The following is a 142433-nucleotide window of genomic DNA, read 5'->3' as shown; positions in this document are numbered from 1 at the left end:
CAAAGATTGAACTAACCATCAAAGCTTCCAAGTTGAAGAAAAATCAATATCACTGTGAATTTTGATTTTAGTACTTTCTAGGATATGTAATCTTTGATGTATTGGCCATGTTTGTCTTTTGGTGGTGAGTTACCTGAATATTGCAATTCTAATCAAAACTGAAGACATATCGATTGTTACTGGATTAGGTCCCATGATTTTTTTTTTTAATTTGGATTTTTCACGTCCTATATCTTTTATTTTTCTATATTTTATTATTATTATTGATATCGTTGTTTGGTGATTTGGTTTATTCCTATTTTAACTAGTATTTGGAAAAAAAAAAAAAAAGTAATTTGTCTTGGATTAATTTGGATATTTCCCAACATAATTTAATATCAATACCTTTTTGACTTCTGAATAAAAATTTAAATATTTGTATAAATAACTCTGTCTTTTGCTTCTACTTGCCAAAGTTCTATATTAAATACAAATGCTCAGACATTTTTATCCAAATAATCATATCCAAGACATTTTGATACTACCGGTGATCTTTCTGTTTGTGTATTGATAATGGCAGCTTATGCATGGCTGAAATGTGAAAGAGAAGAAGATACGAATTGTACTAAAGTCCTCAACGCAGCAAATATCATTGGTCGCAAAGGCAGAGTTTTCAATGCTGGAAACCGCCGTGTTCGCCTTTCCCTTCTCAAGAGACAAGGTGATTTTGAGTTGCTGTTATACAGATTGAACGAACTAGTCAAGAAAGAATATGATGCACACCAGGCTGTGTGATTAGTGAAGGTTTTGATCAATAGTCGGTTGACTATAAACTCAACAAAAATCATAATTTGTGAGTAATAAATCAGATAAAACTCTTGCCTGAAATAAAGATGATCAGGAATTTATTTGCCTGAAACCAACACCACAAGACACTTTTGTCTATTTGGGGTTCAGGATTTGATTCCAATTTGTCTAGTTGAATATTCCCAATCCTCATGTGTACGTACCTATATCAAATTATTTTTCTAAGTTTTTTTCAGTTTAATACAATTCTGGTGGCATTCATTTTTTATAACTAAATAGAAATTGTGGCATGTGGTTGTAATTGCCACTATCAGTGGAAGTTTGGTGTCATGACGCTGAGGTGCTAGTGATACTTTTCCTTTTGAGCTGCCATTGAATTCCTTTGTCAAAAAACTTCACTGAAAATGCTGTCTGTGTTTGTATTTTATAACATGTTAAGCTAGGATGTCTCAAATCTTTTATTTGTTGATTTTCCCCTCCAAAATTGTTTCTCTTTTCCTGCATCCTGGAAATGTTTTCAATAATGATGATCCCTCTGCAACAGCAACAGACTGATCATGTAAATCCGACCTTGCGTTTAATTTACCCAAGTTGTCAAGTGCTAAATCCAAGACATATATCCGACTTTCCGTAAAGCACAGACATTTTTTGTAGCAGAAAAAGGGATCCAATTTTACATGCTTTGCTAAGTAGTTACCATTCTTAAGATCTTCTAACTTGGTTAGACTAGGGGTGCTATTAAGCCAAGCCACTCACGAGTAGTTTGTGAGCGGCTTGATCCAAAGCTTGATTCGAATTCAAACTCGAGCTGCTTTGGTTCGAATTCAAACTCGAGCTCGAGCTCGAGCTGCTCGTTACATGTAACGAGTTGAGTTCGAGCATTTAAAATAAATACTCGAATACTCGACGAGCTTGATCAAGTATTTATATTATTTATATATTATATATTTTAATTATGTAACAATCCTAATTATCAGTGTATGTACTGTCAGTGTAGGAAAGATTAATCCTAACTATTATGGGTTCGTATTTTAATAAATTTACATGAAGTAATGTTTAGTAAAAAAATGATGAATAACAAAATGGTAATCTGATAAATCTAAAACGTCAAAAATTGAAAACAAGAAAAAAAAAATCACAGGTATAAATTCGAGCTCGAGCTCGAGTAGTTCGAGCTTGATATTTACTTGATCTCAAACGAGTCAAGCTTGAGTTTGATTTTCATTATATCGAGTCGAGTTCACGTTCCAATTTCTGTACTTGTTTGAGCTCGAGTTGCACTGATAGTGATCGAATTCAAACAAGTGGAAAAATTGGTTGTTTCCAAATATTTCTCTTTTCGAGTTTTCACGCAAGATTATGAATATAATCAAACACGGAATAAGTTCAGCTCATCAGATTGACAGTGCTCACTGTACAGTATTTCGTGTTAACTGTGAATCTAGTAGTTATAAGACTTGGGGGAATCATCAAAGATTCAAAGCCAAGTTTCGAGTAATTTTGTTGAAGAGACAACACAAAGATCAAGGCTCTGCAAGAAAAGACAGATACAAAGCACTTCAGACATATATTTTTCTACCTTACAATGGGAAACCAAAAATAGGATTGGTTATAATCCATGACAGCGTTCATGAATCAGCTTTGCATCTTGTATCATGCTGCTGCTCTTCCTTTCTGTTGTACAAAAGGTATATCATGTTTAAATGCACATTATGTACTAAATGTGTCCTAAAATACAAAGATTCCTAATTAAGTGCATATGAATAATTCATACAACAAGGGGCCGCTTTTGCCCTGCCATCTGTTTTGGTCTCAAATAATTCAATATTACTCTCCTCTTCATCAAAAAGCAGAGGAATAGTAGAATTAGAATTACAATGATCAAAATTTCTGAATGCTGCCCAGGCAAAAGCTCAATGAGTTTCTGCTCTCTCTTCTCAAAGCTGCTGCAGTCACACCTGCTTGGCAGTAAATCATCTCTGGCAGCAACTACCGGATCAAGAATAAAGTCTACCGTACTTGCTTCTTCTCCCAACATGATACGTGTACTCTTGGACTTGTAACCGGGCATCGATGCGACAACTATAAATTTTTAAGTTAAAATCAGAATGTTCACAAAAAAATTTGTAGGTATGTACTCTTGCTTTAATCATATCCAATTGCGAGCGAGCTATAAGTGAAGACAAAAACTACTGAAATTCAGTGACTACACTGATGAAAAACATTGATATCGTGGATGAAGACCGAAACATTTAGGCTGATTATGATTACCTTCGTATTTCTCTCCAGGAGTCAGCAAACGATGATAATCAGCAAACACTTTGCCAGCTTTGATCTGTTAATTAAAAGGTTGTGAAAAAATAAATTGAAAGAAATCAGCTATTCTGCTACATCATTAAAAATCCGACATATTAGGGTATACAACCAGCAATGACTAACCCCCTTTGGAGTTATATTACAATCTGATGGACCATCTAATAGTGCTTAGACAACAATTGTCATGCACCTTTTTATTCAGTGGTCGTCCCCTTCCTATGACCAAAAATTCAAATCAAACGCTACCTTAATTAAACATCTTTATTCTGTTTGATCACATAAAAATACTGCTCATGCGATGCCATCAATATAGACAAATAGCTGCAGTGACCTAATTATGTGAAGCATGAAGAATACAAAACTGTACGATTTCACTCTTATATTCTTCATGTAGCCATATAAGTCATCATGGTTATGTGTTATCTTGGTAAGTTTCAGAAACCTGTGTCTCAAATGCAAGTCAAGCATAATCAAAGATGTACCGTGGAGTTTATTCCCTTAATAGATATTGAGGCTGCCAAAGGGCTTCCATAATCTGATGAGAAGATCCGTCCTTGTATTCCTGTCTACATAATAAGAAAGTCTTTTGAAGTGAACGTCATTAAAGTCACCATACAAAAAACTACATATCTTCCAATAACAAATATCAAACCTCTCGACCAATTAAACAACCAGATAGATGAACAAACAATAATAATAACACATGAACTACATTGCTTTAGTCCTCCTCCAAAAAGAGAATCTTTTTGGCTTCTGGAGTTACAGGTTTTTGTTAGAAAACACACAGAAGACGTGGTCATGAACAATTTGGACTTGACACTACATGAACAGCACCAGGGATGCTCAATAATTGGTAGCATGCTCCAAATTGTACAACAAAATTTGTAGCCAATGCTTGTCCATGATGTCAATATGGTGTACTCCCAAAGCTAGGTAGCTAAGTACATGCACAGTTTTAAGAGAATATGGACACAGCAGGATCAACAATTAGGAGCAACTTTAAAACAATGAATGTTAGACTTGGGGGCATATTGCCAACAATATAGAAAAAAGATAACGGCAGCATAAAAAACTTACCTTTACAAGACTTGCAACAAGGTTTAGCATGCTCATTCTGTTAAACTCCCAAAGAACAGGAATCTGCAAAGATAGATACATCAAGGTAAAACCAGAGGAGAGCATAAAATAGAGTCTTGAAAGGATAGGAGGAATAAAATGGATTTGGGAGAATAACACTAGGAAAAGAATACGTTCATTTATTCAATTCAGTAGTCATACGTCATCTGAAGGTCCAGAAAATAAATAATGAAGACCTTGTATCTAGAAATCCTTTTATTGTATAGATGTCTTCTGAAATCACAAACAATGGTTAAAAAAAAACCACCCCTAAAATCTAACAAGAATGATCTCTTCACACCTGTCATTTAGCAAGAAAACCAAATTCTACCACCATTACCCAATCAATAATATCAAGGATTCTGGAAAACAAAAAGTTTGAAAGAAGAAACTTTTGTAGAGATCTCTTCAAGTTACAACCTAACCACTATCACTAGCTAACAAGAAGCCCAAAGTAAAGCAATAATAATCTGAAGATATCTCAAATTTAGTACACCTGCAAAGTGAGCTCTTGATAGATAACTTTAAAGCAGTTTTGAGGGATATTTTGTACTTCTTAAATGCAAAAAAGGCTTGGTTGAGATCTAACCTCACTTGCATTAGGCCACTTGTCATCACTAATCTCCAAAGTCAATTCAAAACAGCCAGCATATATATAATTCCAATCTTGCATCCCACCATATATAGGATACCTGCAGGAGAATTAATATTTGAACACAAAAGAAAAAGAAGATAAGTTCCACAAGGTGTCTCTACATGGAGCATTTGCAGCATGTTACTTCATTCAGTTTATGTAAATGATATCATACCACTTAGCTCCATTCGTTATTCCCCCAGGAAACTCCTTGCTTAAGGACATATTATGGTGTGAATTACTGTATAAACTTGCCATGAATCTGAATGTTTTGTCATCAGGGCACGCATAGTAGTACTTCCTGAGATGATCCAGATTGACAAGAAAATCTAAGAGAAAAATTGATAAACATAACTGCTAGCACTGGAAAAAGATCAGTGATTCTATAGTAGTATGCAAAAAATAAATAAATAAAACTTTGCAGAAACAGGCAACTGAACTGTAACGAAAGTCAACAAACAAATATACCATGATTTATTCTAGAAGATAGGTGCCAATTAGAAACATGATTAACTGACTTAATCAAAATTCAAAGGAACTGTTCCAGCTATGGTAAATGCTTTCTCCAAATGAGAAAAAAATTAAAAAAAGGTCCAGCAACCAATCCATATACCAATGGTGGTGAGTTCATGACAATAAAAAAGAATTTACATTGTCAAATCTTATCCCCCGAAAGCAAGGTCACTCTCATCAATTTATCAACGGTTGTCCAAAACACCACAATCAGACATGAAACGTATTTCAGAGAACTAACTTAATTTCCAAAGAAACTAACGCTGCCAGCAGGAAAAAGATTATGTTGTTATATGAGGATTCTTAACGTTCACAAAAAAAAAGATGTGCAACTAGAATGGTTTACAGTATTTCCATGTCTCCATAATAACTCAATCAAATGCTGAATAAATTCAAGGCAGAATCAAATATAGAATACTCACTTTTCATCTGTAGTTCCATCCCATGGATAATTAGCAACAAGTGCTCCCTGTACAGTAAAAAGGCTAATTAGCTTATCAAGTATGGTTGATCATATCTGTATCCAACTAACTTAGGCCTCCTCAAGTCACTGAGCTGCCTCAAAGTATACATGCAGTAGTCGCTTATTAAAAGGAAAAAGCATATCAGCAGTGGTTTGAACCTTCTCTTACAATGAATGCATGACCAGTTAAACCTAGTAGTATCCCGTATGATTTTATTTTATCACACAATTTGGCACACTCAACCATTCAGCAGAATTATTTACAAAAACATCAACACGTTCTCTTTTGTTTTTGAGAGACAAGGTCGATGACGTGAATCCAGAAAAAGCAAAAAGCACGTGAATACTCTGTAAAGAAAAGTCATGTTAAATTAAAATTCATTTTATTGGAAGATGAAGAAAATGTATGTTAAGAATCAAGCTCAAAATACAGTATTTCAATCAGAAAAGAAAAATGAAAAGGAAAAATACTAGAAAAATACCACATAGAAGGAGAAAGCAAGAGGGGTGAGAGGATAAGGAACTTCCTGCTGAACTATGGAAGAATAAACTTAGAGAAGATTTCAAAGAAATATTCTTTTCGATCTCCTTAAGAGCTATTGAGATCTCTGTACATATCAACAAAAGAAAGGGTCCTTTCAAGCAGGAACTTCTATCACTGGCTTTGATTTGCAACTCTTCCTTGTCACAATAGGCACAGTTCACAAACCAAGAAGTTAATATACTAAGGCAGTATGCAACAGAGGGAAACATTACCCCATGCAGAGTGGCAGATGCTGTGAAATGAATCTTTTCCAACCAACTCATAATTGCTTTTGTTTCAGGTTGTCGCATGCCCAGGTCATCATTCATGTGAAAGAACTATGTCATTTCATGTCAGTGAATGCTTGTAAATGAGTCATTCTACAAATAAGAATGAATAAAGCAGACATTGTTGTATAAACAATTTTGTCAACAGAAAGCTAACCTTATATGGAGAGTAACTCATTCCAAAGTTTAAAAGTAACACTCAGACAAACATAGTCTCAATACATTTACGAGCCACTTTATGGAAAGGAAAACGTTTTACCTTAATTATTTTAATCCGAACAGTAGCCAGATACTGAACTCACAGGTTGGAGGGGGAAAAGGTCTCATAATGATAGAGAAATTGTGATGCAAGGTGATATTTTACATCAAGGGAAACAAGTCACTAAGTTTACATTTCAGAATCATGCCTGAATTCTTTTCCTAGAAGCATATTATGGTCATCTTACTAGGTGGTACTTTAAGCAGTGGCACTAAAGGATAGATTTATCCAGTAATGAGCAGCAATTTGTATCAAGGTGATATTGAGCACCTTTCTCTTCATCGATTACCATACTTTCCATTCAAAATTTGACCTAGATAATAAACATCACAGAAGGAAAAGCTTGGCCTACCGAAATGCTCATATAGACAGGGGACAATGTTTGAAAGTTTCCTTTTTCATACTTTCCATTAATTTCCTTTACCCGATAGCTCATTCTTAATCAAAATGCTAGTGTCTAGTGACTCATATTTTACATTGCTAATTTCAGTTATTGCCTCAAAATTTGTGCATAAGATTCTTAGTGTTTTCACAAGTTGACTATTCTTCTGAGTACTTTTTCCCAAAAGTAATACCTTGTTATAGATGAGCATGCAAGAAAAAGGTTGTTCACTTGAGATACATCAAACCAAACCAAATGGAAATTATGCATCTGAAAAGTTTCGGCTTTTATATAGAGTTTACATTGCACAACTTGCTCCCCTTAGGACTTCAATTCCATAACATCCAATTCTAGATACCTAAGTTTTATTCAGTTTATGGTTGAAGAATAAAAATGTCCAAAGATAGCAAGTGCTGCAAGATACCTGGTCTGGAAAATCACGATTTAGGTCTACATTTTTTGCATTCCCACGCAATCTTGATTGAAACCCATCCGGATTAAGGGACGGAAGTATGTGAAGGTGAACATTATTCACAATCAAAGTAGCCTGCATATAAAAGTTAAACATTCAATCGTAACACACTCAATAAGAAGCTTTCAGAAGCAACATCAATCCGTGGAAAACATGGAAACTAATAATTGCAAGAGCCTAAGGGAAAATTTCTTAGTCCAGAAAAGAATCATAAATATTGGTACAAGGAGCAAATGATGGAATTAAGCAAGACAACAAGAAGGGTAATTCCACACAGACAAAACGATGTTTCAATGTGGTATTAGAAAAATTAAAATTTAATTTGTCCTCTTATCGCCTTTATTCAACATACATGGGTTTGAAGAAAAAAAAATTCACAAGGTGTTAGCAATTTCAAAAAGGATATTTAAAGTGATTACCATGCACTTAAAGGAAGGGCCATCCACGGGGTGGATGGGGGCAAAAATTAAACCAAAAAAAACGTTGGGTCAAAAAAGAAATAAGTCAGATAAAGTTAACTATAGTAATAACATGGCTACATGTGAAGCAAAGCAATTACCAAAGGGTGCTGCATATAGTTGTCACAAAGCCAATTTGCTAGAAGTAAGAGAAGCTCACGACCAACAGGTTCATCCCCATGTACATTTCCAATGAACTGCAAAATGAACGCTATGGAGCAAATTAATAGCCAAACAACCATATCATCTATGAATGCAAAGAAGATTACTGAAAATCATCCAAATTGCAGGAACAGAAACAAAAAGAAAACTGCAGGCAAATATAAGGACAAGAAGAAATTGATAGCTCTTATTTCCATTGGAGATTTACGAGAAAAGAGAAAACATAAATTAAAAGTATATAAGTTCTTCTAAGTTATTCTTTGGCACAAACTATCTCCTCGCAGACACGTAAATTTTAGCTTCATTTGCCATTCAGTTTCCTTATTTTCTCACAGGAAAAGTATCATTTCTTTTCTGTAGAGTATACGTTCATGAAAGAAATTCATACCTTGAAAGCAGGTTCGGGTTCTTCCTTGCCAGGCTTATCAGAGATTTCGATTACCCACTGAAGTCAGTGAAGGCCAGTAAAACATCAGTGAAGTCAAAGGAGTGAAATCATCAAGTAAAAAGCAAAATTTGAACATGGGAAGGCATCTAGGAATAGAAATATTACCAGTGGAACTCCTAAGACACTCTCCCCAATACTGATCGTAGATTCAAAAGATCCCTCAAAGAGAAAAGCACAATAAGTCAGGCATATAAATCACCATTTCAAAAAGAAAAAAGATTATTTCTGAATTATATATTCAGCATCGTGTTCTATGCAGTATCATGCAAATTTTTTGTGGCCACTCTTTCAAATTAAATTCCCTGCAAGAGTAACTACCTAGTCTACCCCTACTATGACATGCTTCTATGAAATATACAATCTGCATTATCAAAAACATGACTAAATTAAACACTCTTCTAACTATAAGAAAATGCAAGCCTCATTGAAGGTTCGCACGGCAGTGTAAAGATTTCTTACAGAATCAAGTCGACATGGATGACATATAATCTATGCTCAAAATTAAAATCCTCTTCTCATGCATGTATCATGCATCTATCTAAACCTAGTCGTCTATAAATATTTACAATGTCAGTGTAGGAAAATTAATCCTTAAACAAAATAAGTTTTTGCCTACGACAGAATTAGCTCATGTAACACACTTACCTGTAGACTCTAGATATGCTACTACACCTACGGTTAAATTCCTTGATGGCCTTCTCGAGCTCAGCATTACTCATGTACCCTTCAGCCAATTTGTTACTGCAAATCAAACAGTCTTCTGTCTTAATTGCAAATCGTGCAACAATTAAGACGTTAAGAAAGCAATATTTTGAGTTTTTTTGACAGTACAGTCTTTTGATATGCTCTTGCATTGAGAACTTCTTTTCCTCAAACAAATGCCTTGCTGAACCGACATAGCTAATATCGCCCAAACCTACCAAAACACAAAGATTATTTAAGTTTCAAATTCAAAAAATAAAACTTGTCCACAAGGATTAAACTTTGCTACGCATATTGAATTTTGCCACTGATCACAACTCTACAATCCAAAATTACGAAAACTATCAAAGCCTGATCTCTCCTTCTTTGTCATCTCAACGTGCAAAAACATGATGAATTGGGACTGGAATGGAAATTCGAAATTAACATTGGCATATGATGCAACCTCCAATTTTAAAATTTTCCCCAATACGGGCATATTCTTCCAGTAATAGAATAAAGTAAATTTCTTTATTTCATAAGAGACAAAATCCAATTATCCCAAGCCAATTGACGAAAAATGACCAAAAGCTACAAGAATTACTACTACTGGTCATCAATTCCCACATTTTCAACTCTAAAGAGAAAATTTGTTAACAACTAACACTCCTTGAATCAGTAAAGGCAAGATTCTCATTAAATGAAAGCAAACGCAGTAAAATTCATTGAAGCTTAAAATACGGAGAAATTCAGGCAAAGATTCAAGAACTTTTTCTTTCTAAACCTGAGAAATTAGAGCTGATAAGGCCGCCTTTAGCGATGGCGAAATGAAATACAGAAGACAAATGCAGAGAGAGAAAGAGAAGAGAGAGATTGAGGACGATCAGCTTCATTTTTCATTCATTTGACTCCCCGGAAAAAATATAAATGTTTCTGATCTGATGGAGTTAGAAGAAATAGTTGGAGAAGAAGGCTAGTGACCGGCAACGGGCTGGCCACACAGGAGTATTTTTTTTACCGGTGAAAAAGTGGAGAAAGAAAACGTGGGCAGCACGTGAGGAGACGTTTTTTGGGATTTACGGTTCTTGAGCTCATTTATTTTTCTTATTGGCCCCTCCCCCAAAAAAAAAAAAAAAAGAAAAATGGCCGGTTTTATCTCGAAATATTTTCTAGTGTCGATTTAGTTCTTAATTTTTATTTCTAATCAATTTGACACGTGAACTTAATTTTTTAGCCTGATTAAGGTCTTTTTTGGCACTATCGCAATTTAGAAGCGATTTAGCTCTTAAATTACTAATTAAACAGACACATTTTTTGAACTCAGTATTTTTTGGCACCAACATAGTTTAGTAGCGATTTAACTCTTAAATTACTAATTAAATAGGAATATTTTGGAAAATCTAACGCACTCTTCTTCTTCCACCTGATCTTAGGCCCCGACTCACTATCCGTGAACGAACCTTGTGAAGGAATTCTTAGATTTTCAGGGCTTTAAATTCTCTCCTCCATCAACCACTAAACTCCATTACCCACCAACCACCTCCTACTCCTTCCCCCACCCTTCTCTTCTCACCTCTACCTCCTCATCCTCCTTTTCTCCCCCTCCCCTACCTTTTCATCAACATCCCACTCCTATCTCTCTCCCTTCCCTCTTCATTGTCACCCCTTGCTCCACTCTTTCCCTGAGGAGTTTTGGTCCGAGAGATAGCACATAATTAAAAAAATCCAATTTGTCAATTTCATGCTAAATTGGTAAGAAGAAAACACTTAAAAGGTTCAGTTTTGGCCAACAAATTTGGTTATTTTTAGTAGCATTTTAGGAAAAATATGACTCACTTGCATATAAATGAACATGTATTGCTTGCACATCACGAAGTGATAAATCCATCCTTCCCCACTCCATTTCTTAAGTCTCACTTTTCTATTGTTAGAAAAAAATTTCTTTAAGAAAAAGGTGAAAATTAGAAGTTTATTGCAAAATAATTTGAATATTTAAAGCAAAAACTCTTAGATCCAAACAAGTCAACCGGACTACCTTCTTTTTAGATGGATTTTGAGTGCAAAAATCCGCAAATGGAATATACTCAAACTTCAAGATTAGCTAAGGAAATGCAAATTCTTCTGCTATTTCTACACTTCCACATCATATTTAAGCATAGGATTAGCAAGAGAGCTAATCTATTTTCCAAAGGAAAGAAGAAAAAATTTATAATACATCACAGAAATGAAAAATTAAAAATTAAAATTGAGAGGCATAATTTTTCTAGGGAGGGACAATAGTTTTCATCTCTCTATCTTATATCGATGCTACTTTCACCGTAGACACCAACACCCTTAGCAATTCACATTGCTTAAAGAAATTCTTCTCCATAAATAAATGACAAATGAAAGGCATGTAGCAAAAATTCTCGCCATCTCCGACCTAACCCTTCTAATTTAGACTATGCCTTTATTTATTTTTTGAAAGGACTATGGTATCTAAGACGAGTACTTTCTGATTGAGATTCTTTTGAATTTTAACTTTTACTATCAGATGATTTGCGTCCTAAACTTATGAAAAATTTTCAAATCTCTACAATAACTTTCGCCGTTAGTGTAAAAGCAGATAAAAGCACATGATTGAACTCTTTTTTTTTTCTTTTGAGATTATTAAGGAATAGTATCCTTTTTCAACTTCAAAAAGAAAATGTTTTGTGGTTTGTATGTATCGAGGTTACTTGCGTATAGTATGTTATATATGTAGTGTATAGTTGTATACCGTGTGTAACTCTCCTCAATAGTGTGTTGAATTGCGGTAATTTACAATTAACTAGCAACTTCAGTGTGTAAATTGACCAAAAAAAAAGAAATTATTTCAAAGTGCAATGGGGTAGTGATCGATAACTTTAGGGTACAATTTGGCGCAAAGGAAAGTTGAGAGGGCAATGTAGGAATTGTAAGAAACATTTGCGTCAGCGGACTCAGAAAAGTCATCTTCTTTGCTTCTGTATAAATGAGTGGTTACCAGTGCTGCATGTAGGAGGATTGAACAGTTGGAACTATTCCACTCTTGATTTGGCTTTCTCATATTCGTTGCTCCAAATTTCATCGGGATTGATCAAGGACCAAGTACGACCATGCATTATCTCTCTCACAATTTCCAGACTCATTTCAACCACTGGTAAAATGGCTCACTAGCGTCAGGGAGGGGCTTAAGTCCCTCTTTGAACTGTAGTCTGTAGATGAGGATTTAAATTTTACCTGCAGCAAAAATAATTTAAGAATTTTGTCATAATATTTCTTTGATTTAGTTGGATCTGTATACCCACTAGTCTTCTATCACAGCCTCCTTAAGCTTTCTCTCCTCTTTAGATGAGGATAGAGTAGGTTATACAACTATATCGTTACTGAAAAAAAGAAAAAATTTCCAAACTCATTCACTTTCCGAAAAACTCCCGTCTTAGAAACCTCTCCTCTCTGATTCAAGTTGGTTTTTATGTCCTCCATGTTAGTACTGTATATCATTACTATCATCATTGTTATCACTATTTGGCATAACAGTTGCCCAAGATTGCAACTGCTACTCACCTGTTCGCCACTTTCTTTCTTTTTTTTTGTTCTTTTTTAATGCAAATTTTACTAATGCTACTGAAAGTCTTTTTTCAACCAGCACTAGTCGTACATTTTCAAGTAATTTGTTGACATTTTCGTGTTTTGTTTTGGACTTTGGTTTTTCTATGTTCACCTCTTTTTTCTTAACATGCATGTTAATGTTTTGGTTTGGCGCAACGCTACGGTCTGCACTCTGCACTGTACAGATCCGTCCTTTAAATGTACTGCTGGTCTACTGCTACAGCACTATACATATTATGTTACTAATCCACAAACCACCCAAACGAGGGTAGGAGCAGCAGCAGTCATAGCACATTTGGAGTTTTCACAGCTGGAAATGCAAATCTTTTTGTATGCGAAAGTCTTCCTATTTCCACCTACTACTGTATAGCAGTTTCCTCTCCATCAATGATCAAACGAACCCTTTATGATATGCTACTTACGGGTCCTTCCTAGTTGTATTAAGTTTTCACGTCAAAGTCACAATTCACAAGGGGATAAATTTGATTCCCGCTGCTAGCTACTGCCACGACCAAAGCAACCAACAGAAAGAAAACTCAATTATGTTTGCGAAAGCCTCCGCATCAGTTGTAGGCCCTCATTTTAACGGCGCCCAGTTTGTATTCTATCATTCGGCTAGCCCATAAGAATCTGGTATTCTAGGACGTAGCGTGGGAATCAGTAAGAAGCCCGCATGTATTCAGATGTTTAGTCCAGCCCAGGTTTCCAGTCCATCATTCAGCTAGGCAAAAAAATCCCATCCTATTGACAAGCTAACAACAGGTTTTTTTTTTTTTTTTTTTTTTTTGAAACTGACAAAAGGAGTTCCATCTTGGGCCGAAAGATGGAATAAACTACTCGATACTCAAATCGAGTTCGATTTGATAAGAACTCGTTTGAGCTTGATTCGCTAATTAGTCAAGTCAAGTGTAAATAGCATTAAAATATCACAGTTTGCTTCAATAATAAAAATTTTATGTATAATTAATTCGTCTTTTGCAGTTAATTTAAGTTGCATTTGCATCTATAATCCAAAAAATGAAAAAAAAAATAATTTTTTTTGGCTTTTCTTTTGGAACAATTCCCTGCTCCCCCACCCCTTCCAATCAAAATTCCAATTACTACTATAAAGCTGTTGCAGTTAATCCACATTGTATTATCCAAACAAACAGAGAGTAGATGGTGCTCTAAATTTAAACCAAAGTTATCATCATTGAAAAAAAAAAGTGGGGATTTTATCATTGACTCACAAAGTCTATGTCAAATGTCAAATTGACAATCAACGCCCACTGAGAAATTGCCATTACTATTTGCCATTGACTTGTAACAAGAATTCTTAATTATTGTGTTAAAGTAGAAAGCCGTGATTTAATAATTAATCGGTGGTTGATTAAGCTAAGCAATAATGCTATCATGCGTCAGCACCCTGGAGAAAGGTTCGATTGCCATTGGTGGATTAAACCGACCAGCTTTGAAGTGTTATCGCTAATTACGTGGGTTGTTTCCTTCCTGCCGACCTTTTTTCATTTCTCGTTTGGTTGCATCGTTCTAGATTGTTCTTCTTGACTACCTGTCCTGCGTTTCTTGGCTGATGAAAAAGCTCGCTTTAGATGATTCAATACGCTAATTCTCTGAGGTTGGATTCCTCTAATTGATTAACGTGAGATAAGAAGAGATGCTTAGACCCTTTTGAGAAAACATTACAATAATAACATGGGATTCTGTGCGAGATACCAACATAGACTTAGATTATTAGACCATCATAAATCATCACGATTATGAATTTGGAATAAGTTTATTTACGAAGGCATGTGATAAATCGCGCCAAAAAAAATGTCCGATTTATCGTAAAATTTTTAAATCCCAACACTTTCTTTCGACGAAGAAAATTATCCTTTAACCAAAAAAAAAAAAAGAAGAAGAAATATGACACCGTTTAGGAATTAAATCTTTGATCTTTTTATTTTAGTGAAAACACTTCATACATATATATATAGCCACTTGTGAAGATGGAACAAAGTTGGTTGCAGGGATAAGTATCACACGGCATTAAATTAAAATTCTCTTCCACTTTGTAATCAATCCTCCTAATTCTCATCATTATGACTAATATTATTATGTTTTTGTTAATGCAGTAGACAACTTGTACTTCTTGTAACTGTGAGGAGATAGATGGACTGCACTCTCTGTGACTCGATGAACCGTAGTGGGGGTTGACAAAATGTTTCACACGTCTCGTTGGTTTAAATTGACAGATGAACCTTCAATTTTAGTAGAAGACTAGAAAACGTGTAATGTCTCGAAAATCTTCTCAAGTACTACTTCGCAATTTCGTGCGAATCAATAATGTTAAATTGGCAGGGATAATTTGACAGTGAGAATAAAAAAGTAAAAAATAATCAATCCAGAAAAACAAGTTAATGAAGTGTAACAATTTACAAAGGTGTGCATATTTTGGTGTCCGAGTACGGGAAAAGAAAAAGAGAGAGGAGAAATTGGCAAGAGTTAGAAAATAAGAGTCACGTGATTTTCAAAATGTCAATCGTGTCAATTGCGTGCGTCGCTGCTGCGTCTTTATGAGGATTGGAGGGTAAAATGAGAAAGATTGTAAATAAGAGCTCATGAATTCAAAACCTTCCATTTACTGGGAGGAAAAGAAAGAAAGAAAGAAATGTCAATCATGTCTTTACAAACACCGCTTACTTAGTGAAATATTTTTCTCTTAATAATAGTACTCTTTAATAAGCCAATGCCAATTTTTTTGCTATCTATCAAAACGCAAGAAGGAAGGTGGTACTTAAAACCTTTAATCTCCAATCTTGAAGAATTAGTGGTTTGTTTTGGGTGAGTAAATGCCAAATGCCATAGCCTGCCAAAGAATAAAGAAGAGCATGGCATGTGAATGCATGTTTTGTTTTGTGTTTCACATGCCATGTGATCAATCCACATACTTGATCCATGCCAAAGTAGCCAACCCCATGAAAAGGGATAGAGCCCACAGAGACATGGGCAAGTGGGAAGTGTCCTGTCATCATATATTATAGATACAGAATAGCCAAGAAAAACCACGAGAAGATATAAATCTACCATATGGTTGAGCCACGTATGGGCATTGGACAAAGGCAAATATTAATTGAAAGTTGACACCTTCCTAAACTAAACATATTACTGTTTCTATAATCCGCCAAAAATCAATTGCTTTGCTCCCATTGGACACAGCTCCTGAATGGTCGGTCCAAAGACAAATTTGCTTTTTCTAAATATCTTTCTTTCTTTCTCATGATTTATAGAGAAGAAGAGAAGAGGAAGAAGATAGAATTTTGGAGCCGAGGGGATGCTTTGCTGAGTGGTGGTGTGTCTTCCTCCTCCACCAGATATTTCTATCTTGCCCGAAATGCCTGCCCGTTCGCTCTCAGCCACTGATACTTTAACTTGTTCGACTTATCGTCCTTAGATGCTCTTCGGGCAGTCTGTGCCCGCTATTGTTCGACAGTGCCTATGTTCTCAGCTCATCGTAATCCCCTCCTGCAACCGAACTGTTACACTTGTCTTCGATTCGCAGGGTTAGGTGTCTTGTCTTGAAATTTTTCTTGGTCAGTAATGAGAGAAGACAATTAGATTAAGGGTTAATTCCACTTTGTCCCCCTCAAACTTTGGACGATTACCCACTTCAGTCCTTAAACTTCAACATAGGACACTTAAGTCCCTAAACTTATAAATACCTCACAATTAAAGAAATTTGTTGACAGAATCCTGAATGCCATTGGTGGTTGAAGTGTCCCATTTTATAAATTTAGGGATTTAAGTGTCTCATTTCATAAATTTAGGGACTTAAGTATCCCAATATATAAGTTTTATGGATTTAAGTATCCCATTTTAAAGTTTAGAGATTGAAGTGGGTAATCATGCAAAGTTTGGGGGACAAAGTGGAATTAAAACTGGACTGGGAGAATAATAAGAATTATTAAGCTCCACCACGACAACCACTGGTCGCAGGCCTAGTGGTTGGTTGGGGATTTAATTCTGACTGATAGGTTTGAGATATGAAGGGAATAGGAGAGTCGGTAGAGCTGAAAGAAAGGAAAAAAAAAAGAAAATTGTATTCACTTGGAATTGGTTAGATGCACTGAGATGGTAAATTTTGAGACTTCAAATGTTTGTGAAAGCTGGAAAAGGGTTTGGATTATGCTGAAATAAGTGTTAGGGGAAAGGTGAAATGTCATGTTTGAACGCGTAAAAAGATAAAGGGCACTTTTCTTCCTCATTCATTTGCGTGTTGGACAATTTCATTCCCGAAGTTTCAGTTATAACACATTTCATCCTCATAAGTTCATAAATTTGACTAATCAAGGACAATTGATGGATTGTTAAGCAATTTGAATGGAATATCATCACTTGACCACAGCATGCACGTTAGTAAGATGCAAAAAAATATTGGATCAATAAAAACCTCAAAAATCATTTTTTAATTCACTTTCTTATTTAAAAAAAAAACTAAAAATTTTTCAACCACCATTACTCTCTTCTTAATCACAAATTGAACAAAAAGATCGAGAGGAAACGGAAGCGTTGAAGGAAATAATCCCATTATAGCCAATTGGATAAAATCTTTCAAACAATCCCATTGCAACTAATTGAAAAAAATATCAACGCGAAAGAAATAATTGTTTAGATTGTTAATTATTTGCAAAATTTTGTTTTGTTGCATCATATACATGTTTTTTAAAGTGTCCTTCTATCATCTAATTTATTTTTTTTATCTCACATACATTATATCACAAATAAAAAAAAATAATCTCTTACCCGAACACACTCATTATTATTTATATAATTTAATCAATAACCGAATTAAGTATCAATAATACAATTATTAACGGGACATGCTAGTCATGTGATGATACTCTATCCAAATTGATTAACAATCATTCAATTTTTCTCAATTGGTCAATTTTATGAAACTTTGAGAATGAAATGTGTTTGCTTAAAATTTTAGGGATGAAATTGGTCGAAATTATAGAACTACGATGATGAAATGTGTTTTGACTAAAACTTTAGGAATGAAATTATCCAATACTCCAAAACATTGGGGGTGAAAAGTGCATTTTTCCAAAAATAAATGACAATTATATAAAACCAATTAGTAATGCTGCCAAGATAAAATCGGTTGAAGCCATCTTCTACTATTCTTTCATAATGCAATTCTCAACTGTATTCTGAACTTCTGAGTTGCATCCCACATTTTATACAAATTCATGCAAAAGAAATTTTAGCTGTATCCTTTCTTTGCATGAATTCTTTAAGAAGAACGTAGCAAGTTTTAATCCTGAGTTAGAGTTAAAATTTTGTACTAATAGTTTTACTTTTTTTTTTTTTGTGCCCAGAAAATCTTCTTGTTACATGCAGCAAAAGTTCAAAGAGATCGACAAAACTAGTTTCAATGATTTCAGGTTTATTGACTCGTGTTCCATTGGAAAAGGTATACAATTATAAAGCACAAAAGGATCGAAACATTGAGTAAAACCAATATTTGGACTACTTAAACTTCAATAAAGAACTGCTCTCATCAGGCTAGCTTGGTCAATTTGTCCACTCCCAGAAAAATTTAAAATTTTGCCCCTTATTTTTGTAGCTAGTTTACTTTGGTCGTCTATTTGTTTCTGTCAAGACATTTAACCTCCTCATCTAGTGGAATTTGTGCCAGTTGAGGACATTGAATTCCTTTCGCCTCCCTTCTTGCTCAAGTTGCATGCTAGAAGTCAAAATTGAAATTGATGAATAGACTTTTCGCAACCACTGGGCCAATGGCTTAGTGACTTAAGTTCTTTCTTGGACGATAGATGAGGGTTCAAATTTTACTTGCAGCGAAAAAAATCTAAAGGTTGTACCATAACACTCCTGATCTAGTTGGATATGAATGGAGCAAGTTTTAATACTGAATTGAGTTAAAATTTTGTGATAGTCTCACTATTAGTTTGAAATAAAAAAACCTTGTTATAGGCTAAAAAAACTCAACGAAATCGATCAAGCTAGTCTCAATTATATTGATATATTGTTCCACTGGGAAAGGAAACGGACCTGTTACGATGATAGTGCACAACTAGGGTAAGATATTGAGTAAAACCAACTATACTTGAAGTGCTTAATTTTAGCAACCATTGCTCTCATCAACCTATTGTTTGGTTAATTTGTCCGCTTCAACCTAAAATTACAATTTTGGCCCTTACTTTTGTAAGTAGTTAGTCTTACCTTGGTCTTCAGCCAAAATATTTGCCAATTGAGGACATTGAGCTCTTTTCGCCTTCTTTATTTAACTTGTGATCTAAAAGTTAAAATTGAAAATGATGAGGAAATCTTTTTGCCATTCTTATTCAACGAAAACTAGGGTAGGAAAATTGGTCGAGAAGCTCCTCTTAAGGTTTTTTTCCTGCTAATCTCGAGAATTTGAATTCCAACCTTGATAGATGGGTTAATATTTTCTCTTACTATCTGTTGGGGGGTTTTTTTTTCACTATTTGTGTCTTGTAATACTGTTTAGATAGGTTTTAATTGTAATCTTATACTTGTATTTAGAAAAAGAAAATAAAAAAAAAAGATCAAGGTTAGAAAAAATGATGAATGAATATAAGGAAAGCACGGCTCATCTAAATTTAGTAGGACGGCCTTGTTTGGAAAGTCATTTTCCATCAAAAAATTCATATGTTTTCCATGAACACATTTTTCAATTACCTTTTTATCTCACATATATCAAATCGCTACAATACATTTCCTACAAAAACTCCAAAAAAAATTGCAATTCAAATAGGACTGGCATTAAATGAAACGAGCAAAATGATATGCCACCAATGAATTGCTTGTCAATTCCGCTCACATAAATTAGGGTTGGCTATCATGTTGTCAATGCCATTTTCAGAAAATTTCCTTACAAAAAATGGTTAGTTATGATAGAGACCGAGTAGAAGATGATGTCTGAATGTCATAACACAAGAATACTCATTAGACACTCGAGTAAAATTGAGTGAAATATGGGTCACAAAAATTGTAATTTTCCTCAATTGTAACATATGGTATCCTACAGATGAAATGGTGATCAAATATACATCGTCAGTATTAGATAAATGACAACTATTTAAAATTTGAATTTAAAATCTAACTTTTATACATGTATTATAAATGTAACAGTGATAGTATATACATTATCAGTGTATATAAAATTTACTCATTTATATATATATATATATATATATATATATATATTTTCTTTTCTTGTATAAGATAAGAATAAGAATTTAATAAAATGGTGATTAATGATGGAGCACTACCACGTACTAATGGGGCCACCAAGTTGCACAGGAAGACAATAAACAAAGCTCTTGTGTTTGATTTTGGTCAAAACCGCTCCCAAAAATATCTCCAACAGGCAACCGCCGATCCCACAGACCAATTTCTTTATTTCTTTATTCAAGTATTCCACCACATACCCCAGTAGGCATCTTGCTCTGCTCAATCGTCCATTTTCGGAATTTCACACATTTGGGTTCTTGTCCATATGCAAATTTCCCATATGACACGTATATTTCCATCGTACCAAGATCATGTACAATTCTACATGCATGTTTGTTATGAGCCCATCATCATGTATAGTGTCTTTCCACCATAGCATAAAGAATTCCACCCATAACAATTGCCAGATGGCCCTCTAGTTCCTGAGGAAAATATCATTGCCACGTTTGCAACCAAGGGAGAGCAGCTAAAGATCTCCTCTCTCTCTTCACTCTCTCTCTCTCTAGCCTCTCTCCACCCAAAATCTAAACACAACAAATCTTACCATTTTGCTCTCTCTAGCTTCACAAGATTATTTAGAATTGGTTCTTCTCTCGCCTTCAATTTACAGAATTGTTGTGAAATTCTAGCTGAATATTCTTCACTCCAAGAAGCTGTGAAGAGGTAGGTACTTGATGTGTAGTCTTGCTGTTAGATATTTTTTATTCCTTTGTTTTGTGTGTTTATGTAATGTTAAAGATTGAATTTTTTTTCACTTGAATGATTGGTGGCTGGTGAATTTATGGACTAAATTGAAATGGGATTTTAGTTAAAAGTTAGAAAAGTGAAAGGGATGTTAAAGTTTTGATCTTTGGTTTGCATGGATGAGTCTTATGTACTTTGCAGGGTGTTTTTCCTGTAATGAACCCCTGTTTAAGTTTTTTCCCCCATAAATCTCATAGTTTCTCTAATGAGAAAATCATATTCTTTTCTTTTATATGCTTTTGTTATTCTGTTCTTCGTGGAAAATATGAAATAAAAGTTGTAATTTGGATAATAAGTTGGCTATGTGTTTATGTATTTGATGGACTGGATACCTGGAGTGGTTTTTCTTTGAGATTACCATTTTTTTGGGTGGATTTATTTTATATGCAAGGTAAGGATTATGACACTCGTGGATTGCTGATTGTTTCTGGAATTTCAGGATTGCTCAGTTTCATAATTTAACTTGTAAACTGAATGTTGTTATTATATCCTTGTTTAGCTGGAGCAAGATAACTCAAGTTTTATTGCTGCTTTTTCATGATAAGTTTTACTTTAAAATCTTTCCCAGCTTGGACTTATGCTGCTTCTAGTTTTCTATTTATTTTTATTTTTATCATATTTTTTGCTTCAGAACTTCTCTTGCTTCTTCCATATGCAGAGGACTTCTGCTGTTATCTTGTGATTTTATTCGTTCTTGATTGTTGAAAATTTGATTAATCTTGTAAAAGACTCTGTTTAATGGTGCTTAACTATGGTAATTATTGGTGCAGGGATAAGGGTTGTAGTTGGCAATAATTAATTTCATCTGGAGAAATTTATCGCTAAATAATATCTTGCTTTGGATATCTTGGTGCTTAAGCTGAGTGAGTGCTATAAGTAACTGAACGAAAGATCTGGAGTATCCCCTGTTTCAACTTCAGAGAAATGTTGAATTACTGTCTTTTGATACTTGATTGGTAGTTCTTGTAATGGGGCTTATGGCTGTTCTTCTTGATGACATCTTCTTATCTTAGTATAGAAAGTACTGTCTAGATCCTCAAATGGCTGCTTCATGCGAGAGGTGGATAGATGGGCTTCAGTTCTCCTCATTGTTTTGGCCTCCGCCACAAGATGCAGAGCAAAGGAAGGTGTGATTTGTTGTATTAAAGAGATGTACCTTTCTTTATTACCTTTTAGAAGCATACGCATGACACAAGTTTTTTTATCCTCCGTGTTCTCAATAAAAAATGTGTCTCTGGTTCTCTTTGGCTGAAGTCTAGCTGCTCAATAGAAGTTAAATGACATGTTTCTGATATTTCTGATTTATGTGTTGAACTTGTCAATTTCATTACTCTATTGTGTTTCTTCTCCTGCAATCTATTACTGTTTCCCTTGTAATTGATATCTGTATCCATGATCTCATGAATTAACTCCAAAACCACATGGAATTGGCAATCATAGAATAAGATGTTTCCGAATTACATAAGGTAAAGAGTAATTTTTTTTAATAAATTCGATGAGCATTAGCCTTCTGAAGAGTTTCCTATACAAAAAGCAAATCTTATTCTGCATTTTGTAGCTTCTGAAGGTGCATGTTGTTTTACTCATGGAAGCTTGAAAAAATTCCTCCTTTCTAGAGCCCAAACAAGCAAGCCATCTTTTTATGGCCTATTTAGATTTAATATATTCCTCAGTTGATACTAATAATGAGATTTTGATGAAGGAAAAATCCTTGTTTATCTGTTACCTGCAACTGGGGAAAAGTAATTTTATCAAATTTGAGGATCATGTTAAAGGTTCTAGAGTAAAATAAATAAGATCAAATATAGCAAAATCCTAATCATTTGTAAAAGAAACTTTGTAAGATGTAACTAGTCCTTTAATTCATCTTTGGTTCTTTTTTCCTTGCTGTTAACGTGTATTGGTACAATCCAAAACTTTTCATGTCCATAGATGATTCCATCTTGGTGCCACTTTACTTTTGAATAGAAAAGTAATTGAGTTGTCCATATGAAAATGATTTTACACTTGTGCATGCATATCCTAATACAAGCACATATTAAATTTCTCACCACAATTTATAGTAATTTATGGATCTAATGAGACTTAGACTTTAAATCCAGGAAGAGACAATGATCAAGTAAGCAACCCCTACGATGGAGTATAATGATTGCTAGTATTAATTTCTCCCTTTTTTGGACATGATTTTCCAGTATGGAGATGCTGACCTGGATTTGGAGTTTTAACATTCAAACAATTAGTTTTATCATAAATTCTATTGTTAACAGTGGGTTACACCAGTTTTAAATGCTTTTAATCTGAAATCAGGGGCTGGGTTCTGGGTTTGGTTTCAATTTGTGCAGGTTTTTCCCGAGCATATTTTTCATGAGTTGGCTCGTGCAGTTCCTTTTAGAAAGGTCAAACAGCACGTTAACTAGCTAAAATAGAAGTCAACAAGTGGATTCTTCTACATGTAGTTAGCATCATTGTTAAAACTTTACAACTGAACTGATCTTAAAGAAGATTGTCAGAAGGGAGTTGCTATGACTATGAAGAGTGTTGAAATTACTATCTTACTTTTCATGAGGACAAAAGTTCTTTTGCTTTGATGTAAACTTGATGATCAACGAGTAGAAAGTGAAGCTGTTTTAAGCCATATACCATTCACTTCTCGTAGTCATGTGACGCTGATATGTATTGGCTTGTGTGGCTAGAATTTAGTACAATTATGTGTGGATATTTCGGATGTGATGCTTAAGAACACAAATAATTAAGCCATGCAATTTTGCCTAGGGTAGTTCTCCAACAATGAGAGGGTGGGACATTAGTAGTAGATGTAAACAACTAAATCAATGAATGGGAATTACTTATCATAATCAAGTTTACAGGGATCTTAAGCTGGTTAGGTATAACAGGTTACACCTTAAGATTAAGCTAAAATAAATCAGATGATGTCACAGCATGTACTTTTCTTAATTTGTTAAGATTCATTATGTCAATCGGTGTAAAATCTATTTGCTTCTTGTGTCTTCATGTTGAAAGTAGAGCTGAAACTTCATTTATTGGAATAATTTTTTTAATTGCCTTGATGTTTCCTCTAAATAAACATTTGGCTACTCTACTTTCCTTTTTATTGTTGCTCATTAGTTCAAGCTCTATCCCTCTTTCTAGGCTCAAATTACTGCTTATGTTGAGTACTTTGGTCAGTTTACATCGGAAGCATTTCCTGAGGATATAGCGGAGGTAATTTCTGTTGCCTTTAACTTTGATGAGCTATTGATTGAGAAAAACTGTCAGAAGAAAGTTGATAGTTTTTCTCCACTCTGCATTGTTATCCAGAAAGTGACAATAACTTAGTGAACTTGCTGTAGATGTTTCTAAAATTTAGCTGTTGGTGGTTTGCAGTTGATCCGGAATCGATATCCATCTGAAGAAAATCGACTTTTTGATGATGTACTAGGTACTGGTTTATATAGGATTGTAGGTCATTAATGCATGTTATCATTCCTAGAATCTAAAGATTCTTTTATTGCTTGTGCAACATAAATGCTGGGTCCTTGCTCTTTGCTCTGCAGCAACTTTTGTACTTCACCATCCGGAGCATGGGCATGCTGTCATTCTTCCAATTATATCATGCATTATCGATGGTTTGCTGGAGTATGATAAGAATTGCCCTCCTTTTGCTTCTTTCATTTCCCTGGTCTGCCCAAGCAGTGAGGTATTTCGATTACTGTGTAAATTTAAAAATATAGATTCTCTTGAAGTTTCCTGATTAAATTTTGGAAATAATTTCGTACTTGTTACATGCTAAGGCTTCCTGTGTTCTGATATTTGAGGATGCATAATCCTGATGATTTTAAATCTTAAATTACAGAATGAGTACTCTGAACAATGGGCTCTTGCATGTGGAGAGATTTTGCGAATCCTAACTCATTATAACCGTCCAGTTTACAAGGTTGAGAATAATGACAGTGATGCAGATAGAAACAACAGTGGCAAACATGTTTCCACTAGCAAATATGCAGATGGAGAACCGAGCTTATCTTCTTCACAACATGACAGGAAACCCCTGAGGCCATTGTCTCCCTGGATTACTGATATATTGCTTGCTGCTCCCTTAGGTATCAGAAGTGACTACTTCCGTTGGTAAGTTCTGTAGCTGCATGAAAACATTCTAATTCTCCTTAAGTAAACTAAAGATGCTGTTATTAGTTATTAGTTATGCTGATTAGTGTTCATGTAGAAACTTGGTGTTCCTACTTCTTTGCCATTCATTTGCATGGTTTTACAACCTTTGCAAACTAAAAATCTTCAAATGGGCACACTTCGGTTATTAAGGGAAGCAGAGAAAACCAGACCAAGTAAACTGTTTTTTTATTTTTATTTTTATTTTTTTTATTTCATGTGATTTTTAGATGCCTCTTTGTATTCTTGTCTATGTGGTTGATAGTTGATTCATAATCTTGGTGCATCCCACCACTGACTTATTGATATTCTCTTCTTTAGTGTACAAATGTAATTCCTTTCTTTGGTTTTCTTTTATTTTCTTCTTCATTTTTGTTCTTTTCCTCATTAGGAAAAGTGGGACCCAATGCATGGTGACTCAAAACTGATTTAGAAGATATTTTTTGAGTCTTGTTGGTAAAGTTTGTATTGTATTATTTTTAACACTTATATGTGATGTCATAACAAAGGGCTGGATGTTTGTTTCTTCTCATTGTCATATGTAGGGAGTAATCTTTTAGGCAGGAACAGGGTTTAGCAGTGTCAATTCGCTGGCTTTTGGTCCTCCGGAGATAGTTTACTTACTTTCGTTATCCACACTTTCTCTCATGTCTTCTATCTCTTGCTCATTGGACAGTTTATATTGCGATTAAGCAATGCAGTTCTGGTTTTAGTGGGTTTAGTAGCCAGTATAAACCTAAGATGATTAAAATTTGTACATGCATGAATGACAACCATTTACTGGAAGTCTGTTATTGTTTGCTGGTTGAAAATCTTGGTGTTTCAAGAACCACTTGTATCAAAAGAAACAAAATCAATTTCTCACCATATAGGATATCTGTGTAGTACATAGCAATTCTACGTCTGTTTATAACTTGCTTTCGTGTTCCTGACATTGGAAACACTTGACTGATAATAGGTGTGGTGGTGTTATGGGGAAATATGCAGCTGGAGAACTCAAGCCACCTTCAACAGGTCAGTGGATTTCAATTATGGAATGAGTTCATGTTTTGGAGTCCTACACGTGACTCCCTTCTGTTGACTGTGGGAAGAGTTTTAAAGTACTTTTAATTTGACAATTAATCAAATATTACCAACAGTTTTAGAGTCATACTAGCTTATTTGGTTGTGGCAGAAAAAATAAAGTTGATAACTCATGTGAAACTGTCTATTGATATGTATGCAACAAGGATCGATTGATTTAGATCGTTTTCTGAGCTTATGACAAAAGCTGTAATAAGACTTCAAGTCAATTCAATGTTTGTCAAAAAATCATATGAGATTTGTCAACTCAGAGTATCAACTCAAAGAAAAACTTTTAAGGTCCACTACTATGTTTAACCTTAAATTAGAATATACAAATATAAAGCAACTTCATTAGTGTGTAAACTTAAAAAATTTATTTGTTTGATCAGTTCAATGGATTTTTTGGCTGGTAGATAAATTATAGTATTTCTTTCAGTGTATGGATTTTATTAATTGGACACTAGCAAATTAAAAAGTTTGTTGATTTGATCTGTGCAATGTTGTTAGGATTTTAACATGCATGGTCATCAAAAAGACTGAATAAGTTAGGGCATTAGTAACTTCTGGGTGTATTAGCAAGCGAAACTTTCTGATCCTATTACTTGGCCTTACATTCTGCCCGTGCTTCTGTAAGTGCATAGTTATTTTTTAGCCTTAGAATTTAGTCACTTTTGGCAGTGTATATGGAAGCTGATTTGCAATATTTAGTATGCCTATGAACACAATCCATGTGAGATTTCATATTTGGATGAGAAATTGTGGAACAGTGAGTTGATGCAGTCATCTATGTGTTCTAATGATTCATGTATTTTCACTTGTTAACCTGAAATCCTTTTTTTTTTAAACAACTTTTCTGTCTGTCAGAGCTCCAAAAGCTTCGGTTGACCTCCCAAGCTAATACTATTTCTCTAAAGACATTGTGTCCGGAGCTCTATTTCTTAAACAGATGTCCCTGTCAGTGTTAGAATACACTGAGGAATTTTATAATACAAACTGGGTAATCAAGGAACATGACACAATAGCTACATAAGCCTGAATCAACTAATCCTACCATGTGGTCTGGTTTTTAAGTGCATATGCAACACAAGCAGTGAGGGGTGCAAAAACTTCATTTCTTGCCAGTTTGTACAATTGCTCCTTAAAGCTTCCGCATGGCACTAACACCAAAGTGGTCTAATTTCCATTCATCACGAGATTGAATGATTTGAGCCTAGAAAGTTCTCTCTCAACTAACAAAAAGTGGCTGAAGTTGAATTGAGAATTATCTTAGACTATAGAAAGCGGACCTTGCATCCCTGTATATGTAACCTGAAAAAGATTGATAAAATTGTTTGTCTTTGATTGGCATTTTATCTACACTGGGTTTTAATATATGGATTTTACAATTGAGGTTCAGTAATTATGCATGTCTCTTGTGAAGTGTTAGGCTAAACATAAGCTCATGTGGCAAAGATAATATTTTCAGAAATTTTTTATTTCATAAATTTATCCAAATACTGACCTGTTGAGAGCATTCTACTTTTTAGAAAATAAGATAGATCTACAGTTTGGAACTCTTCATAGAAATAACTGTAACAAAGGGTGCTTGAGAGCTTCGAGCATTGGTGGCTTCAATGTTGGCCTTCAAATATCACATGGAGTGAAAATCTTTCTTTTTATTGTTTTGGATTGTGATAAAAAGTTCATTTCAACATACCAACAGTGAAAGTTTTTCAGATTAAAATTTTGAATAGCTCATCTTGTATCTTATTTATATGCTAGTTACCATTATCTATGCAGACTTTTTTTTTTTTATATATATTTGGCAATAATAACAATCATTTAATTATATCTTCTATTTAGTTTCTTCTCGTGGATCTGGAAAGCATCCCCAACTAATGCCATCAACCCCGAGGTGGGCAGTTGCTAATGGTGCTGGTGTTATATTAAGTGTCTGTGATGAGGAAGTAGCTCGTTATGAGACTGCTACCTTGACTGCTGCTGCTGTTCCTGCACTTCTGCTTCCACCCCCTACAACAGCAATGGATGAACATCTTGTTGCTGGGCTTCCAGCTCTTGAGCCTTATGCACGACTCTTTCATAGGTAATTTCTAAATGATTTTTGTTGTAGAAAAGAATTCCAGTGGAGTTGTTAATTCCTTCTTTGCATTAGGTATTATGCCATTGCTAGTCCAAGTGCAACGCAGAGACTTCTACTTGGACTTTTGGAAGCTCCTCCATCATGGGCCCCAGATGCACTCGATGCTGCTGTTCAGCTAGTGGAACTGTTACGGGCAGCAGAGGAATATGCATCTGGAATGAGGGTATGCTGAATCTCTATGGTCTTTTTTCATTTATCTGTGCTGGTTGTCATCAACTTGTTGAATAAGGTGTATTTCAAAGTGCCTTTAAAATCCCTGAAAATTAGGATAATCTTTGGGCCATGAGCATGAAGAAGCACACTAGTTTTGTTCCACTATGTATAGTTGACCAATTTTTGTTTTTCCTCCATGAAACTCTTTCTTTTCTTTTCCTGCCAAACAATTTCATTTTTTTTCAATTGCCTAAAAGCATCAATATAGTACACCTTTTTTCTCTCTTTTTTCGAGATGCTTAACTCTAGGCCTTTGATCCTAAATGTGCAGTAATGCTGTCAAGCAATGCACTGAAGTCAATTTATCAAATTGCTCTTTCTTTACTTACTATAGAGAAGAGTGCTTCCAGTCATCTATGTTCTACTGCTAAACAACTATACACTGGATGTGATGAATTATAATTTTTCTCTTTTCTCATAACTAACTTGCAAGTTAAATTTTCTGTACTTAAGAGGTATATTCATATATAGAGCTGTTGATATATAGTGTTAAAAGGTCTGAGCTATTCTTTTATTGGTGAAGCTACCAAGGAATTGGATGCATTTGCATTTCCTACGTGCAATTGGGATTGCAATGTCAATGAGAGCAGGAATTGCTGCAGATGCTGCTGCTGCTCTACTCTTCCGAGTACTTTCACAGCCTGCTTTGCTCTTCCCACCACTACGACAAGTTGAAGGGATAGAAGTGCAACATGGGCCTACTGTTGGCTACATTTCACGTGAAAGAAAGCAGGTAAATTTTGGGCAATGATGTTTGACAAATACTCTATGGCTTTCATTCTGGTTTGCTTCACTACCCTGTACCATGTTTTCTATTAAATATAGTTCAATATGCATAATTCTTTAAATTTCTATCAGAAAGAAATACCTGGAGCAGAAGCCACTGTCGAAGCAACTGCCCAGGGTATTGCATCAATGCTTTGTGCCCATGGTCCTGAGGTTGAATGGAGGATATGTACCATATGGGAAGCTGCATATGGCTTAATACCATTAAGTTCTTCTGCTGTTGATCTTCCTGAAATTGTAGTTGCAACACCTCTGCAGCCTCCCATTTTGTCATGGAACTTGTACATACCCTTACTTAAAGTTCTTGAGTATCTTCCACGTGGTAGTCCTTCTGAAACCTGTCTCATGAAAATATTTGTTGCTACTGTCGAAGCAATTCTCCAGAGAACATTTCCACCTGAGTCATCAAGGGAACAAATTAGAAAAACAAGATATGTGTTTGGCTCTGCCTCTAAAAATCTTGCAGTGGCAGAGCTTCGCACAATGGTACATTCACTATTTCTGGAGTCATGTGCATCTGTAGAACTTGCCTCTCGCCTTCTGTTTGTAGTTTTGACAGTATGTGTCAGTCATGAAGCTCAACCGAAGGGTAACAAGAGAGCAAAGGGTGAAGATTATGTTCCTTCTGAAGAAGTTGGTGAAGATTTGCAAGTGGCCAATGGAAAGCATATAGAAGTACGAACAAAGAAGATGAAAAAACAAGGACCCGTTGCCGCATTTGATTCTTATGTCCTTGCTGCTGTATGTGCTCTATCATGCGAACTTCAACTCTTCCCTCTGCTTTCCAGAGGGACTAATCATTCAGACCCTAAGAACATACAGGATGTGGCTAAGCCTGCAAAAATAAGTGAACTATCCAGTGAGTTAAAAGGTAGTGTTGACTCTGCAGTTTGTCATACCCGTAGGATATTGGCAATTCTTGAGGCACTTTTCTCTTTGAAACCATCTTCTGTTGGCACCTCTTGGAGTTATAGCTCAAATGAGATTGTTGCTGCTGCAATGGTTGCAGCTCATATTTCTGATCTGTTTAGGAGGTCAAAGGCTTGCATGCATGGTCTTTCAATCTTGATGAGATGCAAGTGGGACAATGAAATACACTCCAGGGCATCTTCTCTTTTTAACCTCATAGATATCCACAGCAAAGCTGTTGCATCCATTGTAAACAAGGCTGAACCATTGGAAGCACATCTAATACATGTGCCACTGTGGAAGGAAACTTCATCATGTTTCCATGGAAAAGAATACAGTAAGTGCTCAAGCTGTAGCTGTTCAAAACCTGGGGAGGCATCCACTCAACAATGCATGGAGTTGCCTCATTCAAAAGTTTCACTTAAGCTTAAGGATACCCAGTGTAAAGATGTTGCCAAGTGTATGGCAGGCAAAGGAATTGGTAGTTTTCCAACAGATGCCTCTGACTTGGCCAACTTTCTGACAATGGACAGGCACATAGGATTCAGTTGTAGTGCCCAAGTTCTTTTGAGGTCAGTACTAGCTGAAAAACAAGAACTGTGTTTTTCGGTTGTTTCATTGCTCTGGCACAAATTGATTGCATCACCTGAAATACAACCAAGTGCAGAAAGCACTTCTGCCCAACAAGGATGGAGGCAGGTAATTACGTATTATAGGGCATCCAGTTACTTGTGCTACCACATTGATTTGTTTATTAAGTTGGTCAAAGTATTTTCTAGAAGTATCATATAGCAAACCAAATTTATAAAAGCATTATTATTGATGTCATTAAATTAATTATCTTATTTAGAAACTGCCTTCAAGTACATCTCATGTCTAGATAGTCATCTTGATATAAAAAAAAAGGCTTCTTTTAGGGGTTTAGGAGGCATTTTTTGCAACCTATGTTATGCTAGGCACCAGGAATACCATTCTTGCTCCTATAGAGGTTTAGGAGGTGTTTTTTGCAACCTATGTTATGCTAGGCACTCAGGAATACCATTCTTGCTCTGCTTGACATTTTTGGCTATGAATATGGTGCTTCTAATGCTGGAAGTGTTATACTGCTTTCAATTTGAAGAACTAGTATTATGAAAAGAGAATTCCTTTATCTGCATCTGTTGCTGGAATATTAGAAATCATATCTCGTCAGATTACTTTAAGGGCCTCTTATGCAACTTTGTTCGCTGTTTCCTTAATTGATCAAGTTATGACTTCTTTTTGCAAGATTTACTCATGCCTATTGAAAAAAAAGAAGGTTTAATCTGGGATGTTATAGTAAAGTATATGCTTTAGACAGCGTCTAATTTAGTAGCTTTAAGGTGATTAGCATTAACTGAGGTTTTCATGGGTGGCTACAGGTTGTTGATGCATTATGCAATGTGGTAGCAGCTTCACCAGCAAAAGCTGCAACAGCAGTTGTTCTCCAGGTCCAGATTTTGTTTTACTTGAATCTCGTGCAAATAATATTTGAACTCTCCTATAGCTAGTTGGTGTTTACAAAAAATGCATTTCTTTCAATTGATAGTTGAAAAAAGATAATCTGTCTGAAGTTTTTTCCAGAAGATAACCACATGCTATGTTTTATTTCTTCCTTTTTCCTTTTTTTTAAAAAAATTATTTTCATAACAGAATATTATTAAGTTGCAGTTCTCATCGAAGCATACCTCAGTGTTTATCTTATTAGATTGCTTTAAATGTTTAGTCACTTTCTTCACTTTTTTGGCTTGTCAGGCGGAGAGGGAACTGCAACCGTGGATTGCCAAAGATGATGATCTTGGTCAGAAGATGTGGAGGATCAATCAACGCATTGTAAAAGTGATTGTGGAGCTAATGAGAAATCATGATACACCTGAATCATTGGTAATTCTATCCAGCGCTTCAGACCTCCTGTTACGCGCCACAGATGGGATGCTCGTTGATGGAGAAGCATGCACTTTACCGCAACTGGAGGTAGCTGATTCTAATTATTTGAATGAGCAGCTGTCTTTTTCTTTTCTTTAAAATTGTAAAGACTTTTGAATTGCTAAATTTAAATGTTCAATTTTGCTCTTTCCTAATCTTTTCCATATATGCTTGTTTGAAATTATCAATGAAAGTATTGATCTTTTTCTGCAAAAGAAATTGTTTTTTTAATGGGTAAATCTATCATACACTAACATTGTATATGCTAACAGGTCTAAATACATCCCACATTGTATGTATATACACACACTGTTTACTGACTGATTTCCTGTATTTGCTCATTTGCATTCTCTAACAATGAAAAAGCTCCTCGAAGCAACTGCTAGAGCTGTCCAACCTGTACTCAAGTGGGGAGAATCCGGATTGGCTGTGGCCGATGGCCTTTTGAACCTACTGAAGGTAATATACCCATGTAAACAGCATTCTTTAGTGCTGCTACTAGAAACATAGTGTGATTTACATTAAAATTTAATGAGGATTTCTGTATGCCATGCGACATAAATTAAGTCTCATTTTTGCAAGGAGAAGTGAACATCAGAGATTACATTTTGTTTATCAAACAATTTGATAGGTTGATTGCAAACTGACACATCTAGTACAATTGTTTGGTTGCTAATTTGCAGTGCCGATTACCAGCGACAGTGCGCTGTCTCTCTCATCCAAGCGCTCATGTTCGGGCTCTTAGCACATCAGTTCTTCGTGCAATTCTGTATGCTGGTTCACTAAAAGCTAGTGGGAAAAAAGTGGACAAAAATGGCATTCATGGCCCTGCTTATCAGTACTTAAGTGTAGGCAATGTCAACTGGCAAACTGATATTGAGAAGTGTTTAACATGGGAAGCTCATAGCTTACTTGCAACTGGAATGCCTACTCAGTTTCTTAGTACTGCTGCCAAAGAATTAGGCTGTACCATAACCATCTGAAACTAATAGTAACATATTGGTAATTTGACTGTTCTTGTGTTTGACAAGTGGATCTAGAACAACAGACACGCTACAATTGGTTTGATCTCTGCTTGCCAAAGCTGCTGTAGACACTAGTATGTGACTTTTATTTGGTGTCACGTTACATTATCATAATCTTTCATCTAGGGATAAATGCCAATTTGCCATGCAGCTAAACTTTGCGGATGAGATATGCAACAGGAGTTGGTGAATGCAGTAGTGGAAGTTTTCCCCATAAGGGTTTAAAATATCATGCTCCAGTTTTCAGACAAATTAAAGAGTTTGTTAGATAAGATTCAATAGTCAATGACCACAGTTGAACTGCAAATAGTATAGACTGGGCTTATAGCAAAACAGGTTCTGATAAGAGAGATTTTGGAAACAAAAAATGAGCCACCACATGGAGAATGACAAGCCACTGAAAGGATTCTCCTGCAATTGATGTCTTCCAGCAGCTTTCTTGAGGAGAATGGATCTCAATACAAACTACAGACATATTTGTGTAAATTTAGGCCTGCAAATGCCATCAATATGACTAATTATTATAAGAAGAAGAGGACACTGAGACGACCAAGATGTAAATAAACCAAATTATATGTTACAAATACAGGAGACCATGGTTTGTAGTCATCGTCCAGCCTGGGATTGGAGTCCCATCAGACAGGCTGGAGGAGAATTGGAGGTCGAGAATGGAAGCGGAAAGATGCCAAAGGGAGGGGAAGAAGACAGGGAGAAAGGGCAAAAGATTAAGAACAAGTAAAAGAAGAAAAGAAAACAATTTGGATTGAAATTTTTGACTTCTTTGTTGAAAAGAATAGAAGAAAGTTTTTGACAATCTGCCTTCTAAGAAAACTAAGTTTGTTCTAAAGCTGACCACCATAAAGTTGAAATGAACCATGATAGCTAAGATAGAAATTTCTTGCTAGTATTTTGTCTTCCAGCTGTGAGAATCAAATAATCAACCTGCTATCTCTCCAGCTGCCACATGCCTGTTATCGTGTTGATGGATAGACTTATAGTGTAAATAGCTAGAAATGTTGATCTTTAGTGCAATCCAAAAGAAAAATGACAAAGTTTCGGCACCTTTTATACCATGGGGGAATTCCCCAAGTCTGGATGTGCTTATAAATGTCACTCCGAAGCCTCACCCGAGTGCAGCACCAAAAGAACAAGTCAAATGCAGGTATATTGAATGGTTTAATAGAAGATTTCAGAGAAGTGTGATTTTGACTTCATTGAGACTGGGAGCATTAGAAACATAAACATTTCTTCTTCCTCGTCTCACAAGAGAAACTAAGAAATAGCAAAGAAAATGTAGTAATTTTTATCAATAAGGTTAAAACATTACTCAATCAGCTAGTCGGTAATTATGCCCTGCAGTTGACAGAATCCATAAATTTCATCTCCTGCAGCAGTCCTAGATTTCGTACTCATTCTGCAACTTCCAGGCTGAAAGAGACTGAAATGGAGCACCCTTCCACCCCATGATCAGACATTTCCCATCCATGTCCACAGTACAAGAACTCAAGCGCTCAGAACTTCTAAGGAACAAGCTTGCTTCACATAATGATGAGCGGGTCAGGTCTGTTTCTGCCATTCCGAACTCTGCGAAAAGCTTCCTCCAAAAACCGATTTTTTCATGTCGTTGAAACCTCTCCATTCCCTCAGCCACGATAATGTTTTGAACCATACGTGGAAAGATAACTTCTTCAGTCATCTTTCTATACAAAACGTGATGATCCATGCAAGAGTTGATACAATCAAACATTGCACTGAATAGAAGAAGTGCTGCATCAAAGCGTTCTGGGAAATTTGGTGCATTTGTATTTGCCTCAAATTCTTTGACCACCACTATTCTTGGCTTGAGTTTTCTGATAACACCCATTAGAGCTTTCAAGTGATTGGGCCATACTAGTTGAGTCCAAAGACGCATGTCCGAGTAAATAGCCAACTCTTCATCAAATTCCAACTCAAAATAATTTTCCCTGAGGTCCTTCAGGTCTGATACAACCATCTTATATGAAAAAGGCAAATTGAGGGTCTCAGCGAAAGATGACAACCACTTGCCAGTCTCTTCCATTATCTTCTTAGAGGTTCCAACGGCCGATATCTTGAGATGTTCAAAGGGACATTCGTATCTGACAGCTAAAGCTTGCATAATCAGTGTCCAGTGTGCTCCATTGTTAATTTGAAAATCTATCAGATGAACCCTTTTTGCTGATGCTACAGCATTCAAGATGGATTCTGTTGCTGTAAACTCAGTAAAAAGAGTGAAGGGTGTTTCCTGTTGAGATGTCATCATTGCAGGTTGCATATAAACTTGGGCTAGCATCTCATCCAATGGCTTCCTTAGCTTCCCTACCAGTTCCTCTGTTGGAGCTATTCCCCACTCTTGTTCAATCTTCTTTTCAAGAGCTTCAGCGAAACAATACACAACTCTTTGGACAGGACTGCCGCTTTTAGAAGCAAAGCAACCACACAAGATGAGCAACTTCCTTGCTTGCACATATTGTTGATTGGCCACCTTTTCGGCAGCAGCTTGCAGTAGCAGTGCAAGTTCCAAGTCTCCAGGAACTTCTGAGCGGAGACCAGATAGAGTTCCAATGTGACTGGACACATAACAAAAAACATCGATCTTCTGGGAGTTGAACTTAAATAGTTGCGCTTTTGCTGCCTTCATAAGGCTAGCGGTTGACAAAGCTGGATGGTGAGAAGTATCCATTGGTGTATCAGAGCTCAGCTCATTGAGATTTCCCTCCCTCAAACGCTTCAATTTGGTACCATGTTGCTTCAGAAATTCCAGCGATGTCAAAGGCAGAAACGGGCTTTCCTTCTTTCCTTCATCTAGATAATAGATTTGCGGTACTGAATTTTCATCTAGGGTAGTATCCGTGTCTTTTATCTTTTCACTGAGAATAGTAAAGAACAGAGATTGGCTTATGTAAATTTGCTCAGTCAACCACCTATTTAAAGCTCTGAAACTTCCTTCTTGCAAAAGATTCCTCTGCTCAAACTAAAATTGGTATAATATCAAGCCAAAAGCTGTGTATCTTGACAAGTGGAATGCTCTCATGAACCAACAAAATCCCATGAGCAGCATGTAGTTGTCCTGACAGAGAAGCGGTCTTTGGACCGGCAAGGAACCTAGAATAGTTCTAAATCCAAACGCATTCAGTCGAAACTTACCATTTCAAATTATCCACAATGAATTAAACTATAAATTAAATATCTAAAGCTATGTGAGGATGAACAATAACATTCCCCAAAAACTTCTTTGAAGCATCCCGATGAATCTTTAAATAGGATTATTATTGAGATGCAAGAACACGGCATCTTCCGAACACAAGAACACACGAGGAGTAACATACAAGTGCCGAATGACAAAGATTTAAATATTATCAACTGGGAATGAAAACAAGCATAAAAGATTGAAAGAGCGAGGAGTAAAGTATTATTGATCGACAAGCAATTTCCTGGGGACGTTGATTGGCAAGAGCCATCATGGGTGAAAAATGTGCTATGTGCAGTGGGAAGGTAGATTTTGCAGGCAATTGGTTTTCAGTTTCGTTTCTAATGGTTGCAGTAACCATTTTTGTTTCAGTCATCTTCTGATATTGGTTATTGAAAATGACGATTCCAGTCTAATCATAGCATAACCAAAACAGTGATAATTCTGGTGGAAACTGGCTGCATCAATAACTCAGCCAAATTAATTAATCCCAGCAAACATGTTGCAGATGTAACTTTTTTATTTGTGGAACTAACGTGACCTTGACACTTTTTTTTTTCTTTTAATATATGAAATTCATGTAACCTTGATATTTATTTTTAATCGACTCTAATAGCCCTCCTCTGATAGTGATACCTAATTTCAATTATTCTATAACCTTGATTAGGATGCACATGCTTCAACAGTTTCATGCATGATGAAAAAAAGAATAAAAGATGTCCGACAATTCATCTTGTTTCTTGTTCTGTACGGATCCTCTATCCAACAATTAAATTTGGTTTTATGAGGTAAAGGTTAGTCCTATACGAGGCAATTCAGCTCAGATCCTCTAATCCTACTTGGGATAAAAAAGATTGCCTACATCTTTCTATTTAAATCTACCATTTTCTCCAGGAGGGAATAGTGGGGAGAGTTTTATTCAAACTTTTCAAGCTGTAAACTGTTTTACCCGATGGGGTTGAACGGGATTGCAAGTTTAGGAAAGAAAGAAAAAAAAATTAATTGGTTTCTGGTAAACTAAAGAGGGTTTTAGGTATTTTGTTCACTAAACTCTTTTTTGGACAAATCCATAGATGCTTGCAAAACTCTCCAATTTAGTTTTCCTGCAACTAGATATGTTCGAAAGTGATAACTGAAAATTTTATTCCAGTCAAATCACCTGGCTTGTTTTGACTCAAGTACTAGTTTGCTTTCTTTTTCTTTTTTCCTTTTTTTTAAAGAGCAATTAAGCAGGTAATATATAGGGGAAAGGATGAATTGGATGGTTCGGAGGAAGGAAGTGTAAATGAGAGATTCCTAAAAAAAAAAAAGGTAATACATATAATTTTAGATCTTGTACAAAAGGTAAGATAGATTATTCGATATTACCTAGCCTAAAAGTGCAAGCGTTTAGATTGTAAATCACCAATCTGCAGGTGAACAAAGGGTTTGTTTGGATAGAGAATTATTAGCCAAAATTTATTTGCTTATATCATCATTACAATTTTCAACGCACCTTTTTATCTTCTCAATTACCTTTTTATCTCACATTCATCACATCACAAAAAGTGCTACAGTAAAAATATCTCAAATAATTTACAATCCAAACAGAAAATTTTCAAAATGATTGATGGAGAACTTAGGAACTTAGAAGAAGTACAACCAATTTAGTTGCAAGGACCAATTTTGAATTCTCATAGGCTAAGCGATTTCAGAAAATTTGATGAACTTCAATTCCCAGAACAATAATACAAAACTGGTTGTAAGAATTTTGAATATGCTGTTAAATTTTTGTGTAAATCTCGCACTGTCAATAGACAAGTCATGAATTCGTGATTTTATGACTAAAGAGCTCATGAAGCATTTCAAAACTGGTTGTAAATTACATTTTATCCTTTTTCCATTTAGAAATATTTCACATAACATTTATGTGGTTTCGAACGCTAATTATAGCCCATTATGGTCTAAATTAAGTATTAAAAGGAACAGAAATCATTTTTAGTAATAGAAAGAGCTAAATTACAATATAGATTACGCTTTAGGCTAGCTCATATGGCTCTCAAAAATTATACATAGGTATCTGAGATTAACAAATAATTTTCATCTTGATATTTGGGTACTTTTTGACATTGAAAACCTTTTCTCAGAGAACAAGTTCCATCAATTTAGCACTTTAATTTAAATTAGGGATTACGTATAACTTTTCAAAATCATAGCTCTGTTGTTTGATAGGAAAGTCGTACAAGAAATTGTATATTGTGAAAAAAATGAAGTAAAGGCGGTAAAGAAAGTAGAAACTAATTAAGTTTCTACATGCGTTTGGTCAACAAAAAAAATGATGCGTGAAAATACAAGTACAAATTCTTGTGTTTATTTAGTCGAAAATCATGGGAAAATTGGCTAGTATGGTCATTAATAAAAAAAAATTCTATATTTAACTTCTTTTATTTTATGGTATTTAAAATATAACAAAACAGATAATAAATATAAAGTTTTGCATCTTAAAAGAGTTGTTTATCTCAAATTTAATCACATTTTTTTAACAATAAGTTTATATATATGTATGGATGCATGTATATAGGACAAAATGCTCTAATGACCCTCAAACTATTACAAATTTCAAATTTTGGCTCTTTAACTATTACATGGGCAATTTTAGCCCTCCAACTAGAAAAAAAAAAATGTATAGTCGGTTGTCTTTCTGTCTATTTGAATCGTTATGTCGAACATAAATAGCAACATACTCAAATGACAGGGGATAAGTAAGGGGTCGTTTTGTCTGCACGAGATCTGTGCCAGATTAAAATTATTCTACTACGAAATTAACTAATTTCATAAAACTCTCCAATTTTGGAGCAGACAAAAATATTTCCTCAGCCCAAAATCCTGGACGAAAAATTTTGGCTACAATTGGCTGAAGGAGCGAAGATATCTCCGTGCAAAAGAAAAGATGTTAATGTTCGTTGATTGATAATGAATTGGATGATTAGAATGAGGGATGATTTCTTTAGTCCATACATGGTGTACGGTACGTCTTTCTGAAACTCTTACAAGTATCTGTACTTAATCATTTTATAGATATGTATGCTAGGGTTGGAACTACAACGAAATTCGGTGTATTTGTATTCGCCTCGATTTCTTTGGCCACCGCTATCCTTGGCTTGGGTTTTCTGATTACACCCATTAGAGCTTTCAGGTGATTGGGCCATACTTGTTGAGTCCACAGACGCAAGGCCAAAAAAATAGCCAACTCTTCATCAAATTCCAACTCAAAATAATCTCCTTCAGATCTGAAACAACCATCTTATATGAAAAAGGCAAATTGAGGGTCTCAGCGAAAGATGACAACCACTTGCCAGTCTCTTCCATTATCTTCTTAGAGGTTCCAACGGCCGATATCTTGAGATGTTCAAAGGGACATTCGTATCTGACCATGGTTCGAAGTCTCGGCCGAGACCGAGACGACTCGGCCAGTCGTCACCGACTCGGTCCCTATCGATACGATATCGTGACGAAACGATACCGAGATACTTGACTCGCCGAGAAATCGGCCGAGACGTCACCGCTATGGATTGACTCGGCCGAGTCACACCGAATCACTCTGAATTATCCCGAGTCAAGACGAGAAATCAGTCAAGTTACACCGTGACGGATTGACTCGGCCATTTCTTTTGCTATTTTTTATTATTTTTGTTTAGCATACTATTTTTATATTATTAACAATTTTTAGAATATTCAATACTTTAAAATTTGCGTCTCACCGAAACCGCGACGGATATGCCGAGACCGATGTGGAACGTTCCAAGCCGCGACTGCGACCGCGACCGCGACTTTGAACCATGGTTCCAATGCGACTGGCCACATAAGAAAGAACATCAATCTTCTGGGAGTTGAACTTACGTAGTTGCACTTTTGCTACCTTCATGGGGCTAGCAGTTGACTGGGCCGGATGGTCAGGAGTATCCATCAGCGTATCAGAGCTCAGCTCATTGAGATTTCCTTCCCTCAAACGCTTCAATTTGGTACCATGTTGCTTCAGAAATTCCAGCGATGTCAATGGTAGAAACGGGCTTTCCTTCTTTCCTTCAGCTAGATAGGATATATGTGGTACTGAATTTGCATAATTTGCTGGACTTGTATCCATGTGTTTCCAGTTATCTTTGTTGAATTCAAAGCCAAGCCTCAATTGATGACTTTTTCAAGCCAAAATTGAGGACTTTGAATTCTTTGGCCTAAGTTTCTAAATCCCACATCGGTTAAGTTTAACATTTGAGAGGTTGTTTGAGAACTATAAATAGCTCTCAAACAAACCAATTCAAGTACACCAAGCAAGAGCCAATAACTTGCTTTCTTCTCTCTCTTTGTAATATTTCTTCTAGTGAAATATTAAATTGTCGGTAGTGTCCGAGGACGTAGGCAAATTAGCCGAACCTCGTTAAATTCTGGTGTTCTATTTTATTGTCTATTTAGTAGCTATATTTGTAGGTATATTTGTAGTGAGTTATTGTGCAATTAAGTGCATATATAGGTGATTCTGTCTAGGAAATTGGTACTTAAGCAGGCCAGTGTGCCTCACCAAATATTTTCTGGGAATTACCATTTTTGCAATTTTAGGTACAATAATTTACTCGTTATACCTTAACTTTGGTAGGGCTTCCGCAACAATTGGTATCAGAGCTCGAGGTTTCTTAGTATGCTCTGTGGTTGCAGCATGGTCTGATCTTCCACATCAGAAAAGATTTCTTGGGCTATTGTTACTCTACATTTAGGAGCTACTAAATATAATTTGTAGAGATGGCCGAAAGTAGATCTTCATCTACAATGCAAGCATCAACAAGCTCGTCATTATCTATTATGGCGAGAAATGTTATGACGAATACAAAATTAAATGTGGAGACATTTGATGGTACCGGTCATTTCGGCATGTGGCAAAGTGAGATTCTAGACGCGCTCTTTAATCAAGGTCTAGACATTGCCATCGAAAAAGAGAAACCAGAAGAGATTGAAGAGAAGGAATGGAGGACGCTAAATCGTTTAGCGTGTGGTACAATTCGATCGTGTCTTTCAAGGGAACAAAAATATGTGTTCTCAAAAGAAACCTCTGCAAATAAATTATGGACTGGATTGGAGGAGAAGTTCTTGAAGAAAAATTGTCAGAACAGGCTCAACATGAAGAAGCGTTTATTTCGCTTCACTTATGTTCCTGGCACAACTCTAAGTGATCACATCACTAATTTCAATCAGTTAATCACTGATCTGATGAATTTAGATGTGACATTTGAAGACGAAGATTTGGCTCTCATGTTGTTGGGATCTCTTCCTGAGGAGTTTGAGCATCTTGAAACAACTCTACTCCATGGGAAAGCTGAGGTGTCCCTCAGTGAAGTTAGCTCTGCCCTGTACAGCTATGAGCTCAGACGAAAAGACAAGCAAAATAGCAGAGATGGAGCAGCAGAAGCTCTGGTAACTAGAGGACGCTCACAAAACCAGAGAAAGGGGACGAGAAGAAGATCCAAGTCAAGAGCCAGACTAAGTAAAGATGAGTGTGCCTTTTGCAGAGAGAAAGGGCACTGGAAGAAGGACTGCCCAAAACTGAAGGATAGACCTGACAAAGAAAAAGCTGTTGCGGATTCAAATGTATCTGAGTGCATTGATCAAAACTCAGATTTTTCATTAGCTGTCATGCCTACTGGTCATTCTAGTACATGGCTATTGGACTCAGGTTGTAGCCATCATATGACGTCCAATAGAGAATGGTTCTTTGATTTCAAGGAAAAAGAAGGTGGAGTCGTCTACACGGCAGATGAGACCACATTAGCAACAAATGGGGTTGGTTCAATTCGGCTAAGGAATCAGGATGGATCAATTAAGATTCTAACTGATGTCCGATATGTGCCAGAATTGAAAAAGAACCTCATTTCTGTGGGAGTACTAGAATCAATGGGCTACAAGGTGTCGGCATATAATGGAGTGATGAAAATCATTTCAGGTGCATTGGTGCTGGTGAAAGGAATCCGAAAAAATAATAACTTGTATTACTATCAAGGTAATGCAGTTGTTGGAGTAGCGGCCGTGGCTTCCAGTGATGATCGAGAATTGAAAGTAACCAGATTATGGCATATGCGCTTAGGGCATGCCAGAGAAAAATCTTTGAATCTTCTGATGAATCAAGGACTATTAAAAGGAGCCAGTGTTTGCAAGTTAGATTTTTGCGAGCATTGTGTCAAAGGAAAGCAGACAAGGGTAAAATTTGGCACTGCAATTCACGATACCAAAGGTATTTTGGATTATGTGCACTCTGATGTGTGGGGACCTTCCAAAACAACTTCTTTGGGAGGCAAGAATTATTTTGTTACCTTTGTCGATGACTTCTCTCGAAGAGTATGGGTGTATACTATGAAGGCGAAAAGTGAAGTATTGGGAATTTTCATCAAGTGGAAAAAGATGGTGGAAACTCAAACAGAAAGAAAGATCAAACGCCTTCGAACAGACAACGGAGGTGAATACACTAGTGATCCGTTCATGGAGGTCTGTGAAAATGAAGGCATTGTTCGGCACTTCACAGTCAGAGATACACCACAGCAAAACGGGGTGGCAGAGCGTATGAACCGGACATTGGTGGAGAAAGTTCGGTGTATGTTGTCCAATGCTGAGTTGGGCAGACAATTTTGGGCTGAGGCTTTAGCATATGCAAATCACCTCGTTAATCGCTTACCATCAACTGCTATTGGCGGCAAAACGCCATTAGAGAAATGGTCGGGAAAACCTGCTACAGATTATGATTCCTTACATGTGTTTGGTTCTACTGCATATTATCATGTTAAAGAATCAAAGTTGGATCCAAGGGCGAAGAAGGCGCTCTTTATGGGGATCACAACAGGCATTAAAGGTTATCGCCTTTGGTGTCCCGAAACGAAAAAGATAGTTTTCAGCAGGGATGTCACCTTTGATGAATCTACCATGTTAACAAAGGTAGATGTACAGCAGAATGATAGTACTCCCCAACAGGTGGAGAGCACTCCTAAGCAGATGGAGTTTGAAAGAAGCATTATCAGACCAGCAGTGGATATCGGAGTAGATGAAAGGACTCCTATGGTAGAAGAAGAATCAACTGAAGAAAATGTTCCAGTTGGAGATCTTTCACAGCAACATGAATCAATTGCAACCAGTAGGCCAAAGAGGACAATCAGAAAACCTGCTCGTTTTGCTGATATAGTGGCCTATGCATCCCCAACCATAAATGTTGATATTCCTGCCACTTTCAATGAAGCAGCTCAAAGTTCGGATAAAGAAAAGTGGAGGATTGCAATGGATGAAGAAGTACATTCCCTTCATAAGAATCAAACATGGAGGCTAACCAGTCTTCCAAAGGGAAAGAAGGCAATCGGATGCAAGTGGGTATATGCAAAGAAGGAAGGATTTCCTGACAAGTCTGGTGTTCGCTACAAAGCAAGATTGGTGGCTAAAGGCTACGCTCAGAAGGAGGGAATTGATTACAACGAAGTGTTTTCTCCAGTCGTGAAACATTCCTCCATCAGAATTTTATTGGCTTTGGTAGCACAATTGGATCTGGAACTTGTCCAATTAGATGTAAAAACTGCGTTTTTACATGGTGACTTGGAAGAGGAAATCTACATGACTCAGCCAGAAGGATTCAAAGTTGCTGGTAAAGAAAAGATGGTATGCAAGCTTGACAAATCGTTGTATGGATTGAAGCAGTCTCCAAGACAGTGGTATAAGCGATTTGACAAGTTTATGATGGGGCAAAGGTACACAAGAAGCAAATATGATGATTGTGTATATTTGCGCAAGCTACGAGATGGATCCTACATATATCTTCTTCTTTATGTTGATGATATGTTGATAGCTTCCAAGGATCAAGGTGAGATTGAAAAATTGAAATCTCATTTGAGTCGGGAGTTTGAAATGAAGGATCTCGGCGAAGCCAAGAAAATTCTCGGCATGGAGATAAGTAGAGATAGAAGATTGGGGAGGCTTTATTTGACACAGAAAGAGTATCTTAGTAAAGTATTAAAGAGGTTTGGTATGAATGAAAAGACTAAACCTGTTAGTACTCCACTTGCTCCTCATTTCAAGTTTAGTGCATCGTTATCTCCAAAGAATGATGCAGAACGAGAATATATGGCAAAGGTACCGTATGCAAATGCGGTGGGTAGCTTGATGTATGCTATGGTGTGTACAAGGCCCGACATTTCACAAGCAGTTGGAGTTGTGAGCAGGTACATGCATGATCCTGGCAAGGAGCATTGGCAAGCTGTGAAATGGATTTTACGGTATATTTTGAACACCGTAGATGTTGGATTAGTATTTGAGCGGGATGAGAAGATTGGTCAAGGCGTAGTTGGATATTGTGATTCCGACTACGCAGGAGATCAAGATACACGTCGATCAACGACTGGGTATGTTTTTACACTTGCTAAGGCACCAGTCAGTTGGAGGTCTACCTTACAGTCAACAGTTGCTTTGTCTACTACAGAGGCGGAGTATATGGCAGTTACGGAAGCTGTTAAGGAAGCAATTTGGTTTCATGGATTGCTTGATGAATTGGGAATTGGACAGAAGTCTATCAAAGTTCATTGTGATAGTCAGAGTGCTATTCATTTAGCAAAGAACCAAGTTTATCATGCAAAGACGAAGCATATCGACGTACGGTATCATTTTGTGAGGAAGATTTTGGAAGATAGTACGATACTACTTCAAAAGATTCAGACCAAGGAGAATCCTGCTGATATGCTTACGAAGGTTGTGACAACTATCAAATTCCAACATTGTTTGAATTTGATAAATGTTGTGCACAACTTGAAGATTGGCGCTTGACAACGCATTTGAAGACACCACCGAATTTGAGGGAAAAAAATTTGTATTTTTGGTGGGATTAGAAATTATGCCAAGGTGGAGATTTGTTGAATTCAAAGCCAAGCCTCAATTGATGACTTTTTCAAGCCAAAATTGAGGACTTTGAATTCTTTGGCCTAAGTTTCTAAATCCCACATCGGTTAAGTTTAACATTTGAGAGGTTGTTTGAGAACTATAAATAGCTCTCAAACAAACCAATTCAAGTACACCAAGCAAGAGCCAATAACTTGCTTTCTTCTCTCTCTTTGTAATATTTCTTCTAGTGAAATATTAAATTGTCGGTAGTGTCCGAGGACGTAGGCAAATTAGCCGAACCTCGTTAAATTCTGGTGTTCTATTTTATTGTCTATTTAGTAGCTATATTTGTAGGTATATTTGTAGTGAGTTATTGTGCAATTAAGTGCATATATAGGTGATTCTGTCTAGGAAATTGGTACTTAAGCAGGTCAGTGTGCCTCACCAAATATTTTCTGGGAATTACCATTTTTGCAATTTTAGGTACAATAATTTACTCGTTATACCTTAACTTTGGTAGGGCTTCCGCAACAATCTTTTCACTGAGAATAATAAAGAACAGAGATCGCTTTATGTAAAATTTCTGAACTAACCACCTATTTATAGCACTGAAAATTCCATCTTACAAATGATTCCTCTGCTCAAACTAAATTTGGATCACTAGAGGCAAAAGCTGTTATCTTGACAAGTGGAATGCTCTCTTAGGAGCCAACAAAAATCCGCGAGTAGTATACACTATATAGTTGCCCTGACAAAAAAGCCGTCTTTCGGGTGGGAGGAATCTAGAAAAGTATTACTCCAGGAATTAAAAGTCCAAACACATTCAGTCGGAATTTGCCTTTTCAAATTATCCACAATGAATTAAACTAGGAATTAATAATCTTAAATGCCAAGTGATAGTGAACAAAAACATTCCCAGATAACTTTTTTGAAGTATCATCGTGAATCTTTAAATAGAAGTATATATTTTTAAGATCAGGTTGGCTTGAGAAGTATCAGCTATTATACTGAATCGTTAATACAAAAGATTGTAGATAAACGGTAGTAATTAGGGGAAAAAAAGTTTTTTTTTTTCCATAAACAAAATGTCACAAGTTGCAGATCTTGATGGACCTAGTCTTTAGGGATCTATCTATCTTAATTGCTCTTCCTTGGGCAATATTTTGTTCAAGTCTCGCTCATCAGCTCGGTTGTTCACTTTTGCTCCGTGGTTACTACTGGTATGACTGTCCACTTTTGCTCGACTCTCGGAAACACAAATTGGCAAGTCTACTTCAGTCCCTTGAATATTGACAAGCATATTCTTGTAATGTTGAACAATCTCAGTGTCTAGTCTTATAATGGTGGGATCGTTTAGTAATAATTCCAGCTAGCTTCAGTTAAACATTGAAAAGATTCATGGGTTCTTCGTCTAATCATAGAAAGCCATTCTTCAAACATGTTTTGCTCCTATATACCTCAGTTTTGGCTCTCAAAAAAGCTTCAGCTTGTCTTCAGGGAGCTCCAGCTCTTTTGAATTATAAAGCCAGTTTGCAAACCAAAACAATACCCTCCTAGCATCTTGGAACTTTCCAAATTCTTCTGATCTTCCGAAAGTGTCAGCCTTTGCATTCTGGCTCAGCGCATCATGCATTGTGTTAAGAGCGTGAACAGACTTTTGAGTGTTGATGGTACACTGTACAGCTTTCCAGTTTCATCTCTTCCAAATGTTGAATATGCTGACCTGAGCATGATTGAACTTTTTGGCTGCCTCATCATATATGCAAGCTTTTGAAGCTCAATTGTCTAGATTTGTCCTTTGATTAATTTTCTGGAAGCGTCCGACTTGAAGGGCTATGTAGCAAATCAATTCTCAAGGCTTCACAGCCAATGACAACAGGCTTTCCGGTCCAATTCACAGGCCTACCATGATGCAGTTCCTGGAAGTATGTGATTTCACTGCTACCAGCACCGATTCCCCCCGCCCTTACTCATTGCTATCGTCAGACCAAAAAAACTCGAAAATAGCAGAAAGAAGATGTAATACACGTTTTCATATTAAGCTTAAGACACTCAATCAGTTAGTCAGTCTAGTAATTTTCACCCGTAGACGTAATCCTTAAATTTTAAATCCAGCAGCAGTTGTAGCATTAGCCATTGTGGCACTTCTAGGCAGAAAGCGTTGAGAAATTGGTTTAATTTCTTTTATGTAGATTTCTTATGCTGTGTGAAGGCAACTGATTTCCGTATTGATTTAGTTGCTTGAAGTAGTAGCCAAGAAATTTCATATTTGAATGAGTTTGAGTCTAAAAATTAGAAATTATTTCCTATTCTGTATAAATTAGAAATTATTTCCCATTTTGTATAAGTTTAGGAATTAGCAATTATTTTCTAGGTGGGGGTTGGCATACCACAAAATGGCACACAAGAAAACCATGCAATCTTTACATGGAGTGAGAGAAATTATACAAGAATTGGATTTGAGTTAAAATTCTATATTTGTATAGGCTTTATTATTTTATAATAGGTTCAATGTTGGAGTTGAAACACGTTATATCTATTATATCTTGTGTATCGTTTATGTTTTATGTTTGTGATTTGTTTTTCATTAAATTGTTGTTTACTTGATGTGTCAATAATTATTTGTTCTGCACCTAGATCCCAACAACGGGTATCAAAATAGGGTTGAGGCACTTGCTTGAAGCACTAATGCAAGTTCCAGGTCTCCAGGAATGTCATAGTTGAGACATTTTGAGTTCCAAAACAACAGGCCACATAGGAGAGAACATCAGTCTTCTCTGGTAATTGAGCTCAAGTAGTTGGGCTTTTGCTAACTTCATGATGCTAGCAGTTGACAAGTCTTGATGGTAAGAAGTATCAATTGGTCTATCAGAGCTTAGCTCATTTATATGTCCCTCCCTCAAACGCTTCACTCTGGTACTATGTTGCTTCAGAAATTGCAGCGATGTCCAAGGGAGAAACGGGCTTTCCCTTTTTCCATCAGCAATATCAGAAACGTGTGGTGAATCAGCAAATTTTGCTAGAATAGAATCCATTTCTTTTTCCGGGCTTTTCACTGAAGAATAAAAAATCGAAGCCTGTGTAAAAATTTCTCAACACACTACTTATATAAAGACCAATTTTCATTCTTAAACAAATCTTAAAGAATCCTTGGCTCAAACTGGAAATTTTGATCAAGATATATTAATGTAATCTTGACAGGCGGAATGCTCTCTTGGAAACCAACAATCCCATTGGAAATATGTGGTTGTGCTGACAAAGGATCTGTTTTTGCAGCGGCCTGGCACACTACACTCCAAACATGCTCAATGTTTACTCCAGATTTCCTGAATCATCATCCACAATGATCTGGGATTAGGAAATCTTAAAACCCGTGTAAGAATTCAGAAAAACACTCCCTGAAATAAGTTGAAGTATCCTATATGAAGCATTGAACATAACTAAGTATCAGATGCAAGTAGACGATATATCCCCAACACAACAAGAAGTACTTGAAACGAATTCACATGGATAGTAAAATATAAGTTGCCGTAATAGAAAAGAAAAAGCCATGAAACAAGGATAAAGCACAGATGATTGGCAACCAAATTTCTTGGAAGAATTCAGACAGTAGGAACCATTTTGATTGGATGAAAACCAGTGTATACTTATTCCACAAATCCTAAGGCCTCCTTTTAGTTCTCATTCTCGTATTGGTTATTGGAAGAGACGATTCCACTTTGACCGTAGCAAGAATTGTGGATTACAAAATTCGATACATCAATAACTCAGCCAAATTAGTCCCAGAAAGCATCCTGCAATATAGTTTTGTTACCATTAATATCTCACCTGCTTTGCAGGTGATTTTGTACCCCGAAATACAAATTCTATCAAGTTTTGATTCTCAAAATCTTGTTGCAATACTTGTACTTAGAAGTCATAAATCTAAAAGCGAATAAATGTTACACTTTTTTAATAAATGTTACACCGTGTCAAATACTATTGTGTCATGTCAAATATTTTATATACTCATGATAACATTTTACTTAAATCATAAATGTTACACTTTTTTAATTTGCAAAACAATAATGCTGTTAAGCAGGAAAGAAAGGTGGACAAGTCAAGCATGGAAGTAACACACAGGGTTTTATAGATAGCGTAATAAAGCGAAAGGCTGAATCGTACGCGAAGACAATTTCTAGGAGCCAGTAAATGAGTTGGTTTACTTTATTTCTTTCATTCCAGCTCACTTGTTATGAGAACTTCTATAGAAATATAACAAATTTAGTTACGTGGAGAATTTTGGAATGACTACAGATTAACGGATTTCAGAAGTTTGATCAAATCAAATTCCAAAAAATTCAGAAAAAAATCAACGAAATTGGTAAGAATTTCAATTTGTGTCTTTAAATTTCAGCGTAAATCTGACATTGTTTTACACCATTTCTCGGAAATCCTCTGGACAAGTTAGTGAACTCCTATGGCTTGATGACCAAAGAGTCTATGAAGCATTAAAATGCCCAGTAATTTAATTACTTGTTGTTTTGGCACAGACCAAGAAGCATCTTCTGTCGAAAGAGTCAAGAATATTAATTTCCATTTATTATGAAGTTGGAAATAGCATTTTTAGTGATGGAAAAAATGGCCTTTTTGCCAATGTTTCTGAGCAAGTCTTTTGGGCTCCAACTACATCTCCATCTTCATTTTCATTCTCAGGGACCCGACTTCTCATCGATTACAAATCTACACCTATTGACTATTGAGCCATTTAGAGCTAAAGGAAATTGCCAAGAACCATCAAGAGTTAAGATCAGGTTGACTTGAGAAATATCACCACTTATACACAGTTACAAAAAGATCTTAGATAAACTCGAGGAATTAGGAGAAAAAAGAGTTTTTTTTTTCCTCATTGTTTTTTTTTCTCTAGGGCAAATTGCACATTACCCCCCTGTGGTTTAATGTTTTTGTACATAACTCTCATATGGTTTCAAAAGTTATACATAATCCCTTATGATTTGAATTAAAGTGTTAAAGTGACGGAAACGATTATTCGTAACAGAACCTATTAAAATATTGAAATTACCCTTGTTTAAAAATTAAAATGATTGAAGTGATCAAAATATATAAATATAATATACATGACATACTAATCATGTATGGTTTTATATTTTATCATATAACCCCTTTGTGGTTTAATATTTTACCGTGTAATCCCCTTATGATTTTCAAAAATATATACATAACCCATCCTGTGATTAAGAAATAATTTTCAACTTTACATAGTGGTATTTTTGATATTTTAGATTACTCCATTATGGATTGCAAATTCCATCATTTTGACACTTTAATCCAAACCATGAAAGGGTTATGTATAGTTTTTAAAACTATAAGGGAGTTATGTATAAAATACTAAACCACAGGGGGTGGTAAAGTGTAATTTTTACTTTTCTCTAAAAAAGATGGCATGAAATGCTATTCTTGATGGACCGTAATGCTCACTGTGCAAAAAAAAAAGCAATATTTAGGGCGCTATCGATCTTAATTGCTCTTTCTTTAGCTAGGTAGTAATGCATGTTTAAGTCTCGTTGATCAATTTACTTGTTCTTCACTTTCAAAGACTCCAATATTAATGGTATGAATTTGAACTTTTGCATGACTTTCTTAAAAGGACGAATTGGCTTGACTTGAGAAGTGAAACACACTCAAGTCGACTCCAGTCTCCTTGACAAGCATGTCCATGTTATATTGAACAGTCATTATGGCTGGAAGAAACCGTGGAAAGACCTCAGAGTCTAGTGTTGCAATGGTGGGGTGGGGTCTCCAAATTGCTTTATCTCCAGTATAAATTATGTACACTTTAAGCCATTTTTAGTTCAACATAGAAAAAAGTACAAAAAAAAAATCATGGGTTCTTTAGCTAATCATCAAAACCCATCGTTCGAACTTCTTCTTCTCCTGCTTATCTCAGTTTTGGCTCTCCAATTTGCTTCGGCTTCTGTTGAGGAGGCTGAAGCCCTTTTGAAATGGAAAGCCAGTTTTTCAAACCTGAACAACACCCTCCTAACATCTTGGAATCTTCAAAACACTCGTAATCATCCAAAAGCAAGTGTCAGCCCTTGCACTTGGTTCGGTGTGTCGTGCATTGATGGCAGTGTAAGCACGTTAAACCTCACAAATTCAAGTATCAATGGTACGCTTTACAGCTTTCCATTTTCATCTCTTCCAAATCTTGAAAAGGCTGATTTAAGCATGAATGAACTTTCTGGCAGCGTACCTCCTCAGGTAAGCAAGCTTTCGAAGCTCAGTTATCTTGATTTGTCCTATAATAAATTCGCTGGAACCATCCCACCTGAAATTGGCCTCTTAACCAACCTTCAAACCCTCCACTTGAACGAGAACTACTTAAATGGCTCAATTCCTCAGGAGATTGGCCAGTTAAGGTCTCTCGTTGAGCTTGCCTTGTGTACAAACAACATTGGGGGCCCTATTCCTGCCTCCTTTGGCAATCTGAAAAACTTGACTTATTTATATCTCTATGAAAATCAACTTTCAGGTTCTATTCCTCGTGAAATTGGAAACCTCAACACTCTTGTTGAGGTTGACATCGACAACAACCAGCTGACAGGCCCTATTCCAGCCTCGATTGGTAACCTGAATAACCTAGTGCTTTTGCATCTTTACGAAAACGGCCTATCTGGTTCCATTCCTTCTGAGATAGGAAAGTTGAAAAAACTCCAGAGGCTGAGCCTATGGGGAAATAAGCTCACTGGTCCAATCCCAACTTCACTAGGTAACCTGAGGGATCTGACTCTTTTGCATCTATATCAGAATCAACTTTCTGGTTCAATCCCAGAAGAGTTAGGCAACCTGAAGTCTCTGGTCAAATTCGAAGTAAGTGTGAATCAACTTAACGGGTTGATTCCTACTTCACTTGGCAATTTGATAGAATTGGAAACTCTGTTTCTTCGCCATAACCAACTTTCTGGCTCCATTCCCCCGGAGCTAGGGAAACTGACGAAGTTGGTTCTCTTGGAAATGGATGAAAATCAGTTCTCTGGTCATTTACCAGAAGGGCTTTGTAGCAGTCAAACTCTTCAAGACTTCACTGTCAACAATAACAGCCTTTCTGGTCCAATTCCTGAAAGCTTGAAAAACTGTGCAAGTTTAGTCAGAGCTCGATTTGATGGGAACCAGTTCACTGGGAACCTGTCTGAATCGTTTAGTATTTATCCACACCTTGAATTTATCTTTCTTAGCAACAACAACTTTTCTGGGGAGCTCTCAAACAACTGGGGTAGATGCAAAAACTTGACAACTCTTTTAATTGCAAATAACAGCATCACAGGTCACATTCCTCCAGAATTTGGGAATCTGCCTAATCTGGGCGCCCTTGATCTTTCTTCAAATCAGATAGCTGGGGAGATTCCAAAGGAACTTGGGAAGCTGAAGTCCATTCAACGGTTGCTTTTAAATGACAACCAACTCTCGGGTGGTATACCTCTTGAGTTAGGATCGCTGACAGATCTACTCTCTCTCGACCTATCAGTGAACTTATTAAATGGATCAATTCCAGGAAGCATAGGAGAGTGCCAGCAACTAACCATTTTGAACTTGAGCAGCAATAGTTTAAGCCACAGTATTCCATCCCAGTTGGGTAAGTTAATTCACCTTAACCTTCTTGATTTGAGCCACAATTTCCTCATCGGAGAGATACCAACTGAATTCGGAAGTTTGAACAATCTGGAAACGTTGAATCTCTCCCATAATAACCTTTCAGGTTTCATTCCAAAGGCTTTGGCAGAATTGCCTAGTATTCCGCATATAGATTTATCTTTTAATGAGTTAGAGGGTCCAATTCCTTGTGGAAAAGCATTTGCAAATGCCACTATTGAACAACTTAAAGGGAATAAAGGTTTGTGTGGCAACATTACAGGGGTACGGCCGTGTGATAGTCCTCAATTGGTCAAAAAGCATGAGAATGGGCAGAAACTTGCTCTCATAATTGCACTCCCTCTTGTGGGAGCACTCATGCTTCTTTCTGCGTTTGCTGGAATTCTCTTTTTTCACGAAAAAAGAAAGAAAGATCCAAAAGTGAAAGACGGGGATGTAAAGGGTGGAGATGTGTTCTCTATATCCTTATTTGATGGCAAAGAAATGTATGAGAACATCTTAAAAGTGACGCAGGATTTTGATCCAACATTTTGCATAGGGAAAGGAGGTCATGGAAGTGTTTACAAGGCAAATCTTCCACTGGCTAACACAGTGGCTGTAAAGAGACTCCACCACTTGTCTGAGTCTGCAGATCAAGAAGGTTTCTTGAAGGAGATAAGGGCCTTGACAAAGATCAAGCATCGAAACATTGTGAAGCTTCAGGGTTACTGCTCAAGTGCTAAATATTCGTTTTTGGTTTTTGAGTACCTTGAAAGAGGCAGCTTGGCTAAACTTTTGAGCATTGAAGAAGAAGCTAAAAAATTGGATTGGCAGAAAAGGATAAAAATCATTAAGGGCATTGCTCATGCTTTGTCCTACATGCATCATGATTGTTCGCCGCCTATAGTTCATCGAGACATTTCAAGCAACAATGTTTTGCTTGATTCAGAGTATGAAGCTCATGTCTCAGATTTTGGCACGGCGAAGCTTCTGAAGATAGACTCGTCTAATTGGAGTGCAGTAGCAGGCACCTATGGATATGTTGCACCAGGTAATATAGTTTTTTTCTCTTATGAACCATTCAAGAAGTTAATTACAGCATGATCACAAAGTTAATGATGACATGATTTTGACTTGCAGAGCTTGCCTACACAATGAGAGTAACTGAAAAATGTGATGTCTACAGCTTTGGGGTCCTAACCCTTGAAGTAATCAAAGGGAGCCATCCTGGTGACTTCATTCCTCACCTTACATCGCCCACATCTGTGAACATCCAACTGAAAGACTTGCTGGACCAACAACTTCCGTATCCCGGTCAGGAAGTTGAAGAGACTCTAGTATCAATTCTCAAGCTTGCAAGGGCCTGTCTGAATGTTGATCCTCAATCAAGGCCAACCATGCACATGATTTCTAGTCTTTTATCAATGGGTGCACAAGCACTACCTAAGCATCTTCATGGTGACTTTCAGCTGGCTTAGGATTTCTTGACATTTATCTGTCTCATGGGCTATATTATTTTCTTTGTTGTCATATCTCAGCTTTAAATTTAGTTTTTCTATTGGCTTCTTGTTGGTGTGGCGTTGTCCCACATCGACTTTTGTATAAGGGAATCTTTCCTTTGGTTGCCTATAAATATAGTGGGCCTGTGATGGGGTTAAGAGCACCAAGACCAAGAGAGCATTAGTGGGCTATTTGGGCCTTTGAGTCATTAAGCCTTTTGTTTAGTTAAATACTTTTGGGCTCTCTTGTGTTTTAGTATTAGGTGTTTTGGGTCTAGGAACACTTTCCTAAGGCATCTTTTGTACTCCCTTCTTCATAGTAAAATATTGTTCCTCCTCCGCTTGTGGACGTAGGTCAATTTGACCGAACCACGCAAATTCTTGTGCTCTTGTTTTGCTTATTTCTGCTTTGTTATTTGTCTTTGGGGGTTGCTACAAATCCTTTTGTCAATTTCCTAGGGTTAGACCTAACAAACTGGTATCAGGGCTTCTTCGGAGGCTTTGGATTTTGTGGCAATAATGACAATAACAAAGACTGTCGTCGAGAAATTCGATAAGAATGTCAACTTCGGGATGTGGCAGCTCAAGATGGAGGCCATTTTGGTTCAAGACGGAGTTGATCTAGCGATACACGGAATTGAGAAAAAGTCAGAGAGTGTGCCAGAAACAAATTTTGCTGAAATGGATAAGAAGACAAGATCCAGTATTATCTTAAATCTCTCTGACGAGGTTTTGCGGGAGGTAGCCACTGAGACTTCGGCAAAGGCCATGTGGGACAAACTTAAGGTCTTGTACATGAAGAAGACAGTTGAGAATCGGCTTTATTTAAAACAAAGTTTGTATATGCTTCGCATGACTGAAGGTACATCTATACTCTCACATCTTGATAAATTTGATTCCATTATTATGGATTGGAAAATATAGATTCAAAAATTGATGATGAGGATCAGACCCTGTTACTTTTGTGTTCCCTTCCCCAATCTTTTAAACATTTTCGCGATACTATGATTTATGGAAAAGAAACAATTTCGTATCGAAAAATTAAATCTGCATTAAAATCTAAGGAACAGATAGACAGGGATATTACTGGGGAATTTAGTGGAGGCATGCAGAAGGTCTGGTTGTTAGGGGCAGAACTAAGAGAAGAGAATTTGATAAAGGTAGATCTAAATCTAGATCTAAATCCAGACATAGAAATGTAGAGTGCAATTATTGTCATAAAATGGGGCACATTAAGGCAGATTGTTTCAAATTGAAAAATAAATTGAAACAAAAGGGGAAACCTAGTGAGAAAAATTTTGAGACTGCCGAAACTGGTGTTGCAGCTGATGAGAATGAATGAAGTATTTTCTTTGTAACTGATGACAGGATAAGGTCTAAAAATGAATGGATTTTAGATTCGGGGTGCTCTTATCACATGTGTCCCAATAGGGATTTATTTTTCACTTATGAATCTTACAATGGTGGAATTGTTTTGATGGGTAATAATGCTGCTTGTAATGTTGTTGGTAGGGGTACAATTCGAATTAAAATGCATGATGGTATTGTGTGGACGCTCACTAATGTTAGACATGTTCCTGATTTGAAAAAAATCTCATCTCTTTGGGCATTCTAGAGGCTCTTGGGTGCAAATACACAGGTAAAAATGGCATTATGAAGGTTTCTAAAGGTGCTCTCGTTGTAATGAAAGCTTGCAGGGTTGGTAGTTTATATGTTTTGCAAGGGTCTACTGTCACAGGCTCGGTTGCAGTTTCGTCATCATCATCTTTGTCTGATTCTAACATCACTAAATTGTGGCATATGCGTTTGGGACATATGAGCGAGAAAGGCCTGGGCATACTAAGCAAAAGGAGACTTCTTTGCAGTCAGAGTACTGGGTTACTGGAATTCTGTGAACATTGTATCTTTGGAAAGCAAAAAAGAGTTAGCTTCAGTTCTCAAGCAATCCATAAGACGAAAGGTACTCTTGATTATATTCATTCAAATTTATGGGGTCCATCTCGTGTTCCGTCTAAGGGTGGTGCCAGGTATATGTTGATTTTTATTGATGATTATTCAAGAAAAGTTTGGGTTTATTTTTTTAAACATAAGAATGATGTTTATCTCACTTTCAAGCAATGGAAAGTTTTGATTAAGAAACAGACAGGTAAACAGGTCAAGCGGCTTAGAACAGATAATGGTATGAAATTTTGTGAAAGAGAATTTGATGAATTTTGCAAGAATGAAGGAATTGTTCGGCATCACACTGTCAGGATGACACCTCAGCAAAATGGTGTGGCCGAACGTATGAACAGAACACTTTTGGAGAGAGCAAGGTGCATGATCTCTAACGCAGGGTTGGCCAAGGATTTTTGGGCTGAAACAATTTCTATGGCTTGTTATATTGTCAACCGTGCTCCTTCTATTGCTCTTAATTTCAAAACTCCTGAGAAAGTTTAATTAGGTACTCTTGCTGATTATTCTGATTTTAAAATTTTTAGGTGTCTAGCATACATGCATGTAAATGATGAAAAATTGGAATCTCGTGCTAAAAAGTGTATTTTCCTTGGGTATGCTTCTGGAGTGAAAGGATAAAGATTATGGTGTTCTGATCCTAAATTTCCAAAATTTATAATCAATAGATACGTTACTTTTGATGAATTCTCTATGTTATCTTCCAAGAAGGAGTCTTTTAGTTCTTGTCAAACAGATGATAGTATGCAGAAGCAGGTGGAGCTTGAGATTAGTAGTTCTGGTCCTTCTATTTAACAAGTGCCAGTAGATGCATCTGAATCTATTGATGAAAATAATTCAGAAGAGTAAGAATATTCCATTGCCAGAGATAGAGCAAGGAGGGATATTCGACCACCATAAAGATATGCAAATTTAGTTGCATATGCTTTGTCTATCGCAGAAGAAACTAATGTAGTTGATGAGCCTACTACTTATTTAGATGCGATTTCTTGTGATGATTCTGTTAAGTGGTTGGTTGCGATGAATGAAGAAATTGAGTCTCTCCATCGAAATGGAACTTGGGTTCTTGTGACGCCGCCTCCAGGTAAGAAAATTGTTGGATGCAAATAGGTTTTTAAGAAGAAAGAGGTATTCCAAGAGTTGAAAATGCAAGGTATAAAGCACGTTTGGTTGCAAAGGGTTATAGTCAAGTACAGGGTGTTGATTTTAATGAAGTATTTTCACCTGTTGTTAAGCATAGCTCTATTCGTGTTTTGCTTGCTTTAGTTGCCATGTATGATTTGGAGTTGGAGCAACTTGATGTTAAGACAGCTTTTTACATGGTGAACTTGAAGAAAAAAATTTATATGAAACAACTTCAGGAATTTGAAATTGAAGAAAAGGAAGACCATGTTTGTTTGATAAAAAAATTCTTATATGGATTGAAACAATCTCCAAGACAGTGGTATAAGAGATTTGACACTTTTATGTTGAGTCATGGTTATTCAAGGAGCATATATGATAGTTGCGTTTACTTCCGAAAGTTAGATGATAGTTCTTTTATTTATTTGCTGCTTTATGTTGATGACATGCTCATTGCAGACAAGAATTTGTCAGAAATTCACACTTTGAAGTTGCAGTTAAGTAGTGAATTTAACATGAAACATTTGGAAGCAGCTAAAAAAATTCTTGACATGGAGATCAAAACAGACCGAGGAGCTGGAAAATTATTCTTGACTCAAGAAAATTATCTTGAAAAGGTTTTGGAGAAGTTTGGCATGAAAGATGCTAAACCTGTGACTACTCCTCTTGCTAGTTATGTTCGACTATCTGCTGCTCAATCACCACAGTCAGTTGAAGAGGAAGAGTATATGGCACGGGTTTCTTATTCCAATGCAGTTAGCAGTATTATGTATGCAATGGTTTGTACTCATCCAGATATTGAACAAGCAGTCAGTGTGGTTAGCAGGTATATGTCGTGTCCCAGAAAAGCACATTGGCAGGCTGTGAAGTGGATTCTCAGATACTTGCGAAGGACTTCAAATTGTAATTTGCAGTTTGGAAGAAATAATGACACTTTGGTTGGTTTTGTAGACTCTGACTATGCTGGGGATCTTGACAGAAGAAGATCACTTTCAAATTACGTATTTTGCATTGACGGTTGTGCAGTTTGTTGGAAAGCTATTTTACAATCCGTTGTAACTTTATCTACTACGGAGGCAGAATATATGGCCATGACTAAGGCAATCAAAGATGCCTTGTGATTGAAGAGTCTGTTTGGCGAATTTAGTTTGTATCAAGGTGTTACTACTATTTACTGTGATAGTCAAAGTGTCATTCATTTGACTAAATACCAGATGTATCATGAGAGGACGAAACACATTGATATGAAATTTCATTTCATTCAAGATACTATTACTGAGGGAAAAGTCCTTGTTCAGAAAATTAGTACCAAGGAGAATCCTGCTGACATGTTCACGAAATCTTTTCCAGTTTACAAGTTCAAACAAAGTTTGAATTGGGTTGGTATTCATTGTTGGTGAGCCCATTGGGGTTTATGTGGAGAAGGTGGAGCAGTTTTGCTACTGTTGATGTTGGGGACACGCCAATGTGGAGATTTGTTAGTGTGGCGTTGTCCCACATCGGCTTTTGTATAAGAGAACCTTTCCCTTGGTTGCCTATAAATATAGTGGACCTGTGATGGGGTTAAGAGTATCAAGACCAAGAGAGTATTAGTGGACTATTTGAGCATTTGAGTCATTAAGTCTTTTGTTTAGTTAAATACTTTTGGGCTCTCTTGTGTTTTAGTATTAGGTGTTTTGGGTCTAAGAACACTTTCCTAAGGCATCTTTTGTACTCCCTTCTTCATAGTAAAATATTACTCCTCCTCTGCCCGTGGACGTAGGTCAATTTGACCGACTCACGTAAATTTTTATGTTTTTCTTTTACTTATTTCTGCTTTGTTATTTGTTTTTGGGGGTTGCTACAAATCCTTTTGTCAATTTTCTGGAGCCAGAACTAACACTTCCACTTTATGATGCTTGAAGGGCATAAAACCTGGAAAATAATGGTATGCTGGAGAGGGTAGGCTTGCTTGATGTAACAGCGCTTCATATGTGTATTGTGCACTTTACAATATCAACTATCTTTCAGCATGAAAGCAAAGTGTGCGTGGCTATCCACAAACCATGCTATTATATTAAAAAAATATGAAGGGAAAAAGAAAGAAGTTTGAAAATTAAAAAATAAACAAATAAATTGTGTATCTTTCCCACAGTTGGCAAAATTTAATTGGGACAGCTCATCAAGTTAACATCTTATGCTAGATCTGTCACTCCGGTAAGGCTGTGAATCCACTATCCTATGTCGTATGATAATTTAGAAACGTATTACAAACTCAAACAAATAAAAGTTTATTATATATGGCAGAATTCTTTTCCCTTCTAAGCATGACATGCGGTGAAATACAGGTCTGTGAAACAAAAAAGGGGTTCAACATGTGGAAAATATTAAACAGACATCGGGCAAGATATACAAAAGGTTTTTTTGGCAGGGCATGATGCACTATTTTGCAAACAGTGAACTATTACCATTTGCATATCATACTTTCAGTGGAATAAAACCTGTCCTAGCATGAAATTACCATTTGTATAGGTTGCATGCTAGTAAGCATGCCAAAAGTTGAGTACAATAAGCAAAATTTGATGCATCAGCAGCAATGCCACTTCCAAGGTTCCGAAGATTAAAAAGCACATGATTATCATCTAATTAAGAATGAAAATGTAAGATAAGTATAACCATAGGAGAAACTGGGATGATCACAGTTAACATGAGCATCGGGCACAAAGACTTACCAAAGATGGTACGTTGAAGTTAAAGGCATCAATCCTCTTGTTCGTCAGCCAATAATCTAGAAATGGGCCTACTAGCAGCAAAGATGCAGCCTGGGCTGGTGCTGTATGTCCTAGAAGATTGAATGAGCCAAGAGAGTATTTTCGTTGAAGGAAATGAACATACTGCATAAGAAAGTCAAGTTCTTAGATTAACCTGAGGTTCCAAGCATTTCAGATGCACAAATAAAAGATTAAGCACCAAACAATATTTTTTTTCTTTTAAATATAAATAATATATCTATAAGCACCAAAAACAACTTTAAAAATACGTAATTGTGGGGTTTAATTACATAAAATTACAGGATTCGTATTCTGCATTTCTTCAGAAAAATTTTCAGATGGACAGGGGAGCAAAAAGATGTCACATGCTTTATGCATCTGGTGTAGGATATTAGTAGGGCATCTACTAACTACAATAGACAAATTGCATCAAAATATTTTTTTTTCTCTTTAATAAACCTTTCATCATATCACCAGGACTGGTAATCGTGGGGTCTGCATGATCTAATATTGCATTAACTAGATGAACGATCAAGACATCATACAACCTTACATACAGAATTGAGCAGAGGAATAAACAACTTACATACTGTTGGAGAGAAGTACTCCAAACTGCAATAAAGGCAGCAACAAATCCTTTAGTGTTGACACTAACATTAGTGACTGTGCAGACGTCAACACCCAGGAGGACAAGAGCAATGCTGAGCTTTGTATCTCTTGAATATCTAATTTTGTCAAACACAACTTCCAATAAGCAGGAAACAGGGATCATACTCAGCTTTGCTATCTGACAAGAACAAAATTTATGTCATTCACTCAATTATCAGAGGTCATCTTCAACATACAGTAAAGTTATCAGTGAACAGTCTCCAAAATGGAGCTAATCACAAATACGTGGTCAAGTTGCAGTTCTCATTGTTGGATCCTTAATCCAACATTGGACTTATATGTGAATAATTATGTATTGCAAACTGTCAATTAAGGTTTAACCCAATTAAAGTGATCAAATATAGTTTGGGTTTAATGTATCTAATAGGATGTGGGCCCTTTAATGTGTAGAAACTTATGGGCTCCTATTTCAATGATGGGCTGAAATAGGGCTCCAAAAGGTAACAGGAATGTTACCTATAAATAGGGTTATGGTCCCCAGATCACAGGTATCGTTTTAGTTGTCGTATTTTCTAATACCACAAAATACCCCTTCCCTGATATCCCATCGTCAGGAAAGATACCAGAGAGAAACTAAAGGCCTCTCTCAAAGGATTGGTGAATACCTGTTGACCTGGAAGGCCGCCCCAAATCTCAAGGGATTAAAGCATCAAGTTTATCAATATGGATTCAGGTACGCTTCCGCTATTTTACAGTTAATTTGTTTCTTAATAATCGCCATACAGATCTTGAGTTTAAAGGTGATGGTTTTCACCAGTGGTTAGATTTAGATAACCACCCTAACAAGTGGTATCAGAGCCCATATGGTTGATTATTAGGAAATAATTTGGATTTAGTAATTCATAGTTTACTATGATTGATTTAATTTTCCCATTGGCATGGCTGAAAGATTTTGTCCTGTGGTTAAAGTTGTGCACATGATTCGGCTTTGTGTTTTGGCTTTTTATGAGTCGTTGTTTTCATGATTTAGTCATGTTCCGTAGCCGTTCATGTTCAGCCTTCGTGTCGTGGAAAGTCAGCTTGCATGAATAAAGATTTTAATGAAATTCATGTTGTTATATTACATTCAGTAGCTTCACGGATTGTTAGACACCAATCAATTGCTTTGCTATGATTACTGTGCTAAAAGCCGAAAGCCAAAAATGGCTTGTGCTGTGACTTTTCATTATGCTTTCGGTCAACACTTTGATATGATATTCAAGTGGGCTCCATGGTAATCAAACTTTAGCCACGTTCATTGATATTTTTAGTTTGCCAACTTTCTTTGTAAACCAATTTGGTTTCTGGCTTCGGGACATTTTTCGTCCTTATCCCCGATTTTAAGAATTAAAATTGACAAGAAATATCCTGAGTTTCAATTTTTGGTACATAGTATTAATTTGGTTAATACTTGAACTCTTTTACATGTTTCTTTGTTTAACGATAAATATGCCTATATTTATGTTAAGGATATTAGGGTTTCTTTAATTTAGTGAGCCCTAATAAAGTTAAATAAGATATTTAAGCCCTATAAAATCCATATGTGTGGCCTATTAAATATATAGTTTTTTTTTTATAAAGTACTTATGGATTTTAGAAAATTTTTGGGCTTGCATGATATCTTTGGGTCAAATTATGAATATGGACCTTTGGTCCAATAAGGATTGATCCAATTTAATTTGTTTGACCACGTTTTGATCAGAGTTGACCAAAGTTAACTTTGATTAAAACTTTAGTTATTTTGGATAATTTTAAATTTGAATATTGGTATGATTATATATATATATATTGGAATAAATTAATTGAAATAATATGCCACCAAAGTGACCTCTATTATGGAAATTAATTTATTTTAAAATATAAATAGTTGGGTACTAGTAATTTTATGAATATTGATCGGCCCAAAGGAAGGTCAATATTTAATGAAATTACATGTGCATTTGTGGTAATAAATACGTTGATAATTATTTGGTTTTTACATGTGATTTATAAATTGGCCCAAAGGAAAATTTATTTTTTGACATGTTATTATTATCAGTGTTTATTACTACACCAAGATATCACTTAGAAGTTAATATTTTTGTCCAAAGACGAAATATTAATGGAATATCGATATCTTGAGATGGGACTACCATTATTTGAATTTATTATTGTTTTGGTTTATGTGAGCTTGTTTTAATTATGTTATGTTTTCTGTTCAATTGCAAATGATCTTACAAATATTACTTCCAACATCAATAATATTCCTATGCTGAATGGCACAAACTTCAAGTCCTGGAAAGAAAATCTCTTGATAGTACTTGGAGTAATGGATCTCGACCTTGCGTTAAGGATTGATTCTCCCCCACCTCTTACAGACCAGAGTATCTCTGATGAAAAAAAAATAATGAGAGGTGGGAGAGATCAAATCGCTTGTGTCTGATGATCATTAAAAAGGCCGTTCCAGAAGCATTCAGGGGAACAATGTCAGAAACGACTGTAACCGCTAAAGAGTTCCTTCAGGACATTGAAAAAAGGTTTGTCAAGAACGAAAAGGCTGAAGTTAGTACGCTCTTGACACACCTAGTTTCAATGAAATATAGTGGTAAAGGCAACATCAGAGAGTATGTCATGGAGATGTCTCATCTTGTTTCGAAATTAAATGCACTTAAGTTGAAACTCTTTGAAGAGTTATTAGTGCATTTAATTTTAATATCTCTTCCTACACAGTTTAGCCAGTTTAAGGTGAGTTACAACTGTCAAAAGGAGACTTGGTTTCTAAATGAACTCATCTCACACTGTGTAGAGGAAGAGGAAAGGTTGAAGCAAGAGCAGGCAAAAAGTGCCCATCTGGTATCAACCACTAATAATAAAAGTAAGGGACTTAAAAGAAAGAAGGAAAAAGGAGCTACAGGTACAGCGCCACAAAAGAAACAACAAAAGAAATTAAATGATCAGGGAAAGAATAGTTGTTTCTTCTGTGGGGCTGAAGGGCATCAAAAGAAGCATTGCACCAACTATCACGCTTGGCGTGCTAAGAAAGGTATGCTTCTTAATTTGGTTTGTTCTGAGGTTAATTTAACTTCGGTACCTAGACACACATGGTGGCTGGATTCTGGTGCAACAACTCACATCAGTGTGTCTATGCAGGGTTGCCTGAATTGCCGAAAGCCTAATGATAATGAAAGATATATCTACGTGGGCGATGGCAAAACAGTTCAAGTTGAGGCAATTGGAGTTTTTAGATTATTGTTAAAAATCGAATTTTATTTGGATCTCTATGAGACATTTGTTGTACCGTCTTTTAGACGGAATTTAATTTCTATTTTTGCTTTGGACAAGTTTGGTTATTTTTGTTCATTTGGAAATGAAAAATTTGAATTGTTTCATGATTCAAAATTGGTTGGTTCTGGTTCTTTAATGCATTACGATAATCTATATTTAATTGATACGATTGCCACATTTAATGAATCTCTGCATTTGAGTAGTAGAGGAGTTAAAAAAAAATTAACCAATGAGAATTCAGCTGCATTGTGGCACAAGAGATTGGGACATATCTCCAAACGGAGAATGGAAAGGCTTGTGTCAAATGAAATTCTCGACCCTTTAAATTTTACAGATTTTCATGATTGCATTAACTGTATAAAGGGGAAACAAACCAATAAAAGGAGATTTGAATCCAATAGATCCTCAGACGTCTTAGAACTTATACATACAGATATTTGTGGACCATTTCCTACATCTGCCTGGAATGGTCAACAATATTTTATAACGTTCATAGACGATTTTTCAAGATATGGCTACATATATCTTATTTCTGAAAAATCACAGTCACTGGACTTGTTCAAAAATTTTAAGGCTGAAGTTGAGAATCAACTCAACAAAAGAATTAAAAGCGTCAGATCTGACCGTGGTGGTGAGTACTATGGCAGATATCACGGTTCAGGTGAACAACGTCCAGGACCATTTGCTAAATACCTAGAGGAATGCGGTATCGTCCCACAGTACACTATATCGGGTTCACCCACTATGAATGGTGTAGCTGAAAGACGAAATAGAACGCTTAAAGACATGGTAAGGAGTATGATATGTCATTCTATTTTACCAGAGTCACTCTGGGGTGAAGCACTTAAGACTACAGCATATATCCTTAATAGGGTTCCAACTAAAGCAACTATCAAAACCCCTTATGAGTTTTGGACAGGGAAAAAGCCCAGTTTAAAGCATCTACACATTTAGGGATGCCCAACTGAGGCAAGGCCTTATAGGCCCAATGAAAATGAAAAGAAACTGGACTCAAGAACGATTAGTTGTTATTTTATTGGATATTCTGAAAGATCCAGGAGTTACAAGTTTTATGATCCCACAGCCAAATCAATTTTTGAGACAGGAAATGCTCGGTTCTTTGAGGATGTCGAGTTTGGGGGAGAAAATACAGTAAGGGACATTGTCTTTAAAGAGGAATATATTAATATTCCCACAGGTGTCATTGCTCTTGCTCAGGACCCTATTCCTGAACTTGATCATGGCATAACAAATCAAGACAATGTCGAAGAGCAAACTGTTATAGAACCACAAACTCTTCCTCTTCAAGAACTAGTGCCATTAAGAAGATCCACTAGAGAAAGGAGAAGTGCAGTGCCAGATGATTACATTGTTTTTCTCCAAGAACATGAGGATGACTCTGGGTTGATGGAAGATGATCCAATCAACTTCCATCAAGCCATGGAAAGTTCAAATTCTCACAAGTGGGTCGATGCCATGAATGAGGAGATTAAATCCATGAAAGACAATGACGTTTGGGATCATGTCCCATTGCCAGAAGGAGCGAAACTCATTGGTTGTAAATGGATATTTAAAATCAAGAGAGATTCGAAAGGCAATGTGGAAAGATACAAAACTCGTCTTGTCGCTAAGGGATTTACACAAAAGGAAGGTATCGATTATAAAGAAACCTTCTCTCCAGTCTCTTCAAAGGACTCTTTTAGAATTATCATGGCATTAGTGGCACATTTCGATCTTGAGTTACATCAGATGGATGTAAAGACAGCGTTTCTCAATGGTAACATTGATGAGACAATTTATATGGTGCAACCAGAAAACTTTGTATCAGGAGATTCAAAGAATATGGTTTGCAAACTTAAAAAATCCATCTATGGGCTCAAACAAGCGTCTCGACAATGGTATTTCAAATTTCATCAGGTGATCATCTCATTTGGTTTCGAAATGAATTTAGTAGATGATTGTATATACCATAAGTTCTGTGGGAGCAAATATATTTTTCTGGTATTGTATGTTGATGATATTTTGCTTGCCAGCAACGATATTGGTCTATTGCATGAAACCAAGAAATTTCTAACTAAGAATTTTGAGATGAAAGATCTTGGTGATGCATCTTTTGTGTTAGGTATACAAATACACCGGGATCGATCTCGGGGTATTTTAGGACTATCACAAAAGGGCTATATCGAAAAGGTTCTCAAAAGATATGGCATGCAAAATTGTAAATCAGGTGACACTCCTGTGGTTAAAGGAGACAAATTTAGTCTCGAACAGTGTCCTAAGAATGCTTTTGAGGAAAGAGAGATGCAAAAAATTCCTTATGCCTCAGCAGTAGGGAGTCTAATGTATGCTCAAGTATGTACGCGTCCGGATATTACGTACATTACTGGGATGTTGGGTAGATATTTGAGTAATCCTGGATTAGATCATTGGAAAGCAACCAAACGGGTTTTACGTATCTACAGAAAACAAAAGACTACATGCTCACGTATCGGAAGTTAGATGAGTTAGAGATCATTGGGTATACTGATTCCGATTATGCTGGATGCCAAGATTCTATGAAGTCAACGTCAGGCTATGTGTACTTGTTGGCTGGAGGTGCCATATCCTGGAAGAGTGCTAAACAGTCCCTCATAGCATCTTCCACCATGGCTGCAAAGTTTATAGCTTGTTATGAGGCATCCAACCAGGGAATTTGGCTGCGAAATTTCGTCACAGGATTACGTGTAGTGGATGGTATTGAAAGACCACTCAAATTATTCTGTGACAATAAGTCAGCAGTCTTATATTCCAATAACAATATGAGCTCGACCAAATCTAAACATATAGATATCAAGTTCTTGACTGTTAAAGAAAGAGTGCAGAATGGACAGTTATCAATAGAGCATATCGGGACAAATTTCATGGTTGCGGATCCGGTTACTAAGGGATTGCCACCCAAAATATTTTATGAGCATACTGCTCATATGGGTGTCGTATTAAATGATGTATAGTTTTAGTGGGAGTTTATTATTTTAAATGCTCTTATGATATTTTTCAGTTATTAAGGATTTAAGGATATTTTATGCATAAATAAAGTTTGGATTTATTTGTATTCTAATTTTGGTATGATTTGATATCATAAAATTTAAGGTAGACCAGTTGGAAATAGGCATGTTTTGATCACATTACATGAAATTTCCATGCTACACATCCACATCATAATTCATGTCATTCAATTGTATTGATATATGTGACCATTGATGAGTCGAGTTACGAAACTGTAACAAAGGCCGCTTTGATCCTATATTGGTGTAATTGATGGACCGAATTGGTTACAGATACATTGTGATAATGACAGTAAAGTTGATCTCATACGGTTAATTGCAAAACATAATTATAAGGTTACACATATAGTCCAAGTGGGAGATTGTTGGATTCTTAATCCAACATTGGACTTATATGTGAATACTTATGTATTGCAAACTGTCAATTAAGGTTTAACCCAATTAAAGTGATCAAATATAGTTTGGGTTTAATGTATCTAATAGGATGTGGGCCCTTTAATGTGTAGAAACTTATGAACTTCTATTTCAATGATGGGCTGAAATAGGGCTCCAAAAGGTAACAGGAATGTTACCTATAAATAGGGTTATGGTCCCCAGATCACAGGTATCGTTTTAGTTGTCATATTTCCTAATACCACAAAATACCCCTTCCCTGATATCCCATCGTCAGGAAAGATACCAGAGAGAAACTAAAGGCCTCTCTCAAAGGATTGGTGAATACCTGTTGACCTGGAAGGCCACCCCAAATCTCAAGGGATTAAAGCATCAAGTTTATCAATATGGATTCAGGTACGCTTCCGCTATTTTACAGTTAATTTGTTTCTTAATAATCGCCAGATCTTGGATTTAAAGGTGATGGTTTTCACCAGTGGTTAGATTTAGATAACCACCCTAACACTCATTGAAGCAAACCTCAGTGTTTATCTAATTAGATTGCTTCAAATGTTTAGTCACTTTCTTTGCTTTGTTGGCTTGTCAGGCGGAGAGGGAACTGCAACCATGGATTGCCAAAGATGATGATCTTGGTCAGAAGATGTGGAGGATCAATCAACGCATTGTAAAAGTGATTGTGGAGCTAATGAGAAATCATGATACACCTGAATCATTGGTAATTCTATCTAGTGCTTCAGACCTCCTGTTACGCGCCACAGATGGGATGCTCGTTGATGGAGAAGCATGCACTTTGCCGCAACTGGAGGTAGCTGATTCTAATTATTTGAATGAGCAGCTGTCCTTTTTTTTTTTTCTTTAAAATTGTAAAGACTTTTGAATTGCTAAATTTAAATGTTCAATTTTGCCCTTTCCTAATCTTTTCCATATATGCTTGTTCGAAATTATGAATGAAAGTATTGATCTTTTTCCTAAAAAAAAAAATGTTTTTTATGGGTAAATCTATCATACATTGACATTGTATACGCTAACGGATCTAAATACATCCTACATCTAAAATGTAGAGATCAAATCCAAATTGAAATCATGTGGCATATATGCAGGTCTGGTTGTGTATACACTATTAATGTAGGAAAGATTAATTCTTATACACACACTGTTTACTGACTAATTTCCTGTATTTGCATCCTCTAAGTCTCTAACAATGAAAAAGCTCCTCAAAGCAACTGCTAGAGCGGTCCAACCTGTACGCGAGTGGGGAGAATCCGGATTGGCTATGGCCGATGGCCTTTTGAACCTATTGAAGGTAATACACCCATGTAAATAACATTCCCTAGTGCTGCTACTAGAAACGTAGTGTGATTTACATTGAAATTTAATGAGGATTTCTGTAGAGAAATTTCTAATGTGGTGATGGTTTTTAAAAAAATTTTACAAAGAGGGCGTTTAGGGTGTCATGTTCTGTAAAAGGGATGTTCACATTTGTCAAATGCGAGTTTATTGAGATCGCATTTGCTAAATGCAACTTGTCCCCCATTTTCCAGCCATTGAGATCCAAAAAAAAAAAGAAAAAGAAAAAGAAAACATATGTATCTCGCATTTAAGGAAATGCAAGATACATGACCTCAAATTTAAGAAATGCGAGGTATATACCTATTGTTTCCCACCATTGTTTCGTATGATGCTTCCATATTTTGGCATGATTTTTCTTTTTGCTTTAGCTGTAATGCCATGTACTCAATATAAATGATTTAACTGCAAATTATAAAATGATTTACAATTTGTAACGAAAGCGTCTACAAATTTTAGCAGTTAAGGCTCTAAATTCATTAGAACTGGAAAAAAATCCCATAATATTGCCATCAATAGTTGATAATAATTTGGGGCAATAAATTTTAACCAAACTAGTAAGCTTTTTGGTTGGACTGTATCTTGCATCCGATAAATACGAATTCCTAGAAAATTGCATCAAAAAATTTTAATATTTTTTAAATTACTTTTTTAATTTGTTTATTTGTTAAATTCATTCTTAATAATTTGTCATAAACTCTTTGTTATTAAAAAATATATGTAGCTGATGTTGTAAAGTGTATTAATCTAGTAAGTCAATAATTTTTGTAAAGTGTTTTAATCTAGTAATTCAATAATTTAAGTACCTATACACTAATTGAGAATTCGTAGTTACTCAACTACTTATAATAAAAGCAACATATTATATACCACATAAAAAAGAAAAGTTAGCAATTATTATTTGTAGTGAAATAAAAAATAAGAATGAACAAGAATAGTAGTTTATTTTTTGTTATTGATACTACTAATAATTGATTAATCAATTTCTCTAATTTGCTATTATATATTGGAAAAGTTAATTTCTTAAATGACATTGAATTCAACATTTGGGAAAAAATCTTGTACTCACATAGATTTTTTGCATAAAATATTGACCTACGAAATTAAGAAATAAACAAATTTTGACTAATCTAGTCTACTTATTTAAACAATGTTTAAAGAAAAAAAAGAAGAATTTAAAAAGAAAATTAACAAATAGGATAAATTAAAAGGGATAAAATTGTCTAAACATATCATTCAAGAAAGCAAAATGCCTATTATTATAATTTAGGGGATAAACTGCAATTGGGTATATAGTTTATAGGGGTTTTTTACATTAACCCTTTATCAAATGATTATTACGTGATTATTTATCTTATAGAGTACAAGATATACTTTGTTGTAAATGCAAAAATAAAGATCCAACATAATAATCATTTCCAAATTTTATTTGTTTATTGTAATTTATTATGATTAATAAATAAATTTATATATATACACTTACTTTTTTTTTGAAAAAATTTTGACAGAATCTCCCCTTAAAAGTGGACTAAACTCCCTGCCAGCAAATCCAAAATAGACAACATTTAACCTAAACAATATTTCCAACAACTTGTCCAAATATTAAACATAAAACTACTAAAAGTCCCACACATTTCCTCCCCTACACTTAGAATAATATTCATAACACGAGTACACAATTAGAGTTTTGAATATCAATGATGTCCAAGTTTTCTATGAGTGCCACATCCTCTGGGTTTGTGTACTCTTTGTGTTCGACGTGGCTGGGCTGGCATCACTATATCGACTTGAGTAATCTGTGACTCAAGTCTAGCATCAAGTGCTTGGGTACTTTGGCCTGCATCTGTACCTGCTACATGTTGTTCACCACTGCTATGATGTAAGTCTGTATTGGGCGTAAACTTCGCCATAGGCACTGGGAACCTAGAATGACCAATAGACGTAGAGGTGCCCTGATACTCAGTAGCCTGTGACCTGCCATCAAATCCAGTTTGGACGGTGGGTTCTGGTGATCAGAATCTACGACGCTGTCCACCGCCATGCTGACATCCGTGAACATTCCTAGGAGCTCTTTCAACGCAACGCGGGTCTGCTGGCTGTGGAATTTGCTGTGGCACTCGTGGAGGGTGAAATGCAAGTCGGGATAACTCTCCTACAGTTTCCAATGTCATGGATGCAAAGTCCTTCATTGCATTAAAATAATTCACATGCTGTTCGTTACTCTGTGCTAGAGAGGTCTCTGCCATGTAATACATCTGAGTCATAACATCCAGTTGGAATGCAAATATTGGGATGAATAAGGATTAAAAGAGTTAAATCGTTATCGACTTGGATGGGAATCTATTTCATTAATTGTAAGGAAAACTTACCAGATATTGTGCTCTGGCGCTATCACCCTGAAAGCCCTCTGGAAAAAAAGCTGCTTAGTAGGATTTGAAATATATAGCACTGTCTGCTCGCGATACCACTGACGATACTCATCGGATGGATATGTAGGATCTTCAGCTACAACATCATCTTCCACATGTGAATGACGATCAGTCCACACATCAATATATGCTCCATGTGTAGTTATCCAATCTTGATTCCCCTTGTCACGATGATCTAGAGAATGTAGTGCTGCTTGATTTTCGGTCAATCTTAGATCAAGCACGGGCTGATGATATTCAAACTGTCTCATAACGCGATACGGAAGATGTGGCTCGACAACTTCCCAACATATGAGATACGTGACAGATCTCCAAATGTCGCGTCCTGCTGTATAATATGCAGGCAGAGAAACGAGAACATCCTCCGAATATGGTTGCCATATGAACTGCAAGGCAATAATTATTCAGACACACATTATTTTTTAGAAAATTTCGACAGCATTTCCCCTATAATTGGACGAAAACTCCCTGCCAAACACAACATTTTTTCCCACTGAATCAACTCATAAAAAAAAAAGAAAAAATTCAAGTTATCCGAGGGTTTGTCTTGGAAACCTCCCTTGAAGGTTTGTCTAATATCACTTAACATTCTTGAAATGTTAAAAATATCACTAACTTCCCCTACAATTATATATTTTGTAACAAACTCACCCCTAAATTATAAAAACATTCTTAAAATAATCATTTAAAGAGAGAGATGTATTTGCTCCAAGAGAGATGTTAACATTCAACAACTATTAGATTAACCATTTTTTGTAGGTTTAGTTTTATTATCTTCTTATTTTTTGCATATATAATGGTTAGAATGATGAGGATAATTTAATCAGAGGTTAACGTAGGAAGACTAAAAATCGAGGAAAGGGGTGTTTAGGGAATTAATAATAACTAGAATTGTCAAATCTTATATAGTTTATTTTTCCCCAATGTTTTTAGCAACAAGTTTTTTTTTTTTTTCCAAATAGCGATAGTAAATATAGAATTGGTATAAAAGACAAAAGTAGTGGAGTGGGAATATTAAGCATTTTCACTTCAAACCTTGCCTTTACCTCCATAAATGTTAGTTTTAGTAAGGGGTGTTTAATATAAAGTTCGTATACAGGGTTTAAAAATTTGGAAGGATAAGGATGTTTAAATTCAAGTATAATTGTTTGAGTAGTTGTTGTCATTATGGACTTAGATTTTTTTTTCCAACATGTTATTTGCCCAAAACATTGTTACACCATTAAGGATAACTTAATAACAAGTTGGCATGAAATGCAAAAATGAAAAATGAAAAGGATTGACAAAGAATTAATGGATAAATTCGAAAGTGTGTAAACAAATTGTTTTTATTTTATTTTTTTGTAAGTGCGTAAACAAATTCTTACTCCATTTATTTTCCAAAGTAAAGACAGCAACAAGGGAAAAAATGAAAAGGATAGAAAAATACTGTTGAATGTTGAAAAGTATCCTAGGTTTTAGCTTATAGGAAAAGGATAGAAAAAGCAGGAAGCCTTAGAAAAGCAAGCTACTTATGTCACATTTTTATATATCTTCAAATTTGCTTTAATTAGCTGGCTTTGGTCCAGTAGACTCTTCAACACAACTTGATAATAGAAATAATATAGCCAATTTCACACAAAATAACAATTAACAAGTCAACCACGATTATGTGACTGAAGTACATACAGATATGACATTTTTTTAATTTCTGTCATACCTGTCAACTCACTAAAAGAAAAAGTGAAAACCAAATTACCTTAGTATATTTAAGAGTTAATAACATTTTTACTTCCCTGAGATAAGGTCTGTGATCACACTCTATTACTCAAAATTAGGCGTGTTCTTGGGGTATCATCGATAAATCAATAGAAGAAGTAAGGGCTGCTTCGTTATTATTGGAATTCTCTGCAGAGTTTTTGTGAGGTTGCAGTTCCTGTTATACTTGCTGATTTTAAAGAATGTTGAGTTTATTGCATTCGGTTTCTCCCTTGCACTACCAATTTGGCCCTCTGACATAAAGATAAGAAAATGTGACCACCACTAAAGCTATATTCAAATGAAAGCGGGATACCTTTTACGCAATCAAAGATACTAATGCATCGTGGTAAATAAAAAATCACCTCAGGAATTCTCTCTCTTAATTAACCAATCAAATCTTAACTGGACTAATTACATTTTCTCTCCTCAAATGAAATGTACTGACTATACTCCCCGGTGCTGTGCATGGGTTAAAACTTGGTAGTTTCTAGGAAAACGGCTTTCCAAACAAAGGCCTTTTGGGTATTATTATGTTGGTTCACCACTGCGGTCTAAATTCAAATCTGATATAACTTTTAATGCTCCTATTACAAATTATCATGCTCTTAGTACAAGTTATTAATGCATTAGAGGGCTGGATTTATGTTATAGGGGTATAGATGTAACCCATCCCATGTGTACTTCATCATTATCTCTAATTATGACAGAGACTTTGCACCAGTTTTTTTTCAGTAAGTCAATAAAGTATGGAAACTTGGAATTATTAAACTTTGTTTCGTAAGTCAATAAGGCAGCTTGGATGTGACTGTGTATGCCAAACAGAAATTTCAAGAAATTAACAAAACATCTAGCATATCTAATTTTTCTGATGCTGTTATACTACCAAATAAGAGACCAACCGAAACAACAATGTCCAATAAATTGCCATATTAGAAAGGTCACTTCAATTCGAAAAACAAAAAATCCCAGAAAAAATTTAATTCTTACCCCTTATGCTGTTTCTGGTGAAAGGACTCAAATGGAGAAAGCCGGATGCCAAGAGAAAATAAAATGTGCAGTGCAAATGGGACTCAAAAGTGAGGGGGTATCCTGTTGGGGTTGTAAAAATGGCAAATTAGGAGGAGGGAGAGAGGGGCAGCTAGCTAGCAGAGATGGGTTCCCAAAGGGGAAGCTCTGCAATGGCCGAGAGCTTCCACTGCTTCCGATGAGAGCTTCGGACGAGAAAGTGCCGCCTTTCTGATTTCGCCTGAGGAGAAATGCTGCGGCTCTACAAATTTGAAGAGCTTCCGAGGAGAAGGCCGAGGTGAAATGCGAGGTATCTGAACTCGCATTTCACAAATGCGAAGGTCACAAGTCTAGAATCAACTTAAAAAATTACCCCCTTTTGTAGAATAACTTTTTTTTTTCATCACAATTTAAGAATTTTCTCGATTTCTGTATGCCATGTGACATAAATTAAGAGAAATTTCTAAAATTATTATGATTTTTAAAAAAATTCTACAAAGGGGGTATTTTGTGTACTGGTTTCTGTTTTTGGGGTGTTCGCATTTATCAAATGCGAGCTCAAGGAGCTCGCATTTGATAAATGCGAACTGTCCTTAAATTTTGTAACAGCGAAAGTAAAAATAAAAAATAAAAAAAAAATAGGTAACCTCGCATTTCACAAATGCGAGTTGTATGTACCTCGCATTTCTGAAATGCGAGGTCATGTACCTCGCATTATTGTTCTGCGGAAAAGAAAAAAACCAACAAAGAAAAAAGGCAACAAAGCTCAGTCTGAAACCCAATTCAAAAAACCGCTGAAACCAACCTGTCCCATTCCTGCCAAGCTGTCTGGAATCCGTGCATCTCCCCCCTCCCTCCCAATTTGCCATAAGAGGTATGAATTTATCTCTTTTTTTTGTTTGTCAGTTTGTTTGTTGTTACAACATGATTTTTGTTTTGCTGAATTGAGCTGGCTGTTATGTTTTGGCAATTTATAAATCGTTGTTGTTCTTTCGGCTTGAGTCGCATTAGCTTGCCATGGTTAGTCTGACAATTAGTTTGGAAAAGGGAGAAAAAGTTTGGCAAATGGCACTTTCTGCAGTTAGTGCAGAGGAAGTAAGATCCGAGGTCGGAACGAAGTCAATCCAGACAAATCCGACCCCGGATCCATAAGATACGAGCTCGGATCCAAGTAAACCCGGCCGGATCCGAGGGATCGTCTGTGTTCCTGGTGAGACGGATCCGAGGCTTGTGGGATCCGAGAGCTTCAAGAACCGATCCGTGCTCGGATCCTTTGGCAATATGTCTGAAACCGAGGGCTCGGTTCCTCCGTTTTCAGATTTACTCTTCCCCCTTCTCACCGAAACCTTAATTTTCCATTTCATCCATAAAACTTTCAATTTTTCACAATAAAAACCTTCGCTAAGCTCTTGTGAGCATTAAATAAAGTAATTAGACTTTTAAGGGGAGATTCTATCAAATTTTTGTTTTAAAAAAAGTAATGACAATGTGTAATATATATATATTGCAAAATATATATAATAAAAAGTAATTTTTTCAAAATATATATATCTATTAGGAATAATAAATTACAATAAACAAATACAATTTGGAAATGATTATTATGCTCGCTCTTTATTTTTGCATTTATAGCAAATTATATCTTGTACTGTATAAGAAAAATAATCACGTAATAATCGTTTGATAAAGGGTTAAATGCAAAAAATCCCTATAAACTATTTACCCAGTTACAATTTATCCCCTAAACTATAATAATAGGCATTTTGCCCTCTTGAATGATATGTTTGGAAAAATATACCCCTTTTAATGTATCATATTTGTTAATTTTCTTTTTAAATTCTTCCTTTTTTTCTTTAAACAATTGTTTAAATAAGTAGACTAGATTAGTCAAAATTTGTTTATTTCTTAATTTCGTATTGCTTTATTTTATACAAAAAAATGTATGTGAGTAAAAGATTTTTTCCCAAATGTTGAATTCAATGTCATTTAAGAAATTTAACTTTTCAAATATATAATAACAAAATAGAGAAATTGATTAATCAATTATTAGTAGTATCAATAGGAAAAAAAAATAAACTACTATTGTTGTTCATTCTTATTTTGTATTTCACTACAAATAATAATTGTTAACCTTTCTTTCTTATGTGGTATATAATATGTTGCTTTTATTATAAGTAGTTGAGTAACTACGAATTCTTAATTAGTTTATAGGTACTTAAATGATTGAATTACTAGATTAATAAACTTTACAAAAATTGGTGACCTTCTACATTAATACACTTTACATAGTTTTGTACTACTAATTCTAATTTATTTTTTCCAACATAGGGATTGTTTTCTTTGATATGTCTATAGAAAGACCTCTGCGAGTATCTCTTTATTGGGGAGGTAAAATACACTATGAAAATGGGTCAATTTGTTATTTGCCTCGTACTTCCAACCGTACATTCTCATTACGGCATAGAATTGGATATGATGAACTGGTGGATAGAATTTATGAATACATGGGGGTCGATAGGGGGCTGTTCAAGTTGAATTTATTTCTCCGCCAACCTTGTGGCCGTACTTCTTATAATGTCTCTCCAGTGGTGGATGATGAAACTCTGGAGATAATGTATGATGTCTGGAACGAACTTGTCCCATACATCGCTGAACTTTATATCGAGAAGGAGGAAATAGTCCAAAATCCTCTCGTCAGTAGCACATTCATTCCACCAACTACCAATATTGGGCCGATGATGTCGCTTGTCCATGCATGCATGGATCCAACTAGGTATCGATCCTACTCTAGTACAGTGGTACCAGAGACAGCATCGGTATCACAACGACCACATGGGGATTGTGTTAGGGACGTGGTAGAGCCACGGTTCACGTCAGGCTTAAGGACGGATGTTGAATATGTTCAAGGCCTTGACTCGATTCAAAGTTTTAGAGACCACGTATCGCCGAATCATGTGCCTTCTTATGGCTTCGATTCGACTGCTGGTCCAAGTCATTGTAACACATTGATAGATGATGATTTGGAAAATGATGTAGAAGATGTGGAAGAATCTGAGTCGGTAGATGTGTCAGACAGTGACTCAGATGGCGAAAACGAAAGACATGTAGTCCACCAGGATCTTGGGAACCAACAGCCCTTTGCTGCATTTGCCAACCTTTCGTATGTTCCACGAGGATTCGAATTCTTCTCTAACCTTGAAAATATAAATGATGACGACCAATTCACTGATGAAAGTGGGTTGGAACGTATTGTGACATTTAGTGAGGATAATAATCACATATGTCTACATATGAGATTTGAGAGCAAACAACAGCTGAGCAGGGCTATTAGAATGTGGTCTATCAATCATAATAGGGAGTTTAGGGTTGTTGAGAGCAAGAGTAATACTTGGGTTGCCAAATGTAAATCTGCATTTGAAAGGAGCACCACCACTGTGGCCAACGTATCGTATCCTCCATGCGACTGGTGTGTCCGAGCAGTGAAAAAAAAGACTCATGGACTGTGGCAAATAACCAAATGGGTCAACGACCATAATTGTGTTGGTGATTTGATGAGTAATAGCAATGCTAGTCTTACATCTTCGGTTATTGCTAGACACATAGTTCGTAGCATTGAAGATGATCGTGGGTTTAAAGTAAAGAATATAGTAAGCCATGTTAAGAAAGTTTTGAAGGTGGATGTGTCCTATAAAAAGGCTTGGTACGGCAGACGCAAAGCTATTGAACTTATATTTGGTTCTTGGGATGCCAATTTTGCTGAACTGCCGAAATATGTTGATGCACTTATGCAGTCAAATCAGGGATCTGTGATCAGGTGGTTGCACTATTCTGATAGTACGGATCGTCTGAAGACATTTAAGTATGTCTTCTGGGCTTTTGGACCGGCTATTGATGCATTTCACATGTGTCGACCGGTTATATGTGTTGATGGCACTCATCTGCGGGGCGAATATAAAGGCAAACTACTTGTTGCAGTTACGCAAGATGCCAACAACCACATTATTCCGCTAGCCTATGCCATTGTCGACGAAGAAACTATTTGTAGTTGGTCTTGGTTCATGGAACAACTAAGATACAATGTGGCCCGTGATCGGTATCCTATTTGTGTCATTTCGGATCGGCATAATGGTATCATCCATGCCATGACACATTATGACTATTGGCAAGAACCTTTGGCCTTTCATAGATTTTGTCTACGACACGTTAGGAGTAACCTAATGAGTCACTTCAAAGGCTTGCACCTTAGAAGGTTATGTTGGGCAATGGGAAAAGCCAGACAATTGCGCAAGTGGCGGGCATTCAAACGAGAATTGAGGAACATGTTTCCAGATGCATGGAGTTATCTGTCTAACATTGGAGCTGAGAAGTGGTGTCTAACACATGACGGTGAGAACCGTTGGGGTATTCTTACAACCAACATTTCCGAAAGTTATAATAATGTACTTAGAGGAGCTCGTCATTTGCCTATCCGGGCTTGTATTGATATGACATTTCATCGGACTGTTGAGTTGTTTAAAACAAGAAGAGAGGATGCTAGACATTGCCGTTATCCATTTCCTCCAAAGATATGGCGGCGGTTTAAGAATTCGGACCTGAAAGCGGGAACCCACAGGGTTGTTGAGTTCGATGGCTCATCGGGGGTGTACAAAATTGTGACTGGTAGACGTGTGGATGGTAAAGGGGGTAATACACAAACGGTAAAGTATTTTGATAAAACATGCTCTTGTGGTAAGTGGCAGTGCTACAGACTTCCCTGTTCGCACGTGATGGCCGTGTGCAGGCACCGAGGTGATAATCCTGGTGCACTTGTAGATCCCCAATTTACAAATAGGCGGTGGGCGGTGCAGTATTCAGGAAAGTTTAGCCCTTTGCCACATCCGGATACTTGGTTCCAACTAGATTGGGAGCTGCGGGCAGATAGTAGTAAATATGTTGCACGTCGGGCTGGAAGGGTACGAGCTAGAAGAATTCGGAATGAGATGGATAAGAGAGACCCAGAGGAGCCAAGAAGATGTACAAATTGTCATCAATCGGGCCATAATAGAAGAAATTGTCCAAATTTTAGAGCTTGATGTCATCCGTTTTAGGGATATGAACCAGTGTACTATGATATCTGTAATTTTTGGGATTATGAAATTAATATGATTTATGAGATACATGTTGTTGATCAATGTTTCAATCGGGTCATAATTTTGACCTTATTTTTAGCAGCTCTGTATTTAAAGTGTTGCATTAGTTGAAGAAACTCCTATTCTTCTATTCAAATGTGTGTAGGCTTATATGTTACATAATGTATTTGCAGCTATTGTTGTCAGAGGTATGGCCGACATTTCTACGGGGGCAGTCCTGCATCCGGGCCCATTTGTGTATGATATTATCTCAGCTGGCACTGCACACCGGGCACGTTCTATATTTGACGGGCACATTCTAGGTGATCAGCTTGATGTCAGACGATGTGATAGGCATTTTTGGGATCATACACCTATCCCAGAGACTGTTCGGCATTATATTCGATTGGCTGGCTTTGAAGGGGTGCTTGACTGTGGATATATGATGCTCGATCATGCTTTGATCACTAGTTTAGTGGAGCGATGGCGGCCCGAGACTCATACATTTCATCTCCCCGTTGGAGAGACTACAGTTACCTTACAGGATGTTGAGGTTCTGTGGGGTCTACCCATAGATGGTCCTCCAGTTATAGGGATAGATACAACTCATAGTGTTCAGGAGTGGATGAATTTATGTGAGGAGTTGCTTGGTTTTTCTCCCTTGATGTCAGATTTTGATGGGCGACGGCTGAAATTGGGGTGTTTATCTAGAGTATTAGATGCAGGGTTGCCACCCGATGCTTCGGATGTCCACTGTAGACAGCGGGCCCGCGTATACCTGCTTCTGCTATTAGGCGGTCATTTATTATCAGATAAATCTGGTAATAAAGTCCCGTTGTTGTATATGCCATTACTACGAGATTTGGAAACTGTTGGGCAATATAGCTGGGGTAGTGCGATATTAGCAACTTTGTATCGATCATTGTGTAGCGCCACATCTCCCTATAGATCGTCCATTGCGGGACCATTGATGTTGCTTCAGGTACATTTGTCTCGTTCAAAGTGTCTAGATTTAACTATAGAGGAGTTTACATGGTCAATTAATATATTCAAATACAATTTAAATACAGCTATGGGCGTGGGAACGTATACCAACAGTTCGCCCTGATCGAGTGCATCCGTTAGAGCACTATCCTGGTCCATATGGAGCTCGGTATGTATATCAAATATATGTATATAATACTAATAAAAATCAAAATTTTCATCTTTAAGACACAACGGCTCTAATTCGTTCCCTGCAGGTGGAATGTTCAATTTGATGTGCATAGAGTTGCAAGACATGTTGTATCTATATTCCGAGATCAGTTGACGGGCTTACGGGCCCGAGAGGTACAGTAACATCATTTGATGCTTTTACGATTGGGTCCTTTGCCGTTATATGGCACAACACTTTTTCCATTAAAATTAGGGTCATATGTTGGTTGAAGGTTATGTCATTGAATAATTATTGGTCTTGCAGTTCATATGGCAGCCATACTCGGACGATATTCTCGCTTCTCTGCCTCCCTATTGTACTGCAGGACGCCGCATTTGGATATCTGCCACGTATCTCATATGTTGGGAAGTTGTCGAGCCACATCTTTCCAATCGGGTTATGAGACAGTTCGGATATCATCAGCCCGTGCCTGATCTAAGATTGACCGAAAATCAACAGGAACTGCATTCTCTTGATCGTCGTGGCAAGGGGAACCAAGACTGGTTAACTGCACATCGAGCATATGTTGAGGTGTGGACTGATCGTCATTCACATGTGGAAGATGGTGTTGTAGCTGAAGATCCCACATATCCATCCGATGAGTATCGTCAGTGGTATCGCGAGCGGACAGTGGTATATGTTTCAAATCCTACTAGGCAGCTCATTTTACCGGAGGGCTTTCAGGGTGATAGCGCCAGAACACAATATCTGGTCAGTTTTCCTTACAACTAGTTAAATACAGTCCCGGACAAGTTGTCGATATAGATTTAACTCTATTATTCCTTATTCATCCACATATTTGCACTCCAGATGGATGCTATGACTCAGGTGTATTACATGGCAGAGACCTCTCTAACGCAGAGTGACGAACAGCACGCGAATTATTTTAATGCAATGAAGGACTTTGCATCCATGACATTGGAAACTGTAGGGGAGTCATCCCGACTTGCATTTCGCCCTTCACGAGTGCCACAGCAAATTCCACAGCCAGCCGACCCCAATCGCGTTGAAAGAGCTCCTAGGAATGTTCACGGAGGTCAGCATGGCGGTGGACGCCGTCGTAGATTTCGATCACCAGAACCCACCGTCCAAACCGGACTTGATGGAAGGTCACAGGCTACTGAGCAACAGGGCACCTCTACCGTACCTTTTGGTCATTCTAGGTCCCCAGTACTTATGGAGGCGTTTACGCCCAATACAGACGAGTTTCATGGCAGTGGTGAACAACATGTGGGAGGTACAGATGCAGGCCAAAGTACCCAAGCACTTGATCAAAGACTTGAGTCACAAATTACGCAAATCGATATAGTGATGCCAGCCCAGCCACGTCGCACACAAAGAGCACACAAACCCAGAGGATGTGGCACGCATGGAAAACTTGGACATCATTGATGTTCAAAACTGTAATTGGTTGCTCCTGTTATGAATATTATTCTAAGTGTAGGGGAGAAAAATGTGTGGGACTTGAAGTAGTTTTATGTTTTGTATTTGGACAAGTTGTCGGAAATATTGCTTAGATTAAATGTTCATGACTTTGGATTTGCTGGCAGGGAGTTTAGTCCACTTTTAAGGGGAGATTCTGTCCAATTTTTTTCAAAAGATAGTAGATGTATATATATAAACATATATATATATATATATATATATATTCATGGAGCATATAAAATGGCAACCACATGAATGTTCCAGTGAGTTTCGGTGAAAACATGTTTATAATTGCACATGGACTCATTCAATGTGCATACGAGACCTAAAGGTGTCATTTTGGTGTAAATGTGTAAAAAAGATCAAAGAACCTCACCCCTTGATTTGAAATGTGGACATGTTTGATGTGTTTTGATTGGTTGGATATTGTGTTTTTGGTATATTACACTTGCGTGGGGGGTTAGATTTGATGAACAGGTTGTCAAATATGTATTTCCGAATTTGGTGAAAATTGGAGAAAAAGTTTGGTGGAAATTGTAGTTTCTGTAAATGATGCAGGGTCGAAACGATCTGAGCTCGGATCCAAAAAACCCAGAAAGGATCCGCGCTCGGATCATTCGAACCCATGGCTTTCACTTTACAAATCCGACCTCGGATCCAACAAAACTCAGATAGATCCGAGGGCTCGTCTGAACTACCGTGAGCGATGATCCGAGCCCTTTAGGATCCGAGGGGTGATAAAACACATCCGACCTCGGATCGTCGAACAAAAAATCCTTGCATTGTGAATCCGCCCTCGGATCTAAAAAACTGTGATAGATCCGAGGGCTCGTCTGAACTATCGTGAGCGATGATCCGAGCCCTTTCGGATCCGAGGGGTGATAAAACACATCCGACCTCGGATCTTCGAACTCAAAATCCGAAAATTGTGAATCCGCCCTCGGATCCAAAAAACTGTGATGGATACGAGGGCTCGTCTGAACTACCGGGAGGGGTGATCCGAGCCATTTCGGATCCGAGGGATGATCAACACGGATCCGTGCTCGGATCCTCGAAATCATGATATACCTCGCACTTGTGAAATGCGAGGTCATGTACCTCGCATTTCTGAAATGCGAGGTTACCTATTTTTTTTTTTTTTTTTTTTTACTTTCGCTCTTACACAATTTAAGGCAGTTCGCATTTATCAAATGCGAGCTCCTTGAGCTCGCATTTGATAAATGCGAACACCCTAAAAACAGAAACTAGTACACAAAATACCCCCTTTGTAGAATTTTTTTAAAAATCATAATAATTTTAGAAATTTTTCCATAAATTAAGTCTCATTTTTGCAAGGAGAAGTGAGCATCATTAGGCTTCAGAGATTACATTTTGTTCATCAAACAATTTGATGGGTTGATTGCAAAGTGACACATCTAGTACAATTGTTTGATTGCTAATTTGCAGTGCCGATTACCAGCAACAGTGCGCTGTCTCTCTCATCCAAGCGCTCATGTTCGGGCTCTTAGCACATCAGTTCTTCGTGCAATTCTGTATGCTGGTTCACTAAAAGCTAGTGGGAAAAAAGTGGACAAAAATGGCATTCATGGCCCTGCTTATCAGTATTTAAGTGTAGGCAATATCAACTGGCAAACTGATATTGAGAAGTGTTTAACATGGGAAGCTCATAGCTTACTTGCAACTGGAATGCCTACTCAGTTTCTTAGTACTGCTGCCAAAGAATTAGGCTGTACCATATCCATCTGAAACTAATAGTAACATTTTGGTAATTTGACTGTTCTTGTGTTTAACAAGTGGATCTAGAAAAACAGACGCTACAATTGGTTTGATCTCTGCTTGCTAAAGCTGCTGTAGACTGTAGTATGCGACTTTTATTTGGTGTCACATTCCATTGTCATAATCCTTCATTTAGGGATAAATGCGAATTTGCCATGCAGTTAAACTTTGTGGATGAGATATGCAACAGGAGTTAGTGAATGCAGTAGTGGAAGTTTTCCCCATAAGGGTTTAAAATATCAAGCTCCAGTTTTCAGACAAATTAAAGAGTTTGTTAGATAAGATTCAATAGTCAATGACCAGAGTTGAACTGCAAATAGAATAGACGGGGTTTATTGCAAAACAGGTTCTGATAAGAGAGATTTTGGAAACAAAAATGAGCCACCACATGGAGAATGACAAGCCACTGAAAGAGATTCTCCTGCAATTGATGTCTTGCAGCAGCTTTCTTCAGGAGAATGGATCTCAATACAAACTACAGGCATATTTGTGCAAATTTAGGCCTGCAGATGCCATCAATATGACTAATTATTATAAGAAGAAGAAGAGGACGCTGAGACGACCAAGCTGTAAAAAGCCAAATTATATGTTACAAATACAGGAGACCATGGTTTGTAGTCATCGTCCGGCCTGGAATCGGAGTCACATCAGACAGGCTGGAGGAGAATTGGAGGCCGAGAATGGAAGCGGAAAGATGCCAAAGGGGGGGAAGAAGACAGGGAGAAAAGGCAAAAGATTGAGAACAAGTAAAAGAAGAAAAGAAAACAATATGGATTGAAATTCTTTGTTGAAAAGAATAGAAGAAAGTTTTTGACAATCTGCCTTCTAAGAAAACTAAGTTTGTTCTAAAGCTGACCACCATAAAGTTGAAATGAACCATGATAGCTAAGATAGAAATTTCTTGCTAGTATTTTGTTTTCCAGCTATGAGAATCAAATAATCAGCCAGCTATCTCTCGAGCTTCCACATGCCTGTTATCGTGTTGATGGATAGACTTATAGTGTAAATAGCTAGAAATGTTGATCTTTAGTGCAATCCATAAGAAAAATGACAAAGTTTCGGCACCTTTTATACCATTGGGGGAATTCCCCAACTCTGGATGTGCTTATAAATGTCACTCCGAAACTGGGAAGATTTCAGAGAGGTGTGATTTTGACTTCATTGAGACTGGGAACATTAGAAACATAAACATTTCTTCTTCCTCGTCTTACAAGAGAAACTAAGAAATAGCAAAGAAAATGCAGTAGTCTTTATCAATAAGGTTAAAACAGTAGTCAATCAGCTAGTCGGTAATCATGCCCTGCAGTTGACAGAATCCATAAATTTCATCTCCTGCAGCAGTCCTAGATTTCGTACTCATTCTGCAACTTCCAGGCTGAAACAGACTGAAATGGGGCACCCTTCTACCCCATGATCAGACATTTCCCATCCATGTCCACAGTACAAGAACTCAAGCGCTCAGAACTTCTAAGGAACAAGCTTGCTTCACATAATGATGAACGGGTTAGGTCTGTTTCTACCATTCCGAACTCTGCGAAAAGCTTCCTCCAAAAACCGATTTTTTCTTGTCGTTGAAACCTCTCCATTCCCTCAGCCACGATAATGTTTTGAACCATACGTGGAAAGATAACTTCTTCAGTCATCTTTCTATACAAAACGTGATGATCCATGCAAGAGTTGATACAATCAAACATTGCACTGAATAGAAGGAGTGCTGCATCAAAGCGCTCGGGGAAATTTGATGCATTTGTATTTGCCTCGAATTCTTTGACCACCACTATTCTTGGCTTCAGTTTTCTGATTACACCCATTAGAGCTTTCAAGTGATTGGGCCATACTAGTTGAGTCCAAAGACGCATGTCCGAGTAAATAGCCAACTCTTCATCAAATTCCAACTCAAAATAATTTTCCCTGAGGTCCTTCAGGTCTGATACAACCATCTTATATGAAAAAGGCAAATTGAGGGTCTCAGCGAAAGATGACAACCACTTGCCAGTCTCTTCCATTATCTTCTTAGAGGTTCCAACGGCCGATATCTTGAGATGTTCAAAGGGACATTCGTATCTGACAGCTAAAGCTTGCATAATCAGTGTCCAGTGTGCTCCATTGTTAATTTGAAAATCTATCAGATGAACCCTTTTTGCTGATGCTACAGCATTCAAGATGGATTCTGTTGCTGTAAACTCAGTAAAAAGAGTGAAGGGTTTTTCCTGTTGAGATGTCATCATTGCAGGTTGCATATAAACTTGGGCTAGCATCTCGTCCAATGGCTTCCTTAGCTTCCCTATCAGTTCCTCTGTTGGAGCTATTCCCCACTCTTGTTCAATCTTCTTTTCAAGAGCTTCAGCGAAACAATACACAACTCTCTGGACAGGACTGCCCCTTTTAGAAGCAAAGCAACCACACAAGATGAGCAACTTCCTTGCTTGCACATATTGTTGATTGGCCACCTTTTCGGCAGCAGCTTGAAGTAGCAGTGCAAGTTCCAAGTCTCCAGGAACTTCAGAGTGGAGACCAGATTGAGTTCCAATGCGACTGGCCACATAAGAAAGAACATCAATCTTCTGGGAGTTGAACTTAAGTAGTTGCACTTTTGCTACCTTCATGAGCCTAGCAGTTGACAGAGCTGGATGGTCAGGAGTATCCATCAGCGTATCAGAGCTCAGCTCATTGAGATTTCCTTCCCTCAAACGCTTCAATTTGGTACCATGTTGCTTCAGAAATTCCAGCGATGTCAATGGCAGAAACGGGCTTTCCTTCTTTCCTTCAGCTAGATAGGATATATGTGGTACTGAATTTGCATAATTTGCTGGACTTGTATCCATGTCTTTCCAGTTATCTTTTCACTGAGTATAATAAAGAACAGAGATCGCTTTATGTAAAATTTCTCAACTAACCACCTATTTAGAGCACTGAAAATTCCATCTTACAAATGATTACTCTGCTCAAACTAAATTTGGATCACTAGAGGCAAAAGCTGTTATCTTGACAAGTGGAATGCTCTCTTAGGAGCCAACAAAAATCCGCGAGCAGTATATACTATATAGTTGCCCTGACAAAAAAGCCGTCTTTCAGGTGGGAGGAATCTAGAAAAGTATTACTCCAGGAATTAGAAGTCCAAACACATTCAGTCGGAACTTGCCTTTTCAAATTATCCACAATGAATTAAACTAGGAATTAATAATCTTAAATGCCAAGTGATAGTGAACAAAAACATTCCCAGATAACTTTTTTGAAGTATCGTCGTGAATCTTTAAATAGAAGTATATATTTTTAAGATCTGGTTGGCTTGGGAAGTATCACTATTATACTGAATCGTTAATACAAAAGATTGTAGATAAACTGTAGTAATTAGGGGAAAAAGAGTTTTTTTTTTCCAAAAACAAAATGTCACAAGTTGCAGATCTTGATGGACCTAGTGTTTAGGGATCTGTCTATCTTAATTGCTCTTCCTTGGGCAATATTTTGTTCAAGTCTCGCTCATCAGCTCGGTTGTTCACTTTTGCTCCTTGGTTACTACTGGCATGACTGTCCACTTTTGCTCGACTCTCGGAAAGACAAATTGGCAAGTCTACTTCAGTCCCTTGAATATTGACAAGCATATTCTTGTTATGTTGAACAATCTCAGTGTCTAGTCTTATAATGGTGGGATCGTTTAGTAATAATTCCGGCCAGCTTCAGTTAAACATTGAAAAGATTCATGGGTTCTTCGTCTAATCATAGAAAGCCATTCTTCAAACATGTTTTGCTCCTATATACCTCAGTTTTGGCTCTCAAGACAGCTTCAGCTTGTCTTCAGGAAGCTACAGCTCTTTTGAATTATAAAGCCAGTTTGCAAACCAAAACAATACCCTCCTAGCATCTTGGAACTTTCCAAATTCTTATGATCTTCCGAATGTGTCAGCCTTTGCATTCTGGCTCAGCGCATCATGCATTGTGTTAAAAGTGTGAACATATTGAACTCACAAGTACTTTTGAGTGTTGATGGTACACTGTACAGCTTTCCAGTTTCATCTCTTCCAAATGTTGAATATGCTGACCTGAGCATGATTGAACTTTTTGGCTGCCTCATCATATTGCAAGATTTTGAAGCTCAATTATCTAGATTTGTCCTTTGATTAATTTTCTGGAAGCGTCCGACCTGAAGTGCTGTGTAGCAAATCAATTCTCAAGGCTTCACAGTCAATGACAACAGGCTTTCCGGTCCAATTCACAGGCCTACCATGATGCAGTTCCTGGAAGTATGTGATTTCACTGCTACCAGCACCGATTCCCCCCTACCCTTACTCATTGCTATCGTCAGACCAAAAAACTCGAAAATAGCAGAAAGAAGATTGAATACATGTTTTCATATTAAGCTTAAGACACTCAATCAGTTAGTCAGCATAGTAATTTCACCCGTAGACATAATCCTTAAATTTTAAATCCTGCAGCAGTTGTAGCTTTAGCCTTTGTGGCACTTCTAGGCAGAAAGCGTTGAGAAATTGGTTTAATTTCTTTTATGTAGATTTCTTATTTTGTGCGGAGGCAACTAATTTCCTTATTGATTTAGTTACTTGAAGTAATAGTCAAGAAATTTCCTATTTGTATGAGTTTGAGTCTAAAAATTAGAAATTATTTCTTATTCTATATAAGTTAGAAATTATTTCCTATTCTATATAAGTTTAGGAATTAGCAATTATTTACTAGGTAGGGGTTGACATACTCCAAAATGGCACACAAGGAAACCATGCAATCTTTACATGGAGCGAGAGAGGTTCATAGGAAGTGAGAGAAATTATACAAGAATTGGATTTGAGTTAAAATTCTATATTTGTATAGGCTTTATTATTTTATAATAGGTTCAATGTTGGAGTTGAAACTCGTTATATCTGTTATATCTTGTGTATCGTTTATGTTTTATGCTTGTGATTTATTTTTCATTAAATTGTTGTGTACTTGACGTGTCAATAGTTGTTTGTTTCGCGTCTAGATCCCAACAACGGTTATCAGAATGGGGTTGAAGCACTTGCTTGAAGCACTAATGCAAGTTCCAAGTCTCCAGGAACCTCATAGTTGAGACTTTTTGAGTACCAAAACGACAGCCCACATAGGAGAGAACACCAGTCTTCTGGTAATTGAGCTCAAGTAGTTGGGCTTTTGCTAACTTCATGATGCTAGCAGTTGACAAGTCTTGATGGGAAGAAGTATCAATTGGTCTATCAGAGCTTAGCTCATTGGTATATCCCTCCCTCAAACGCTTCACTCTGGTACTATGCTGCTTCAGAAATTGCAGCGATGTCCAAGGGAGAAACGGGCTTTCCCTTTTTCCATCAGCAATATCAGAGATGTGTGGTGAATCAGCAAATTTTGCTAGAATAGAATCCATTTCTTTTTCCAGGCTTTTCACTGAAGAATAAAAAATCGAAACCTGTGTAAAAATTGCTCAGCACACTACTTATATAAAGACCAATTTTCATTCTTAAACAAATCTTAAAGAATCCTCGGCTCAAACTGGAAATTTTGATCAAGATATATTAATGTAATCTTGACAGGCGGAATGCTCTCTTGGAAACCAACAACCCCATTGGAAATATGTGGTTGTGCTGACAAAGGATCTCTCCAATCTTTACTCTAGATTTCCTGAATTATCATCCAGAATGATCTAGGATTAAGAAATCTTAAAACCCGTGTAAGAATTCAGAAAAACATTCCCTGAAATACGTTGAAGTATCCTAAATGAAGCATTGAACATAACTAAGTATCAGAAGCAAGTAGACGGTATTTCCCCAACACAACAAGAAGTACTTGAAACGAATTCACATGGATAGTAGAATATAAGTTGCCGTAATAGAAAAGAAAAAAGCCATGAAACACAGATGATTGGCAACCAAATTTCTTGGAAGAATTCAGACAGTAAGAACCATTTTGATTGGATGAAAACCAGTGTATACTCGTTCCACAAATCCTAAGGCCTCCTTTTAGTTCTCATTCTCACATTGGTTATTGGAAGAGACGATTCCACTCTGACCGTAGCAAGAATTGTGGATTACAAAATTCGATACATCAATAACTCAGCCAAATTAGTCCCAGAAAGCATCCTGCAATATAGTTTTGTATTCAGGAAACTAATGTAACTGTAGCAGAAATGCACGATCTAGAGAAAAATTTCCAACAAGTCGTCGTGTTCCTTGTTTTCGCTTCCAAGCCTTTATAGTTACCATTAATATCTCACCTGCTTTGCAGGTGATTTTATACCCCGAAATACAAATTCTATCAAGTTTTGATTCTCAACATCTTGTTGCAATACTTGTACTTACTTAGAACATAGAAGTCATAGATCTAAAAGATGTTCAAATTTTTCTAAACTATGATGATGCTATGTTATATCAGATGCAACAAAACAAGGAAACAAACAAGAACACTAGAACAATATTGGGGGAAATCAGATTTTATTAGGGTTCTAATCAGAATAGTATTCATTTTTTATGTACAACAAAAGTCAAATTTCACTTGTTTAGTGACAAAAATGAATACTATAAATTGGATCATATCCAACCTTTTTTAGGAAAAAAATGTAATTTGGATTAGAGTCTATTTTCTAGGAGTAAAGATAAATACAGATCGGATCATTTTGTTTAATGACAAATGAAATCTAACTTTTTGCTCCGAAAAAAAATAATGTTGTATAGGTCATGTGACGGATTGAGGGTGTCAAAAACCTAAATTGGGATCAAATTTTATCAACTTAATTTGCTAAAGGATATAAGGTTACTATTTTAAAAGTGAATGACAAAACAATTCATTTGATGAAATGTGAGACATATTTTGAACCATTTTCCTTTTTATTTCTTTACCTTTTTTTTTTTTTTTTTACAAACATCATAATTTCAGAGCACTAATGACAATAAAATACAACCACACAAATTCCTATTATTATACGTGTCAAAATTTCTTCATTGAAGCATGAAAAATTTTTCATTAGTCATTAGTTGAGATTATTAAAAAAAATCAATTTCAAAAAATAGATACTCTCTAGAAATGGAGAACCATACAATGAGAAGAAAACCCTTATTCATATGTATATCTTCACACAAATATCACAAATAAATTTTACAATTATGCACTTTTACTAATATGAAGAATTTTTCGTGTTGCATCCAATGAAATTTCAATACACAATATATGATGACACCTTTATAACTGAAATAGCAGTATTAAACTAGAAAAAAGAAATATCAAATAGCACCATACAAACCCCTATTCTCATTAATAGCAACTGATCAAAACAAGAAAAACTGAAATAAAATTGAAAACTATTTATAAAATGACATAAAGTAAATAGCAAATGAATTAAAAAGCTAGAATACAATTCAAATAATATCAAAGACAACATCCAAATCACTGATATTCAGGGGAAGATAAACATTGTTATTAACAATAATATAGTAATGCTTCATTTGTATTGGTTTGAGCAAACCAAATCCATCCATCAAGCCAGAAACCATCTCTAATCATAAAATAAGGATTATAATAAGAGTAAATATAAAATGAAGAATGATAAAATGAAAATGATATACAAATTTTTTTTGGTGATATCCAAAATACCCTTATTTTTCTAATGATTACATATATTTATTGTATTGCAATATTAGTGAATAATGGAAGCGATTATGAAATGAAAAGCTTTAATATTAAGTAAATTTCGTTTATGGTGACAATTGTAATTAGATAGATTTAATGCATTCCAATAATTGATAATAATGATAGCTGTTATGGATTAAAAGTTGGCAATTAAAAACTAAAACACTGCAATATACAAAAAAATTAATATTAAAATTATTAATTAGCCACAATTCTCATTCCAATTTCATGATCATCAAAAAAACTAATATTAAAATAAAAAATATTGTCATCATATGAAAAAAGTAGACTTGTTGCTCTTACTTCGCATTGGATTGTGCTAAAAACATGAATAAAAGAAAAGGAAAATAGAAAAACTCCAATTATCTCTATCTATAAAATTTCAATTGTTAGAATGTACAAGCCAAAAGAACTTTACGTGGTGCATCATTTATACTTCATTATTGACAAAAATAGAATTAACATAATACAAAGAATTCAAATTACATGTATGTTTATTTTTCTAACTTAATTATATTCTTCGTTTATAAAAAATTTTGATAATTGTGGTTTATATGCAATAGAGTCATGAATGTACAATACTTTTGGTAAAACATGATATTATCCATATTTGATATGTTAGAGTTCAAGCTATAAATCAAAAAGTGTTTCGTTCATGATTTCAAATTCAATCCTAAGGGATATGTCAATTACATTGGAATGTTTTCTGTCTCTTTTCATTTAATAAAATTTTTAAAAGTAACTAGCTTAAAAAAATAAATAACAAAAAAATACTATATTATGATGTTGATGATCAAAATTTCATAAAAAATTTTTAGTATCTGAAAAATAATATATTTTAAGATATTACAATCACGTGCAAAACACGTGAACTATTACTAGTACAACCAAACGGACTGGACACAAAAATAGGTCCAAAATTAAGACCCAAAATAAAACATACACGATAACTAATATATACCGTAAGGTTCGGGGCGTTGCCCCCGAACAGCTCAGCGAAGGTCGAAAACCTGATTCAAGGCATCCCAACATGCTATACCACCGTGTATTCATACTATTGTATCATGTCAAATATTTTATATACTCATGATAACATTTTACTTAAATCATAAATGTTACACTTTTTTAATTTGCAAAACAATAATGCTGTTAAACAGGAAAGAAAGGTGGACAAGTCAAGCATGGAAGTAACACACAGGGTTTTATAGATAGTAATAAAGCGAAAGGCTGAATCACACGCAAAGTCAATTTCTAGGAGCCAGTAAATGAATTGGTTTACTTTATTTCTTTCATTCCAGCTCGCCTGTTACGAGAACTTCTATAGAAATAAATGGAGAATTCTGGAATGACTATAGATTAACGGATTTCAGAAGTTTGATCATCTTAAATTCCAAAAAATTCAGACAAAAATAAATCAACGAAGTTGGTAAGAATTTCAATTTGTCTTTAAATTTCAGAGTAAATCTGACATTGTTTTACACCATTTCTCGGAAATCCTCTGGACAAGCTAGTGAACTCCTATGGCTTGATGACCAAAGAGTCTATGAAGCATTAAAATGCCCAGTAATTTAATTACTTGTTGTATTGGCACAGACCAAGAAGCATCTTCTGTCGAAAGAGTCAAGAATATTAATTTCCATTTATTATGAAGTTAGAAATAGCATTTTTAGTGATGGGAAAAATGGCCTTTTTGCCAATGTTTCTGACCAAGTCTTTTGGGCTCCACACAACTACATTTTCATTTTCATTTTCATTTTCATTTTCATTTTCAGGGACCCGACTTCTCATCGACTACAAATCTACACCCATTGACTATTGAGCCACTTAGAGCTAAAGGAAATTGCCAAGAACCATCAAGAGTTAAGATCAGGTTGACTTGAGAAATATCACCACTTATACACAGTTACAAAAAGATCTTAGATAAACTCGAGGAATTAGGAGAAAAAAGAGTTTTGTTTTTTTTTCTCATTGTTTTTTTTTCTCTAGGGCAAATTGCACTTTACTCCCCTGTGGTTTAATATTTTTGTACATAACTCTCATATAGTTTCAAAAGCTATACATAATCCCTTATGATTTGGTTTAAAGTGTTAAATTGACAGAAACGATCATTCGTAACAGAACCTATTAAAATATCGAAATTACCCTTGTTTAAAAATTAAAATGATTGAAGTGATCAAAATATATAAACATAATATACATGACACACTAATCATGTATGGTTTCATATTTTACCATATAACCCCCTTGTGGTTTAATACTTTACCGTATAGCCCCCTTATGATTTTCAAAAATATACACATAATCCATCCTGTGGTTAAGAAATAATTTTCAACTTTATATAGGGGTATTTTTGATATTTTAGATAACTCCGTTTTGGATTGCAAATTCCGTCATTTTGACACTTTAATCTAAACCATGAAAGGGTTATATATAGTTTTTAAAACTATAAGGGAGTTATGTATAAAAATACTAAATCACAGGGGGTAAAGTGTAATTTTTACTTTTCTCTAAAAAAGATGGCATGAAATGCTATTCTTGATGGACCGTAATGCTCACTGTGCAAAAAAGCAATATTTAGGGCACTGCCTATCTTAATTGCTCTTTCTTTAGCTAGGTAGTAATGCATGTTTAAGTCTCGTTGATCAATTTACTTGTTCTTCACTTTCAAAGACTCCAATATTAATGGTATGAATTTGAACTTTTGCATGACTTTCTTAAAAGGACAAATTGGCTTGACTTGAGAAGTGAAACACACTCAAGTCGACTCCAGTCTCCTTGACAAGCATGTCCATGTTATATTGAACAGTCATTATGGCTGGAAGAAACCGTGGAAAGACCTCAGAGTCTAGTGTTGCAATGGTGGGGTGGGGTCTCCAAATTGCTTTATCTCCAGTATAAATTATGTACACTTTAAGCCATTTTTAGTTCAACATAGAAAAAAGTACAAAAAAAAAATCATGGGTTCTTTAGCTAATCATCAAAACCCATCGTTCGAACTTCTTCTTCTCCTGCTTATCTCAGTTTTGGCTCTCCAATTTGCTTCGGCTTCTGTTGAGGAGGCTGAAGCCCTTTTGAAATGGAAAGCCAGTTTTTCAAACCTGAACAACACCCTCCTAACATCTTGGAATCTTCAAAACACTCGTAATCATCCAAAAGCAAGTGTCAGCCCTTGCACTTGGTTCGGTGTGTCGTGCATTGATGGCAGTGTAAGCACGTTAAACCTCACAAATTCAAGTATCAATGGTACGCTTTACAGCTTTCCATTTTCATCTCTTCCAAATCTTGAAAAGGCTGATTTAAGCATGAATGAACTTTCTGGCAGCGTACCTCCTCAGGTAAGCAAGCTTTCGAAGCTCAGTTATCTTGATTTGTCCTATAATAAATTCGCTGGAACCATCCCACCTGAAATTGGCCTCTTAACCAACCTTCAAACCCTCCACTTGAACGAGAACTACTTAAATGGCTCAATTCCTCAGGAGATTGGCCAGTTAAGGTCTCTCGTTGAGCTTGCCTTGTGTACAAACAACATTGGGGGCCCTATTCCTGCCTCCTTTGGCAATCTGAAAAACTTGACTTATTTATATCTCTATGAAAATCAACTTTCAGGTTCTATTCCTCGTGAAATTGGAAACCTCAACAATCTTGTTGAGGTTGACATCGACAACAACCAGCTGACAGGCCCTATTCCAGCCTCGATTGGTAACCTGAATAACCTAGTGCTTTTGCATCTTTTCGAAAACAGCCTATCTGGTTCCATTCCTCCCGAGATAGGAAAGTTGAAAAAACTCCAGCGTCTGAGCCTATTCGGAAATAAGCTCACTGGTCCAATCCCAACTTCACTAGGTAACGTAAGGGATCTGACTCTTTTGCATCTATACCAGAATCAACTTTCTGGTTCAATCCCAGAAGAGTTAGGCAACCTGAAGTCTCTGGTCAAATTCGAAGTAAGTGTGAATCAACTTAACGGGTTGATTCCTACTTCACTTGGCAATTTGATAGAATTGGAAACTCTGTTTCTTCGCCATAACCAACTTTCTGGCTCCATTCCCCCGGAGCTAGGGAAACTGACGAAGTTGGTTCTCTTGGAAATGGATGAAAATCAGTTCTCTGGTCATTTACCAGAAGGGCTATGTAGCAGCCAAACTCTTCAAGACTTCACTGTCAACAATAACAGCCTTTCTGGTCCAATTCCTGAAAGCTTGAAAAACTGTGCAAGTTTAGTCAGAGCTCGATTTGATGGGAACCAGTTCACTGGGAACCTGTCTGAATCGTTTAGTATTTATCCACACCTTGAATTTATCTTTCTTAGCAACAACAACTTTTCTGGGGAGCTCTCAAACAACTGGGGTAGATGCAAAAACTTGACAACTCTTTTAATTGCAAATAACAGCATCACAGGTCACATTCCTCCAGAATTTGGGAATCTGCCTAATCTGGGCGCCCTTGATCTTTCTTCAAATCAGATAGCTGGGGAGATTCCAAAGGAACTTGGGAAGCTGAAGTCCATTCAATGGCTGGCTTTAAATGACAACCAACTCTCGGGTGGTATACCTCTAGAGTTAGGATCACTGACAGATCTATTCTCTCTCGACCTATCAGTGAACTTATTAAATGGATCAATTCCAGGAAGCACAGGAGAGTGCCAGCATCTAACCTTTTTGAACCTGAGCAACAATAGTTTAAGCCACAGTATTCCATCCCGGTTGGGTAAGTTAATTCACCTTAACCGTCTTGATTTGAGCCACAATTCCCTCATCGGAGAGATACCAACTGAATTCGGAAGTTTGAAAAGTCTGGAAACGTTGAATCTCTCCCATAATAACCTTTCAGGTTTCATTCCAAAGGCTTTGGCAGAATTGCCTGCTATTCAGCATATTGATTTATCTTTCAATGAGTTAGAGGGTCCAATTCCTTGTGGAAAAGCATTTGCAAATGCCACTATTGAACAACTTAAAGGGAATAAAGGTTTGTGTGGCAACATTACAGGGGTACGACCGTGTGATAGTCCTCAATTGGTCAAAAAGCATGAGAATGGGCAGAAACTTGCTCTCATAATTGCACTCCCTCTTGTGGGAGCACTCATGCTTCTTTCTGCGTTTGCTGGAATTCTCTTTTTTCAGGAAAAAAGAAAGGGAGATCCAAAAGTGAAAGACGGGGAAGTAAAGGGTGGAGATGTGTTCTCTATATCCTTATTTGATGGCAAAGAAATGTATGAGAACATCTTAAAAGTGACGCAAGATTTTGATCCAACATTTTGCATAGGGAAAGGAGGTCATGGAAGTGTTTACAAGGCAAATCTTCCAGCAGCTAACACAGTGGCTGTAAAAAGACTCCACCACTTGTCTGAGTCTGCAGATCAAGAAGGTTTCTTGAATGAGATAAGGGCCTTGACAAAGATCAAGCATCGAAACATTGTGAAGCTTCAGGGTTACTGCTCAAGTGCAAAATACTCGTTTTTGGTTTATGAGTACCTTGAAAGAGGCAGCTTGGCTAAACTTTTGAGCATTGAAGAAGAAGCCAAGAAATTGGATTGGCAGAAAAGGATAAAAATCATTAAGGGCATTGCTCATGCTTTGTCTTACATGCATCATGATTGTTCGCCGCCTATAGTTCATCGAGACATTTCAAGCAACAATGTTTTGCTTGATTCAGAGTATGAAGCTCATGTCTCAGATTTTGGCACGGCGAAGCTTCTGAAGATAGACTCGTCTAATTGGAGTGCAGTAGCAGGCACCTATGGATATGTTGCACCAGGTAATATAGTTTTTTTCTCTTATGAACCATTCAAGAAGTTAATTACAGCATGATCACAAAGTTAATGATGACATGATTTTGCCTTGCAGAGCTTGCCTACACAATGAGAGTAACTGAAAAATGTGATGTGTACAGCTTTGGGGTCCTAACCCTTGAAGTAATCAAAGGGAGCCATCCTGGTGACTTCATTCCTCACCTTACATCGCCCACATCTGTAAACATCCAACTGAAAGACTTGCTTGACCGACGACTTCCGTATCCCGGTCAGGAAGATGAAGAGACTCTAGTATTAATTCTCAAGCTTGCAAGGGCCTGTCTGACTGTTGATCCTCAATCAAGGCCAACCATGCACATGATTTCTGGTCTTTTATCAATGGGTGCACAAGCACTGCCTATGCATCTTCATGGTGACTTTCAGCTGGCTTAGGATTTCTTGACATTAATCTGTCTCATGGGCTACATTATTTTCTTTGTCGTCATATCTCCTCTTTAAATTTAGTTTTTCTATTGTCCTCCACTTTATGAAGCTTGAAAGGCATAAAACCTGGAAAATAATGGTATGCTGGAGAGGGTAGGCTTGCTTGATGTAACACTGCTTCATATGTGTATTGTGTACTCTACAATATCAACTATGTTTCAGCATGAAAGCAACAAGAAATATCGATTGCCAGGCAATATGCAACAAGCTTTTTAAACATCCGAGACAAACCACAGAAGATTGGGCAAAAGCTAAATCACACCTTAGGTGAACAGTTCCAATGCATCTCTTCCTTGTACAGTTCATTAACTTTCAATGCTTTATATTTGACGGCTGCTAAGCATAACTTTCAAGTTCAAGCTAACAAAATCTGCGCATCTTTGTAATAGAAATAATGACAAGTCTCAGGAATATGCAATCGAGAGGAAATATGTATTGGCACCAAGAAAAAATAATTTCTATAAATTATGATCAGCAATCAAAACAGGAAAATCCAGGGGTGATCTAAGCCCTCTACCAAGTATCCCTTACAAGCTTCAAGGGACTTTGACATCATTAAGAAATATATAAGAATTACAAAATTCAGAAAACACTACACAATGATGGATTTTAGACTTGTGTATCTAGAGTCAGACGACTGAAAAATTCTCTGTATGGGCTATCCTTGTATACTCAATTTGCAAAGAAGAAAACGCTCAGACTTTCTCATCAATTTCAGAAGATTCTGAACCATGCTTCTGCTGGCTGCTTCGAGATGAATGACTGTGACGCTCCTTTCCACCTGGTTTGGAAGACGCATTTCCATACCATACCATTCCAACGACAGCAATAATCATGCCAATGACCACATGTAAATTAAGACCCTCTTTCCCGAAAAATAAGAACCCCAGGATCAAAACGAGAATGGTTTTCATATGGCCAAGAACCTGGAATGAGACAGCAGTAAATCTGCCAATGCAGATGAACTGGCTCAGATTTGTTCCAACTGCAATAGTGCATGAAAGGACTATAAACACCTGAGAAGAAGCCCAAAGACAAAATAGTGTGAGGAAACACTTTAAAATGAACAAGCACCTCAAGAAAAGGCATCCTTATGTTATGATAAACAAATTAAAGGGAAAAAAAAGCTGTAATTGGGACAAATAAATGTGACAACAATTATAAGGTTTACAAATTAAAATGCCATTAAAAAGAAGTTAAGATCAAACAGACAAACAGAATGAGAATAAGAGCAGAAAAAGTAGTGTGCGTGACTAAGAGCAGAAAAAGCAGTGTGCGTGGCTATCCACAAACCATGCTATATATTCAAAAAATATGAAGGGAAAAAGAAAAGAAGTTTGAAAATTAAAAAAATAAACAAATAAATTGTGTATCTTTCCCACAGTTGGCAAAATTTAATTGGGACAGCTCATCAAGTCAACATCTTATGCTAGATCTGTCACTCCTGTAAGGCTGTGAATCCACTATCCTATGTCGTATGACAATTTACAAACGTATTACAAACTCTAAAAACAAATAAGAGTTCATCATATATGGCAGAATCCCTTTCCCTTCTAAGCATGACATGCGGTGAAATACAGGTCTGTAAAACAAAAAAGGGGCTGAACATGTGGAAAATATTAAACAGACATTGGGCAAGATATACAAAAGGTTTTTTTGGCAGGGCATGATGCACAATTTTGCAAACAGTGAACTATTACCAGTAGCTCATTTCCAGGATATCATACTTTCAGTGCAATAAAACCTGTTCCAGCATGAAATTATCATTTGTATAGGTTGCATGCTAGTAAGCATGCCAAATGTTGAGTACAATTAGCAAAATTTGATGCATCAGCAGCAATGCCACTTCCAAGGTTCCGAAGATTAAAAAGCACATGATTATCATCTAATTAAGAATGAAAATGTAAGATAAGTATACCCATAGGAGAAACTGGGATGATCACAGTTAACATGAGCATCGGGCACAAAGACTTACCAAAGATGGTACGTTGAAGTTAAAGGCATCAATCCTCTTGTTCGTCAGCCAATAATCTAGAAATGGGCCTACTAGCAGCAAAGATGCAGCCTGGGCTGGTGCTGTATGTCCTAGAAGATTGAATGAGCCAAGAGAGTATTTCCGTTGAAGGAAATGAACATACTGCATAAGAAAGTCAAGTTCTTAGATTAACCTGAGGTTCCAAGCATTTCAGATGCACAAATAAAAGGTTAAGCGCCAAACAGTATTTTTTCTTTTAAATATAAATAATATATATATCTATAAGCACCAAAAACAACTTTAACAATACGTAATTGTAGGGGTTAATTACATAAAATTGCAGGATTTGTACTCAGCATTTCTTCAGAAAAATTTTCAGATGGACAGGGGAGCAAAAAGATGTCACATGCTTTATGCATCTGGTGTAGGATATTACTAGGGCATCTACTAATTATAATCGACAAATTGCATCAAAAAAAAATTTTTTTCCTCTTTAATAAACCTTTCATCATATCACCAGGACTGGTAATCGTGAGATCTGCATGATCTAATGTTGCATTAACCAGATGAACGATCAAGACATCAAACAACCTTACATACAGAATTGAGCAGAGGAATAAACAACTTACATACTGTTGGAGAGAAGTACTCCAAACTGCAATAAAGGCAGCAACAAATCCTTTAGTGTTGACACTAACATCAGTGACTGTGCAGACGCCAACACCCAGGAGGACAAGAGCAATGCTGAGCTTTGTATCTCTTGAATATCGAATTTTGTCAAATACAACTTCCAATAAGCAGGAAACAGGGATCATACTCAGCTTTGCTATCTGACAAGAACAAAATTTATGTCATTCACTCAATTATCAGAGGTCATCTTCAGCGTACAGTAAAGTTATCAGTGAACAGTCTCCAAAATGGAGCTAATCACAAATACCTGATAGAATCCTACGGAGTTCCACATCAAACTGACATTCATTCCCACAATTGAGAAGTTTGCGAATAGGACAAATTTCAGAAGCTCTGGAAAAGGTAGATGTGAAGATTGGATGTAACCCAGCCACCTAAGTACAGCCGTCATCAATGTCGTAGTAGCAAAATGCATACCAGTTAATGTTGTAGCTGCACAGATTGTAGCAATTAAGAGCCAGAACAAAAGAAAAGGGTCAATGCAATCAAACAATTTATGAGTTCATGCGTCCAAAGAAGGCAACAGGGAGTAGGCAATAGTTACGTCAGTGCTTGGGGTTTGTTTTATTCGCTCACGCAGGATAGCGAGACATTGACTTTGGGCTCATTTATTAAGATCTTCACAAAATTTACATCATACCAGTTTCTATTACATTGTTCCAAAACATAGAATGCTGTGACATTGTTTACATGAAAACGAAGGAGAATGTTAATAACAAAAGATTAAAGAGTGCCAGTGAAATGACTTCAATCGCCAATTAAACACAGTTCATAGATATTATTTTGCTGCACCATATTCTAGCCAGTTACGGACAAGGCAATCATATTTAGATGCAACTATAGTATAAACATATAGCTAACTTCACTCACTACCAAAAGGATTTTGCTAAAAAGTCCAGAAATTGGAGAACCAAAATGGTAAGACAAAGACGAAGATGAAAACTTTACCAAAACTAAAACCATATGTAGCCATTAAGGCTTTATTGACAATGATAATTCCAACCGACGTCACTACATTGAACAGCCATGCTGCTGCGTCAACTGCAGCCTTCTTATCTGCCTTGCTAGCTGGAGCCATTTTCTTTTCCCTCTACAACAACTGGTGACACGAGACCTTCTAACTCTCGAGCACCAGAGCAAATCCCCTAACTGCCCGCATTAAAGCTCAGAGAACCACCTTTTCAATCCTTCCAGCTTCCACACCTGAAATTTGTTCAAGATTGCAAACAAAGCATTAGCAAAACTTAATTTTTAAACTGAATTCGACCCTAAATCTATTGCCCCTTAAAACCCAAAACAATGTCAGAACCAATAGTTACACAGAAATTTCTTTCTTCACTCCAAAAATGGAATCCTCTTCATTGCATTTATACTCTACCAAAGTGGGCAATTGACAATAATTCAGCAACCAGAATCTGCAATTACCAACCAAATTCAAAAGTTCTTTTTTTAATTATAAAAAAAAAGACCTTAATTAGTACGCGAAACAGCTAATTAGTCAAAAAACCAGAGTGAGATTAACTTAACTGATCAATGGCACAGTATAATTGCACCACTCAATCAACAGATCCATAAAATCCTAAATCAACATCACTAAAAGTGTTCCAAAATCCCCAATACCCCCAAAATTAAGTACAATTGCATTGTTCCAAAATCAGATCTAAATCCTATTCAGATCTTAATGCACCGCTATCATAAATAAAACCCATTTTAATGTAACTAAATTCAAAGAAAAATATACACAAAATTTTAAAAATTGAGTGACGTACCGTTAGGAAATGATAGAGGCAAGGAAAGTGACCCTTTTGATTGATCAGTTTAGATCTTCTTCACACCCACAACACACACTTATGAGAGCTATATAAATACGTGTATGTACATACAGTTATGTGGTAATTAATTAATTTCTGTATTTAATTACAGAAAAGGAAGTAGAATAATAGTGTCGTACATGTGAATTTATAGAGCATAAGACTGATGAATGTACGCAGAGAAAGTGTGTGTCTGCTCTGTGTGTGTGTGGGTGCGTGAGAGAGAAAAGGAGAGAGGAAACGAAACCGAGTGGAATGTAAGTAGCTTTCGAACTCACAATAATTAGGGTTTGACCCCAGAAGGAAAATTTTAAGCTTTAAAGAATTACAGTTGGAGGAGTTACTTTTCTTGGTTCTTCAGCTATTGCCAATAGTAATCAAATTTGTTAATTTCTTCAGTTGGAGGAGTTAAAATTTCTTCAAATTTGTTATCTTGAATTGTGAAGCAAGAGAAGGGTATGATTTAAAGAGCGGTAGAAGAAATTTTATCCAATACCTCTATTTTTTACTGTCTTAATTGTAGATAATCAACTAAAGTTTTCTCGACATGATATTTTGACTCACTTGTGTATAATATAAAATAGAGCTAATCTCATATACACTAATAATGAATACATTATCACAGTTGGATGTGTGGCATATAATCAAAATTTAAATTAAAATAAGCTATCATGCACTTAATAATGATAGAGTATGCACTGTCAGTTTATAAAAGATTAATCATATGAAATAAATGATCTCTCAATTTGTTGCAAAACAGAACAACTAAAATTCAACATGTAGTTGAGATTCGGGTTGATCTACATATATGGCAAATTAATTAGTCAAATGTGTCCTTAAATCACCGAGTATAACTAGTACAGTTGATAATTAACTCGCATTACAGACTAGTACTTAAAATATTTGTATCTTGATTCATTGATTTGTACGATAAAGCTTTACATATACTAGTATTAGAAGCAACGTATGTCATAAACTAGCTGTTTTTTACGACCTTGATTGTATTTAGTAATGAATAATTCAAAAATTTAAAGATAATTGCATGAACGTGGGAAGTGCGAAGAGAGTCAATGAAGCCAAATACACTTACCAATTAAGACTCCACACAGAATGGCGACATGCTAGGTGGTGATATGCTTGAGAGTTCCAATTCAGGAGACTAAAATCGGATTTGAACCTCGCAGTAATAGGGCTACTTACCTACGAATAGGGAACATATGGAATTAAATAAGGAGTAAATTGTTGAAATCAACGTTGAAAAATGAGTTGTGTTGTGGTCCATTTGTAATTTTAGAGGATAGTTAGGCACTTTGGCAGAGTGGGACGGCAGATGGGATGGGCAGTGCAAATGAGCAAAGTTTGGTGCGGAGAGACTTAGAATTTGGAAGATGCTTGCATGCTTTTTCAACTCTATACCTACAATTTTTTCAACTTTCATTCAACCTTTTTATGAAAGAGTGGCTATTATGCTCCTTCTTGGCCGTTCTTTGTTAACTTTTTTTTTTTGTTTGGACATCTTTAACTTCTGTCGTTTTATCATCCAAAATGCTTATGCTCACATTCATTAATTGTTTCCCATTACATTTTAAAATTTATTCAATCTAATTTTACTTTTTTTTTCTTTAAAAAATAATGCATAGAATCTCATTTATTCCGTCTAATTGACGAAACGGTAGGATTATATTGTTTGAGACAAAAATAATTACAAACGAGCAAAGACTCGATACTTACATTGTGCCATTAGCACAGTAGATTGGGATTATTAATCCATTCTACGTCTTGATAACTGTTCCGCAAAGGTCGAGCACTAAACTGAACACTAAGGTCATTACTATTCACTATTTCTAGGTAAGATCATTACTTACTTTTCCTTGTAATATACATTAGTTGTTTAATCACTCTCCGCATGTTCCAACTTCCAATTGCTGTAGGTACATGCAACGTATAACCTTTTCTGCAGTGGTTTAATATAATATCATCAACAGCTAGAGACTCAGAGTAATTAATGAGACTAGTTTAAAATAGAAATCTTTTCAAACATGATTCTTAGTGTAGAAATTAATTTCATGTTCTTTGTCGAATGCAACACGTAAAAGATTTTCCGGAAATTAGATGATACTTGCTTATGGTCTTCTAAATTCATAATTTGATGAGTTTTAAGTTTATATAAAGGATTGCACGAGAGAATAGATTAAGATTACTTTAACAAGTTTGGCTTTTGTCAAATTTTATGTTATTAGTATAGATTTCAATAAATGAAATGAAATAAGGACGTTTATTAAAGAAAAATAATTTTTGTCAACAAAATGTTTTTCACAAAAGCAAAAAAGAAGACATACATCATTTTTTGAATTTATGTTCCTGATATTCATTGATAAGCTAACTGAATGAGCATTTTCTTTCTTTCTTTTTTTTTTTGGTAAAACACGAAATAAAAAAAATTAAAGAAATGCTTGACTAAAGATCTAGAGTTAAAGGTATCAATTTTTAAAAAAAAAAAATCCTAGCTAGCCCATGATTTTGGTGAGTATGATGAAGAAAAATCATTAATCGTAGGGTCTGTTTGGTTGGAAGTAAAATATTTTCCTTGGGAAAATATTTTCCGTGAAAGTAATTTTCCATGAAAATCATTTCCCTTTCATCATTTTCAGGTGTTTGGTTAGGTTATTGAAAATATTTTCTTACTTTATTTTTCTGGTGTTTGTTTAACTTTTGAAATTTTTCACTTTTATCTCTATGTTTACTTTCTACATATTATAACTACATACTTCTTCCCATGTAAAGTAAGAAAATTTATCTCATTGTTTAACTTTAAAAAATCTTAGAGAAATGTATATATGAATAAAAAATATCTCCTTAAGCAATAAACAAATTGCTGATAATTTAGTGTCAAATATCAATCACATGCAATGCTTATTGTGATATATATCTTGCACTCTCACTGCTGAAAGTTTATCTAGAAAAGAATGTCCCTATTATACATAATTAATTACTAGCATAGGATGAGCAGGATGAGGTTTTTTTTTATTTTGAATATATTAAGGGGAGGGTTGGATTGGATTGGGTGGTACGGGGGAGGGAGTATAAGGAAGAGATATTGGGTTCGAATCCTCCTGTTTACACTAAAAAAAAAAAAAGAACATACTACAAGATGATTTCAGTAAGTTTGGAACATATTACAGGCAAGATGCATGCATTTCGGAAAACAACTTCAGTAAGTTTGGAAGGGAAGTTGTTTTCCATAAGATGAGTGAAAATATTTTACATAGGAAAATGTTTTCAGTAACTTTTGTGCAACCAAACACGGGAAATTAGGAAAATATTTTCACCCCAAACAAACGGACCCGTATTATTAACTACTTAATATGTTTCATTGTAGGGGGGCTTATGCATTAAAATTAAAAAGTGTATGAATGAGAAGATTTTCGGTCCAATTATTTCTTGGATAGACGTGAACCAAATAATGCTAAAGCAAAAACTATTTCCTAATATAAAGTTATGATGTCTAATAATGGTTAAAAGGTTCAATCAAGTGTCCCAAATCAACATCTTGGCCCCATAATTGATCTACAAACTTTTCTTTTTCCAATTAATCATGATTAAGAAGAAGGCAATGGGTCCTGCAAATTAGGTCTATGCACACTTTTTCTACCTTATATGGGTGAGACAGGCCCTTTTTCCCCCCTTTAATGCACGAAATTAAAGGAAGGAGAGAATTTATTTAGCAAATAGCAACTTCTTAAACTTATTCTTCTTGTTCAATTATTTGGCCAAGTTGTTTGTTCAGGGCTAAACACGACGGGTTTCCGTCAATTTGTTCCGTAGAGACGAGGTATAAGGATATTCCTTTTCCCATTCCGTACGTCAAGGCGCATGATTTTTGCGTGAGCAAAACCCCTTTGCTCGTTCCTCGCGGGGATGCTTCCACCAAGTCAGGTTTTTGGAGTTTCTCCATGCATGGTGATGCCTTGTTTCGACGGTAATGGATTTCCATCTTAATTGGTTGGGAAAGCTTGGAATGGATTTCAACTTGTAATTGTAAACACTTTCGCCCCAAAAAAAGTTGCGTGGAGAAGGGGACTATTTTAGGGTCCAAAGAGCTTGCTAAGGTTTAAATAAGGGTTTAAGCAAGTCTGATCAAACTGAATACTCTAATGTTCCAGTTTGTTTGAGTATTTTAATAAGTTTGAAATATTATTCAAGTTTGATTTGTTTATTTACTGAACCGAATTTAAACGAATTCTTTTTTAAATTGAGTTTGAAAGTTATCAAACATAAAATGCTATTTAAATTTGGTTTGATTAGTTGACAAATCAAACTCGAACGAGCAGTTATCAAGTCGAGTTTGATAGCACAAACGACACTAACAACTAGACTAGCATAAATGACTAACAACTCTAAAGAAAACTAACTAAGGAAGGGCGGATTTGATGAAGTTCAATGGTTCCTCCACTTGCATGACTTGAATGGATCCTATGTTCGCATCAAAGTTCATCCTTTAGTCCTACGTTTAAACTTGGGATCTCATGTACAAATGCAAAGGGCCTTGATAAATTAGTAGTGTCGTATTAGGAGTTATTGCCTCCTTTTTTTTTTAGGAGAGTAGAAGTGAATATGCTCAGAATAAACATATGAACATCATCGCCCTTCATTTTGTCCATCTATAAACATTTACGGCTGTTTTTGGATGTATACACATTGATTAAAGATGAATCTCCCGGAGTACAAAAATACTTGCGGGAGAGGAGGAAGTAGATTAAAGGAGGGGCCGCCGCCTGCCCGCCAAGATTTAAGATATCCTTTTACACCCTTTCAGAAAAATGAAAATGATCACTTATACGCTGGTAAAAATTAGATTCTGTTCCCCAAAATTTTGAAAATCATCCCCTTAAAACATTTAAAATGTTTACTTACGTCCGTATAATAAGTACACTTTACTTACGTCCTAAAACTTTTACGAAAGTATAAGGATACCCCTTTTGAATATACATTTGTATTAGTCTTACACTTCAAATTTCAATATATATATATGGTTTAGGGCAGCAAAAGGTGATATTTAAGGACGTAGAGCTTTAAAACTACTTTAATCCAGCAATTCATTGTTGAATTGTGGACAGTAACACACATGGTAGTTGAAAAATTAAAGAATTTTGATCATTAATTCATTTGATGCTTATGTAGATATCCTTTTCAAAATAGTGATAAACCTATGGGTTATTTTATGGTCTCTTTTGCTTCATATATAGGCGGTCGTTTAAAAATAGGGGGTGAAAAATGAACTCTCATTCTAAGATGAAACACAAAGACACTTAATCAACTACACTGTATTATAAAAATCTCTCTTGTATTGGTCATAATCAAATTGATGTGCAACTTGAACTTGCATGATTAATAATTGACTCCACACCGTAGATTTGCAACTTGCAACCGCCAGAAAAAAAGAGCACCTCAATGTGGTACCATCAGCTATAGGAGTTGTAAATACTAGTAGTCGTGTCTTTGCATGGACAATCAATTGAAAAGTACAATCTAGAACAAGAAGATTTCGCAAATTGCTTGTAAACATTGAACATTTCCTTGTAGCGGGGCAACAAACATTTGCACTGTTGCCTATACAAATGTCAAAATGCTACTTATTACAAGAAGGATCTCTCAATTCAATTCAACTTTCTCTTAGAATGATTGACTTGTCGAATGAATTTTATTGCTAGTTTGCGTGAAGTTTCTAACAGATATAGACATAGCAAAAGAACAAGATGTTGAGCTTAACTAGTATACTCATAGATTTTTACAAGTTGCAATAGCTTAGTCTACGATAAATCCACATTCATCGGAGTGGTTTTCTCCAAAATTGGTTGCAAGACAGCTCTGCAATCCACTGGTAAGTTTGATATTATAAAACTGGTAGGCTTATAGATGGAAAAAGAGTTGCTATAAAAAATTTAGAGGTCTTGACTTCCCACAAATATTGGCATCCCGCCTACCTTTCCCAGGGAAGTTGTTCGTCTAGGATAGTTTGCTCCATTAAACCTCCAACTCCTCTTCAGCAACTCCCTCACGCACCCCCAAAACCCGAACCACACAATATTTTGGTTTCACTTCTCTTCAGCAAATTAGAAGTTTTGGTTTCACTTCTCTTCACCAACTCCTTTTATTTAAGTATTGCTCCATTAAACCTCACTCCCCTTCAGAAAGTTAGAGGTTTTGATTTCACTTTGCATGTTTAAATAACTAGCTTAAATAAAAGAAGGGAGAATACTCGTTTTGGGTTTTCTTTGGGGGACAATGTTTTGGTCTAACACCATATTCAAAATGTGCGTTCCCATTTGCGTCATTGCTAGCTGGTTGTTGCACATTTTGATCCTTCATTATACCGCACTATCAAGGGCACTCAGATATGCTCATATGATGATGATGGCACGAAAGGGAGAAAAGCAAAATCATATCAATGTGAAACGTGCACTAACCGGGAATTGGACTTTAAAAACTAATTAACGAGTAACATAACACTCTAATTGCAGCTCACATGATGTGCAAATGAGCTTCGCAATACACATATATAGTGCTGATTAATGTTAAAACCTTTTTATTCATATATTATAGCATCTTTCTTTCTTCCAGCTACCCCATATTTTCTTTTTGTTTTTTTATTTTTTTAAAGGATTAATCTTTCCTACATTGATAGTGTATACAATGTCAATGTTGGATGAATGACAACTATACAAATTTTGAATTTAAAATTTAACTTTTACGCATATGTCATGGACATAGTTATAAAACCCAGCTTGGTCCAATAGTCGAATCGGTCAACCTGGTGAACCGGTCATAGGATCGGATTGAGTTGCTTTCTAAACCAATTAAGTAACAAATCTGTTGACTAGTCAACGACCCGATGGTTCAATCGGTGAACCAGAAAAAAAAATCATCTATTGAATCGCCGGTTGAACCATCAACTTCAAAATTTTACTAATTTTCTAATTTAAAATATATTATTATATCATCGCGATTGAATCGGTGATTGGGTCACCTCTCCGATTGAGCTCCGGACCAAGTTTAATAATTATGATCATGAATCCAACAGTAATAATTTATATACGGTCAGTGTATATAAACTTTACTTTTTTTTTAAAATTTGCACAAAGTAATACATAATAAAACACAACACCATCCATCATTGGCATCTTGTAGAAAGTAAAGAATGAGAAATATCCAATTCTTGCTTAGGGTTAAGAACTCAAGGTTTTCTTTATGGAGGAAAGGCAAATGCCCTCTTCATGTGATTAATAAAATTTAAAACTGGCATTTCTTTCTCATGTATAGGTTTGTCTATATATATATATATATATATATATATATATATATATATATATATATATAAGAACTTAAGCATTCTGAGTCAAGGAAAACAAAGTAAAGAATTAGAGTGATTTTATTGTTTTCAATTCTAGATCGAATTTTTACACACTTATGACTAATAAAAAAAATTAGATCCTTCCACTTCTTATCTTGGAAACTTTTATTAGGGAAATATTCATTGAAACAAAAATCGAATCAAAGTTTGCATAATTGTTTATATATTTATTTCTACCCTACTCTTTACATGAATATTTTTCCATCTTGTTAAAAAAAAACATTTACAACAAATTCACTATTTGTTATTCCCTCCATCTCACTTTGATAGTTTTGATTTTTTCTCATGAATTTTAAGAAAAATTAATCAACTTTGTTGGAAAAGTAAATCTAATATAATGTTTTTCTAAAATACTCTTACATTATTATTATGAGTATTATTAATCACTATACCTTTACATTAATTATAACAGAAATAATAAAAGTATATTGCACCACTCTAGACATATATCAAAACAATTATTGGTGAAAAAGTTGACTATATTAAATAAGGTAAACTATATTTACTGATAACGAAGTATATTAAATAGAAGTATTTTAGATAAGTTAAAAGTTAATTATATTTTTCAATTGAAAGCTGAACTATAATTTAGACTGATGATAGCGCGCAATATTATCATTTATTTTATTATTAATTTCCCCTATTACCAGACCCGATGTGGATTAATTGTTGGATTCTACTCACTTTTAGTATTTTGCATTTATTTCAGGAAATAGAACGAAAATATGGTAACAAGTGTCAATTTAATAGGAAAGGAGTCCAAATCACAGAGCTTATTCCAGGGGCATTGTTGGCAAAGGAAAACTTTGGCCCATATTGGTAATTGCTGGAGAGAATGAAACGCAGAGAGTTTTCTTTTCTTGGGAGCCGCCACACATTTGGAGGCATTGGATAGGAACTAGAATAAAATGCAGAGGACGGGCACTACTTGGGAGGTTTAGCCTTTGACTTTTCCTTTTTAGCTTTTGACAGTGGAGTTCTCCTACACATGTCAGAAACCTTATGAAGAATTGAATCATTCTCTGTAGTTGCTAGTTTTTCCTTGTTCAATCGATCAAATTGAATTCTCACGATCAAGGCTAATGCCCGCTATTATTGCTTCAATTTCCTGTGGGCTTTGTTCGTCAAATATGAACTAATTTTTCCAATCTAGTCAAGGGACAATGGAGGCTCTGGTTCGTCTAAAATTTGTGATATCGATTTAATTTTATCTTTTTCTTTTATTTATTGGTATTCGCATATTTCTTGATTGCAGTACTTATGATTATTTAATTAATTGATTGTTTTGGATCTGAATAATTAGTTAACTTGATAATCTATTGTCAATTAGGTCATTAAATCCGTATTTGTTTAATTGTCTTGAATTAGTGACAACTGACACGATTGAGTTTGTGTCAGGGGGATACGCAGGCTAATCTGAAATAACCCTGATAATGTGTTATTTGATTGGAATAGTGCTCCTCTAATACGTAAGGTAATTGGGGAATTAAATCTTATGGGCGTACCTAAGATTATTTTCCAATTAGAGCAGTAATTAACAGGCGTACCTTAATCACCGACACAGTAAGAAGGAGTTAACTGTCATCGCTTGTTTGGCAGTTATAACCTATTTATTAATAAATAATTGGAATTACTTGTGCATCGAGGATTAATTAGGTAAACCATTGTTGAACTTATTTCTTGGCTAGACCTTTAATTATTGTTACTCTAATTTTAGTGAATTTTCATTTAATTTCTAGTTAGCCATTTATTTTTATTTTTATTTGAATTTCTTTGATTGTCATCATTTATACAAAAACACCCCCTGTGTTATTTTGGATTTCTAAAGAGACAAATACTCTTAATTCCTGAGGATACGACCTTACTTGCCCTGTCTATAAATTCATAATTATTTGTGAAAAAAAATCATCCCATTTAGGTATATCGGATCAATCAAACTTTTCGAGAATAGGGTGAATCAAATAACCCATTGCACACCTAGAGTCCCTGTTCCAGTACTTGGAATCAGATTTTGGTTACTTTAACTGGCAATTAGTTTTATTTTTACTATTGTACAGGTTTCAATACCCTGTCAATTTTTTGCGCCGCTGCCGGAGATTGGCGTTAGTTTTTTTGTTTCTTTTTAACTTCATTTTTGCTCTAATTCTCTGGTACTTTTCGAGTGCATGCCTCGTTCTTCTCGTACAGATGAATTAATTTTCAATCCCAAGGTAAAGAAGACCCGTAGGACAAGGAAAAAAACCAGACAACGTGGAGAAGAGCACTCCAGTGCTGCATCTCAGTGACCTGAGCCAGAAATTGAGCCAATAGATTCACTTAGTGATACATCGAGTGATTCAGATCGGGAGGAAGCCATTATGGCTAATGCCTGAACACTAAGGGAGTTGGGTGCTTCTGATTTAAATCAGCAGCCTTTATGCATTACTTTTCCAAGTTTAAATGATAATACTCCATTTGAGTTACAATCTGGTCTAATTCATTTCTTGTCAACTTTCCATGATTTATCAGGTGAGGAGCCTTATAAGCATTTGCAGGAGTTTGACGTCATGTTCAACAGTATGAAACCTCTGAAAATCACAGAAGAACAGATAAAAATGAGAGCATTCCCCTTCTCCTTAAAGGACTCTACAAAGGACTGGCTGTACTACCTACCACCAAATAGTATCACCCACGTGGGACCAACTAAAGAAAAAATTTTTAGACAAATATTTTCCGGCGTCTCGAGCGGCAAGTTTAAGAAAGGAGATATGCGGCATCAAACAGCATCCAGGGGAGTAGCTCTATAATTACTGGGAGCGGTTCAAGAAGTTGTGCATCAACATCAAGTGCCCTCAACACCAAATAAGTGAGCAATTGCTCATATAATATTTTTACGAAGAGCTACTCTTCAGAAACAGGAGTATAATAGATGCTGCAAGTAGAGGGGCATTGGTGAACAAAACTCCTCAGCAAGCGTGGGAGCTAATTGAAGGAATGGCTGAGAATTCGCAGCAGTTTGGTAAGAGGGAATATATCCTGATACGCAAAGTGAATGAGGTAGAGACATCTTCCATCCAACAACAATTGACAGAACTAACCTCCTTTGTTAGGCAATTGGCTGTAGGGAATGCATTACAAGTCAATGTGTGTGGGATTTGCACTGGTATGGATCATTCTACGAAGATGTGTCCACTGATTCAAGAGGAAAGTGTGGAGCAAGTGAACATGACTGGTCACGCGCCCACGCCAAGACAGCCATATGACCCATACTCGAATACGTACAATCTGGATTGGAGAGATCATCCTAACTTCAGTTATGGAGGAAATAGGCAGTTGAATTTTGCACCAAATAGGCAGCAAGAGTACAAACAACAGTACCAATCTCGCCGGCCACTACCCCCTTCAAACGCAAGTCCATCTATGGAAGAGATGATGAAGCAATTAATTACTAATCAATAAAAAACGGATTCTGACCTACAAATTATGAGGAATCAATTGGATCAGATACAAGAAATGCAAAGTCAGATGAGTTAGATGGTAGTGGCAATCAACCGCCTAAAATCCCAAGTTTACGAAAAATTGCCGTCTCAACCTGAATTGAACCTAAAAAATGTAAATACAATGACCTTAAAGAGCGGAAAAGAAATTCAGGGGCTCGAACTCATGACTCCAAAGGACAAGGACAAAGAGAAGATTGAGAAAGAGCTTGAGGCAGAGAACACAAGCACCAAAAATCCTGTGATACTCCCTGACCCGATCTTAGACGTTAAAACTAATCCCCCTCTATTTCCTAATAGGTTGGAGAAATCGAAGAAATGGGACAAGGAGAAAGAGGTCTTGGAGGTGTTTTGCAAAGTAGAGATCAATATCCCCCTACTATATACAATCAAACAAGTGCCAAAGTATGGAAAATTTTTGAGAGATTTGTCCGTCAACCGAAAAAGGCTGAGGGGAGATGAAAGGGTCATCGTGGAGGAGAATGTATCAGCGGTTCAACAAAGGAAACTCCCACCGAAATTTGGGGATCCAGGTATATTCACTATCTCCTGTAGGATAGGCAACACTTTGATTAGGAAGGCCATTCTGGATTTAGGAGCATCGATTATTGTAATGCCTAAATCTATCTATGCTTTTCTGAACCTAGATCCATTAAAAGAAACTGGAATAATAATTCAGTTAGTTGACCGAACCAATGCATACCTTGATGGGTTGGTTGAGGATGTGTTGGTCAAAATTAATGATTTGGTATTCCCAACTGACTTTTATATACTTGACATGGATGATAATTATTCCCCTGACCTCTCACCTTTGCTACTATGTAGACGTTTTTTGAGCACAGCACAGACAAAAATTGATGTTAATAAGGGTACCTTGTCCATAGAATTTGATGGAGAAATAGTCAATTTTAATATTTTTGATACAATGGAATATCCTGTTAACTCTCACTCTGTGTTTGCTATTCATGCTATTAATCCCTCTATACAAGAATTTTCTGAGTTTGCTTGTAGGGATAAATTCAAAGTTACTGCGAACAAGTATCAGGGGATAAAAGCAATTTATAAGGTGAAAAGGAATAGAAAATTAAGAAAGAATGCTGCACTCAATGGCTATTTGGATCCCAGAGGAGGGCCATCGATCACAAGGAAAATTGAATTACATCCAAATTGAAGAGTGGTGTTTAACGTCTACCCAAAGACGTTAAAGAAAGGCGCTCATTGGGAGGCAACCCAATTTCTTTTAATTGTTTGTTCAGTTTGTTTGATAGCTTAAATATGTTTTCCTTGACTTTGACTGATATCTGACTTCAATTTTCATTTTTGATGACTCGTAGGTATCTCTCTAATATGACGTGCCCGCATCATGTCGTTTGGAGAACTCATGATCAGAAGGGTTCTTGCCTTTTTGACGTGCCCGCGTCACGTTCATGGGAAAGATAAGTATTCAAATCTCGAGAAAAATTTTCGATTACCTATTAATCTCTAATTTTTAATTTCGAAAATAAGTTTTGTTAATAATAATATAGTAAAAAAAGAAATAAAAAATAAAAAACAAAATTTTTTTTCGTTTGACCGTAGTTTGGATTTTCAAATTTCAAATTAAAAAAACCTATTTCTTTTTTCTTTTTCTTCTTTTTTCTTTTTTCTTTTTTCTTTTTTTTTTCCTTTCATTTTTCTTTCATTTCTTTCCTTTATTCCCTTCTTCATTTTTTCTTTCTTTCTTCTTCCCCGATCCCTTCTTCCCTTTGTCTGCCGCCATCTCCTTTCCTCATCACCAGCGCGCCGCCGCCTCTGCTCACTCACCACTCGCGCGTCGAAGTTCTCCCACAGCCGACGCCGCCAGCTTCTCCTCTCCCTTTCAGTCCGCCACTATTTTAACGACTTCAAGGAGGTCACGTTACCCTTCTTCTTGCTATTGCTATTTATTTGTTGCACTGAGGGCAATGTGTCATTTAGGTGTGGAGAGGATCAGTTGGGGTGCCAGTTTTTCTATTTTTTAGTTTTTAGATATTTTTTCTTTATTTTTAGTTTGTTATTTGTTCATTCTCGTTCAGTTTCTTTCTTTCTTTCTAGTGATGAGCTCTCATGTGAATACCAAAGTTTGATGTTGGATTGTTGATAGAGCTGTTATTTGACGTGTTTTGCGCTGTTATTTTGTCCTGATTCGGGCTATTCACGGTGCTAAAAATTAGAATTTCACTCATATTAGGTATTTGCGTGCATTGTAGGTGGTCGGCATAAAAAATGAACTCGCGAGGCAATTTCCAGAAGATCTTCCATTTCAAAGCGTGGCCACGCCTTAGAAGGAGGACGAAACCGAAAGCCGGACCGTGGTCCATGTGGACCAGGCGCATGGGATCAAAACTCAAAGGGGGAAATGGCTTTTGCAGATTGAATTGTACCAGACGTGTGGGCCTTGGACTTGGAAATTGCGGCGGCTACAAGAGGAAAAGAAGAAGCGAGATTCAAAAAAACTTTTAGGCTTAGCTTTTATTTGTTTTTTTTTCTACTCCTTGTCAGACACTTTTCTCCTGTTCTCTTTTTCTTTACTGTGGTTTCGCCTGCGGCTAGCGGCTAGCGGCCAGACATTAAAGATTTCTGCGGATTGCATCTGGGCTCTGTACAACGGAGACCTTTCTTCACTTTTTGCTTTTGATTTTCCCAAATTCCGTGAGATTCCCCTTGTGTTTCTCCAATTCTTCCGAAATCAATTGAATGTATTCAACTAAATTACGCGGGATTGACACGATGAGGAGCGGCTAATTTCCTCCTCTACTCAAAGGGTGACGCAAGGGCGCGGTCCATAATATCTGTGAGATCTAATCGAATCTTCATTATTTCTCCAAATTTATTGCTATTCGTGTGTTTCCTGAATTAATTGTTCATGGGTATTTGATTAATTGAATATCAGCGGCCGGGTATTTGATTTAATTTAATATCCTACTGCCACGTTAATTAAATAGAATCCGTAATTGTTCATTTAATTGACACCCCGTGGCGACCACCATAATTGGCTTTATGATGGGGAAACGCAAGATCTAATTTAAATAAACCCTCTTAGCGTGTTTATTGGTTAGGGTTGGGTTCTTCTAGCTTTAATGCAATTGGATAATTAAATTCCTATGGTCGTACCTAGGGTTGTTATCTGGTTAGGGAAGCAGTCAATGGTCGTACCTTAACTGTCGAAGAAGTAAGGAAGAACTGGTTGTCAGAGCTTATTGATGGCTATAACAAACCTAGTGATAAATGGGTGAAGTATCTTTGCATCGATGAGCATTTAATTGGACCGTGCCTGAGCAGTTGATCCTTTAGGTAGAACTTTTGTTAATTGCTATTTTTAGTGAATTGTGTCTTGTGAGTTAGTTTTGAATTGAGTTCGCTTTATTTTTATTTTACTTTTATTTTATTTATTTCTCTCCCATTGAAAATCCCCCAAATTTCGTTCTACTGATTTGGAAAGAAATAATTTCCTGCCTGCTCCCTGTGGAATCGACCCTACTTGTCATTGTATGCAAAATTAATATTTTTATAGACAAATCCGGTATATCGGATCAAGCAAACTCTTCGGGAACAGGGTGAATCAAGTAACCCATTGCACACCTAGGGTTCCTGCTCCAGTACTTGGATTCGTTTTATAATTATTTAATTGAGGTGGTAATTAGGACTTTTTAGTAATTATTATTGCACAGGTTCGGCACCTGTCAATTTTTGGCGCCGTTGCCGGGGAGCTGGTGTTTGGATTATTTGTTTCTTTTCAAATTCAGTTTTTGTTTTATTTTTATTTTATTCTATTCTTCTTGATACTTTTGCTAGTTTATGCCCCGTTCTTCTCGCACAGGTGAATTGATATACCACACGGAGGTTGAGAAGGCAGCGCGTAAGCGGAGGCAAGAGACCAAGAGACGAAAACAAGGGCACTTATTTACTGCAAACGAGTCAGCGGAAGACGAAGTAAGCATGGCCAACAACCAAACATTGAGGGAGCTGGCTGCCTCGAAGCTGACTCACCAGCCCTTATGCATCACATTCCCCACTTTGGCTGAGAATACTGCTTTTGAACTGAAGTCGGGGTTGATTCACCTCCTACCTTCTTTCCATGGTCTCTCTGGTGAAGAACCCCACAAGCACGTCAAGGAGTTCGAGGTAGTTTGCTCTAGTATGAAACCTCCTGGGGTCACTGAAGAGCAAATTAGACTGAGAGCCTTCCCGTTTTCTCTCAAAGATGCAGCTAAAGATTGGCTGTACTACCTACCAGCAGGTAGTATTACCACATGGGCGCAACTGAAAAAGAAATTTTTAGAAAAATTCTTCCCTGCATCCCGGGCTGCGAGTTTGAGGAAGGAAATCTGCGGTATTAAACAATATCCTGGTGAGTCCTTGTATGAATACTGGGACAGGTTTAACAAGTTGTACACTAGATGCCCGCAGCATCAAATTAGTGAACAACTGTTAATCCAGTACTTCTATGAAGGGCTCCAACCAACAGATAGGAGTATCATTGATGCTGCGAGTGGGGGAGCACTGGCAAACAAGACACCGAGGAAAGCGTGGGAGCTCATCGAGGCCATGGCAGAGAACTCCCAGCAATTTGGCTTCCGTGAGAGCAACCCTCCCCGTAAAGTCAACGAGGTAGAGATTTCATCCCTACAGCGACAAATGTCAGAATTGACATCGGTTGTTAGGCAATTAGCCATGAGAGAAACACCGCGAGCAAAGGTGTGTGGGATCTGTACTAGCATGGACCACTGCACGGACACGTGTCCCATTTTGCAAGAGGACGGGGCGGAGCAGGTGAACATGGCTGGAGGCGTGCCCGCGCCTCGTAGGCAGTATGATCCATACTCCAACACGTACAATCCGGGTTGGTGAGATCATCCCAATTTCAGCTATGGGAACAGGCAACAAAATTCATTTCCGAATCGTCCACCAGGATTTCAGCAACCGTGGCAACCGAAATCACAACCATCATCCTCCAACACAGGGAGTTCCTTGGAGGATATTGTCAAGAGTCTGGCTACGACTACCGCCCAGATCCAGCAAGAGACTAGACAGTTCCAGCAGGAGACCAGGTCATTGACCACAAATATGGCTCAACTCCAGCAAGAAACTAGAGCTGTAACCATGAGCACCAATCAGTTCCAGCAGGACACAAAATCAGGCATGAAAGATATGGAGACTCGAATAAGCCAGATGGCAACTGCCATAAATCGCTTGGAGTCCCACGCTTATGGAAAGTTACCTTCACAACCCGAAATAAACCCCAGGAATGTAAGTGCCATGACCTTGAGGAGTGGCAAGACACTGGAAGGGCCGAAAGAGGGAAATTCAAAAAGTAAGAGTGAGGAGGAGATAGAGAAGGAAATTGAAGAGGAAGGGCGTATTCGCAAGGATCCTGAGGTAACCTTCACTTCTCCGCCCACTATTAAATCTAACTTACCTCCTTTTCCTTGCAGGTTGGAAAAAACAAAGAGGGCAGAAAAGGAAAAAGAAATCCTGGATGTGTTCCGCAAAATTCAAGTAAACATCCCCCTATTGGACGCGATCAAGCAGGTACCCAAGTACGCAAAGTTCTTGAAAGACTTGTGCGTTAACAAAAGAAAGCTAAGGGGTGATGAAAGAGTGATGGTAGGAGAGAATGTATCAGCTGTACTTCAAAGGAAACTCCCACCCAAATGCGGAGATCAAGGTATGTTTGCTATCCCCTGTAAGATTGATCATTCTAGTATCAAAAATGCCATGATAGATTTAGGAGTTTCTATTAATGTGATGCCTAAATCAATCTATGATTCCCTAAATTTAGGACCTTTAAAAGAAACGGGGATAATAATTCAATTGGCTGATCGTACATGTGCTTATCCGGATGGGATAGTTGAGGATGTTTTAGTGCAAGTAAATGGATTAATTTTTCCTGCTGATTTTTATGTGCTTTACATGGATGATAGAAGTGCCCCAAATCCATCACCCATTATATTAGGAAAACCATTTTTGAGTACTGCCCAAACTAAAATTGATGTTAGTAAGGGTACTCTCACGATGGAATTTGATGGAGAAATAGTCCACTTTAATATTTTTGATACAATGAAACATCCTGTTAACTCTCATTCTGTGTTTGCTATGTATACCACTAATCCCTCTGTGCAAGAATTTTCTAAGTTTGCTTTTAGGGGTAAATCCAAGGTTGCTGCGAACAAGTCCTATAGGATGAAAGCAATTCATGAGGTAAAAATGGAGAGAAAATTTAGGAAAAAAGTTGCACTCAATGGGCATGTGGATCCTGGAGGAGGACCACCAATTACAAGGAAAATTCAATTACATCCAGACTAAAGAGTGGTGCTATGTCTAGCCAAAGACATTAAAGAAAGGCGCTGCTTGGGAGGCAACCCAAGGCTTCTTTTGTTTTAGTTTTCTTATATTTTTGAAGTTTTTGTTAAGTGTTAGTGTCATTTAGTGGATTGTTATTTTGTGACAGGAAGTTGGCAGCTAGGCATGCCCACGCTAGGTCATCACACCTAAGGAATGGAGTTTTGGAATTGACGGTCAGACGACTATAACTTCTAAGGCGTGCCCACGCCTTCCAACCCTTCCGAAAAAGATACTTCAGTCTTCTCCTTCCTGTTGGTGTTGCGTCCGCCGCCACCACACCACCTTGTGCACGCAGCCGTCTCACCTCCTCCGCCTTAGTGTCTCACTTTCTCTCCCCGGTGGTCAGGGAAGTTTCTTTTCTTTTCCCCTAATACTTCATTTGTCTTTTCTACATTGAGGACAATGTAGGTTTTAGGTGTGGGAGGGGGATTAATGGCTTCCATTATTATTATTATTATTATTATTTTCTTTGGTACTAACAAAAACAAAAAAAAAACAAAAAAAAAATAAAACATTGTAGTTAGGCAGCTTTTTGGCTATTTCTATGCTTGTTAGTATTAGGGCATGTTGCTGTGATGAATGACACAATCAAAGTGAGTGGGTATGTGGTCGAATATACTAGCTGTGCATTTTGTTTCCCTTGGCAGTGTCGTTGAATGTTGAATATGCTGGAATTGACCCATTCTTGTAACTTTTGGGGGAGCTTTTGAGCCTTATATGAGTACATTATTCTTGTTTGCTCTATTTTTGTTTGATTGAGTGGGTATCACACATGGTATTGGCATTCTAGAACTTGCTAGTTTACACATGTCAAGGCCACATTTTTGTTGAATTGGATGCATTTGAAATGATAAGGGCATTTAGGATTTAACCCTCTTTAGCTATCTAAAAAAATCAAGCCCTCATCTTATCTCCCAATAGTGAACCAATTTGAGCTTTTGTCCTTCGTTTCTGATTGTTATCCGTGTTTGTTAACCCAAGCCCTCTTTAAACTTTCTTGTTTACCCCTGTGTTGTCAAGGGATGCCTGAATTCCATCATTTGTGCAAAGCAAACAAAATTGGAGTTGCAAGTGCTGTTAGATTAGGAGCTATATGATGCTATCCTTGTATAAAAAAGGGAAAATTGGAAAAAGGCCACTGACCAGAGGACTTTGGCTTACAGGGCGTGCCCACACCTTACAGGACTTTCTCCTTAAAAAAAAAAAAATTCTGAAGAGACCTCGTGACCAGAGGACTATGGGGTACAAGGCGTGCCCACGCCTTGCGAGCAGTATTCAATCCAAAAAAAAAAAAAAAAAAAAAGAGAGAGATATAGAAAAAAATTGGGGACACTTGTACAAAGGGTACAGCAAATGAAAACTGCCTTATTAGTTAAACTCCCCCGGTAAAGCACTGTGGTTATTGGTGGGTTTCGAACACTCTCTTGACACTTTACCCCCTATCTATACCTTCTTAACCCGCTTTTCACCTGAGCCCCATTACAACCCTATTAAAGTCCCTTTGATTTATGTGTTCGATTCACTTTTAAGTGGTGGAGATGTGATGAATGTGCAAGCCTATGGTAATGACATTTCGTGATGTTGATTTGAGCGTTCCTAGTATTCATATATTTTCTTTGAATTACAGCATGTCCGGTGTGTTCTAATTTTGGCGATATTGTCAGGGACACTAGATGTTTGAGTTAGTATAGACTACTGCATAACCTCTGCTCTCTGGGTTGTACCTCTGAGCTCCAAGATGCTTGAGGACAAGCATTGTCTAGGTGTGGGGGGATTTGATAGAGCTGTTATTTGACGTGTTTTGCGCTGTTATTTTGTCCTGATTCGGGCTATTCACGGTGCTAAAAATTAGAATTTCACTCATATTAGGTATTTGCGTGCATTGTAGGTGATCGGCATAAAAAATGAACTCGCGAGGCAATTTCCAGAAGATCTTCCATTTCAGAGCGTGGCCACGCCTTAGAAGGAGGACGAAACCGAAAGCCGGACCGTGGTCCATGTGGACCAGGCGCATGGGATCAAAACTCAAAGGGGGAAATGGCTTTTGCAGATTGAATTGTACCAGACGTGTGGGCTTGGACTTGGAAATTGCGGCGGCTACAAGAGGAAAAGAAGAAGCGAGATTCAAAAAAACTTTTAGGCTTAGCTTTTATTTGTTTTTTTTTCTACTCCTTGTCAGACACTTTTCTCCTGTTCTCTTTTTCTTTACTGTGGTTTCGCCTGCGGCTAGCGGCTAGCGGCCAGACATTAAAAATTTCTGCGGATTGCATCTGGGCTCTGTACAACGGAGACCTTTCTTCACTTTTTGCTTTTGACTTTCCCAAATTCCGTGAGATTCCCCTTGTGTTTCTCCAATTCTTCCGAAATCAATTGAATGTATTCAACTAAATTACACGGGATTGACACGATGAGGAGCGGCTAATTTCCTCCTCTACTCAAAGGGTGACGCAAGGGCGCGGTCCATAATATCTGTGAGATCTAATCGAATCTTCATTATTTCTCCCAATTTATTGCTATTCGTGTGTTTCCTGAATTAATTGTTCATGGGTATTTGATTAATTGAATATCAGCGGCCGGGTATTTGATTTAATTTAATATCCTACTGCCACGTTAATTAAATAGAATCCGTAATTGTTCATTTAATTGACACCCCGTGGCGACCACCATAATTGGCTTTATGATGGGGAAACGCAAGATCTAATTTAAATAAACCCTCTTAGCGTGTTTATTGGTTAGGGTTGGGTTCTTCTAGCTTTAATGCAATTGGATAATTAAATTCCTATGGTCGTACCTAGGGTTGTTATCTGGTTAGAGAAGCAGTCAATGGTCGTACCTTGACTGTCGAAGAAGTAAGGAAGAACTGGTTGTCAGAGCTTATTGATGGCTATAACCAACCTAGTGATAAATGGGTGAAGTATCTTTGCATCGATGAGCATTTAATTGGATCGTGCCTGAGCAGTTGATCCTTTGGGTAGAACTTTTGTTAATTGCTATTTTTAGTGAATTGTGCCTTGTGAGTTAGTTTTGAATTGAGTTCGCTTTATTTTTATTTTACTTTTATTTTATTTATTTCTCTCCCATTGAAAATCCCCCAAATTTCGTTCTACTGATTTGGAAAGAAATAATTTCCTACCTGCTCCCTGTGGAATCGACCCTACTTGCCATTGTATGCAAAATTAATATTTTTATAGACAAATCCGGTATATCGGATCAAGCAAACTCTTCGGGAATAGGGTGAATCAAGTAACTCATTGCACACCTAGGGTTCCTGCTCCAGTACTTGGATTCGTTTTATAATTATTTAATTGAGGTGGTAATTAGGACTTTTTAGTAATTATTATTGCACAGGTTCGGCACCTGTCAATTGTTGATTTTAAATCTACTCTTGCCAAGTTTTAATAATAAAAGTGTATCGAATTAATGTAGTTGAATCCAAAACATCTCTTTGGTGAATATCGGTGACTGCTTGACTCTTTTGATTTCTTTGTTAATTTTTTCAAGCATAGGGAATGACTCTTGGCATTTTAATGTAAATTGATTCAATATTGACTCTAGTTCTCCATGTTTGGCAATAATGAGGCTAGCTGCTCCTATTTTTGTTTTTAAAAGTGTTATTTTGTGTTATTGTATTATTTGGCTGTGAAATAGGTTGACTGTACTCCGCTATTTGTTACTACTGAGTAACCAGAGATCATCACCTAAAGTATCGATTCTCGCATCAAAAAATAGTAATTTTTATGAATACGTGGTTGTATAGCGATAGGAGTTGAGTAATCAAGCTCTTTCATCTGACAAATGTTAGAGTTCGCGTCAAAAGGTTTCAATAGCTAGAGACTAAGTCATGTGTTATTATTGAAAAAAAAAAAGAAAAAAAATTAAGAGGAAAATAAAAAAACGTGAAAAAAAGTGAAGGTTGTGTTAATGTGTAATAAAAGTTAGCTTGCCGATTTATGGATTTAATGTTGAGATTTTGGTTAATATTTGGACCATTTGCTGATAAATGTTATGCGCCATTCCTTTTTCTTAAATTAATTAATTTGGAATTGAAGGAGTTTGTGGTTTAGACGCTAACTAGGGTGATGTTCTCGGATTTTGATCACTGATACTTGATATATGATTTTCCCTTGATATCTTGGCAATATGGTAGATAGAGCAATAGCCATTGTAAAAAATTGGTGTTTGTTTGCTGTTCTCATACTTGAGAACAAGAATGGTTTAGGTATGGGGGAATTGATAGCGCGCAATTTTATCATTTATTTTATTATTAATTTCTTCTATTACCTGACCCGATGTGGATTAATTGTTAGATTCTATTCACTTTTAGTATTTTATATTTATTTCAGGGAGTAGAATGAAAATATGATAACAAGTGCCAATTTGATAGGAAAGGAGTCCAAATCACAGAGCTTATTCTAGGGGCATCGTTGGCAAAGGAAAATTTTGGCCCATTTTGGTAATTGCTGGAGAGAATGAAACGTAGAGAGTTTTCTTTTCTTGGGAGCCGCCGCACATTTGGAGGCATTAGATAGGAATTAGAATAAAACGCAGAGGACGGGCACTACTTGGGAGGTTTAGCCTTTAATTTTTCCTTTTTAGCTTTTGGTAGTGGAGTTCTCCTACGCATGTTAGAAACCTTATGAAGAATTGAATCATTCTCCGTAATTGCCAGTTTTTCCTTATTCAATCAATCAAATTGAATTCTCACGAATAAGGCTAATGGCCGCTACTGTTACTTCAATTTCTTGTGGGCTTTGTTCATCAAATATGAACTAATTTTTCCATTCTAGTCAAGGGACAATGGAGGCTCTGGTTCGTTTAAAAATTGTGAAATCAATTTAATTTTATCTTTTTATTTATTTATTGGTATTCGCACATTCCTTGATTGTAGTACTTATGATTAATTAATTAATTGATTGTCTTGGATCTGGATAATTAGTTAACTTGATAATCTATTGTCAATTAGGGCATTAAATCCGTAATTGTTTTATTGCCTTGAATTAGTGACAACTGGCATGATTGGCTTTGTATCAGGGGGTACGCGGACTAATATGAAATAACCCTGGTAGTGCGTTATTTGGTTAAAATAGAGCTCCTCTAATACGTAAGGCAATTGGGGAATTAAATCTTATGGGCGTACCTAAGATTATTTCCCAATTAGAGCAGTGATTAACGAGCGTATCTTAATCATCGACATAATAAGGAGGAGTTGACTGTCATCGCTTGTTTGGCAGTTATAACTTATTTATTAATAAATAATTAGAATTGCTTGTGCATCGAGAATCAATTAGATGAATCATTGCTGAAATTATTTCTTAGCTAGACCTTTAATTATTGTTACTCTAATTTTAGTGAATTGTCATTTAATTTCTAGTTAGCTATTTATTTTTATTTTTATTTAAATTTCTTTGATTGTCATCATTTATACAAAAACACCAATGTGTTATTTTGGATTTCTAAAGAGACAAATACTTCCAGTCCTTGAGGATACGACCTTACTTGCTCTATCTACAAATTCATAATTATTTGTAAAAAAAATCATCTCATTTGGGTATATCGGATCAAGCAAACTCTTCGGGAACAGGGTGAATCAAATAACCCATTGCACACCTAAAGTCCCTACTCTAGTATTTGGAATCGGGTTTTGATTATTTTAACTGGCAATTAGTTTTATTTTTATTATTGTACAGGTTTCGACACTCTGTCAACTGATGAAAAAGAAAAACAAGACTATTAAAATAGGATAGAGGGAGTAGTATAATTACAAATAATATCTGTAATGTATTGCTACCCAATTGTAAAATCATTTATTTTTATTTTTGTTTTTATTCAAGAGAAGCTCCAAATTTTATCTTGGAATTTTTTTGATGCATTAGAGCCCATTACTTCAAACCTTTTTAGCCAATTGGAGCCAATGGGTGAGCGTTTCGTGGGCGAAAAATGAAAAATGTCTATCCGGACTTTGCAACCGGGTCAATATCGGGTCGAGTTGATCAAACGTGATAAAAAGGCGCACGCTTCTTTTTCAGCAGCTCTCCAATATCCGTTCACATACGTACGAGTCTCTCAAACTTCAACCTTCGCCGAAAAACACTCCGGAATCTAACCCCCCTCCCCCAGCGCCGTCCACGATCACCGGGGAATCCTAAATTCTCAGCAAACAGAAGCAGATGGCCAAGAAGAGGAAGTCTGTGGCCACAAGCTTGGACGAGGTGGATCGGAGCATGTACTCCACCTTCTGCACCGCCGCTAACTCTCTTTCTCAGCTTTATACTCAGGCGATGAACCACCAAAAGCTCTCCTTTCAAGCCGGGGAACGCCACGGCCTGGTATTGGAATTGCCTATTTCCTCATCTAATTAGACAACATATATTTTTTTCCGAATTCATATGAAAGTTTTCATTTTTTTAAAATTATCCTTTAATTCGTATCTATATGTACGTAGTTATATGCATTTATTTGCATACTTGTGGAAAAATAATGTCTGATTTTTCCGTTGGATTAAATTTTCAGCTTTGGCAATTTGCTGCATATGAATATTACTCGACTGATTATTGCTTTTTGGCATTATAGATGTTTCTGGTGTTTTTTCCCCTCTCCTAACTTGTTTTTAGACAAATCACTGGAAAAGAGCACGATTGGAAACCAGGGAAGATGTGTAATTTAGGTTTTAGAGCGTGTCTCCGTCATTTCCTTGGTGTTTTGGCAGCAATTGGCTTTTATTAGCAGAATGGAGTTGCTATTAAACTTTTTGTGATGTCAAATTGGTGAATTTTTGGTGTGTGAGAGTGGTCTATTGAGCTGCTGTTGTTAGGAAATGCTAGGGTTAGAGTAGTTTAGTAGTTGAAAATTTTGTGCAACATTTGGTTATTGTTGAATCGTAGTATTGGTATTTTTGTTTGTTGAAATATTTGTCCACGTAATGCGATCAACCCAACTTGTTTCTTTCAAGAGTGAACCACTTGAGAATGTCTGTTGTGTCTGCAATAAGTGGAACAAGGATTGTAGGTGGCTCATGATCGATGGCTGTGAGTTTTAGATTAATTGTCGTGTTCTTATTGAGGCAGAGTTTGAGGATTGGGATGGAGGTGGCATGTGGACATGATAGATGAACAATTAGGAAGTTATTTTTTGACTTTAGAGTATCATATACTGATTTGTACGTTGAATCCTTGATCTGTCAGGCAAAAGTATTAAAATGTTAATTGGTTCATAAAAGTTTTTGCCTTTTGTGCTGGGTTGTAAGAGTATGTAGAATTTTGGCTGTTTTAAGAGTGTATAGTGATATGGCTGTTGGTTCAAATCTTAAGTTTCTAAGGTTCAGCTTGCACTGGATTTACGAATAATTTGAGGCATTTCATTTGTCAAGACTGTTTCAAGCCATCATTAAAAGGCTGGTCTGGTATACTGTATTTTGATGCTAAGGACTTAATGGAGGCAAAGTTTGTCAAAGCTCAAAGTTTTATGAGCCAGTAAAACCACCCATCTTGCACTGTTTCACTTTCTGCTGCGTTTGGTGCAAGTTAGTTGCTTGGAGACGAGCTGATTGCATAGATGTTAGAATTTTTCACTTCGAGGGAGCCATCCTTCAAGATCATGGGAATCTCGTTAAGTCTCCATAAAAATGCAAGAACTTTCAGTTATATTTGGAAGAATGTTGTCACCAAAATTTGATGCAACAAGTAAAGTTGCTCCTGTGCATATGCATCTTTACCAATCTTCTTTCCCCAACTTCAATTACTGTGTCTTCCAGTCCTTGTTTTTAATCTTTAAACATTTTAGTCTAGAATTTGCAAGTGAAATTGGTGCTGCCTTTATTTGGCAGAATTCGAAAATTCATATTTAAGTGGAAAGCCTGAATGGTGATCAGGTGTTATGACATTAGGAGAGCTGAAGCTTGGGGTTAGAAGGCTGAAAGTTTGGTAATTTTATTCTGGATGGAGGGCAGGCATCACTCACTTTCTGTTACTTTGTCAGGGCACTCAAAAGAAAATATATAGAAGTGAGAATATGCATGCTTATAATATAGTGGAGGTCATTACACTGAAACAGTTTAGAAATTCTTATTTTTTTGGTTATCCAAAATGACAAAGTTTCAGTTTGGAACTGTGAGCATTGTATTAGGTAATGTAATAACTTCTTGTTAATGTTGCTGCAGCTTCATTCTCATTGGTGTTTTTTGTGGTTTTTTCTTGCTTCTATGATATTTTTCAATACTGGATTTTCTTTGTCTGCAATTAGATTCCCAGGCTTTGGTATTCATGCTGATCTTTCTGATGTCTGCTTGCCTGATATCTTTAATGTAGGATGTAGTTTTATAGCATGTTAAACTTTATGCATCTGTGAAAGGCTATGTCTTGGTTCTGCGGAATAACTTTTATTGCATCTTGTTCTACAAGGAAAAACTTTATCAGTGGATCTTGAGACAGCAAGAGGGTGGGTCGAGAGTAACCACAGGTGATGTGCTTAGCTATTTGCAGGTATCTTTTCTTCCTAAACTTCCTCTTAGAAGCTCATTTGGGTCATGCCTGTCCTATAGTTTGTCTGTATTGAAGCACAGCTGCACATACTCGTATCTATTCTCTGGCCTATGAGTTTGTTAAATCTGTAAGTGTTGTACACTATTTGCAATTGAGCGGGCTATGATTATCTTTGTCATCTGCTGAATCTTATTCAGGTTCAAGTGTTTAACAAATTTCAGCCTTATTAAATAGTCTATGCTGGGTAACATCACTGATGTGTCTATCATTTATTGGTTTGATATGATGATGGTAAACTGGTACATTTGAGTCCTAGTATATCTGACAATCTTCTTCTTTGTCTAGGAGCCCAAGAATTTAAAACAAATGCACACACCAATATCTGGTCTAACGATGTAGATATCAATTTTAGGGTAGTAACTGAGATGTGGATACTGGATGTGTGTTCAGTTTTCCTTTGACAAATGCTTGGAATTGGTTACAATGCATGAACCTGTTACTTGCTACTTGGGATTTGTAGCTAACTTTTGGCAATTGTTTTTCAAATGTATTTCTGAGACATTAATGAGGTAATTTGCATAATTTCAATCACTAGCTGCTTGTTTTCATGTTCTTTTTGTGTTGAATTTAGTGAATGCGTACTATTTGAATATGGAGTTTTGGATATTGTTGATTATTTGGTAGTATACACAGTTCTCTTTCCCACTAAGAATTCATATGTGGATCCATTTTTGCAAAAATTTCAATGGATATCTGGTTGTTTTCCTGTTCTTTTGGTGTTGAATTCAGTGAATGTGTGAAATTTGAATATGGGTTTTGAAATATTGTTGATCATTGGTAGTGTATCCTGTTTAGTTTCCCACTAAGAATTCATTGATACCCGTGGCAGACCGAGCTAGATTATTCCGGAGAAGAGCCACCCATATCACCAAGAGCACCAGGACAGCATCAGCATTTACAATCTGCACACTTTGCAAACTCAGGCATGATAGTTCCTACTGGCTCTTCTGGATTACCTCCCGGGGTGCAGGGGTTTCGTTCCGAGCCCTCTGATCAACAATCAAAAAATTATGTTTTTTCTAATGCTCTTTCTAGCCCCGTTCGTCGAAGTCTTCAGAACTATCACATTTCTCCAGGAGGCTACTTCCAGAACAATGTTCAGCCCAGCACAAATGGAAATAGGAGCAGTGAATCCAATTTTATTCATCAGCAGACTAGGGATCCCAATCCTGTCAACTCCAACGATTCTGCCATGGATATGCATGCGGATAGTCCAGGTCACGAGTCTACTTACTGAAAGGTCCGAATTTGTGTGCCTTGAGCTGCTTGTCATGTCGTAAATGGAGAGAGTGTGGAATTGCTATTCAGGTCTCTGTAGATGTCGTGCGTGTCAAGGGTTGTTTACAAGGATCGATGGGGACACGGAGTTGGCGGCCATCTTATTAAGACTAAGCTGGTGAGATCATGGAGTTTGCCATAAGATTATGTTAAACCTATGTACCGATCATGGGCCAGAAAGGCAACATGATGAGCAGTATGCCTGTCAGAAGTATCAAACCTTGGTTGGACCAGTTTTTTTCTTTTTCGAAAAAAAATCTTTCTAGTCTTGCATGTAAAGGGCTGTTTACTGGTAGCTATTATAGTATTTGAAAGCTCATTATTGTTTGCATGACTCTATATAATTTTGCTCTAATTGCTACGACTTATAGTAGGCTCTTTTTCAAATACGATGAGCATTTTTTTTTTTTTTCTAGTCGGGAGGGATGAAATTTAACGAGCAATGCAGTGAGAAATACCCTCTCACTATTGTATGGGCCATCAAAATTCACTCTCTATTTCATAGCCAGACACCAACTCCGGAATTCCAGATTTCTTGCATCTTCACATCATCAGAGGTCCATGTCCACGACTCCGACGTAGTAGCTTTTAGCAAAATTCATAACACCCATCCATTGCCATCTCACCCAGTAGTATTATCAAAAAAAGAAAAAAAAAAGTGTTATCAAATGCATGACGATTCAATATCCCCCCCCCCCCCCCCCCCCCCCGGGAGAGTTTAACCGTATGGAGATCACAAAATTTTACACTCCCTCTAGAATCGGGTGAATAAAACCGAAGACTGCACTGGGCAATAGTCCAGAGAGGCCAATCCTGCTAAAACTGCAAACTAGCAAGAGGTGAAAGGCTTTGGCACATCAAACAGAAACTGAAGACCTTCATGTGGAAATGCATCAATAATGCTCTCCCAGTCCAGGAAGTAATCTTTAGTAGGTCTAAGAAAGGAGATCCCATTTGTAAAGCATGTGGTGAAGGGGTAGAGACGGTGGAACATGTGCTGCTGAACTGCAGACGGGCTAAGCAGGGATGGCATATAGCACCAATACAATTGGGGGGGGGGGTGCTAAGGATAAACAAGGCTGCTTTAAGGCCTGGTGGACTGAAATTACAGGAGCTAAATCTAGGCAGGATGGTGAAGAACACCTTGGTCTAACAGTTAACATCTTGTGGCAAGTATGGAAAAGCAGAAATGAGTGGGAATTCAACAACAAACAAAGGCATGCAATGACAACAATACAGAAAGCTCAAGAGGAATGGATGGAGTTCAGCGAAGCCTACAAACAGAAGGAGCAAGTGAGCACAGCAGAAACAGCCGCTAACCAAATGCAAAGGATTGAAGAAGAGAATGCAGAGGTGATCCAAGTTAAGATTGCTGCATTAAGCAAACTGAACAGTAAAAAGGTTGGCATAGGTGTGACTGCTATGACTGAAGGAAATGTTATTGTTGCAGCTTGGGCTATACATGAAGGAAGCTACAATTGTCCACAATTGGACGAGGCTGAGGCTATCAAGATAGCTATGAGTAAATTAGTTGTCAAAGGCTGGAGAAAAGTCAACATACAGAGCTGCAACAAACGCCTACATCAGCAAATCAGTGCGGGTAGTGCATCAAATATCAAACTGCATACTCTAGCTGAGGATATTCTTAGCTTGAAAGATTTGTTTCAAATGCGCTCTTTTGATGTTATATCTAAAAATGATAATCATGTTAGTACTACAGTTGGTGAGTATGCCTTAGGCATCATACATGATGAGGAATGGATCAATCTTCTGTGCTATTGAGCACTTTTTGTATAGAAAGAGGGGTCTTTGCTCCAAGTGTAAAGTTTAGTTGATGATCAATATATTACTCATATCATTTCGAAAAAAAAAAAAACTTTGGCATTAATCAAACCCTACTAGATAGAACAACATTAAGGCGGTTACAACATTAATTAGAACTGACCAAAGCAGGGTGATGGTGATGGGTAGAAAATGCCGTAGAATTTATTTTTAAAATTTTTTATATATATATTTGTGAGTTATTTTTGATATATTGTGTGGATAAGATATTTTTTAAGTTTTTTTTATGTATTTGAAAATTTTATTTTTGAAACATAGACCAATTCAAACGGAGCTGATCATGTTTCAAGTACATTGCAAACTGAGCTAATTCTGTCACTAAAGCAAATAGCGGGCCACCCAGGATTAGAGCTGTTAAGTTAATCAAGTAGCTCGAAAGTTCGTTAGAGCTCGGCTCGTTAAGGCTCGAGCTCGGCTCGTTAATTTTGGTTAACGAGTCGAGCTCGAGCTCGAAACATGCTCTTTTAGTTAACGAGCCGAGTAAGCTCGGCTCGTTTGATACTCGAGTAGCTCGTTAGAGCTCGTTAATGAAGGGCATATTTGTCATTTTAGAAATCAAAATTATAAAAATTAAAAATTATAGATTTTTATTAAGGTTGATTTGCACGAGCTCGAACTCGAGCCACATGTACATTTAACGAGTCGAGTTCGAACACATTTTAAAGCTCGTTTTCCTAACGAGTTCGGCAGCCAAATACTCGGCTCGACTCGGCGCGATTAACAACTCTACCCAGGATACTCATTGGAAAAAAAAAAAAAAACAAAATCGAACTGTATGGTGGAATGATCACGGATGTGCATCTCAATCACAAAATAAAGGTGAAAAGAGTGTATTGATAGTCCAGAAGGAAACTTTTATAATTGACAAATGAAGAATAGGAGGAGCTACTACTATTATTGACTTATTAGAATCATTTTCCAAGTATTGATGGTAAACACTGGCCACTAAGTATCTTATTCTTGTTAATAGGTGAAATGACTGATTCTATTTTTTGCATATTCTGATGGCACTAAAACATCACTAAATTTCAATAAACTACACTGTCTTTTCTTTCCCTCTCTCTACTTTTTTTTTTTTTGGTTTAAATAAAATAGTAGTGTGATGTTAACGCACCCAAACGAGAACGAAGGAGAGCCGCCACTACAATGATGGATTGCCTGCCATTTTCCTTTGGAGAGTTGGGTCACCGTCAAATGTGGTGTGCAAATGCAATGGGAATAATCGTGTAAAGCTCTAGTTGTTACAGCTCTTGATCATCGTACTGATGAAATGAAAATTTGTACTTGGACATTTACCATAAGCTAATAAAAAGAAAAAGAAGAGCAAATTCAGTTACTCACACTTGCCCAGAATGATTCTTGCAAGCTTGTTTTCTTTAGTGGCGGTGGAGAAAAAGAATCCCACCCTCTAAGATGCATGGAAAATTGGGTTTGTTCTTATTGTCTTTTTTTTTTTTTTTTGGGGTGCCCCTTTGTATATTCATTTTTAGGAATGACAATTGATCGTTACATTCATCTACAAATTTCATGTTCTAAACAAGTATGAGAGTCTATTGTACATAGGATACAATTTCTCATGCAACTTGGTCATATTTTAATTACAAACCTTATTAATAATGATGTTAGCCCCTAAGATGAGTGCAGATCTTTTTTGTTAGTATAGTGCTTAGGATCATCTTCCTGACACGATCCATCTCGGATACCTTTCGATGCGCGGAATTATCTTGTAGTTTGGAGAATCTATGAGCCGAATACACTTACGATAAGATGTGATTGACATGACATCATACAGGCTTTTGCAGGTCTATGCTCCTGCACTAACAGATCTCATCTTGTCCCATTAATGTGGCCCGAACTCTAATGAAACCTCTATAAATACCTGATTTCTTGAACCCCAAAAGGTAACAGGTCCTCAGCCCTTCTATTCGATAATCCATTCCCGAACACTCAACCCTTGCTAATTTAGGCATCGGAGTCAAACAGAGGGAACATCCCTGCCTTTGCTTCTAATTTCGTACAGGAAATCAGAGTTGGAGTTTGCTGATCTCTGGTCTTCTCGGTAACTCCGATCGTGACTCTACAGTTTGCAGTTTGGGCATGCATGGCTCCCCCTAATTCATATACAGGCCTGAAACAGCTATGTCCCTTCTGGCAGAAAATTAAGTGGAAAGTATGTGAGTTGGAACCTCTCTTCAGCTAACCACAACCCTCTTACTTACTAGATACATTTCATCTTGCGGAAAAAGGTTGGAGTCAAATAGAGCTCTCCAATAATTGGATAGCCTAAGAAAATCAACACACGTAGTCTTATCAATTCAAACCCCCTGACAATCATAGTTAACAAACTACAATCAATAATTAATGTGACTGGGGACAACAAGAAAGACCAGCAAGACGTGCACTGTTGTTGACACCTGATTTTTGTCATGTTCTTTTTTAGTAATTCACAAGTTTCATATTCAAAACCGTCTATGGTTTATTTTTTGTAATAACTGATCAATTGTTACTGATGATATTTATTTATTTATTCTTTTCGTTATTGATGAATATTCTAGCAGTACTTAGGGCTCGCTAATTTTCAATAAATTCGATGAGAAAATGGAGTGCAGCAAAAGCTGTTTCCTTCTACTACGATTTTCTGTTACTGTCCAGTGGTAGTAAAAGAGAGTCGCCTCAAACTTTTGGCTGTATAGTGATTTGTGAGTGTTGGAAGTATTCAATGATACATTTTCATTTGGCGCATTTGGTCACATCAAAGTTAGGTTTGCAATTGGAACATCAGCGAGTTGAACATTTTCCAATAAGCTGAAGGCTGCTGCGGGGAATATTTGGAAGATTGTTGCATGAAAACAAAACGCAGTCACTTTGAAACAAGTGTTGTTCGAAAACCCAACTGGGATAACTTATTGAAAAACTCTAGGAAGTGAAGAAGTAGAAGATCAAAGCATTTGTTTTACCATTCAAAGCTCTTCATGTTAAATCTTTTGTCGTCTTTTTCAGAGCTTGAAAACAGTAGTCATAGTTTGCCATCGATTTCAAAGGAAAATAGGCAACTTTTGAGCTGCAGTTTAGCTGAAAATTCCATAACTGTAGTCAAGCAAACATGCCTCTTTGGGCCTTTGGATGTTGATGCATCAATTGTTTGCCCACCTAACAAAATTCCTTGACGGACTTGGATCAGCAACAACCACCAAAATGTGGAATAGATTGAGTTTCTAATTTCACTTCCCAAAAGTAAATGGGATTCTATTGAACCTCTTTCTCATGCAATTCACATATCTTATCCAATACAATTTGTCATATCAGAGATTAATCGCAACTCGTTAGTGATGGTCTACAATGCATGAAAATGTTACTCACCCCTTTGACTCACAAAGTCAGTAGTGGCGTTCACTAATATCAAATGGGCCAGGGAAATAATCTCTAATCTGCAATGGAGATCGAATTTCAAGAATATATATAGAAAATGAAGGGAAGTTAGCATCATGACCCTCCTGAGATGAGTGCAGCTTTTTTTTCTGTCTTTTTACTTTCTTTTCAATTGCTGTCAATTAGTACTTTCAAAATTGTTAAATCTTGTAATAACTTTTTTTTCCGGGTATCTTATGTTAACTTTTAAAAAAGGGTTGAAAACGCTCCCAAAAAAGGGGAAATATTGCATATCAGAGAGTGGACATAGAGATTTTTATTGACTTAAATTTCGTTGTTGTAACTTGTAAACAAACATTTCCTAACGGAAATGCTTTAAGTTATAACAATCTGGGCTCTTTAAGTCGCGGGAATTAGTTATCAAACATTCTAAAAATACTTTTCGTGTTTAAAAATACTTTTTTTTAGGGATAATTTCAGAAACCTCCCCTGAGGTTTCTGACAGTCTCACTCACCTCTCCTGAACTTTGCAAAATATCAGTTACCTCCCCCAAAACTAAGTAGAGTGTATCAAATCTCACCCAATTCAAATGCACAAACAATTTTAAATATGTATCAGGAGAGAGAAAAACATGTCATCCCACATATGCCCCTCAAGATTATCATTAGTGTCTTAGGCCTTATTTGGGCCAAGTCACTACAGTAAAAAACTTTTACAGTAAACTACAGTAAAATTTTAGACAAACATCAAAAAAACTCACTTGTCAAACGGGGCCTTAATTTTTGTTGAACAGTACAAACCATCTAACAACAATGAAGTTTCAGTGGGTGTATTTGAAATTGATGGAAAAGGCAAGGTGCCTACTGCATTTTGGAAGGCAGAAGCCAATTAACTAAGTTGGTTAATCATTCACATTGCTCAATTAACTAATTCTGTCAAAATAGTTTCGAAACATATGATAAGTTATGAGGGTATATCTGTCAATTCATTATCAATGATATCACAAATAGGTCTTAATAATCTGATAAGGGAGGTATATGATATTTTATAAAGTTCAGAAAATGTGAGTGAGACTGAGGTTTCTGAAATTATCCCTTTTTTTTTTTTATAAGTATGCCGCAGTCTCAGACGGGACTTACAACTTTTTGATGAGTGTTTTTCTCCGGGCTGCACGAAAAGTTTCCATTAATGAGGTCTCCTCCTTAGTTTCATATACTATTCATATTTAGACCGAAGACCCAATTAAATTCCTGCTTGACTGCATTTTCTCTTTGCTTCTGACAGTCAACAAGGCAATTAATAGCGTGCGTTATAGGCTTGGATTTATTGCCTTCATCTATTGGCTCTGGTGCGGGTGACGACTTCGTGGGGGGCTGTTTTTTTTTTTTTTTTTTTTGTATGGACTACTAGTTGAGAAAATATATAGGAGAACAAAACTCTGGATTTCTTGATTAATATGCCTTCAATATATAAAAATCGTAAATTAACCAAATAGAGATATTGCTGAAGCATATATGGTTCTCACTTCTGGCCTCTAAACTTGTTTTCTTTTTTTTTTTTTTAATCTTCATTTTCACCTGGCTTTTCATCTCTTATTTGCTTCTATTCGGAGAGTTTTTGGCTGTGATTTCAATAAATTAGAAGAAGTAAAAATTAGTCAGCTGCTTGTACGGAAAGCTTACCAACGCATCTTTTTTTTACGCAATAGCAATTGCGATTTATTGGTCCATGCACTTGTGCTTATGCAAGTGTTATGGACAGGTTTAAATTTTTATGCATATCTTCAAGTGTAGTCAAAGTTAATTTCCAATTAATTAATGCATATCTCAGCAAAGACAACTTCCAAACAAACACTTAACAAATCTTTGGTCCAGTTACCTTCAACAGAATGCATAAAGTTGATCTCATCCTTACTGTATACACCTTGCCTTCAAAGAGACGTACAATTGCCTGTTTGGATTGCTATTTTAATGAGTTTTTGTGGAAAAAAAAAAATATTGTAACGATTTGATATACGTGAGTCAAAAAATGATTAAAAAATGCGTTCACGGAATAAGTAAAAAATTTCTCTGCAAAAACCACAATCGGAATGAAGTGGTCAATACAATTTGCAGATAAAAAATTTTGGAGTTTGCTGTTTCATACGGTGCCCTTTTTATTTTGTGTTGTTAATTGATGCTTGGGAGTCATCAGGTTTCTTTCTACGATTGGACTACCTTTTTCCTCTCCCAGCTGCAATGTCCTGTTGTATCAATATTTAAATCTGAATGTTTCAGCAGAGTCATTTGTTGAAAACAGGAGAGCTTTGCGCTTTGACTCATAAAATGAAAGCTCCATCAGCCATGAGAAGTATAATAGAAAAAGGCATCAATTCTTTGTTTCCCTTTTTTTTTTTTTTTTTTTTATCTCTTGTCGTTGACCTAAACTTTTTGCATATATTTCCATCATGACCTGGAAAGGCAATTAAGGGGCATGGTGCCTAGACTATAGACCCATTAAAACAAATTTTAAGAAAAATGAACCAGAATGCTCATCATGAAGTGACATCAATTACAGTTGGTCTGATTATGATTAGGGAAAAGAAAACTCATACTAGAAAACTAGTCATGGAAAATAATTTCAGCTTTGGTTTCTAACATATGGAATTTGTTCAGTTTGTTTTATTTGGCCCTCTCAAGCTTTGGCCGGTTTGGAAGTATGTTTTTGTGTTTTTGTTAGTTTGATCAGTTATGTAAAATTGACAACTATTAGTTGATAAATGCACGAAAAACTCAACATAAAATCTCAATGACTATCTTAATTGAAGGTTAAAAAATAGCTGTAAATTAAAGCCTACCAGAAACAAATTGAATTGAAGGTTAAAAAAATAGTTGTATCATAATTGAAAAAAATCAAAATTTGTCATCCTCCTTTCTTGGGTTTGCATCTAGCTAGGACAATTGGTACGAATGATAAATAAAGTCATGTTAATTTCATGCGTTATACGCATTTAATCATTACAACTACATAATACCATTGCATAACAAAAGCAGATTTAGAATGAAAGTCCCTCCCTACTCATCATGAATTGAAGCAGTCCTAAGTGGACCATTTTTTTTTTTTTTCATCTCTGAAACAATTCGGAGTTCCAAATGTAAACCCTCATCGTGCTAGTTCATATCCAAAAGTAACATGAAATCTTCTTCTCATGTACATGTTTTTTTTTTATCTTTTTGAAGTATAAAAGAAAAAAAAAAAGGTGAAGTAAAATAAAATAAATAAAAAGAATAGCAACTCTATGTTCAATTTACATTCTCTCTCTCTTTTTTTAAGTGGATTAATTTATTTGCTTGCTCAAACATAAGAAATATATTTAGCAATCGATCTGTCATAAGAAGTTAGTTTATTTGGACGAAAAGAGATCTTGATTTAACGAGTAATGTTGAGAATAGAGATTCCAAATAAATTCAGATCCGCCTTCATTCTCTCCATTTCTTAAATCCTACCCTAAAAAATGCTAGTTTATATGTGGTCGAAAATGAAGAATTTCATTTTTTTTCCACGGAAATGAAGTTCTAGTTATTGATTTGACTTTAGCAATTTGTCTTCTATACTAGCTTCAATTAATTAAACGTTCCAAATCAAAAGATCTAGATGATTACGTAACCCTAAAGAACTTCAATGCTCGCAAGCTTTTGATACGTTTCATGTTTCCTTAGAATTGATGTTTCAATTGTTGATTTGACTATGAGCTCATAAGAGTTTCATCAAACATACCAAGCACTTCAAATAATGAAAAGTTGCAAAATCTAGGTAACAAAATGATTAGGTAGTCCTAAATTGCCAAACTATTTTCCGAATGCCAGATGTTCTAAGCAATTTCGACAAAATGAGGGTGCCAAATTTTTGTTCTCTGCTTCTTTATAATCTTTGTTATTTAGCAGATGACCAAGTTTTGATGACTGTTTAGCGAATTTTGGACTATATTTGCCATGCGGTTTGAACCAAATTCTAGAACTCGATCAACTGGTAAAACTAAACAACCAAATCCAATGACAAATGATTTGAAATTCTCTGAATCTTTTTAGCTATTTAAATCACTTAAGAGGTATTTAAAAAAATTTATAAATCACCTATTATTCTAATATTTAAAATATATCCAAATAATTAGTGAATTACAAAATCTAAATGACTCTTAAACATTGCAAACAATTAGAGTGATTTGGATGAATTTTAAATTTTTTCATCAAATTCCTCAATCCAAACAAAGTTTTAAAGAATCTGACTGAGTGTTGTTAAACACTTTAATGTTAAATGAGCAAAGAATAGGGCAATGGCATGGCAGAATTTTATGATGGTTTGAGCCTTATGTCATGTGTGGGTGGGTAATGATTCAGAGGCTGATGCTGACACTAATATTAAAGAACCTCAACACCCATTTAAAAACCAAATAGTATTGAGAGAAAAGTTCTAAAATCTTTATTAGTTAATTTAGAAAAGTCTTGGTCAATTGAATTGGGATTATTTTGTTTTATATATTTAAAGTAAAAGCAGCCATAGGAAAGTAAACAAGCTAAAGCGAAATTTCCAGTCTAATTAATTGCCCATTGGCACTTGCTTTTCCAAAAATTAAGACCTTAAATAAAAAAAAAATAACATTGATTATGATTTTGATCCCAATGAACCGAAATAATGTTGGCATATTAAATCAAAACTCAAAATTAGACTTTTCATATTATTATTTAGTAGTATTTTAGTAATTATATTGGAGTTAAGTTATGGTAGTTTTATTGTTAAGGAATTAGTATCTTATTATTAGAAATTTTTTTTATAATTGTAAAACTTGTTTATCATATCATCTAGTTTACAAACAGAGAGTCATACTATTGTATTTAGTTAAGAAGAGTGAATGATTAAGAGTTTTATTCTTATTATGTGATTAATAGATTATTGTTGGTATTATTTCTCTTCTCCCACATATATTATTATATGTGTGTAAATTGCATCCCCATATACATTGATTTTATGTAATATATCTCCTATATATTTTTGGGTTCTACAAAAAACAGCACCATTCCTTATCTGGTAAAACAATGCCCAAAATAAACATATGAGACGTTCCAAAATCAATGTATCCTAAATAAGAGCAGGGAACTATATATCCGGATTTCGGAGTCGGGGATTATCGATCAGTATTTTAAACAATCGAGAAGTACAAGAAATGAAGTATGTTTAGTAAATTGCTAACCTGTAAGTCTGTTTTCTTTCTTTACAAAAGGATCGAATTTCCATACTTCTTTGTTTTTACTAGCGATACCAAATGCTACGTAAAAGGTCTTGCATGTAACTTATTTAGTTTACTGCATGCTTGAATGATTCCTATCTCAAAAATTTTTCTAGCATGCTATATTTTCATTTTACTACATCATTATGCATTCGACTATTTGCAAGTGGTGAAAAGTTCACCATCAACACATGAAAAATGGAAATGAGTGTTTTTGACGCGGGGATTATTTAGGATAATTTTTTTGAAAAATATTATAGCAATTTTTGTGATATAATGTATATTAGACAAAAAGGCGGTATAAAAGATAAAAAATAGTTAAAAAAATGTGTTTATGATACAATCAAATAATTTTTTTTTTTTTTTACAAATAACAAGTCATCCAACAAACTATTTAGTTTAAAGGTTTAATGGTATTTTTTTTTTTCTACTGATAAAATTTCAATATTGTCTCGCGTTTCACCATTTGCCACTTATAAAATTCTAAAATTTAATCATGAATTAAAGCCCAAATGTTCACTATGTGCTTTTAGATTCAGTAAGTATGTCTACTTGAGCTAATTTGCTCTTAAACATGAAAAAAGAAATAAAGCACGAATAATATAATCTTCCACTACATTCTTATTCAGAAATATGAAATCGTACTTAATTAGAAACATGGATGAGTCCTTAAAAAGCACTAGCTCATGTTTAGCTGAATGGAAGAGTCCTTAAACGTGCGTACTTAAGAGGCAAAGCACGCATGGTATAATCTTCCAATGCATCTTATTTAGAAATCTACCCTTAAATATATACTAGCTGCTCAGCACAGCGGAAGAGTCCTAATTAAAACCTGCACCCGAATGACACCATTTGGATGGCTTCTTTGAGGGTAAGATTAACGATGGGTTGCCCGGTGACACCAGACTTGATCGCACAAGAAAGACAAGAAGAAACATCTGTCGCATTTAGACGTCGTAATCCTCTGCAACAGATGGTTCGTGAGATCCAAGGCATTCCAGTACCCAGACTACCAAGAAAAATTGAACAGGCAACCACTGTTGGGCGATCCAATGGGCAGGTACATCCTGAAGGAGCTGGTGAAAGTCCGGGAGCTGGAGTGTTGGAGCTTGGCGCGGGTGCTGGATTTGGATTTGGATTGTCAGGGGGAGAATTTCCCATGACTAAAGCAAGGAAGAAAATGGTCAAAAGTAGGAGAGAAAACGAAGCATTGATGTTGGAAACCATTTTCAACGAACGCTAGCTGCAGAATTAGAACGAAGTTGGGTTTTTGTACTGCTAAGTGTTTGTTGTGTGATGAGCAGCAAGGGAACCCGCACGTAGAATTTATAAGCAATAAATTATGTTTTCAGTCCTAAAATATTTTCCAAGTTTAACTGCTTTTAGTTATACCTAAATCCTTCACGTACGTGTTGCTTCACTTAAGCACCGTTGGATTGAAGGAATGAGAGGAAAAGGAAATGAGAAGAATTGGGGGGATTTAATTTTTCTTTCCATACGGTGTCTTAAGAAATTGATCATTATTATGACGTGATAATTTAGGTGTCAGACGAGTTTGTTAAAATGCCTAATAGTAGTAATTAGTCATTCCTAGTGAAAGGGTTTAACTAAAGTGATCGATCATCTAGACAGGCTCCCATAGAAACTTATATCCCACAAACACTTGTGTATTTCTAAGAGTTTGTTCCGTTGCGGCTAAATTGTGATTAGTCATTCCTAATGAAAGGTTTAACTAAAGTGCTCCATAAAAAAAAAAAAAATTTACCATAATATTATTGTACTTCTTGTGATAAAATGTAAGTGGGGAATGATAAAAATGTAATAAGACAACTTTGGTATGATGCAAGCATATAATAGTTTTTGACAACTAAGTCTCAAATTGACTGGATAGCAGCCATTGACCGGTTATCCAGCGAAGGATAGCCGGTTTCTTGATTGGATGAGACCTATAGAAAGAGACAGAGCAATTTCTTGATTGCATAAGTGAGGTACTATATTGTGATATGTTTCGAGTACAAGGGACTGAAAGAGCAATTTCCCCAAAGTCTTCTTGGCTCCTCATCCAATTTGTAGGTGAAAAATAATAATATAAGGATAATTGAAAATATTAAATATTTGTCATTCTTTGTTCTCCTGTATGCACCTAGGAGAATTGATGCTAATCATAAAGAATGTCAAATTCTATGCGTTATGACGTATCTAATTATTTAAGGGCACATTTCCATGCATAACAAAATCAGATTTAGAAATATTTAACATTAAATGACTTGAGAATCCAACTAAACCCACGTGAGAGAATCCTGTACTAGTACTTGCTTTGTTAGCCACGTTTTGGACAATTTATTTTTACATTAGCTTTTGCCAAGAATAAGAAGACAATGGACCCTTTATTTTTTATGGAATCGCATTTTGTAATATCTTAAAATATACTCTAAAAATTCTGCTACAATAAAATTTTTCAAAAACACCCTAAAAACACAGTTGATTATTATTATTTGGTAAGTTTTTGTGTTTTTTCATTAAGTGCAAAAGAAGATTGGAGCACTTAGAGTTTTTTTTTTTGTTTTTTGTTTGGGAGGGAAAATATTATTTGCAATTGGTCTCATATATTACCCCTTTTTTTTTTTTTTTTACCCTTATATATTGCCTTGCAATAATGTAGTAGAGTTGCAAATCAAAAGATCAAGATGATTAGGTAACCCTAAAGAACTTCAATCCTCGCAAACTTTGACAAGTTCCGTTTAAGAATTGATGTTTTATCTTTGATTTGACATGTGAGCTTTTAAGAGTTGCA

General features: G+C 36.3%; 13 protein-coding genes, 1 long non-coding RNA gene and 1 other non-coding gene across 22 annotated transcripts in view; 9 read left to right on the top strand and 6 right to left on the bottom strand.

Annotated features, from left to right (window-relative positions):
* The window catches only part of LOC113713825 (tryptophan aminotransferase-related protein 4), a 5926-nt gene extending 4894 nt beyond the window's left edge, over positions 1–1032 (top strand). The window contains exon 5 of the mRNA XM_027237614.2: positions 560–1032. Coding sequence (XP_027093415.1) covers positions 560–774 — 215 coding nt within the window. The 3' untranslated portion in view covers positions 775–1032. The remainder of the gene's footprint in view (positions 1–559) is intronic.
* A 1381-nt stretch (positions 1033–2413) lies between these two features.
* On the bottom strand, positions 2414–10537 carry LOC113714950 (carboxypeptidase SOL1). 2 transcript variants are annotated; one of them, XM_027239098.2, is made up of 15 exons: positions 10285–10536; positions 9651–9735; positions 9465–9560; positions 8925–8955; positions 8760–8816; positions 8311–8406; positions 7704–7826; positions 6585–6689; positions 5788–5834; positions 5028–5153; positions 4808–4910; positions 4180–4242; positions 3585–3668; positions 3058–3121; positions 2414–2868 (listed from the first exon to the last, which is right to left on the bottom strand). In XM_027239098.2, the coding sequence occupies exons 1-15, from the start codon at positions 10391–10393 to the stop codon at positions 2555–2557; spliced, it is 1503 nt and encodes a 500-aa protein (XP_027094899.1). In that variant the 5' UTR covers positions 10394–10536; the 3' UTR covers positions 2414–2554. The 2 variants fall into 2 exon arrangements, with proteins under 2 accessions (XP_027094899.1, XP_071925431.1); XM_072069330.1 differs by lacking the exon at positions 6585–6689 and having other exon boundaries at positions 10285–10537.
* Positions 10538–20781: 10244 nt separating this feature from the next.
* LOC113713618 (protein GIGANTEA) lies at positions 20782–33405 on the top strand. Of its 5 annotated transcripts, none has more exons than XM_027237376.2 (16): positions 20782–21035; positions 21887–21979; positions 22130–22243; positions 24267–24338; positions 24501–24555; positions 24671–24813; positions 24970–25241; positions 26239–26294; positions 28188–28428; positions 28498–28648; positions 29222–29431; positions 29557–31092; positions 31794–31862; positions 32167–32385; positions 32704–32796; positions 33021–33405. In XM_027237376.2, the coding sequence occupies exons 3-16, from the start codon at positions 22157–22159 to the stop codon at positions 33318–33320; spliced, it is 3504 nt and encodes a 1167-aa protein (XP_027093177.1). In that variant the 5' UTR covers positions 20782–21035; positions 21887–21979; positions 22130–22156; the 3' UTR covers positions 33321–33405. The 5 variants fall into 5 exon arrangements, with proteins under 5 accessions (XP_027093177.1, XP_027093178.1, XP_027093179.1 ...); XM_027237375.2 differs by having other exon boundaries at positions 20896–21035; positions 22135–22243; XM_027237377.2 differs by lacking the exon at positions 21887–21979 and having other exon boundaries at positions 20784–21035; positions 22135–22243.
* Positions 33406–34758: 1353 nt separating this feature from the next.
* Positions 34759–40693, bottom strand: LOC113714275 (DELLA protein RGL1-like). The gene is made up of 3 exons (XM_027238063.1): positions 40311–40693; positions 39761–39839; positions 34759–36354 (listed from the first exon to the last, which is right to left on the bottom strand). Exons 1-3 carry the CDS (start codon positions 40691–40693, stop codon positions 34759–34761), a joined length of 2058 nt encoding a protein of 685 aa, XP_027093864.1.
* A 10548-nt stretch (positions 40694–51241) lies between these two features.
* On the top strand, positions 51242–54947 carry LOC113714362 (uncharacterized). 2 transcript variants are annotated; one of them, XM_072068222.1, is made up of 2 exons: positions 51242–54121; positions 54257–54398. In XM_072068222.1, the coding sequence occupies exons 1-2, from the start codon at positions 51325–51327 to the stop codon at positions 54268–54270; spliced, it is 2811 nt and encodes a 936-aa protein (XP_071924323.1). In that variant the 5' UTR covers positions 51242–51324; the 3' UTR covers positions 54271–54398. The 2 variants fall into 2 exon arrangements, with proteins under 2 accessions (XP_071924323.1, XP_027093969.2); XM_027238168.2 differs by having other exon boundaries at positions 51245–54121; positions 54211–54947.
* A 5445-nt stretch (positions 54948–60392) lies between these two features.
* Positions 60393–61205, bottom strand: LOC140016280 (uncharacterized). Its single transcript, XR_011822657.1, has 2 exons — positions 60981–61205; positions 60393–60517 (listed from the first exon to the last, which is right to left on the bottom strand). It is a non-coding gene; the product is annotated as an uncharacterized lncRNA (long non-coding RNA).
* A 6924-nt stretch (positions 61206–68129) lies between these two features.
* LOC113715086 (protein GIGANTEA-like) lies at positions 68130–83740 on the top strand. Its single transcript, XM_027239252.2, has 4 exons — positions 68130–68139; positions 68301–68548; positions 68954–69046; positions 83439–83740. The coding sequence occupies exons 1-4, from the start codon at positions 68130–68132 to the stop codon at positions 83736–83738; spliced, it is 651 nt and encodes a 216-aa protein (XP_027095053.2). The 3' UTR covers positions 83739–83740.
* LOC140016204 (serine/threonine-protein phosphatase 7 long form homolog) lies at positions 74960–82142 on the top strand. Its single transcript, XM_072069665.1, has 6 exons — positions 74960–75138; positions 79567–80354; positions 80443–80525; positions 80614–80701; positions 80832–81278; positions 81378–82142. The coding sequence occupies exons 2-6, from the start codon at positions 79584–79586 to the stop codon at positions 81957–81959; spliced, it is 1971 nt and encodes a 656-aa protein (XP_071925766.1). The 5' UTR covers positions 74960–75138; positions 79567–79583; the 3' UTR covers positions 81960–82142.
* A 1431-nt stretch (positions 83741–85171) lies between the features above and the next one.
* On the bottom strand, positions 85172–86593 carry LOC113714273 (GRAS family protein RAM1-like). Its single transcript, XM_027238062.1, has one exon. The coding sequence runs from the start codon at positions 86591–86593 to the stop codon at positions 85172–85174; it is 1422 nt and encodes a 473-aa protein (XP_027093863.1).
* A 7697-nt stretch (positions 86594–94290) lies between these two features.
* On the top strand, positions 94291–97820 carry LOC113713844 (uncharacterized). Its single transcript, XM_027237649.2, has 2 exons — positions 94291–97145; positions 97235–97820. Exons 1-2 carry the CDS (start codon positions 94349–94351, stop codon positions 97570–97572), a joined length of 3135 nt encoding a protein of 1044 aa, XP_027093450.1. The 5' UTR covers positions 94291–94348; the 3' UTR covers positions 97573–97820.
* A 238-nt stretch (positions 97821–98058) lies between these two features.
* LOC113714838 (UDP-rhamnose/UDP-galactose transporter 6) lies at positions 98059–102385 on the bottom strand. Of its 2 annotated transcripts, none has more exons than XM_027238947.2 (6): positions 102058–102385; positions 101237–101491; positions 100536–100720; positions 100228–100428; positions 99599–99760; positions 98059–98639 (listed from the first exon to the last, which is right to left on the bottom strand). In XM_027238947.2, the coding sequence occupies exons 2-6, from the start codon at positions 101364–101366 to the stop codon at positions 98319–98321; spliced, it is 999 nt and encodes a 332-aa protein (XP_027094748.1). In that variant the 5' UTR covers positions 101367–101491; positions 102058–102385; the 3' UTR covers positions 98059–98318. The 2 variants fall into 2 exon arrangements, with proteins under 2 accessions (XP_027094748.1, XP_071925586.1); XM_072069485.1 differs by lacking the exon at positions 102058–102385 and adding an exon at positions 101816–101955.
* Positions 102386–113110: 10725 nt separating this feature from the next.
* On the top strand, positions 113111–114157 carry LOC113714272 (uncharacterized). The gene has a single exon (XM_027238061.1). The coding sequence runs from the start codon at positions 113111–113113 to the stop codon at positions 114155–114157; it is 1047 nt and encodes a 348-aa protein (XP_027093862.1).
* A 2645-nt stretch (positions 114158–116802) lies between these two features.
* On the top strand, positions 116803–120040 carry LOC113714271 (uncharacterized). Its single transcript, XM_027238060.1, has 3 exons — positions 116803–117847; positions 117917–118672; positions 119997–120040. Exons 1-3 carry the CDS (start codon positions 116803–116805, stop codon positions 120038–120040), a joined length of 1845 nt encoding a protein of 614 aa, XP_027093861.1.
* LOC113715295 (small nucleolar RNA R71) lies at positions 117316–117422 on the bottom strand. The gene has a single exon (XR_003453929.1). It is a non-coding gene; the product is annotated as a small nucleolar RNA R71 (small nucleolar RNA).
* Positions 120041–125372: 5332 nt separating the features above from the next.
* LOC113714841 (uncharacterized) lies at positions 125373–129525 on the top strand. The gene is made up of 3 exons (XM_027238950.2): positions 125373–125675; positions 127746–127826; positions 128716–129525. The coding sequence occupies exons 1-3, from the start codon at positions 125517–125519 to the stop codon at positions 129121–129123; spliced, it is 648 nt and encodes a 215-aa protein (XP_027094751.1). The 5' UTR covers positions 125373–125516; the 3' UTR covers positions 129124–129525.
* The last annotated feature ends 12908 nt before the right edge of the window (positions 129526–142433 follow it).

This window comes from Coffea arabica, chromosome 10c (genome assembly GCF_036785885.1).
Source record: "Coffea arabica cultivar ET-39 chromosome 10c, Coffea Arabica ET-39 HiFi, whole genome shotgun sequence".
Classification (NCBI taxonomy): domain Eukaryota; kingdom Viridiplantae; phylum Streptophyta; class Magnoliopsida; order Gentianales; family Rubiaceae; genus Coffea; species Coffea arabica.
Note: the sequence above shows the minus strand (reverse complement) of the source record. Positions and strands in the feature narration are given on the sequence as shown.

Bases quoted from the DNA above. Each gene is read 5' to 3' on its own strand.
- LOC113714271 (XM_027238060.1), top strand. From the start codon at position 116,803: ATGCCCCGTTCTTCTCGCACAGGTGAATTGATATACCACACGGAGGTT. The intron at 117,848-117,916 runs GTTGGTGAGATC...ATCGTCCACCAG, and splicing joins CTCCAACACGTACAATCCGG to GATTTCAGCAACCGTGGCAA. The intron at 118,673-119,996 runs GTATGTTTGCTA...TTCCCTTGGCAG, and splicing joins ACCCAAATGCGGAGATCAAG to TGTCGTTGAATGTTGAATAT.
- LOC140016204 (XM_072069665.1), top strand. From the start codon at position 79,584: ATGGCCGACATTTCTACGGGGGCAGTCCTGCATCCGGGCCCATTTGTG. The intron at 80,355-80,442 runs GTACATTTGTCT...ATTTAAATACAG, and splicing joins GACCATTGATGTTGCTTCAG to CTATGGGCGTGGGAACGTAT. The intron at 81,279-81,377 runs GTCAGTTTTCCT...TTTGCACTCCAG, and splicing joins GCGCCAGAACACAATATCTG to ATGGATGCTATGACTCAGGT.
- LOC113714272 (XM_027238061.1), top strand. From the start codon at position 113,111: ATGACCTTAAAGAGCGGAAAAGAAATTCAGGGGCTCGAACTCATGACT.
- LOC113714273 (XM_027238062.1), bottom strand. From the start codon at position 86,593: ATGGATACAAGTCCAGCAAATTATGCAAATTCAGTACCACATATATCC.
- LOC113713844 (XM_027237649.2), top strand. From the start codon at position 94,349: ATGGGTTCTTTAGCTAATCATCAAAACCCATCGTTCGAACTTCTTCTT. The intron at 97,146-97,234 runs GTAATATAGTTT...TTTGCCTTGCAG, and splicing joins CTATGGATATGTTGCACCAG to AGCTTGCCTACACAATGAGA.
- LOC113714838 (XM_027238947.2), bottom strand. From the start codon at position 101,366: ATGGCTCCAGCTAGCAAGGCAGATAAGAAGGCTGCAGTTGACGCAGCA. The intron at 100,429-100,535 runs GTATTTGTGATT...TGTTCTTGTCAG, and splicing joins ACTCCGTAGGATTCTATCAG to ATAGCAAAGCTGAGTATGAT. The intron at 99,761-100,227 runs GTAAGTTGTTTA...TTTCTTATGCAG, and splicing joins GTACTTCTCTCCAACAGTAT to TATGTTCATTTCCTTCAACG.
- LOC113714362 (XM_027238168.2), top strand. From the start codon at position 51,325: ATGGGTTCTTTAGCTAATCATCAAAACCCATCGTTCGAACTTCTTCTT. The intron at 54,122-54,210 runs GTAATATAGTTT...TTTGACTTGCAG, and splicing joins CTATGGATATGTTGCACCAG to AGCTTGCCTACACAATGAGA.
- LOC113713618 (XM_027237376.2), top strand. From the start codon at position 22,157: ATGGCTGCTTCATGCGAGAGGTGGATAGATGGGCTTCAGTTCTCCTCA. The intron at 26,295-28,187 runs GTCAGTGGATTT...TCTTCTATTTAG, and splicing joins ACTCAAGCCACCTTCAACAG to TTTCTTCTCGTGGATCTGGA. The intron at 28,649-29,221 runs GTATGCTGAATC...TTATTGGTGAAG, and splicing joins AATATGCATCTGGAATGAGG to CTACCAAGGAATTGGATGCA.
- LOC113714950 (XM_027239098.2), bottom strand. From the start codon at position 10,393: ATGAAGCTGATCGTCCTCAATCTCTCTCTTCTCTTTCTCTCTCTGCAT. The intron at 9,736-10,284 runs GTTTAGAAAGAA...GTGTTTTGGTAG, and splicing joins TATCAGCTCTAATTTCTCAG to GTTTGGGCGATATTAGCTAT. The intron at 3,669-4,179 runs GTAAGTTTTTTA...CTTATTATGTAG, and splicing joins TTGTTGCAAGTCTTGTAAAG to ACAGGAATACAAGGACGGAT.
- LOC113714841 (XM_027238950.2), top strand. From the start codon at position 125,517: ATGGCCAAGAAGAGGAAGTCTGTGGCCACAAGCTTGGACGAGGTGGAT. The intron at 125,676-127,745 runs GTATTGGAATTG...TTGTTCTACAAG, and splicing joins CCGGGGAACGCCACGGCCTG to GAAAAACTTTATCAGTGGAT. The intron at 127,827-128,715 runs GTATCTTTTCTT...TACCCGTGGCAG, and splicing joins ATGTGCTTAGCTATTTGCAG to ACCGAGCTAGATTATTCCGG.
- LOC113715086 (XM_027239252.2), top strand. The intron at 68,549-68,953 runs GTAGCTGATTCT...ACAATGAAAAAG, and splicing joins GCACTTTGCCGCAACTGGAG to CTCCTCAAAGCAACTGCTAG. The intron at 69,047-83,438 runs GTAATACACCCA...GCTAATTTGCAG, and splicing joins GCCTTTTGAACCTATTGAAG to TGCCGATTACCAGCAACAGT.
- LOC113714275 (XM_027238063.1), bottom strand. From the start codon at position 40,693: ATGGATACAAGTCCAGCAAATTATGCAAATTCAGTACCACATATATCC. The intron at 39,840-40,310 runs GTGAGACGCAAA...TGGTTGTTTCAG, and splicing joins GCATATCCGTCGCGGTTTCG to ATCTGAAGGAGATTATTTTG. The intron at 36,355-39,760 runs GTATGGCCCAAT...TACCAATTTTAG, and splicing joins TGCGTCTGTGGACTCAACAA to TTTGAGCAGAGGAATCTTTT.